Source organism: Tamandua tetradactyla, chromosome 4, assembly GCF_023851605.1.
Source record: "Tamandua tetradactyla isolate mTamTet1 chromosome 4, mTamTet1.pri, whole genome shotgun sequence".
In the NCBI taxonomy this organism is placed as follows: Eukaryota; Metazoa; Chordata; class Mammalia; order Pilosa; family Myrmecophagidae; genus Tamandua; species Tamandua tetradactyla.
Window position 1 is genome coordinate 113,858,943 of NC_135330.1, and position 144,179 is coordinate 114,003,121.

Consider the following 144,179-nt stretch of genomic DNA (forward strand, 5'->3'; position numbering starts at 1 on the left):
AAAGGTATTAACAGTTTGGATGGTTGGTTGAAATATGGATCAAAAGGTGGCCGACATTACCTGAGGTTGAAATGCCAGAACTGCCCTGGTATAATGTAGATGAGGGGATCCAGAGGCTTAGAGAGATTGGAATGTTAGAGTGGATTTATCATGCAAAGCCTGCTCTTACACCCCAGGAATGTCCAGAAGATGCACCTTTTACCGAAACAGTAAGAAATAAATTTGTGAGACTAGCACTATCATCCCTGTAGAGCTCTGTAGTTGCACTTCTCTGTAGGTCAGATATTACTGTAGGAACTGCTGTCACTGAGCTGGAATCCTTAAACACAATGGGGATGACAGGATCCCGAGTTGGCAGAAGCCAGGTGGCAGCACTTAATCACCAAAGACAGGGTAGACGCGGGTATTATAATAGACAACAAACTCAAAGGAGGCATCAAAATTATATGACACGCAGAGATTTGTGGCATTGGCTAGTAAATCATGGGGTGCCTAGAAAGACAATAGAAGGGCAGTCTACTAAATTCTTGTTGGAGCTGTATAAACAAAAGAGTTCTAGGTCAAGTGAACGAAAGTCTAACCTAAATTACAAAAACACAGAGTCACGGGTCCTTAATAAATTTCCAAACTTGAGGCAGTCTACAGACCCAGAGTCTGTTAAATGAAGGGGAGGCCTGCTCCCTTTAGGGGAGAACCCTGTTACTGCCACAAATTTATACTGTTAATCTTCCTCCAAGCCTTCCCCAAGGAGACCTACAGCTTTTTACCAGGGTAACTGCATTGGAGAAAGGAAATGATCAGATATTTCGGGGATTATTAGACACTGGTTCAGAAGTGACATTAATTCCAGGGGACCCAAAATGTCACTCTGGTCCACTAGTCAGAGTGGGGGCTTATGAAGGCCAGGTGATCAATGGAATTTTAGCTCAGGTCCATCTCACAGTGGGTCCAGTGGGCCCCCGGACCCATTCTGTAGTTATTTCCCTAGTTCCAAAATGTATAATGGTATAGACATACTAAGCAACTGGCAGAATCCCCACACTGGCTCTCTAACTCGTGCAATGAGGGCTATTATGGTGGGAAAAGCCAAGTGGAAGCCACTTGAACTGCTCCTACCTAGCAAGATAGTAAATCAGAAGCAATACCGGATTCCTGGAGGGATTGCAAAGATTACTGCCACTCTTAAGGACTTGAAGGATGCAGTGGTGGTGATTCCCACCACATCCCCAATCAACTCTCCTATTTGGCCTGTGCAGAAAACAGATGGGTCTTGGGGGATGACAGTGGCTTATCGTAAGCTCAACCAGGTGGTAACGCCAATTGTAGCTGCTGTTCCGGATGTGGTATCATTACTTGAACAAATCAATACATCCCCTGGTACCTGGTATGCAGCTACTGATCTGGCAAATGCTTTTTTCTCAATAGCTATTAGTAAGGACCACCAGAAACAGTTTGCTTTCAGCTGGCAAGGTCAGCAATATACTTTCACTGTTCTACCTCAGGGGTATATCAACTCTCCAGCCCTATGTCATAACCTTGTCCGCAGGGACCCTGATCATTTCTCCCTCCCACAAGACATCACACTGGTCCATTCTATTGATGATATCACGTTGATTGGACCTAGTGAGCAAGAAGTAGCAACTACTCTATACTTCCTGGTAAGGCATTTGCATGTCAGAGGATGGGAGATAAATCCAACAAAAATATGGGGGTCTTCCACCTCAGTAAAATTTCTAGGTGTCCAGTGGTGTGGGGCATGTCAAGATATCCCTTCTAAGGTGAAGGATAAGTTGCTGCATCTGGCCCCTCCTATGACCAAAAAAGAGGTACAGTGCCTAGTTGGTCTCTTTCGATTTTGACAACAACATATTTCTCATTTAGGTGTGCTACTCCAACCCATTTATTGAGTGACCAGAAAAGCTGCTAATTTTGAGTGGGGACCTGAACAAGAGGAGGCTCTGCAACAGGTCCAGGCTGCTGTATAAGCTGCTCTGCCACTTGGGCTGTATAATCCAGCAGATCCAATGGTGCTGGAAGTGTCAGTGGCAAATAGAGATGGTGTCTGGAGCCTTTGGCAGGCCCCTATAGGAGAATCACAATGCAGACCCTTAGGATTTTGGAGCAAAGTCTTACCATCTGCTGCAGATAACTACTCTCCTTTTGAGAAACAGCTTTTGGCCTGCAACTGGCCTTAGTAGAGACTGAATGCTTAACCATGGGCCACCAAGTTATCATGAGACCTGAGTTGCCTATCATGAGCTGGGTGTTGTCTGACCCACCAAGCCATAAAGTTGGGTGTGCACAGCAGTATTCTATTATAAAATGGAAATGGTATATGAGATAGGGCCAGAGCAGGTCCTGAAGGCACAAGTAAGTTACATGAAGAAGTGGCCCAAATGCCCATGGTCTCCACTCCTGCCACATTACCTTCTCTTTCCCAGACCAGAGCTATGGCTTCTTGGGGAGTTCCTTACCAGAATGCAACATACCAGAAACGGAATGGCTTTTAGAAAGGGGAATTTAATAAGTTGCTAGTTTACAGTTCTAAGACCGAGAAAATGTCCATAGAAGTCTATATAAATGTCCAATCAAAGGCATCCAGTGAAAGCTACCTTGGCTCAAGAAGGCCAATGAAGTTCAGGGTCTCTCTCTTGGCTGGAAGGGCACATGGCAAGCAAGGCATCATCTGCTAGCTTTCTCTCCTGGCTTCCTGTTTCATGAAGCTCCTAAGTAGGCATTTTCCCTCTTCATTTCCAAAGGTCGCTGGCTCATGGGCTCTCTGATTCTCATGACTATGTCATTCTTCTCTGCTCTCTCTGAATCTCTTATTCTCCAAAATATTTCCTCTTTAATAGGACATCAGAAACTAATCAAGACCCACCCAAATGGGTGGAGACATGTCACCTAATCCAGCTTAACAACCACTCTTGATTAAATCACATCTCCAGGGAGATGATCTGATTACAGTTTGAAACATACAGTATTGAACAGGGATTATTCTGCCTTTATGAAATGGGATTTTAATTAAAACATGGCTTTTCTAGGGGACATACATCCTTTCAAACCAGCACACAGTTACGTACAGGTTTTCAGAGCTAGGGCCTAAGATGGGAATTCAGACACATTTGGGAAATTCTGGAAGGCCAGTAGGATGGGCGATTAGTGGATGGATCCATCCAGGCAGCTCCTATGTGATTATATGACTTGGCTAAAAAAATATCCTCTTCTCGGAGGCTTCTTTCACTTTCCAGAACTGAGTTAGCTGCCCTTTAGGTGGGCTTCTACAGGATCAGCAGCAGGGACCAATCCCGAGCTCCTGATTCCAGGGAGGCCCAGTCCTGTTACCTCACTCCTTAGTTACATAAAACCACTCACCACTAGAGAGCCCAGAATGTACATGTTTACACATCCCAGTTTTGTTGCTTCCAGCTTCTGACTTCAGTGGCTTCTTTTCTGTTTCTGTGGTTTTCTCTCTCAGCTTCTTTCTCTTCATTCACTGGGTTTTAAAGGGCTCTAGTGAAAAGATTAAGACCCACCTTGGGCCCCCACCCAACAGGAATATCCTAATCAAAAAAGTCCCACCCACAATAAGGTTACATACACAGGAATGGATTAACATAAAGAACATCATTTTCTAGGATCCATAGTTCCCCAAGTCCCACATGATACTTGTCACCTGGAAGTGCTGATGGTAAAAGACTGAAAACTCCATTTGGAGTTTTGAAGACAACCACCTGAGAGGCTGAGAGGCACTATCTACTCTGAACCAGCAACCAATATAGAACAATTGTTTCTCATAAACCATAAGTCCAAGAGGTGAATGTGATGCCTCTATTTCATCTAATGACCCATTCACAAATTTTTAAATTTTCTCATCTTTTAACTTCGCAGTTTGTCGGTTTAGAGATTTTGATATTCATGGAAGAACTGCTTCCACAGGGAACAAAACAATGGTTTCAGTAAATCGATGTCTAAGACTTGACCATTTCAGACTTGTCATGCCTCTCAATAAATGGATTTTTAAAATGGGGGTTAGTGTCAGCAAGGTGACTGATTAAGGGAAAACAGGTGCTGGTCATACTGGATGTGTGTGAAATTTGGGTACTGGATGGAATCCAGCAGCTTTCTTGAGGGAAGAGGAATTCCTTAGAATTGATACATCCATTGATAATAGTTCATCAAAGACTACAGCATCCCTGTACCTTATCATTCACAAGACCACCAAGAACTCAGCTTTTGAGAATGAGTGTTTGGATCACTTCACCAGGTCAAGAAGTCTAACCAGCTAAAGTCCTGACTGAAGTTGAAGGGAGCATGGAACATGAGCTAGTGTCTGCTGAACAGATGCAGATGTAAATGTAGCCTGTTAACTGTTTTTCATTTTTATTGTGTCATGTATATATTTAATTAACATCCCTTTTCTTTCCTCTCCCTTTCCACTCATGTGGTCTGGAGGGTGTCCTGGTGGTGAATTATACTGAAATGTAATTCTGTGGATGCTCAAATAAATAGGATGGCGGCAGAACTGAAGGCTACCATCTCTGGATGTGTATTCGTCATCCAGAGATACCTTACTTGGAATTGGATGCAGTACCCAATGAGATTTCAGACTGTCTGCCTTTGAGGAGTGGTTGAGTGGGTTTTCAGCAGTAGGGTAGATAGTTGCCTATTTTAGTAGTGGTTTTTTTTTGTTGTTGTTGGAGTTCTAGTTGGCTAACTGCCAGAATGCAATACACCAGAAACAGAAAGGTTTTTAAAAGGGACAATTTATTAAGTTGCAAGTTTACAGTTCTAAGGCTGAGAAAATGACCCAATTAAAGCAAGTCTATAAAAATGTCAAATTAAGGCACCAATAAGAGGTTACCTTCACTCAAGGAAGGCTGATGAAGTTCAGGGTTTCTCTTTTAACTGAAAAGGCACATGGTGAACATGGTGATGTCTGCTAGCTTTCTCTCCAGGCTTCTTGTTTTATGAAGCTCCCCCAGGGGCGATTTCCTTCTTCAGCTCCCAAGGTCTCTGGCTGTGTGGGCTCTCGTAGTTCTTGTGGTTCTGAGACTTTCTCCAAAAGTTTCCTTTTTTAAAAGATTCCAGAAAAGTAACCCAGATCCACTGGGAATGGGCAGAGTCACATATCCATCTAATCAAAGATTAATACCCACAATTGGGCGAACCACATCTCCCTGGAGGTAATCTAATCAAGCATTCAAACTATAGTACTGAATAGGGATTAGAAGAAATGGCTCCTCAAGATGGATCAGGATTAAAACATGGCTCTTCTAGGGCACATAATCCTCTCAAACCAGCAAATGGTTTGCTTTCCCTACCTAGGATCTCAACTTTTTTTTTCTGTGTCTGGGCATTTATGTGTGTGTGTCTTGGAGGAAGCCTCCTGTTACAAGCCAAAAGGAGGTGCATATTTATCCTTTCTTCATGCCCCAGGCAGTAGAGTGCAAATGTATGATTTGATTTTGGCAAAGTGCATGCTCTTGCCCAAGGCTCTGGATCCAAAGCTGGCAACACAAAGCAGCAGAAACAGTTTAAAATCTTTATAGTAGCATCCAGTGCCCAGTGGTAGTGGTAATGGAGCCAGGATGGTGTCCACCGTCCAATGGCCTTACTGTTAGCCAGTACTGTCTTAGTACTCTGGTCATGCTTCAGCTGCTTCCCTTGTCCCCATTTCTCTGAATTCTTTTTTTTTTTTTTTTTACTGATTTTGTGCTACTCAATATCCTTCTAATAAATTATTTTTCGGCTTCAGTTATCCAACATCAGTTTCTGTTGTCTGCAATCAAGAATACTGACTGGTTCAACTGTCAATCCTATAAATACCACAGGAAAGAAGTGAAGGCATTTGATCTTGGTCTGGGACACAAGTTGGAAGCTTTGATTTTTTTGCTCTCTTTCCTTGACCTGGTATTTCCAGGTTCTTGTCATTCAATGCTTAACATGGTATTGTAGGGTATCTCTTCTAGTCACTTCCCTAGTCAAGGAGAAAGGAAAGGCCCTGCGCCTTTTGTCTTCCTAATAGTTCAGTTTGTAAACCTGACATTATCTAATAGAAAATTAGTATCTTAAAAAAAGGGGTTATTTTTTTCCACAGACAAAATATATATATCCTTTTTGAAAGAATCTGACAGAAAGGAAAAAATTAGCTCATAATCACACAATCCAGAAAAAAACTGTTACTCAACTCCCTGATATATGGAATGATGAAATGGACATGCCAGCCCCTCTTGTGCCATGATGCTCTTAAGAGCACCTCCAAATTGCCTATCTTGTATTTCTATTTAAATTAAATAGTTAATATTTGTAGTTATTTTGGAATACTGAAAACCTGATGGGAGTTGGGGAGTTGGGGTAAACGGTTATCCCCCCTTCCCCATGTCCTATAATGATTATGGCTAGCTAGAATAAAGTTTTATAGAATACTCTGTACCAATATTGCCTGATTCAAATGATATTAGTATTAAAACACAACAAAAATAAAAGATCACAACTTCCCAGATACAGATGAAACTTTATTTACACATAAAAAAAAATCACATCTCAGGAATTCTTCTTTTCTAAAAAGTTTCTTAATTGGAAAGTCCAACATGAAAAGATTGGAAGGGGCAGTGTCACATAGACTTTTAATTTTGTACACACCACAATCACAGCTAAAACAATTTCTTAAGCTGCAAAAAAACATACCTCTCCTACAGCAAGAAACACATGATCTTTCCAAAGTCAAAGCAAAGTAAGTATTCTAAAATAGAAGAATTGGCTGTTGATTTTACATGGGTAGTATCTCTTACCACTTCCCTCCATGTTAATTCTTCCATTTAGGAATAACTCAGCAGATAATTTTTCCCCCCTAAAAACAGCTATCAATACCAAGGAAAAAGTGAAAAGGGAAGTAAAAAAGAACAACTTGTAATTATTTTAAAACTATTTCTGAATAATATAAATATTACTCACTCCAAATAAAAAACTTTAAAAAGTGCCATATTATGGGAGCAAATAATTTATAAGTGATAATTCACTGTGAAGCAAAATGGAATCAACATACCAATGCCTCGTGTAAGTCTCAGTACTATGTAAATCTCAGTCTCATTTCTAAAAAAAAAAAAATTAATTCAAAGAACCATCAAATGTTACTTTATGGTTAAATGACTGCTATATCTAAACAAGATTAAAAACTCTCAAAAAGACCTTGGCATTTTTTTGGGGGGGCAAGTTTTAATTTAGCATGCTCTGTTCAATACAAAAAGAATTTAATTTCTCTATTAAGAGGCTTATGGGCATAGCCACCACTTCTCACCATTTGTCAAAAAAACAAAAAAAAATTCCCACCTACCAAAGCTATTATTTACTTACCTAGAAAGTGGGTTACAACTTGAAGCATCTCAATCTGTATGACAATTTAGAGAACTGGATAAGGTCACACATTTTCAAGTACAATGAGCTTAAATGGCACCTTCAACAGTAAAGAACATTAAAGGATCTGCTCTACTTCAGGAAGTTAGTGCTGCTACTTTGTTCTTCATTTTTAAATTTCAAAAGAGTTCAGTCTTACAAAGATGGGCCACGAAATGCAGGGAATTTAAAAAGCTCTTATTAGAAAGGTCAACAGTCCAGTTTTCTGACAGATGGAATGGAAACTTAAGTCAGTTGAGTGAATAGCAGCTTTGCAAGAGGACAGGGAGGAAAGGAGTATCACCTTTACAGTCTTTGTTCTTTTATTTGTCAGTGTTGTTGCATTAGGATTAATCTCTTTATGGGAGCAAAATAAATAAATAAATAAATAAAAAATAATTAAAACCTGGGACTGGCTTCACCTTTTGTCAAAAGTGTGCTCAGGGTGGCACAAAAGAGCACTGGAACCAAGGTGCCAGCAAGGTAGTAATTCCTTGAAAGTAACAGGCAGAAAGGAGAGGTTTTTCTCCCTTTTGCTAAGGTCATGGACACTCCAAGGGTGAGGGAAGAAACAGTTAATTACATAATACAGAATATTACCTTTCCCTCTTATGATGAGGAAAGCAAAGCTAAAATATGCAAAGAGGATACTTTTACTTTAAAAAATAATAAAGTTCAGAAAAATGTTAGGAATTTACATACAAATGAGCAATTAGAGGATATTTCTTCCTTTCATTGGGAAAAAATTAAAACAATTAAATGAAAGCAATGGCTGTTCCTGTACAAAGTTCTATTTTCAGAAAATATTACACTTTAGATATGACATGTTTATCAGAAGGTAGGCTCTGTTCAATTTTGCTTAGATAAGAAGCCTTTTCATTATGCTTAGGAGAATAATTAATCTTTTAAATAGCAATACTCTTTTGTATTTTACACTGATGTTACGTTAACTATCACTGTTCCACTACTGCTAGAAAAGAATTTGTACCATGATTTGAATTAACAGTTTATTTAATTTTCATAAAGTTGAAATAAACTAGGAATCAGAATCTTTTCCCATTGAAACCTCTTGCTTCATCAAAGCTAGAAAACAGAACTAGTTGGTCAATTGGGATTCATCTTTACAGAATTTGCATTTAGGCTCAACTATTTAGGATTTTCTGTTTAACTTCTTACAAGGCAGTACTTAAAGCCTTATAAACTCCCAGTACTCTCATTGGGGTGGTTATAATTACAGATTTTCCATTCACATTTTTATATTCAAGGGATTATTAGTTGGACTTTTAAAAAAGGCGATTCATGATTGATAGAAAAGATCTGTCACAGATAAATTAGCTAAAAATCGTTAAATTAAAAGGGTAAAATAAGACCTCCCAAAACAAAGTTCAAAGACTCTGAAGCTTTGGCTGGGATCAGGGAGACCAGTTCTAGAGACCATACCACTAGTAAGCAACAGCACAGGAAACAGAGAGGGAGTGAGTCTTACAGACTCCACACTGTGATGGAGAATGGCACACAGATTGCCTTCCCTAGAAATACCTATCGAAGTAGGAAAACTTAAAATATTTTCCCTTAGCACATGAGGTAACACAGAGCTCCTTCATTCTGACTTAAAAACATACAAATCCAAAACACCAAACAACAAAAAAAGCCCTGAGTATTGAAACAAATTAACCGATAATAAAACAGAAACAGATAACAGGTGGGCCACGTTGGCTCACCAGGCCATGCTGAAGACCCGGGTTGGTTTCTGGGTGCCTGCCCATGCAAAACGAAACAAAACGAAATGAAACAAAACAAAACAAATACCCTCTCTATTTGCAAGTAAATGTATATTTACCAGCTGAAGTTTTAAGGGAGAAAGCAAGCAATGTCAAATTCATGGATTTACACTAACTGCTGACACACTCATTCCAGGACAGGTTGGCTGTGCTTGGTAGGAAGGCCCAGGATGTGGCCTGACAGATCTTAGAAGGTAACTGTTAAGACCCCACAAAGATCAGGGGGAAAACAGACAGACAGACAAACCAACAAAACTAAAAATCGTTATCTGAAGAAAAGCCCAGGCTTCCTCAGAGCAAAAGACATATAAAATATTCCATTTTACATTAGAAACACTGGTTTTTATATTTCCACATGATCTTAAAGGACACACATAACAAGATAAAGTTGTAGAGTTTATAAAAACTAAATTTATCTCTAATCTTAAGAAGCCCAAAGCAAAGGAATAAAGGTAAGACAAACAGAGAGAGAAGAGTATTCTTCAACTTTTCTTCATTGCACAGGGAAATCCCCCTGAAGTAAGAACAAGAAAATTCAGTAAGTTGGAAAGTATTTCTGACTTAAACTGTATTTTTCCTTAAAACTACAACTGAATATTAATGTAGGTGTCATACAATAAAAATCATAATGATTTTAAGAAGCGGCCTCACCTCTTCCTGTTAGTCCTTAATCACCCTCACTAGCACTCTTCATACTGTAGAGGAGTGATGAAATGGTCTGAACCTTAACATACACAGACTTTTCAAAGCAAAGAACATTCTCTAAGTGTGATATTATTTAACTTGAGAAGTTAAAATAATACCATTATACCTTCTTTCTCAGTTTTTCAGCAAAGCACGTATATTTTTCTGAGCCTCAAACCACACTCTTTTTTACCATTTCTTGTAAGCACAGCTTTTATTTTAGCATTCTTAATAGCAATGCCCTGTTATGTGATTATGAGGACAAGGCTACTGTTCCAGCAAACCACATTTTTTTATTCCACAAGGCTCAATTTCCAAAACTCAGTTTATTTATAAAGATATATAGGTTTATAATCTACTTTATTATAAAAGGAACTGATTTTAGCATACAATTATTTATATATAATGATAGAGTACTTAGAAAAAAATCAAATTGATCAGTATAAAAATATACTTCACTGAAACATACTTACTTATAAAAACATACTGCCTTTGCCATGTGAAAATTTGGTATTTAGTTCTCTAGATTTCTTTATTAGAGCTTTTTTCTGAGCATCATCAAATCGATTAACCTTGAGGTCTTTATCACGGTCAAATGGTATTCTCTCTTGGGGCTTATTTTTATCTTCAGCAGCCTTATTCTTTAGTTTTTTATGATGTATGTCCATAAGAGACTCTGCTCTTTTTGAGTCCTGGGGAGAACAGGCAAGCAGAAATATAAATCTTAGTTTCTACAGATCATTAAGAGAATATGACCATGAAACAAAATAATTTGGTAGTAGAGCGCATATTGAGGAGGGTTATTTATAAATCCCAATAGGTTTTTCCAAATCCAAGACAGAATCTGTGAAGAAAATATGTATTACAGACAAATTCAATTCAACCAGAATGAAGATATCTACTAACTAGATGCCAGGAAACAAAAATAAAAAAAAGAACAAGATACAGAGGAAACATTTAAATCACCAGAATAACAAGTCAAAATCAGAATCAAGATGAGTGTAGAAAGAAAAGCTATTACATTCTCCCTTGGGAGCCTGGTGAAAGCTTCATGGATGGTCTGTTCCTTGAAGGCTGAACTGGATTTTAATGGGCAAATGAGATGTAAGAATGAAACAAAATCAGGGCAAAACCAAAAAATAAGGGCATGGAAGGTGCAAAATTCAAAGCCTGTGCAGAAAACATTGCTTACATTTCATAAACTAAGGAACTTTTTGTTCCTTTCAGCTTTCTGTTATTTCTCTTTTCCCCTGACTTCTGTCCTTTTCTTCCTTCTTAGCTAGGGTAAATGTTCAACTTTTCAGATGTATTTAACAGATGAAGCCTGAGCAAAGCAACTGGTTTAATAAATTAGGGTTTCATTATAGACCTTTCAGTACCACCTAAGGAAAAAAACAGAATGGTGCTAGAGTGAAGAGGCAGTGAGGGGATGGAAAAGTAGATGCAAGTGGTTCGGACTAGCAGTCTTCAAGCTGGGTCCATGTATTTTCCAGTGCTACAGAGTATGGAGTCTATAAAGGCATGGATAGTGTTTCTTAAAGTTGATTTCGTCTAAGAAGGCATCTCACAATGCTGCCTCCTCTTTCATGAAAGCCCTTTTCCCGCTTAACAAAGGAGTGGTGTATTAATGCCCCACTGGGAATCTCTACAGAATACAGTCAAAGGGAGTAAAAGCCTCCAAGCATCAAATAAAGGGATAATGTGGAATACTGAAATGAGTGAAGCTTCCTTTAATCAAGCAATACTAAACCCAGGAGGGCTTTGTGTCTTTTCTGCACCTTAAACATATTTCTCTTAGAAGTATAGTGCCTCTTTAGAAATGGGTATTTTGGCTCATTTTGGAATGTTCTGAATTCAGTTTTACTGAGGAGGGAAGGGACAAAAGGACAACTCTTGCTTAACAACCAAGTCTCTTCCACTCCCTGACTATCAAGGAATATACTAGAATGCAAAGACGTGAAGAGAGTTCAGTGAAAGCAAAATAATAAGGAACTAGTAAGAAATGCTGAAGGGGCAGCATCTTATTTTATCCAGAGGACAACTCATGGTCCCTACCTACCTACTTTAGAATTAAGAAGTGTCATAGGAATGATCATTAACACATTTATTTGAATGGGAAAATGAAGTCAGACTTTCTGCCATAAAGGAAATCTGACTTGGCCGATTTAATAAGAACTGATTTTATCAACTAAGTTATGTGGCAGATATTTTTGCAAAAATTGAATTCAATTTGGAGTTCTAAGGTTTTACTAGAATTTACAAAGATATGATATTCAGGAAATATGTATTTAAGCTAGCACTATTTTCATTCTCCCAATGCCTATTCAATATATTGGGGTTGTGCAAAGTATCTCTTGGTCATTTCATAAATCTGGGTGAAATCTCGTGGAAACAAGTTGAATTGCAAGTCAAACACTTTACAACTCTTTATTTTCAACAAAGTTGAAGGAGGTAAAAAAAAAAAAAAAACCAAATATAGCTAAGGAAAAAAAAGGCTTCAATATATATAGCATGGATAATTAAGAGCTTAAGTTTCAAATTCAGACAAGTCTGGGTTGCAATGATGGTCCTGGTAATGTTGGGAAGTAATTTAAGTCTCATTTTTCCAGCTGAAAAATGGTGATGATAAAAACAGGAGTTAAATGTCAATGAGTACAAAGTACTTAAAATTGTGTTGAGTACATAAGAATTCACTTAATAAATGCTAAGTGTCAGATTTATTGAATATTTATTATATTATAGGCTCACAATATCTCTGTAAGTGAAATGTTATTCCCCGTATACAAATTTGGAAAGAATGAGAAAATAAATTAATGTTACCAATGTAGGGAGAAAAAAAGCTTCAAAGAGGTACTAATGAGTTAACAGTTGAGAGATCATTAGCAATAATTTGTGTTAATAGAGCACTCTGAGGCTTAAGAAAATAACTCAGAAGTTGTTTAAAGAACTGAATGACGCTGCAATAACAAAATATGTTTTATTTCCATCTACTTGGCTTAAGGAAACAAGGTTTCTTAATTCTTAGAACTATAAAAGCAAACAAAAAGAACACAATTGATGCTGAAATCTATCTCATTCTAGCACTAAGTAAATTTATCCAAAGATCGGGAATTAACTGGAAATATCCAAAGATCAGGAACTAATTGGGGAAAAAATTCTTTCATTAAAAGATTAAATTTACATCTTAACCTTTTCCTTTTAATATTTATTTATCAAGATGTATAGTATATTTATAGTTTTGATCAATTGAAATTGCAACTAAATCTAGAAGGAAAAAAGGTGTTAACATTTAATGACAGACCAGGAAATTAAAATTTATGAGTATATTTTTACTGCAGTGAAATATGATTTATCAACATAGTCATAAAAGGCTTTCAAGTGTACAAATGAATCCCATTAGGAACAAATTCTGTAGAAGAGAAATGAACATATAAATTCAAGGGAAAAAAAGGGTGAAATAAAATTTACAACGGAAGAAGAGTTTGCTCACATATATATTTTTAATGTGTAATAGTAGGTCTTGAATTTCTGTTCCATTTAATAGGGTAATGTAATGCTATATATTTATTTCACTTTTGGCAATTTCATCTTATGATGAAGGTTTTTCATCTCATGATGTAAAATTTAAGATATGTAAGAAGATATATAATTTTTCAAATTTCCTTTAGGGAATACTAAGCAAAAACACCTGAAGGTTCCTGTTCTCTAAAGCTGATTGTATGAAAAGAAATCATAGATTTCGTGAATCAAAATTGTCAACTGTGGGTCTCAGACACCTGACCTTTTAAAATCCACCCAGGTTCTGTTGCAGGTGATCCACTGAATGTGGAACCCACCACAATAATCCTTTCTAGTAATTTGGTAATAAGAGAGAATAAAGAGAGAAGGACAACATGAAGATCAAGTAGAATAGGGTAAATTTCAACTTAGGACAGGGAATTAAAATGCAATGTAATTATAACTACACAGAAATGCATAAACGTAAAAAAGCTACATTAAAAAACTTCATCTTTTAGCAGCATTTTCCCTACAATTTTCCGCCACTTTCCCATTACAAAGATAACTCATTAATGAGATAATAATAATGAAGGTTGACAGGCTAACAAGAGTTGGAAGGGAGGGCCTGAAGATATACAAGCAAGCTGGAGAAAGTAGAGGACACAGTGTTAAACAGATGGAGAACTAAGAATGGCGCTCAGAGCTCTACATAATATAAAGCTGCAACTGAAGAAAATGATTAATATAAATCCTTAAACAGTCAAACTGTACACAATACAAATGAAAAAGAAAAGCAAATGAAAATGGAGAAAAAGGAGGCAGGGTTCAACTTACTGATCCCCTACATTAATAAATTAAATATCAATAAAGAGATATTAAATGACATTAAACCACTGGAATATTATGATCAACTCAAATAATTCAAGTATTCAAATTTATTATGATAAAAATCATTAAATGGAATGCTAATTCATGTACAGATCAGTTTGCTAAATGACAAGTTTGCTGATACACCAAATTTAATCACTTACAAAAATGTGTCCACTTTTAAAACAATGTTTTAGAGCAATTCATTTTGAACAGGATGATTAACAGCTTTTAAAAATTCATTCTTGCACACCAATGTTTATAGCAGCATTATTTACAATTGCAAAGAGATGGAAACAGCCAAAATCTCCATCAACAGAAGAGTGGCTAAACAAACTGTGGTATATACATACGATGGAATATTATGCAGCTTTAAGACAAGATAAACTTATGAACCATGTAATAACATGGATGGACCTAGAGAATATTATGCTGAGTGAATCCAGCCAAAAACTAAAGGACAAATACTGTATGGTCCCACTGATGTGAACGGACATTCGAGAATAAACTTGAAATATGTCATTGGTAACAGAGTTCAGCAGGAGTTAGAAACAGGGTAAGACAATGGGTAATTGAAGCTGAAGGGATACAGACTGTGCAACAGGACTAGATACAAAAACTCAAAAATGGACAGCACAATAATACCTAATTGTAAAGTAATCATGTTAAAACACTGAATGAAGCTGCATCTGAGCTATAGGTTTTTGTTTTGTTTTGTTTTGTTTTGTTTTGATTTTACTATTATTACTTTTATTTTTTTCTCTATATTAACATTCTATATCTTTTTTGGTTATGTTGCTAGTTCTTCTAAACCAATGCAAATGTACTAAGAAATGATGATCATGCATCTATGTGATGATGTTAAGAATTAATGATTGCATGTGTAGAATGGTATGATCTCTAAATGTTGGGTTAATTTCTTTTTTTCCGTTAATTAAAAAAAAAAAAAAGAGAGAAGGGATAATTGGAGCTGAAGGGATACAGACTGTACAACGGGACTGGATATAAAAACTCAGAAATGGACAGCACAATACTACCCAATTGTAATGCAATTATGTTAAAACACTGAATGAAGCTGCATGTGAGGTATAGGTTTTTTGTTTTTGTTTTTTTTGGTTTTTTTTCTTTCTATTATTGTTTTAATTCTTATTCTGTTGTCTTTTTATTTCTTTTTCTAAATCGATGCAAATGTACTAAGAAATGATGAATATGCAACTATGTGATGTTATTAAGAATTACTGATTGTACATGTAGATTGGAATGATTTCTAATTGTTTTGTTAATTCTTTTTTTAATTAATTAAAAAAAAAATTCATTCTAAGTCTCTGGCTGACTGGTTTTTATTTTGTCTTCATGGTAGTATTTTAAAGAGTGTTTGAGTTATCAAAACCTAAATATCATAGAGGGATTGGGTCTTAAGACTATGTTAATTTTTTTTATAAACCTGTAAATTTGTAAATTAAATCTCATAATAAGCAACAAAAATTTCAGCTTTAGAGTCAAAAAATTTTGATGCATTTTAAAGTAAACTGTAGAAACCACTACATTTCCCTACCAATACTTCAGAGCATATATTTCGTTAACTAGAGTTCAATATTTCTTCACAAATTTTTTCTTTTCAGGTAAATTTTCATATAATGAAATGTGCAAATCTTAAGTATACATTCACCAACTTTGGTAATCCAAATGCCTATCAAGATCTGGAATGGTTCCATCTCCCCAGAAGGTTCCTTATACTCTTCTTCCAATCAATCACTGCAAACAACTCCAACAACCATTTGTTTCGATTTTTTCCACCATAGATTCATTTTGTCTGTTCTGTCTAGAGCTTTATATAAATGGAATCACATATGCGCTTGCTTGTGTAACAGTTCTTTCACTTAGTAGGACTCTGCAATTCATCCGTTTTGCTGCATTTATTATTAATTTGTTCTTTTGTATTGCTGAGCAGTATTCTACTGTATACCACCATTTGATTTTTCATTCTCCTATTGGTGGACACCTGAGCTGTTTACAGTATTTAGCCATCATGATTAACGCGCCTGTGAATACTCATTGTGTACGTCCTTTTGGGGCTATCATGAATAAAGCTGCTATACGCTGTCACGTTCAAGTTTTTGCATGGATAGCAGTTTTCCTTTCTCTTTGGTAAATGCCTAGGAGTGGAACTGAAGGTTTGGAAAAAGAGCTAGCTTATCAATTTGTAGCTATTTTTCTTCTGAAATATAGGTCTTTACAGCCATAAATCTGTCTTTAAGTACTTCTTTATATATAGCCCACAATTTTTTTTTTTTTTTCCTGTTTTGGGGCACATGGTCTGGGAATTGAATCCAGGTCTGCCACATGGAAGGCAAACATTCTACCACTGAATGACCTGTGCACCCCCCTACCCCGCACATTTTGATATGCTGCATTTTTATTATCATTCAGGTTAGGTATTTTCTAACTTTCATTACAATTTCTTCTTTAATGCAAAGCTTAAATTTGGAATTTTTCTAACTTCCAGTTGGGCTTTTAAGTCATTTCTGATTCTGGATTTTAACTTAAATTCCAGAGGTCAGAGAATATGGTCTGAAATGATAGTGATTCTATGAATTTTGTTGAAACTTGATTTTTGAGCTGGTTAGTTTTCAGAAATGTTCATGTAGGTCGAGTTTTAAGTCAGTTTCCAAAATGTTTCATGTACGCATCACTGCTCCTGCTACTGATATGCCCAGAAAATCAAGTAAACTCTATTCCTATTCATGGAACTTTTCACTAACTAATACACTATGAACAGAAGACTCTATTCCTGAACACATGAACACTTTTCAGGAGCAAGAGGGTTCAGGGGGATTTTTATTTATTAAATATTCTTCAGTTTTATAAACAGTAAGAGAAAACAGAAGAGAATAATGATATGCTGAATAAATACTGACCTGCTTAGTACATAAATTTATGTACTAATATTTCAAAACCATTTTTCTCCCATATTTAAATCTTTCATGAAATATTCCAAAAATGTTTATAATTTAAGAACTTATGAACTTAGCATCTGCATGAGTTAGTCAGAGCTCTTGCTTCTTGTTTTCTGACCATGTATCACTTATCTCTAGAAATCAAATTTCTAAAAATAGAAAACATTACCTGAAATGCATTAAAAAAAATCCTACACAAAAGATTATAACATAGGTATACACAAATATACATAAATATAAGAGTTAAGTAATTTTCAGGACAGATGTATAGAAAAAGACTAAGGGTAAAAAGGCAAACATATGACAGAAAGAAAAAAAAGAAAAAATGAGAGGAATTAAAAGAAACATTACGAAGTTATACATTTTATTCTCTTACTTACATTGTATGAGGACACCTGCTCAGCCAATCTCTTATCCCTTTCTGACAATATATACTCTTCATCTTTCTTATGTAATGATTTCTTTGGTTCTTGTGTTTCCTGAAGAATGAACACAGGTAACATATCATTGAATAACATAACTAAGAGGAAGTAACAAATAAACATTATTTTCATTTAGATTGAGTAACAAGATTAAACTAAGTCAGGCTCTCTGAATCCCTTCCCATTAGAAATATTAATATACCTGATAAGAGATAAGTTAATATTCTTCTAAATGACTTTCTTGAAAGCAAGAAAAAAGCCCAAAAACCTAACATCTATTTATTGTCCTCAGAGATTAATTTGACAAACACTGAAGAAATGCAGAAAAAAAAATGCTTAAAAATAAATCCCATGCTCTGCTTTCAAAATTAATAAAGTCCATCGCACAGTATTATCATTCCTGAGGGAGACAAACAAATTTTAGTTAGAGACAAAAGAAATAAAAGTATGAAGATTGGAAAAGAAATAAAACTACACTTGTTGACAAATGACATGATGTTTGTACAGAAAATCCCAAAGAAACTATAAAAAAGCTCCTGGAACTAATAAGCTATGAATTGAAGAACTCAAGATCAACTTATAAAACTGCTTTCCTACGTGCCAGTTTGAATAACTGGAATTTGAAATTTAAAACACAATCCCATTTACAATTGCATACACATTGAAATGAAGTACCTAGGTATATATCCACGAAATTTTTTTTTTTTTGGTATGGGCAGGCTCTGAGAACCAAGAAATTTTAATTAAAGAAAATACTGCAATGATACTCTAGAGAATTTAGTCCCAATCAGAAACTGGGATGGCCCACATAAAAATGGATGAAAACCCCTGTCTCAAAGCCTATTTTTCACGCTGCTGTTTTTGGTTTAGAAAACCAAAGACCCTCATACAATTTTACTCTTAATAATGGACTAAAACAACATGTATTTATAATAAATGGCATTACAAATATAGGAATATCTCACTTCATATTTTTCCATAAAAACATCCCCAGAAAATAGATGCCTTTATTTGTTATATTTACTAAGGAAAATGATGTTATGGTAAAATGGAGATAAATACCAGAATATTTAATATTAAGATACAGTACATCTAGTCAAGACTGGGAGGTGAGGATATAATAGATCCTATTCAATTAATTTATGTAGAACACTAAATTAATTCTATAAATTAATTATAAATTAATTCTATAAAGAAATAGAAGAACACTTCTATTTCTTTCTAGAGAGCAATCTTAGTTCTTGCTGGGTAATCAAATATAAAAAAGTAAGATGAAGTGAATGGAGAACCTATTAAAGTTATTTGGCTAAGACCGGTTACAAAAATTAGTCATGATTTCGCTATAATTCAAAGACACAGGAAATCAAGTACCTCTGTGACATCATACAGACTGTGACATAAATATAATTCTGATACTTACAGTATCATATAAAATGTGAAGGTTATTAATAATTCCTTTATAAGTCCACTGTAAATCCTGAACAAAACCTTTTTTAGCACTGAAAAGAAGAAAGACCAGGTCTAAAGAATCAGTCATATGGCTTAAAACCAGTTAAGTTCAAATCGTACTGTCTAGTTTCCATTTGTTCCATTTTTTCTGTGATATTTTCCTCTAAAGAAGACTCCTTATATAATATCTGGCCAACTGCAGACTAGACATCTATCCACATACAATCAGGATCAAGAAAAAGGCACAAATAAAAATAGGCCAAATAAAGTCCATGTAAGCAAGGGAATTATTATTTTTTTGGCTAAATCATAAAACCTCCAGTAGATTGTTTTAAAGTTTTTTGTTTTTGTTTTAACATGGGCAAGCACTGAGAATCGAACCCGAGTCTCCAGTATGGCAGGTGAGAACTTTGCCTGCTGAGCCTCTGTGGCCCATCCTATACTGCTTTTAAAAAACACCAGTTAAGGAAGAGTAGGCAGGTATTCCAGCTCTAGCCTTTCAAGGTGTAAGGTTCACTTCTACACCACATCTTCTTTGCCTCTTCTGCCCCCATGTGTGCTGGTTCACCTCTAAGAAAAATCTCAGATTTCTTTCAATCCTCAGAACAAAAGAGAACTTATGTTGCCACATACGTAGAGCGCTAAAACGTGGAGCTTTCAATATATCATGCACATTTTAAGATTACACATTGTTTATTTCACAATCAATTCTCCATCTGAATCAAGCAGGTGACGGAGCAGGTTTTCAATTTAGGGCTACAGAAATAGAAATCCTGATAATTCTAGGTACTGATGGACAGGATGAACAGTGCCAGGGCAATGAATTAAGGTATGAACTGTTTAGATCGGCACCAATGAAACTGTTACTTTTAGGTGAAAATTCATCAACCATTTAAGACTTGACAGGGACATTTTAAGGGGATAAAGACCTCTGGATGGAGTAAACTTAAGGGAACAGTGCTGGGGCACTGGTTCAATTCCTAGATTAGAATGGAATATTTCATAATAAATTGGAAGATTCAAGAAGAAAAAACCTAAAAATAATAAAAGAGGATGTTCCCCCTAGCCTACTGACATCTGGTTGATTTGCAGATTACTGAGTTTCCTGTGTTAAGGAAGGTGCTTCTGGCATATCTTGCGAGTAACATGAAACCTGGGACACCTGAGATACAGCAGTTGGAGAGTGTCTCTATGTATCTTTTAACTTGCTAGATTAATCCGCAGCTTTGGTTCTTTCAAGATATATTGAAAGACACACTTTCATGGAGATAGTCTGCTATTGTATAAAAACAAGGGAATTTTGAGTTAGAAAGGTCTAGAATGGAATTTTTGTTCATCACTTACCAGCTCTGTGACCCCAGAAAAGTTGACCTCATAGAGATTAGTTTTTCCATCTATAAAATAGGCCCAATAAACCTATATCTCAGGGTTTTCCAGAGATTTAAATGAGACAATTTATTGGCAAATAGTAAGCAATTAATGTCACTTCTTTCCTCATAACTTTCCTTCAGGGAAAAATCTGGATTTTCCCTTTGGAATCATAATTAAAAAAAATAATACTCATTATTCTTTTCAAAACAGAGCCACCATGGAGAGAAGTAAATGAATAAACAAGCCAAATCTCTCACCATAGCTTTCCTTTCTTTGTCAGCTGGAGTATCTGTCCAAATTGATCGATCTCCAGACTTGTCATCAGCTCTTCTCTTGAAAGCTCTTGGCCCAAGACCAAAGTCTTTCATTTCTGGAGGAAGCTCAGTCATCCATGACTCCCTTGTAATTGGTTTAGATGAATCCTTTCAGAGAAATAAAAAGTTGGGGGAAAAAAGCAGTAACATGGAAAATAAATACCTAATCCTGTATAAGTGGCTGTTCTCAATTGAGGTTTTAAAGTTATTTAACAGACAATCATAGAAAGGGCTGATGTTCTTATACCCTCATCAATGAATCATACCTCTTAAACTTTTGCCAATCTGATTGAATAATAAAAAAAAAAGCTATCCTATTTTTGTTTTAAGTTGAATTTTCCATTTTACTAATGAGGTTGAATATCTTTTCAAATGTTGATTATCCACATGCATTTTCTTCCCTATATGGTGTTTTTCATATATGTTCTGCACATTTGTCTGCTGGATTGATTTTTTTCTTACCAATATGTAGTAGCTCTGTATTAATGGGTATTAGCCCTTTCTCACATATTATTAATATTTTCATCTAATGATTCTTTTGCCCTTATGTAATCTTTCACCATACAGAAATTTTTTTCTTATTCTGCATGGGCAGGTACTGGGAATCGAACCCGGGTCTCCAGCATGGCAGGCGAGAACTCTGTCACTGTGCTACTGTGGCCCACCCACTACACAGAAATTTTTAAGTAGGCAAATTTGTCAGTCATTTCCTTTAGTTTCTGGGTTATCTAGATCCTAAATTTTCTTTTACTATATGTATATTTTTAATTTTTATTTTGAAAATTTGGATTTTTAATCCATTTAGCCTCATTTCTGATAGTAAAGTGTATTTAAAACTTACATCATCTCCTTTAGTCAGTTTCTCTTTCATTCTCTGGGCCCTTTTTTCAAACTCTGCTGTTACACTATAGTTAACAGGTCCTGTTGCAGGCATTGGTCCAACAATGTCCTCATCATCTTCACTGCTGTCTGTTTCCTTTTAAAACAAGACATTAACTTTAAACAGAGTTTTTTCTTTTTCTTTTTGCATGGGCAGGCACAGGGAATCGAACCCAGGTCTCCAGCATGGTAGCTGAGAACTCTGCCTGTTGAGCCACTGTGGCTTGCCCTAAACAGAGTTTAGAAAAGGATCATAAATTATCTGAAATTTAAGTTAAACTGCTTATCCATAGACAATCAAGCAAAAAAGCAAACACTGTACTGCTGTTTATCCGATGAACAATGAGAACCGTTTCCTGTCTTCCTTAAGTATACCAACAAAGGCAAAATCAATTTTAAAAACTACTTGAACAGATATACATGGGATGTGGGCTGTCACACCATTTTCCTATGCTCCCAGAGACATTATATTATTTTGGCTCTTTTCTTGACGTATATATGTGCTCTCAGAATTCTTCTTAACAAGAGTATTCCAAGTAACTATTACTAATTAGTCAGAGTTGACATAGATGATAACTACTTTTCATTCCTTGTACAAATAAAGCTCTTTGGAATAAGAGGCACATAAGTAAGGCATTCCTGGGAGCTGAATCAGCCCTCATGACTCATTACAGTCCACTGAAAAGGAAATCTCATGCAAGAGCTAATAAAATAGTGGCCTGGATGGGTTAATTTGGTTCCAGAAGTAGCCTACTCACTCCATTAGTATTTTTGTGAATGCCTTAATTTGGGGGCATATGGGGTAAATGAGAGACTTACAGATGTCCCACTTCGAGAAAAGAAAACATGAAAACGTGTATGAGAACAGAAATAGAAGTGTTTTTTGAAAAACGATTAAAGGGAAATCATGAAGCAAATAGTTCAGAACCAAACGTACCTTAAGCAGGTATATGCAATGGTGTAATGCCTGTTCCACCCTCAACCTCTATCTTTTGCTAAGAGAAGGCAGAGAATAGAGAACATGTGATTTCTTGGGAATTATATTAATAATCCATTTGCTAATTTAAAGTAGGTTAAAACAAAGTTCCAACTATAAATGAAATTGAATGATGCTACATCTTTAAAATATTTTTCTCAACTTTTTATTAAGGAAAATTTAAAGTCTATGGAAATGTGCCAAAACTAGTACCATGAACACCCATATACCCTTACCCAAATCATCGACTGTTAATACTTGACCACACTATCTTTCTGCTTTCTTCTGTGTGCGTATATACACTTTTTTTTTCCTGAACCATTTGAAAGTAGGTTGCAGATGGCATGACAAGGCCCTGAACTGAAGCAAGCTTCCTTGCCACTCTCCTAGGACAACGGGTTCAGTTCGATCTCTTCTGCATGATCAAGCCTTGAGTTATGACTCCTTTCCCTTATCCCAATCCTTAAAGCTTATAGCTGGGTTCTCAAAAAGCAGTATGGTCCTCCCTGCTGGATAAATTTATATCTGATGCTCTGGCCGTGAATTCTCTCAATGTCATTTGCATCTGAGCTTTTCCCTTTCTTTGGAGCTCAACAGTGCACGAAATTTGTTGCTATTTTATTTCCCCCAGCATCCTGTGTGTGTGTGTGTGGGACAGCAGAGAGAGCCTGGCCTGGTCATGTCAGCTCAATCCTCCTCATAGTTGGGAGGTCTTCCTTTAGTCATGTATTTTTGTATTTAACAGCCTTGTCAGAAAAGATTGCTAATACTCAGCCTAAATTCTTCATGGTTACTTTCATTGCATCAGTGGACGTAATAAGGACAATAATAATAATGAAAGCTGTTACAAGTTGAACCTTCTTATTCTCATCTAATCCTTACAACAGATGCTGTGAGGTAACTGTAACAATCTACCTGTTACTATTAAGGAAACTTAGCTGTCAGGTTGAGGCAATGGATTCAAAGCTTGTGTGGCTCCTGCCTTCCTCTCTCTCCTTTAACCCTAACTTCCTTCCTCTCCATACTCTCCTTTGCATTCTGATGAGCTATTTGCATTCTCTAGAACAATCTTCCCTGCCCTCTTTGGTAAGCTATCTCCAACTCATCCACCTTCAGTGTAGCCATTAAGTTTTTAAGGAAAAAGACTTTCTCACGTCTTCAGATTAGTTTCGATTTCCCTGTCATGGTTCCATTATACCTTATCTCCCTCACTTACCACATTAGAATTATTTAACATCTGTATTCTCCTCTATGTTGCAGGTGTGATGAGGGTAGGAACTGTATCTGACTATTCACTCATTCAACAAATATTTCTGACTGACCACTATGCACCAGCAAAGGGACTAACAAAATCTATGTCCTCAAGGACAAACACTATAGTGAGAAGAGGTCCACAATAAACAAAAGAAGCAGTAAAATAAATAGCATGTTAGGTAGTGATAAATGCTATGAAGAAAATTAAAGGAGTGAAGGAGACAGGGGTAGAGGAAAGAGGGGTTAGCAATTTCAAATTAGGAGGATGGAGATAATTTCATTGAGAAGGCGACATTCCTGCAATAGAATAACAAAGATCTGAGAGGCAAGTCACGCAGATATCTGGAAGAGCATCTCGGACAGAATAAACAGCAGGTATAAACAGTGATAGGAGCTTGCCTAGTGGTGGCCAATGAGACCAGATCAGAGTAAGAAAGAAAATCCGAATAGGGCCTCCTGGGCCACTGTAAAGACTTTGAGGAGAGAAGGAGCAAGGTGATGGTTCTGAATACAACTGGGTCTTCCATTACATTTGAGTTCAACAACTCTAGCTTTTACTGTATGAGGTTTTGAGTTTTTATATCTTTTTATTTAAACTAAAATTTTCCAAACCTCAGAGTTGAAATATGATGATGAAACTTGTGGTCCTGGGTCATCTCTGCCTTTGTCGTTTTTCTGTGTAGATTTAATAAAACCAGGTGGTAATGCAGGACCTATTAGAGGCCTGAAAAGAAAATTCACTTTTATCATTCTCACTGACTTTAAAAGCAGTTTTCTAAATAAAAGTTCACAAATATAATAAAATCCAGGTAATAACAAATGTTGAGAATGGGAATTTTAACAAATCATTTTACTATTACCTTATATTTTTTACTAGTATTACCTAGTATTTCTTCCCTAAGTATCTTAAAAAAAATCTAATCTTACATTTGAACTTTCTACTTGTTAGCTGATGATTAGATACTAAACCAGTAATTCTTGATTGTTGTGGCACTGGGATTTACCCATTTCATAAAAGAACTATGTTAAACTAGAATTTTTTTAAAAGACTTTATTATGAACTAATGTCTTTTTCTATTTTGTGCCTTGTTTTTCAGTTTCAGAATTCATTACCTACTGAAAAATACCTTAGGGAACATTACAAGTATAATCAGAACTAGCTGAGTATAAACTGAGCTCTGATATATAGGGCATATGCAATTCAACAGCTGTGTCAGCAATCCAAGGTACATGTGCTAAGGCAGTAAGCAAATCTGTGTCACCCTCACTAATTAATCCAATAACGGTGTGGAAGTATGGAATAATACAACTAGCTCATTTGAGACCTGCAAAGAAGGAAAAAGTGCTGTGTTAACCACATTTCAATCAGGGCTCTTTTCTGTTTCCTTAAAACAACCTTGATTGTCATAAGTTACCCCATTTTCTAGGAGGGAAAAATAATGCCCATGGCCAACACAAGCACTAAGTGGCAAAGCTGGAGTTTGAACCTCGGGTTAGACTTGATGCTAAAGTTCATTTTCTTTCAAGCTGCCATGCTGCCACATTCTGAAGAAATTGCCATCAGTTTGAAATGGAGAATAGTCTGAATTCTAGGTCTTAAAAAGAGAAAGTCTTATTTTGTGTAGGGAAAAAAAAAAGATAATGTCTATTGTTTTTCATACTTTAAAGTTTCTTCATTCTTTCTTTCATACCAAAGTTTTTTTTCCACAGCTGTCACTGTGTCAGAATTATAGACCAAGATGACAATGACATCCTAAGCTGAATGTTCCAGTTTTTGTTGTGTTCAATTGCAATCTCACAGACAAGCTTCCTGACAGGGGAAAAACAGTGCTAAGAATCAGAACGTCTGGGTTCTGATCCAGGTCATTTAATAATCTTTTGTGTCTGGGTTCATTAACTACTTCGAGCCAGAATAATTTTCCTTATATAAAACAGGGAAGTTTGTGTTAAAGATTAAATTGGATAATATTCATAAGTAACAAAGTGCTCTAAGGAAGTACAGAATGATTTTTTTCTGAGTACAATTTTTAGTAGATATACAAATGTAATTACCAGCTTATTTCTTCAGCTTTAGGGACGTGTGGGGATGAAGTTACTGATACATCTTAAAATACAGTAAAGGAAAACAACCATGGCATACTATAGTCACATAAAAGGTTCCTGAACCCAATAAGTTATCAACTTTGTATTTCACACATTCATTTATTACTGCCTAAAATACACTTCTCAAGAAAGAAACTGACAAAAAACTAAGCAATGCATTTTCTTAAAAAGAATGTTATATCTCAGGATCAGCTAACTTTCTATAAAAGGCCAGACAGTAAATTTTAGACTTTGAGGGCCACCTATGGAATATATGTCTTTGCTTTTTATTTTCTTTCATTTTTTTGTATGCTGTAGTATGGCAGGGTCACATTTCATTCTTTTTCCATGTGTGTAGCCCATTATTGCAGCACCATTGTGCTGAATTTTGTTTGTTTGTTTTTGTTGGCTTCTTTGTTTGTTTAGGAAGTGCATGCATGGGCCAGGAATCAAACCTGGGTCTCCCGCATGGCAGGCAAGAATTCTACCACTAAACTACCCTTGCACCCTTTGTTTTTATAAATGTAAAAAACATTCTAAGCTTGGGGGCCATACAAAAACAGACAGCCCAAGGGCCAAAGATATATGGAAACATGAGCTGACAAATGTGGTTATAAATTTTGACTATAAAATGAACAAAGCCTTTTTTATTTGTTCTTGTACACTGGTATATAGTGTTATGACTGATATATACGGTGCACATTTTCACGTCCAACATTTAAACATTTTACACTTCAGAGAAGAGAAAAAGCTTTATTTATTATATGCTTACTTTGTACCAGCTACCATATTAAGATATACTCATACACATATAACACATATAAATATAAAATATCAATCCTCAGAATTCTATTAAGGCAGGTGTTGTTAGTCTTTTTTTTTTTTTCACCTTTTTTTAATTGTACAATATAACACATATACAAAGTAAAGAAAGAAAAAAGCAATAGTTTTCAAAGCACTCTTCAACAAGTAGTTACAGGATAGATCCCAGGGTTTGTCATGGGCTACCATACTATCATCTCAGATTTTTTCTTATTGCTGCTCCAGAACTTAAGAGGCTAGAAGGAATAAATACTTTTCTATCATCACAATTGACTTTTTTTTCTTTTTTGTGAAAAATAAAATATATACAAAAAAAGCAACAAATTTCAAAGCACAGTGCTACAATTAGTTGCAGAACATTTCAGAGTTTGGTATGGGTTACAATTCCACAATTTTAGATTTTTACTTCTACCTGCTCTAAGATACTAGAGACTAGAAGAACTATCAATTTAATGATTCAGCAATCATATTTGTTTGTTAAACCCTCCCTTCTCTGTATAACTCTACCCTCACCTTTGATCTTTCTATCCCACTTTTTAGGGGTATTTGGGCTATGGCCATTCTAACTTTTTCATGTTGGAAGGAGCTGTCAATAATATGGGGTAGAGAGATGGAACTAGTTGATGCTCTGAAGAGGCTGGGCTCTCCCGGCTTCAGGACTTATCTGGTCAGGGACTCATCTGGAGGTTGTAGGTTTCTGGAAAGTTCAGATGTTCTTTAGGATTGGCTGGAATGGTTTTGGTTGGGGTTTGGCAAATTATGATAGGTAGCAATGTCTAACTGAAGCTTGCATAAGAGTGACCTCCAGAGTATCCTCTTGACTCTATTTGAACTTTCTCAGTCACAGGTACTTTACTAGTTACACTTTTCCCCCTTCAGTCAGGATGGCTTTGTTGATCCCATGGTGCCAGGGCTGGACTCATCCCTGGGAGTCATCTCTCATACCACCAGGAAGGCTTTCACCTCTGTTACCCTATTTTACAGTTGATAAATCTGAGGTTCTGAGAAGTTGATCAAATCATCTAATTTGGCACACAAGGATTTGTTTCTTCTATCAATAAATAATTAAGAAAGTATTTGAATTAGAAGTCAGAATATCAGGATTTCAGCCCCAGCTTTACCCTGTACAATGGGTACAACTTTAAGCAAATCACTGGACTTGTTTCCTTACCTGTTTAAAAAGGGAGGGGGGGAGGGCCATGGTGGCTCAGCAGGCAGAGTTCCTACCTGCCATGATGGAGACCTGGGTTCGATTCCCGGTGCTTGCTCATGCAAAAAAAAAAAAAAAAAAAAAAAAAAAAGGCAGGGGGATGGGGACATTATGTGGTACAAAATAAGCCAGAAACAAAAGAACAAATATTGTGCAGCTCTTTTAGAAAATACAAGAAGATTGGGGCCTAGATTGTAAGCTCTTATAGCAGTCACATTTAGTCTGGAGCTGTAAATGCTATTTTTAGATTTTGAGGTACTATGCTATATATGTATACCTGGTATCTCCCTAGAACTTTCGGTACCTGTGTGACACCTAAGACTCAGAGTTGGAGTTCTACAGCTTTGAAAGTCAGCATTGCTACATACAACAACTGTTAAAGAAACCAAAAAAGAGATTAGGCTTCAATTAGAGATAAGAATGAAGTCAACTGGGTTGGGACTAAGATAAATCAAGATACATGGGTAAAGATGATAAAGTAGTTTAGAATGTCACCTACTGTATGAGACCAATGGAATAGAGGTCTAGGTTGTCCAAAACCTGCATTTTCTGCAGCAAATAATCTAACTCAACCTATCTGGATAGATTATTTAAACAACCCAAACACAGGGAACCCAGAATGGGAATGAGGGCTTGTAATTTTGTAGAGTTTAATGTAATATCTGGATGCATTCCAGAGGATGTTGGGTAGATAATTAAAAAGCACTGGAAAACAAAAACCTACAACCTTCAGATGGGTCCCTGGTCTAGATAAGTCCTGACACCTAGCCCAGCCTCTCCAGAACATCAGATATCTCCATCTCCCTACCCCATATCAGTGACAGACCATTCTAATATCAAAAATTTAGACTTGCCATAGCCCAAACAACCCCAATGACAGGTATGGAAAGATCAAAGGTGATAGTGGAATTATACATAGAAGACAGAACTTAACAAATGATTATGAATGCTGAATCATTAAACTGATATCTCTTTCAGTCTCCAGTATTTTAGAGCAGCTAGAGTAAAAACTTACAAGTGTGAAATTGTAACCCATGTCAAAGTCTGAAATATGTTCTACAACTAATTATGGTGCTATGCTTGGAAATTTACAGCTTTTTTGTATATATGTTATTGTTTACAAAGAAAGAAGGAAAAAAAGATTGTATTGATAAAAAAAGTATTTAAGCCCCTAGCCTCCTATATTCTGGAACAGCTAGAAGGAAAAATATGAGAGGATAGTATGGTAGCCCATGACAAACTCTGGGATCTATCCTGTAACCACTTTTTGAAGAGTGCTTTCAAAACAACTGCTTTTTTATTCCTTTGCTCTGTATATATGTTATACTATACAATAAAAAAAGTTAAAAAAAATTATTGGCAAAGTCCCTTGAAAGACTGGAGAAAAAATATGGAACTATTAAACTTTACCACCAGGGAAACCCTTGATATTGTCTAAAACATTAGGGACTCCCAAGTCAAGAGGCCAAGCCCTTGATCTTGTTGAGCCTATTTCTGTAGCAGAGAAGCTAAGTCTACCTATAGATATGCCTAAGAGTTACTTCCAAAGAAGCTCTTTTGTTGTTCAGATGTGGCCTCTCTCTCTCTAAGCCAACTCTGCAAGTAAAAATCATTACTCTCCCCGCTCTGTGGATCATGACATCCAGGGGAGAAAGTCTCCCTGGCAATGTGGAATATGACTCCCAGGTTGAGCCTGGAATGCATTCCTGAACAAAATGGGTAAAAGAAATGTAACAAAATAAGGTATCAGTGGCTAAATGAGTTCAAATAGATTCGAGAGGCTATTCTGGAAGCTACTCTTACGCTAGCTTCAGCCAGATATTGCTAATTACCAGAGTGTGCCAAACCCTAACCAAAACCATTCCTGTTAACCCTACAGAACACCTAGGGCTTCAGCTGAGATTCTATAAAAGTTTCACACACTAAGATTACTTGTGAGAAACCTACAGCCTCCAGATGGGTTCTTAGGCCAGATAAGACCTGAAATTCAGAGGGGCCAGCCTCTCTAAGAATATCAACTAGTTCCATCCCCCATTCTGATTATCAACACCCTTTTCCAACATTAAAAAGTTAGAAGGGGCATAGCCCAAATAGCCCTAAAGATTGGGAGAAGGATAAAAGGAGAGGGAGGAGTTATGACAGAGGAGATAGGACTTAACAAATGACTATGACTACTGAATCATCATATTAATATTTCTTTCAGTTTCCAGTATCTTGGAGCAGCGAGACGGAAAAACCTAAAACAGTGGAACTGTATGTAACCCATACCAAACTCTGAAACCTGTTCTATAACTATTTGTTACAATGTACTTTGAAACAAATTGCTTTTTTGTATATATATTTCACAATAAAAAATGTTAAAAAAAAAATGGCAGGGGGAGAGGGCTAACATTCCACCTGGCCTACTACAAAACACTTTATTAGTACCATGTAAGAGCTGTGGAAGTTTTTTGTCAACTATTAAGTGTTAGAAACATGTACATAACTTTTTATTCTATGAAACGCTACAATTCCCTATGAATGACTTATGTAAAATGTTACATAGGTATATAAATTAAAAACAATTTCATACTATTCTTTAATGAATTAACAGACATTAGCTGAAATATTTAGAAAGGACAGGCCTGAAATATTACATATTATCACCTTGGAGGAGATTCATCCTGCTTTTTAAATCCAGGAGGAAGGGCTGGTCCAAAAAACCCATCATCATCATCATCATCCTGATTTCTCCTCTGTTTTCTGAAAACACAATAATGTAACTTGATCCATGCATATACATCAAGGAAATTTTAATAAAGCGAAATTTTAATTTCTAAAGGAAGCATTAACTGCAACTAGTTGGACAAACACTGAAGCAACTCCTTCACAGCACTTGTATTTCAATTTTTCGTGTTTAATGAAATATTGAAGTCTACTGCCAGATGTTTTTGAGCAAAAAGTTGGCAACTGACTTTTAATCACATTTAAGGAAGGGTTCTAAGTTGCTATTCTGTATCATAGTCTTAAAACTGTATCAAAAAAATCCTCACTATCCAATTATAAACAAAGACTCAGCTTCTTATTTACATGGACTCTTGGTGAATAAGGCTAGATAAACATATACTACATATACAATCTTAAAAAATTCTATGGCTTATGTAGAACATTTAGTCATTTCAATATCTTCCAGAAAAATTTCTAGATAACAGATTTATTGAAATTTTAGACATCTCACAGCTAGTATACTACAAGAATAAATTTCTTTGTGAAAGACATAGTTTATGCTAAAATGCCATATGAAATGGCTTCTTCCTCTACTGTATAACTACAGATATGACATCCCCTGACTAGTTATCTGTTCCAGCCAACTTACACTGGATTAGAAACTTGGTTTATCATTTAATTTAAGTAAGTGACTGACCTTGCAGTTGGACCAGTGTCATCTTCTTCAGACTCTTGATTTCCTTCTTCATACAAAGAACTACTGTCCTCATCACTATCTGATGAATCCGAACTACTGCTTTTATAATTAGGGGGCAAAGCAGGTCCTGCAACTAAAGAAAATTTATTGTGTGTGTCAAAACCAACTACAAATGATTCAATGAACCTATTAGATGACATTTTCACTTTCTGAAATTCACTGGACTGGCTATCTACCATCTGTTACAGATTTTAATATCAATTTTTAATGTTTTATGTACACTGGTTTTGCATTTCCAATTATATTCTTGCTTAGGGAAAGCAGAAATCATATCTTAGCATAACTAGGATATTCACAAGAACACTAATACCTGATTTATAAATATAAATATAGCATATAATTTCCCCAGCAACATGCAATTTTTTTCATTGTTTGGTACACTTGCCAAAATAGCTAAATGATTTTTTTCCTTTATAGATAGCATATGGTAGACAAAATTACACTACCAAGCAAACCAGACCAACAAGTTGACTATTTCATACTCTAATATATCAAACATAAAAATATCCATTCTGGTTTCTAATTAAAAAGAAAATCTTTACTGGCATCACCATACCAATCAGTTAGTGTTCTTTCAAGACAATTTAAGCAGAAATAAAGTCAGAATCACTTTTAAGTTTTACTGCTTACTAGTAGAGATGAACAGAAGAGAAAGAGATTGTACTGGGGTGGGTGGGATGTTGGGGACTTTGTTAAAAGTCCCTTAGGCCCACTCACCAAAGTGACCTGCTCTCTTGTTATACCCCAGCAAATTACAAATTATTATATGACGTCACTCCATGATGTTGTCAAGTCATAGAGACACAACTTCTGTGTTGATCCTGAGTAGTAATACTAAAGGTCTACTGCCAGGAGGGCAATGGTGGCTCAGTGGCAGAATTCTTGCCCGCCATGTGGGAGACGCGGGTCTGATTCCTGGAGCCCGTCCATGCCACAAAAAAGTCTATTGCCACATATAGGCCAAACACCTGATCTTGAGGCTTCCTCTTATGAAGTTTATGTATGCAGCAGAGAAGCTTAGCCTACCAGAGGTAGGCCTAAGAGTTACTTCTGGAGGACCTCATCTCTTGCTCAGATGTGGCCTCAATTCTCTCTAAGCCCAATTCTGCAAGTGAAATCATTGCCCTATTCCCTATGTGGGACATGACATCCAGGGGTGAAATTCTTCCTGGCGGCATGGGAGATGACTCTCAGGGATGAGTATGGCCCTGGCTCCATGGCATCAACAAAGCCATCCTGACCAAAAGGGGGAAAAAAGTGTAACAAATAAGGTATTAGAGGGGTGAGAGAGTTCAAATAGAGCCGAGAGACTACTCTGGAGGTCCCTCTTACATAAGCTTCAAGTTTCAGTTAAATATTGCTACCTATCATAATGTGCCATACCCCAACCAAAACCATTCAAGCTAATCCTAATGACTACCTAGGGCAATGTATAAGATTCCATCTCCCTATCCCATATTACTGATAGTCCTTCCAACATGAGAAAGTTAAAATGGCCATAGCCCAAACACCCTTAAAGAGCAGGACAGAAAGATCAAAGATGATGGTGGACTTATAAAGAGAAGATAGGGTTTAACAAAAGAGTATGATTGCTAAATCATTATACTGATATTTCTTTTAGTCTCCAGTATCTTAGAGCAGGTAGAAGTAAAAACCTAAAATTGCAGAATTGTAACCCATACAAAACTCTGAAATGTTGTTGTTCAAAGTGTCGTGCTTTGAAATTCATTGCTTTTTTGTATGTATTTCATTTTTCACAAAAAAGAAAAAAAAAGTCAATTGTGATGATAAAAAAGTATTTATTCCTTTTAACCGCCAATGTTCTGGAGCAGGTAGAAGGAAAAATGTGAGATAATGGTATGGTAGCCCATGACAAACTCTGGAATCTGTCTTATAACTACTTGTTGAAGAGCACTTTGAAAATTATTACTTTTTTCCTTTCTTTGCTTTGTATGTATGTTACTATTGCCAATGTAGATCAAAATGGAATAAGAAATAAAGACCACCATAATGGTGAACTGATAGGTAATTATAAATAAAGTCTTTTGCCATAATTTCCAAGTCTGGATGCTTTTCAAGAACCACTAAAATATATATTTTTTAAAAGATTCCTAAGCCATTTCCCCAGGGATTCTGATTGAGTTGGTCTGAGTCAGAACTGGAAATATGATTTTTTATTTGTTTATTTATTTTTAAAAAAGACTTTATTTATTTTATTTATTTTACATGGGCAGGCACTGGGAATCGAACTTGGGTCTTCTGGCATGGCAGGCATGCATTCTTGCCTGCTGAGCCACCGTGGCCCACCTGAAATATGATTTCTTAAAGAGCTTCTCAGATATGCCATATGTTCAATGATAACTTAATAAATAAAAGGAAAATAACATGTTTTGGGTTCTTATGCATTATATGTGATTTTAAGAAATTCATATGAACTAACCTATTTAATTTGACATTATTAGAGAGGTATTGTATAATAAAGAACTTGGCTGGCCTTTGCACCTGGTTCTTGGGAGATATCCTCTAAATCTCTGGAATTTCCCATGATAGACCATGCCCTATCAGCCTGACCTCAGGGGAGAGGAGAGGGCTGGAGATTACATTCAATCACATGGGCATGGGTTCAATCAATCATGCCTGAATCATGAATCCCAATAAAACCTCTGGATGCTGAAACTTGGACGAGTCTTTCCTGAGTAGTAACACATGTCAGTGTGCTGGAAGAGTGATGCTTCCAGACTCCATGGGGAGAGAAGCATGGGAGCTTTGTATTTGGTGGCACTCCTAGACTCCCCATGTATACCTTCTTTCGGCTGGTCCTGATTTGTATTTCTTTTGCTGTAAAATAAAACTGTAATCTTAAGTATAGCACTTTTCTGAGTTTTGTAAATTAGGGACTCCCAAATTTATAGCCAGTTAGTCAAAAGCGAGAGTGACCCTGGGAACCCCAGAACTTGCAGCTGGTGTCTGACATGAAAGTGGTCTTTTGAGGACTTGAGTGCTCAACTTGTGGAGTCTGGCCTGATTTTCAGGTAATCAGTCAGAGTTTCACAGCAGCTGGTATCAGAAGTTACCGTGAGAGGTGTTACTGTTATTTCTATTTTACAGACAGGTAACTGAAGCACAGGAAGGCTAAATAATTTGTCTGACTTCACACAACTAAAGAGAGGAGCCAGGATATGAATATAGGAGTCAAGAGCCTATACCCTTAACCACTATACTATCCAACATTCAAGAATTGTCATCCATCCATCCAACAAATACTTTACTGGGTAAATACTTCTAGAGAAACAAACATAAAAAGACATATTAGCGCAGATGGTTAAAGTGCTGTTATGCAAACAGGAAAATAGGGAAAAAGTGAGTGGATATTTAGGAGGGTAATTTTACATGGAGATTTGAGGGCAAGTCTGTTGGAGGTGAAGGCTGTTGGTGGGCATGCACCAAGCTGAAGGGAAAGCATCCAGATGGGAGCAGCTTTTGAAAAGTCCTACAAAAAGGGAATAAGCTAGATGTGCTCGAGGCCAAAAAGTCCAGTGTGGTTAACAAAATGACAGAAGAAGAAGGTGGATGGTACGAAGGGGAACAGAGCATGCTTTCATGTCAGACACTCTGGATTAGAATTTCAGCTTGGCCACTTACTAGCTGGGTTAACTGGTTAAGTTGCTTAACCTTTCTGAGATACTCTTTCTTCTGTTAAAACAAGTTAGCAGTATTTCCAAATTTCAGAGGACTCTTGTGAGGAATGCATTAGTTAATATATGTAATACACTTAGCACAGGATAAAGCACACAGTAAGGAGGTTCTAAGTTGGGAGAGACTTGACCTGAATTTGCGGATAAGAGGGGTTTGGAGGTGGGGGGAGGTGAGTTAGAAAAAAAAAAGGCTTATAAAAAATGTTATATTTGCAACATACTTTGAAGGAAAAGCAAAAAGGACCTGATAATGGTTTGGATCTGAGGGCAAAAAGAGGAAGTGAGATGGCTCAGGGTTTGGGCTCCACTGGCTAGCCAGGTGGGTGGTCATGCCATTCTCTAATATGGGGAAGACTAGAGAAGAGAGGATGGGGGAAAAAGTCAAGAGCTTTGTTTTTCACATTTTAAATTTATGATACCCATTAAAAATTTCAGTGGTCCTGTCAGTGGTACTTTAGGGAGCAAATCCTGCCTGAGATTAATACAGGGAATATAGGGGGTGCACGAGTAGATCAATCATAGAATAGCTGCCTGTCATACAAACCTGGGTTTGATTCCTGGACCATGCATTTCCCCGCCCCACACACAAGAAAAATAAAAAAAATTCCCTATGATACATATATCACATCTCTGCCTCAGGGTATATGTTTAGATGTAGAGATACATAAATGTAGGGAGACACATAAAAAAAAGTAGGGAATATAGTGAATCAGAAACAACATGCATATAAGAACCCAATCAGATAATTTGTTTCCACACTCTTCTCCAACCTTCTTTGCTAAAATAAAACATGACTTTTAGTGGCTATAACAAAAATGAGATCTGGAAGGAAAACCTTTAGGTAGAAACATGGCTGTGTGGCAGTCAAGCAACAAAAATTAGATCCAGAAATGAGAGACCTACTCTTTCTGCATTATTTTTCTCTAACTATAGCGTCGGTCCTAGTCTATAGCTAAAACAATAAAGGAGATAGATACGCGTGGAGGAGTCTGAGAAGCATTTATTTGGTAAACAAAATGTTGGCTATGTGTTAAGGCTAGAAGGCCATAGTGCAGTGGGGGAGACAAATAATTTAAATACACTGCATTAAATATATGATTTAATTAAATAGGGGAAAAAAAACCCTGTGGGGAAAGATGAAGGTGTGACAAAGCATGGGATAGTTCGGAATGACTTCAACTGGATATTTAAATTTGGATCTTAAAGGATGGATAGGAGTTTGTCAGGTGTGTTAAGATATGCCAACAGAGAGAGGTCAGAGGGACCCTAGAATATTAATAACTGTACAGAAATTTGGTCTGGTTTGAGCACTGTGTGCCAGACGCAATGACAGAATGAGAAGTTAAGGAAGCAGGTGTAGAGCCAGAGAACAAAGGATTTTCTGTGAAGGTCTTGTACGTCAGAAAACAATACCGCACAGAAGTTAGGAGTACGGGTTCTACTGTTCTAATTCGGCCTCCACCACATGCACGCTGTGATCTGGGCACCTATCTCGGCCTCGGTTTCCAGTTTATGATATGGGAATAGTAATAGTCTTCACCTCCTATAATTTCTGGGAGGATTAAATGACTGTGAGTCAACCGTTTAGCCCAGCGTCCGGCTCATATTAGCGCTAAATTAGAACACATCAACATCATAATGATAACCCAACGAAAGCTCGCGCAACGCTACGGGTTTTCTGAGGATACCCCACCGCCACCTACTTGCTACTACAGCTTAGGAGGGAAAATTACAGCTGCGGTCGGGCCGCGCCCACTCCCGGGTCCTCCGCCCTCCCGGGGGTCTCCTTACTACTGGGTCGGACCAGCAAGGGGGCACGCCTCCGCCTACCCGGGCTCGGGTCCCGCTCCTCGTCTTCGGCTGTCCCGCGGGCATTGAAGCCAGGAGGCAGCGCCGGCCCGATCATGTCCCTGGCCATCTGAGGTGGTCGACACTACTCACGCACAAATATATTCTATTCGCGCAGCTGCAAATCTATCCGAAAAATGCCCAGCGGAGCGCTGCGAAAGCTTTAAGTTTTTCCGGCGCTGACCAATGACATAGCGGCCTGTGATTGGCTACATTGGGCAATTCGCGCTAACGGAAGTGACGGCTAAAGGTTGTGCCAAAGTCATAGGTTAGGTTCCCGACCTGATGGACGGCGTGGCTGAGCCGGCTGGTGGAGTTTTGACTCCTCCGGGGAGTTTTCCGCCTCCCCAGCTGAACCCCGCGTTGGGGTCGCTGAACAACGCTGCCCCACGGCGGGACAACTGGGTGCTCTGGGCAATGCTGCAGCCGCCGCCGCCCCCGTCTTCGTCCTTGACTTCCACGGTCGGGTTAGAGCCTTCCTCGGATTCGCACCCGCACCTCGCGGCCCACGCTCTCCCCGGGGTGCCGCCCCCCTTCGACACTCAACTTCTTCCCGGAGCTCAGCCCCCCTTCGATGCCCAGTCTCCTCTTGATTCTCAGTCTCGACCCAACGTCCAGCCTTCCTGGAATTTCCAGGCATCGACATCATGGTACTGGAGACAGTCTCCTGAAACGTTTCCTCAGCATCAGAAGTCCCACAACCTTCACGGTAGGCTGTTTTTCCTCACAGTATCACCCCTTTACCTATCACCGGCCCCCTTTCTTTTTCCCTTCCATTTCTGCTTTCCTTCGCTTTCTGCACTTCTGATTCTGCCCTGCACTCTTGGAATCTGGTCGTTAATGTCTCACAGTATGTCCTGCTGGAATATTTTCTCCTTCTGTCCATTCGTTTTAGAAGTTATTTATTGAATTTCAACTAAGTACCGGGAACTGGGAATATAGCAGTGAACAAAACATGCAGAAATCTTTTTCTTTATGGAGCTTAACATCTTAGGGTGGACAGACAATGAACAAAGCATATTGTGTATTTGAACGCAATGAGTGTGATATAGAGAGATAAAAATGATAGTGCAGTTTTAAATACAGTGGTGGGGGGATGGTCTCATAAGAAAGGTGGGATTTGAGCAAAGACTTCAAAGAGGTGAGCGACCAAAATTATGGCTCTATGGGGGGAAGGGATATAGGTAGAGAAAACTACATGTGCAAAGGCCTTGAGGCAAGATATACAGAAAAGAGTGGAGTCCTTGGTGGTTAGAGAGAAGTGGGCCTAGTGTAGAGTAGTAGAAGAGGACAGACTTTGTAGTTTGCCTTGTAGACCATTGATGGAACTTTCATTTGACTTTTACAGTGGGTAGCCGTTGACCCGTTTTGTTCAGGGAAGAGATATGTGCTGATTCAAATTCTAAAACGATCAGTCTGGCTAGAGTAATGTAATTGAAAGGGCAGTCAGTTAGGAGGCTGTTGCAGTTATCCAAGGGAGAGATTTGGGGGACGTGGGCTAGGGTGGAGCTGGATGATGAGAGGTAGATGGATTCTAGATATATTTTGAAGATAAGGCCAGTATGAATGCTGAGGGTTTGGATGTGGAATGTGAAATGAGGAGATGAAGGTAACTTAAGTTTTTTCCCGACAAAGAGCTGAAATTGAGATGGGGAAGACTGAATGGAATGTATTTGAAAGGGAAGAACAAGAGTTGGGTTTGGATATGTACATTCAAGTAGAGTTATTGAATAGCTGCTAGCTATGAGACTGTACTTTCAGGAGAGATGCATGGCTGGAGCTGTTAAGTTGCCATCATTAGCATGTATATAGAAGATATTTAATGCCATCAGCTTGTTCACATAAAACCATTCTCCAGAATTTCTCCAATTGCACGAAATTCAATTTAGGTTAAATTAAATCTAAACACTCAGTGAGTACTGTGTGTCAGTTGGGGAAATATATGTGTGGCTAAGACCGTCCTAAATTGGGTGAGATAGGTTCATATATATGTATAAATTACAATATAAGTATGACTGGTGATAGATGCGTATAAAAGGTGATTCATAATGCAGAAGAAGCAGCTTTTGGAAGAAGTTTCTTAAGGAGGTGTAGGATTGGGGGGAAAAGTGCTTTCTAGGTAATGACAGAGAGATGTCAGTACAAGGGTTCTGGAGGAAGGTTATAGAGGCAAAGCAAGCTGAAAAAATAAACTGGAATCTCATCAGAACACTCCAGAAAGCCATTTGTAGATTTTTGAGAGGGTAGTGTCATGATTGGAGTGTATTTTTGGTGTCATTGTATGGGATCAGTTGGAGAGGAGAGAACTTAGGAACTGAAAGACAATCTGGGAGAATATTACAGTAATCTATATGCAAGATCAGGGTTTCAGAGTTGGATAATGGCAGTAAGAATGGAAAGCAGCAATAGGATGTGAGAGAAGATGTACAAGGTTTCATTATCCTTGTGTTAGAGTGATGTTGGCAGTGCTGTATCAGATTTTACTGTTTAAGTTTCTGATATTCAGAATAACTGAAAGGAATTTCATTAGGTTATTGTCCATTTCTATACCTAAAACATCTATGGACCTGTTATCTCACCAGTATTTTTTCTTTTGAAAATATTTATTTCGTAGACTCGTTTTAATGTTTATGAATTTGTTTGATGTTCAACTACTATTCTTAGAAGGGCTAATTTAGCAGCTAATTTTACTCAAGTATATGCAACGTGCTGTAGCAAATAAAACTTTAAATAATTGTGTATTTGCAAACATTGATCTCTTTTTGTTTTTTAGCTAAACGTTCATATTATCCAAGAAAACATGATGCAAACTTCACTGATTTCAACTTCCCTCCTAATAGAAAACAGAAAAAAAAGGTATTTTGGGGATGTTCTTGAATGTCCCTATGTCACTTTTTCATATCTTGCATTTCTGTCATAACCATCTCCGTGTTTTGTGTCCCTTATTGACACTGTTTCTTTAAAGATGATGTCTGAAAGTAGAAGCTTCAAACAAAGTTTTTTTGAGAAATAAGTGGAAAAATTGTAGAGAAAGGATTAATGGAAAGAATTGAATCCATTTTGATATAGAATCAAAAGTAAAAATAACTGAGAATTATAATTATAGAACAGTATGAATCTTATTAAACCTTGATAAAATAGAAAATAATGTTAGCAGAAGAGGAGGGACTTGAAGGAGAAGTACTTTAGAAGTACAGATTTCTAAAAATAAAATTATATAAAATTGAAAGCATGGGACTAAGAACAAAGGAGGCTTTTTTAGGAATCCATATTTCTGTGTTAAGAAAACAATTCCTTAAGTTTCCTTTTCTTGTATTTATATAAGATTAAACAGTGTTGTAAATTTAAAACAGTTTATATATAATCATCATCTCTGCTTAATATCTGCAATGATTGAGAGTACCAGGTTTTTTGTGTCATTTTTATCTTATTTTTTATCTGTTGTTTACCTAAATTCATTGTAAAGCTTCAGTGTTTTTCATTTATGGCTGTTTGTCATTTTTTAAATGAGGAAAAAGAAAATCAACTCTTTTATACTTTAGAAACCAAGTCTTAAGATTGGTTTTCTTTATTCTGAAATAGCTTGCAAATCTGGTTTTTAAATTTTAAGGTGAATAAATAATGCCATTTGTTTAGAATATGTTGAACACTGTCTACAACCTGAAATGAATAGCCTTCATTTTGGCATGAAAGCTGTGTAATTAACATTAACAAAATGTTCTGCAAGTACAGTGTGTTTGTTCACATAAGTCCGACATTCAACAATTGGAGACCATTTCCTACATAGTCTGTCTTTGTAATAATCTTTTTTCTTTTTTATGTTCAAGCATAAAAATAGCAAATTGGAAAATCAAAAACAACTAACCTTTACCTAAATGATCCATTTCTCCTCTTTCTTTTTTTTTTTTAAAGCATCATGTAATTATTTTTTCTAAGAGTCAAAGTATGGTTTACCCTGAGTATTTATTTTTAGATCATTTTGACATGTACTATACTAAGTCTTCATTAGATTACCAATTTGGAATCTACTTACAAAGTTTGTATTAGCTTTACTCTCATTTAAAGTTTTTCCTGTCTGATCTTTCCCTAATACTTTTGCTAAAAAGAAAAGAAAAAGAAACATTAGAAATACGTTCAGAAAATTTTCCCACATATGAGGATGAAAAGTCAAAATGTTTATTAGTAGAACATAGTTTTATTTTTGTTATTCATAGATTTTTCTTTAAGTTTAATGTCTCTTTTTTTGTTGTTTGCAGAAAAGAAAGGAACCAGTTTTTCTCTATTTTTGTGATACCTGTGATCGTGGCTTTAAAAATCAAGAAAAGTATGATAAACACATGTCTGAACATACAAAGGTATGTTTTCTTTTTCTTGGTTGCTCTCAAATTCATTTAGTAAAATTGCTGTCTATCTATATGTTTAGTAGAATTTCTGACGTTTTCTCCCTTGAAAGCTTATGGTTTTCATAGAAATATTGTTTAATAACTTGACGAATTTGGACAGTGACCCTCGGCTTTGCAGCTTAAAAGTTAGGTATCCTCTCCTTTAGAAAGAAGTGCAGTGGCAGTAAAGAACAAGGGCAGTCTGGCAGCTGTTTGCATGTATGTGCCTCTACTTCTTTGTAAGAGGGCTGGGCCTTCCCTCCAGGTACCTGGGGCATTTCTATGAATTCTTTCCCTTTTAAGACTGCCCTTGACTATTTAACCATATACCAGCGTATAATTTTCCATGGTCTAGCAGCCTGTATGTATGGTCCCAACCTTATTAATCACTTTTATTTTGTTTTTGTTTTCGCATAGGCAGGCACCAGGAATCGAACCCGTGTCTCCGGCATGGCAGGCGAGAATTCTGCCTGCTGAGTCACTATCGCACTGCCCTTTTTTTGTTTGTTTGCTTGCTTGCATGGGCAGGCACTGGGAATCGAACCTGGGTCATTAAGTATTTTTTAAAAAAAATTTGAACCAGAATATTGGACAATTAAAAAGTTAAAAAGCCATTGTTTGGAGAGGTTTTTCAGCTTATAGAAATGCCTTTCAACTTTAGCAGTGAAGTACATTTTGCAACATTGCTGATGTCAAGCTTTCACTCGAAGAAATAAATGCTAAATATTACGTATTATATACTTTGAGAAAGTTATCCCTTTCTAAATGCAGCTCTGTTTTGGAGTCATCTTTGTTTTGGTGTTGACATAAATATGAAGTGATGACACCACATAGATGGGATAAGTTTATAAGTATGGCCAAAATACATCTGTATGTGAAGTAGTAGGGTAAATTTAATGTGAAGAATATTTAAGTCTTTTTTTTTTTTTAACTCTTCTAGTGTCCTGAAGTAGATTGTTCTTTTAGTGCACATGAGAAGATTGTCCAATTCCATTGGAGAAATGTAAGTTTGTGTGTTTGTGGTTTTTTTTTTTTTTTTTGTATGCTGTCTGGTGGGGTCACATTTCATTATTCTTCCATGTGAATATTCTGTTATTACAGCACCATTTGTTGAATTTTTTTGCTTGATTTTGTTTGTTTGTTTTTGGGAAAGTGCATGGACCAGGAATTGAACCTGGGTCTTCCACATAGCAGATACCCTGTACCCTCTACCGTATCTTTTTGCATAGGCAGGCTCCAGGAATCGAACTTGGGTCTCTGGCAACCTACCCTGTCTTTTTGATACATGCTCTTTTTATTTCATTGATCTATTAATTTCTCAACTCTTCATTTTTATAGCCTAATAGAAGGTAACATCTGTGGAGTACTTTTCACTTTTTAAGGCATTTTTACATCACTTATTCAGCTTCATCTTCACAAATAGCTGTGTGTGGAGTAGATAAATATTACTTCCATTTAACAGATTAAAAAAAAACTTGTCTAATGCCTCAAAATTGATCCTTGAGTCTGATTTTCTTGACACCAGTCTGTGCTCATTTTACAGCACTGTGCTGTTGCTGATAATCATGCGTACTCATTATTTCTATAGCTGCCTCCCTCAGTTTTGGTTGTAGGTCACTCATTTGTCAATTGAAAAAATGAGTGATGCTGGCAGGTTACTTTGTAACCAAAATTATTTTATTCCTTTTTTTCTGTTAAGTAGTGCTAATCTAACTACATGAGAAAATTCTTTAAGGGAAAAGTCATAGTAATAATGGATAAAATTATCTTACTTTGCTTTAAAATTGTCTCTGCAACTGAATGCCGTTTTGGGTCCAAGGTCTCCATTATCTTCCATAATACTCATAATACTCACAAGTATACTCTGTGCTTCCTGATGTTCAGCCGGCTTTTTCTCCTAGACGCATGCTCCTGGTATGAAGAAGATCAAGGTGGATACTCCAGAGGAGATTGCAAAATGGAGGGAAGAAAGAAGAAAGTGAGTAAAAATTAAGAACTAGTGAAATAACTTTCTTTAACTGTTGGAAGTCTCAATATTTCAAACTTAAAAAAATTAAAAAACTTTCCAACTTATGGGAAGTTTCAAAAATAACATACACCCCCTACAGAAAACTCCACTATATCCCTATGTCCCAGATACCCAGACCCATCAGTTTTAACATTTTGCCACATTTTGCTGTCATTCTAGGTATCCATCAGTTTATCAGTCCATCTGATTTTCTGTCTTTCTCTCTGTCTGCCTGCCTGTTTATCAATGATTATATGAACACTTGCGCATAGGTTGTATACATCGTGCTCCTTGAACACTTAATACTGCCACATATATTTGCTAAGAACAAGGAAATTCACTGCCATATCCACCTTAAGTGCAATTATCAAGTTTCAGAAATTTAACGTTGATATAAAGCTTACAGTCTCTGTTCCAGTTTTTTCATTTGTCCCAATAATGTCCCTCTGAGCCTTTTGCCTTGTTCGATCCCATCCAGGATCATGTATTGCCTTTAGTTGTTATTGTCTCTTTAGTTGCTCTTTCTTTTTTATTCTTAATTGTGGGAACATATATACAACATAAAATTTCCCATCTCAACCACTTCAAGCATACCATTTAGTGGGATTAATGACATTCACTATGTTGTGGTACCCTCATCACCTTCTATCACTAAAATGTTCCTATCTCTCCAAACAAACCCTACACCCATTTTTGAATTAACTTCCCACACTCATTGGCTCCTGCCACGGGCAGACTGTCCTTAATTTCTGTCTGGGCTTGCAGTTTCTCCAGTATTTTCTTTATAGTTACCATGGAGCTAAATTTAACATCCTAAATCTGTAATAAACTAATTTGTGTTGATAACAAGTTCACTTCAATAGTATTCACAAATTATGTTCCCGTACCTCTTCATTCCCCAACCTTTTTGTAGTTCTTGCCACAAATTACATGAGTCCAAAACCACTCATTTATCATTTTGCCTTTTAGATCATATAGGACATAAAAAATAGAGTTACAAATGAAAAATAGAATATTACTGGCAGTTATATTTACCCCTGTCGTAACCCTTGTTGGAGATCTTTATTACTAGTGGCTTTGATGTTTTGTTTGTGGTCCTTTCATTTAAATGTACAGAACTCCCTTTAGCATCTTGTATAGGGTCAGCTTACTGCTGATGGACTCCCTCATTTGTTAATTTGGAATGTGTTATTTTCTCCCTCATTTTTTTTCTTTCTTCTTCTTCTTTTTTTTTAATTGACAATGCTTCACACACTTACAGTCCAGATATGGTGTATAGTCAGTGGCTTACAGTGTCATCACATAATTGTGTATTCATCACCATTATCATTTTAGAACGTTTGCATCACTCCAGAAAAAGAAATATAAAGGAAAAAGAAAAAACTTATATATCCCTTCCTTTTCCTCTCATTGACCACTAGTATTGCAATCTGCCCAATTATTTTACCTCTTATACCCCTATTGTTTATTTTTATCCATTTTTTTACTCATATGTCCATCACCTCGCAATCTAATAATGCATTATATTTGCATTACCTTCTTATGCTAATAATTTATTGCTATGAACATCACTGAAATAATATGCAAAGCATGTGTAAAATTTATACTACTCTGCAGTTCAACGTATGTTAAACTAAAACTATACGACAAGTAAAATATTGTCAGTAATCAACAGGTAGGGGATGATCTTTTAAAATAGATAATAATACAGAATCAAAAATTGTTGCAAATACTTAGTTGAGAATATGTTTACTTTCCAAAAATGTTTATCATGCACATCAGGTTCAGAGATAAATATTATCTGTAATTTTATTGGAAATGAAAGTTTTCAATTATATAGCCAGGGTTTAGACGTAGAGCAACCGATTTTGCTTCTTTCACATGCCCATATAATGGTTCATTTTCATGCAGCAATATACTAGTCTGTCTGATAAGAGAAGATTCCATTTCAGTAAGACTAAAATCTTTTCAGAGTTTCCTGGAAGCAAGATCTCGAAGCAAATCGCCCTATTTGCCATCGATATCTTGGCACAACTATATTCTTTCCTGTTTTTCAGTTTATCAGTAAATATTTGCTACCATATGCATGTTTGGGTTTTCCATAACATCTCATGGATTCTGGTGGTTAGAAATGTTGTATGTGTTTGCACACGTGTGTGCGTGATTGCAGATAGCAAATGCACATGGGTTTTGTGAGTATTTGAGGGAGAAAAGAAGATTATAAGATATGTATGTATGTATTTTACCTTCTAACTCACACCTTTCATACAAATACTAAAAACTTAATAGGAAACAATGAAGGTGATACATGTAAGAAAAAAAAAGTAGCTGAGTCTTTTTGTATACAGTCGTATGTATCTTCCTTAGAATAAACACTATACTGTAATCTTTTTTAGAAAAAGCAAATGGCAATTTATAATGGTGGCAAAAAAAAAAACAAAACAACCCTGAAATAATTGTTGCTTCAGATGTCATAAAACTCCTTATACTTAGCAGTACTTATTTGAAGTTACCAAAAATGACTGAAAAGCAGAGATATATTTTTTATTTTCTGTACAACAGGCTATAAAACTTCACTTATCACAGCTCAGAAAGCGTGCAGAGATGGATTTTATATAAACATATCATATTAAGCATGCTTGAAAATTTCTCAATGATTGCATCTATTCCTTGTTTTGTTTTGTTTCTAAATTTTGGTGTGAAAAAGTACCTTATAGTTCACATTTTTGAGAATAAAGTCTCTATACTTTTTCCCCTTACAACCAGAAAGGATCTTTTTGTATGTGTTCCTACACAAGTCTTCAAAAAAGCCGGCACTGTATTTCAAATACAAGTTCCAACCACTGCTCCAGTTGCACAGGCATCAAACCCTTAAAAAATTTGCAAAGTGAGTCATTCAAAATGACAGTCTTCTCTGGCAGTCGAACTTACTGACTTCCCAGGAGAGCCCTAGCACTTTGGCTAAATCCAGAATCATAGGTGGCTTCTTTTTTTGTGTATTGTGTTTTGTGTCGTGCCTTGATGTTGTAATACTCCTTTGCTTTATGAATTGAGCAGTTATCACTGTCTTTAGAAATGTTCCAACAGCATGAGGACAGGCAGAGTAAATGAAAACACTTTAGGTATTAGGGAATTCATTGGCCCCTGTTTTGTTTTCATTTTTGTTTTTTCTTCTTTTGAGAAAAAAGAGCATGAGATACTTGTTTTTATTTTTTGAAAACAGACTTTCCTTCCTGATTGCATTTCCTGTTTTCTTTTGTATGTTGCTTGTAAAAAGAAAAGTAAATAAGTTTATATTATGTCTCAGATAAAATGAAGACTATTTCTATGCAAGTGTCCTTTTAAGATTTTGGAATCAGATGTAATACTTTTTATCCTTATTTTTCTTGTTTTTATTGGCAGTTTTCGCACTGCTGGGTTATTTCTCCTTTACAGCAGCCCCATTGGATTTTGCTGCGTTACTGATGTAGTTTCAGCTCTCGTCCATGTGGTATGAGCCTTCATCCCGGTTTGTGTGCTTGCACATGGCATAGAAAAGGATGAGGATGCACGGGGCGGTAGCTGCTCTGTGCCAAGGACCATGCCTGTGGTGCTGCTGGACTCTGTATCACCTCTGCTGAGCCAGGGTATGGCTCTGTCCCACCTGCTCTGGTTGGGTTGGCTAACCCACCTGAGCTCAACTCACAGGGGTCAATGTCCTTGTCATTGCTTGGACACTCAGCTGAGGCCACAAGGATATCATTTCTGGTTTGGCTAATGAGTTCTTTTGTAGGGGACTTTCCTCTTCTGGCTGTGCGAGTAGCCATGGTTGTGGTAGTCTCCATAATTGATGTGAACCTCTCTGACTGCATGGCATTGGCTGTTGACTCGGTTGTCATAGAGGAAGGCACTTTACCATCCAGTCTCACATTTCCCACTATGGTGATGTGGCATCATTTTTGGCTGCTGTATTCAGAACTTTCAAGCCATTGTAATAAAGACCAGAGAGCTGGCTTTGGAAGGGCTGACCCTGCTCTTTCCTGCCAGTTATTATGGTTACTTGGCTGTTGAAGATTGTGAGCTGACATCCTTTGTTGAGTAGCTGTTCATCAATTGCTTGACCAAGTTGATACAGTAGAACTTACTGTCTAGCAATTACTAGGGGTTCGTTATCATTGTTTCCTGCAGGGTAGCGTTCGATCATGGGTGGGTTGTTCACCTGTAACGTGGCATTGCCACCGCTCCTTGTGAGATGGACTACATGGTATTTCCCATCATTAATGATTACATTGGACTTTTCTTTGGCTATGCCATATGTCCCAACATGAAAGTTCACTCCAATTTTTCTTTGGCGCTTAAAATGAAGAAACTAGACAGTTTGAGGAAGATGTTGGAATAGGTAGGGAGACCCTGGCTGCAAAAGCTGAAAAATTGAGTTGCAGAGAACCAGAGGCCATCCAAGCTAGTGCAAACAGCCTAACACTCCCCTTTCCAAATGGAAGACCAGAACCCTCGGGAGTACACAGAGAGGGAGACAGGGATAAGAAGTAGGCAAAGCCACATTCCTTGAATGTGCTACCCTTATGCGTGACTCTCCCCACACCCCATGCACCTGAACCCTGTCTCCTGCTTTCTAAGTGTCCCTCCGGCTCCCCCAATTCCACTTTTCCTGTGCTATTGAATTTGATTTGCAGGTTTTTTTTTTTCATGTCTATAATAAAATTTATGATTGTAATTGCAACCCATATCAAACTTTTAAAATTTAATTTATTTTGTATTATCAAAGCAAAACAACATACAAACATGAACATTCTTAACATACAAACATTCTGTGTATGGTGTACAACCAGTGACTCACAGTGTCATCACATAGTAGTATATTTCATCACCATGATCATTTTTTAGAACATTTGCATCACTCTAGAAAAAGAAATAAAAAGAAAAAACTCACACATACCATACCCCTTACCCCTCTCTCTCATCATCTACTCAATAGATTTTAACCTTTGTTCCCCCTATTTTTATTTTTAATCCACATTTTTTTACTCATCTGTCAATATCGTAGTTAAAAAAAGCATCAGACACAAGGTTTTCAAAATCACATGGTCACATTGCAAAAGCTATATCATTATACATTCATCTTCAAGAAACATGGCTAATGGAACACAGCTCTGCAGTTTCAGGCATTTCCCTCTGTCCTCTCTAATACACTTTGAACTAAAAAGAAGGTATCTATAAAATGCATGAGAATAACCTCCAGGATAACCTCTCCACTCTGTTTGAAATCTCTCAGCCACTGACACTTTGTTTTGTCTCATTTCTCTCTTCTGCCTTTTGTTTGAGAAGGTTTTCTTAGTCCCTTGATGCCGAGTCCCAGCTCTTTCTAGGATTTCTGTCCCATGTTGCCAGGGGGTTTACAATTACACCCCTGGGAGTCCTGTCCCACAAAGAGACGAGGAGAGCAGTGAGTTTGCTTGCCGTATTGGCTGAGAGAGAGATAGGCCACATCTGAGCAACGAAAGAGATTGTCTGGGAGTGACTCTTAGGACTAATTTTAAGTAGGCTTAGCCTGTCCTTGATTTGCGAGTATTTTGTTGAAGATTTTTGCATCTGTATTTATGAGAGAGATTGGTCTGTAATTTCCTTTTCTTGTGGTATCTATCTGGCTTTGCTATCAGGGTGATAATTAGGTTGTGTTCCTTCCTGTTCAGTTTTTTGGAAGACTTTGAGCAGAACTGGTAATGATTTTTTTTGGAATGATTGGTAAAATTCACCTGTGAAACCATCTGGTCTTAGGCTTTTCTCTGTTGGGAGGTTTTTAATGACTGATTTTAATCTCTTTATTTATAATTGGTCTGTTGAAATCTTCTTTGTCTTCTAGAGTCAGTGAAGGTTGTTTGCTTCTAGGAATTTGTCTGTTTTATCTAAGTTCTCTAATTTGTTAGCATACATTTGTTCAGAACAAATGTAGTTTTGAGGGGTCAGTAGTCATGTTCCCCCCTCTGATTTCTAACTTTATTTGCATCTCCTCTTTTTTTCCTTTGTCAGGCCAGCTAAGGGTTTTTCAGTTTTCTTTATCTTCTCAGAGAACCAAGTTTTGGTTTTGTTGATTCTCTTTATTGTTTTCTGGTTCTCAGTTTCATTTATTTCTGCATTAGTCTTTGTTATTTCTTTCCTTGTGCTTTTTTGGGATTATTTTGCTGTTATTTTTCTATTTCCTCTAGGTGTGCAGTTAGGTCTTTCAATTTAACGTTTTCTTTTTAATGTAGGCATTTAAGGCTATAAAGATAAAGTCAATGTAATTGCTATGTTAGAGAAGCTTATAATTTCATAGAGTATTTTAGAGCTGGAAGAGACTCCAAAGGTTTGTTCGGTGTGTTGTTCCTTTACTTTTAGAGAAAGCACATCATTGTCTTTATTCCTTCATCTTTATTTTTTTCAGATGAGCCAAACTCAGAGTTGTCCACTGTGCTTTTTAAAAGCTTTAAAACTTTGTTTACCACTAATAACCCGTAAGTGGTATGCCATGTACCCTTTTAATTCCTAGTCAGTAACTTTTATCCCCTGTCCTGATTTCTGAAAGTGATTCTTTCTTAATTCTTACCCTATCAGGTACACATGCTATATGATTTGGAGTTAGAGAAAAGGAGTGGTAGAGATTTGTTCCTCAAACCTTTATTTTAAAAATATTGACAAAACTTCACAGCAGATTGGCAGTCCACTAGGTGGAGTAGTTTTGCGATTTTATTTTAATAGTTAACTGTGGCTCTGAGGAAATTTTTAAATTCTGTTCCAGATTCATTCAGAATTCCAGCAGAGGGAGTCTGGTCCTAAAAATGCTTCATCTTTTTTAAAGTTCAGAAAGGATTTGAAATAAAAGTATAGTACTGCAGCTGAATTTGAGGCAGTCATAGTTCAGTGAGATCAAAGAGGAACTGTATTTTTATAGAGAATAGGGAAAGTCAGTAAATGAGTAGTGCATTGAGGATAAGTAAAGGGCTAGAAACAACAATATAACTATGATTGATGTAACTATGAATGATAATGCTAAGGTTTGTCCATTCATTGGCTATAGTGCTTAAATGTTTCATGGGGAGCTTAGGAGGTAAGAAATGAATGAGGGAGAAGAGAGAGAGAGAGAGAAAGAAAAAAGAATATATGGTTTCAGGGCCTTTTCCTGTAGGAGTAATGGGGAAAGATGAAAGTATGAGGAGAAAAGTGATTTTAGAAGATGAAAATAACAGAAACCAACTGTGGAAATATCTTTTATCACAGTGTTTTAACTTCAGAAGATCCATTCCATTCTCTCTAAGAGGAGATACTGGCCTAAAGTTTTATCTCTACATAACTGCATTTTTTTCAAGTCTTCTTTTTGTTTATTTCATGTATACCTGAGTAACTTGAACTGTGTATCCTTTGTCAAATGATGTAGTTTACATTTTCTTATTCTTGGAGGATGGGATTAAAAGCACTAATTGCTTTATTTTGGTGGAAGGGGCTCCCTGTTTCTATCTATGTATAGATGTGTAATTGAATCTTGTGTTTCTGGTTTTCACTTTTTTGGGATAATTTTCTTCCTAGTACTCTTGTTTTCCCTAGTTTTTGATCTCTAAGTAAGAACATAAATTCTTGAAGAGGATCTTACTGGTTTTAGCACTAAATAATAGCTTCTTATAGCTTTAGAAGGGATATTGAAAGATCTCTTACCTTTAATCTGCCAGAAAGAGAAAGTGAGCTGTTATAAAAGGCTTCCACTGAAGGAGTTTTCGCAGTATGCTTGCTGCCTCATTTAGGGAATTCTTTCTTATCTCTCACCTAAAACCCTCCTCTTTATAATGGTTGTTAATATTTTTACCAATGTAAAGCACTTTCTTAGCATATACTTCTAGGTAGTAGTCTGTATTACTGTCAGTCTTTATCCTTCAGCATATAGGCCCAATATTTAGAGTGTCTGCAGTATTTAGAACAAATATGTTGACACAACACAAGTAGTACAAATAATTGAATTTGGAGGTTGTAGAGGGTGTTGAATTGAGTGGCTGGGAATTACATGCCTACACACTATGGGGCCAGTGAAAGCCATCAACTTTTCTCCCATTATTTCTCCTGTGATTCTGTCTTCAGATTAAGAACAGCTGGCTACCATTTTCTCTGTAAGGCTGTTTTATTGTCACTTTTCATCCTCTTACAGGCTGCAGAAAATCCCAGTTCCTTTAGCCTTTCTTCAGAAATTTTCTTTTCCATCCTATCAATCATCTTTGAATTTCTCGTGAATCTCTTCCCATTTTTATTTTTCCTCAGCCTCCCTTTTTAATTTAGAAGTTCAAAACTGGACACCATGTCCTGTGGGTATCTGACCACTTTTTCTTTTTTTGACAGTTGCTGGAAGTTTATTCTTTTATTGTTATTATTATTGTATAATGTAACATATATACAAAGGAAAGAAAGAAAAAAGCAATAGTTTCCAAAGCACTATTTAACAAGTTACTGTTACAGGACAGATCCCAGAGTTTGTCATGGGCAATCATGCCATCATCTCAGATTTTTCCTTCTAGCTACTCCAAAACTTAGGGGGCTAGAAGGAATAAATATATTTTTATCATCTCAATTGACTTTTTTTTTCTTTTTTGGGAAAAACATCATATGTACAAAAAAGCAATACATTTCAAAGCACGGTTGTAGAACAGATTTCAGAGTTTGGTATGGGTTACAGTTCCACAATTTTAGATTTTTACTTCTAGCTGCTCTAATATACTGGAGACTAAAAGAAATGTCAATATAGTGATTTAGCAATCATACTCATTTGTTAAACCCTGCCTTCTCTGTATGACTCCACATCACCTTTGATCTTTCTATCCCATGGTTTATGAGTATTTGGACTGTGGCCATTCTAACTTTTTCATGTTGTAAGGGGCTGCCAGTAATATGGGGTAGGAAGATGGAACTAGCTGATGTTCTAGAGAACCTGGGCCCTCTAGGTTTCAGGTCTTATCTTGTCCAGGGACCAGTCTGGAGGTTGTAGGTGTCTGGAAAGTTACCCTAGTACATGGATCCTTTGTATAATCTTATATGTTGCCCTAGGTGTTCGTTAGGATTGGCTGGAATGGTTTTGGTTGGGATTTGGCAAGTTATGATAGGTAGCAATGTTTAACTGAAGCTTGTGTGAGTGACCTCCAGAGTAGCCTCTCAACTCTATTTGAACTCTCAGCCACTGATACCTTATTTTTGATGCTTCTTTTCTCCCTTTTGTTCGGGATGGCATTGTTGATCCCCTGGTGCCAGGGCCAGACTCATCCCTGGGAATTGTCTCCCATGAAGCCAGGGAAAATTTCATCCCTGGATGTCATGTCCCACATAGGGGGGAAGGCAATGATTTCACTTGCAGAGTTGGGCGATTAGAGAGTGAAGCCACATCTGAGCAACGAAAGAGGTCCTCCAGAAGTACCTCTTAGGCATGCCTATAGGTAGGCTAGGCTTCTCTGCTACATACATAAGCTTCACAAGAGTAAGCCTCAAGATCAAGGGCTTGGCCTATTGATTTGGGTATCCCTAGTGTTTGACACAGTATCAGGGGTTTTCCTGGTGGTAAAGTTTAATAGTTCCATATTCTTTCTCCCATCCCTAAAGAGATTTTGCCAGTACTTTTTGATTATATGCTTAATGTGTATTCTAGGATGTATCCAGGCATTACATTAATCTATTCAAGATTAAAGGCCCTCAGTCTTATTCTGGGTTCCCTGTGTTTCAGTTGTTTAAATGAGCTATTCAGACAGTTTGAGTTAGATTACATGCTATAGAAAATTTAGGTTCCGGACAAAAGAAACCTTTCTTCCTTTGGTCTCAAAGAGTAGGTGAGGTTCTAAAATATAAAAAGTGTCTTCCTTACCCCTGTGTTTGAATTACCTCAGTCCTGCCCTGATTGGCTTTATTCTTATCTCTACATACCAGGTTATACATTTATAAAACAGCCTCTCAAAATCCAGAAATAATAATTATCACTGTGGACTAAATGTGTCTGCTTAACAGTTTACAATCTGGGCCCCTGTTTTCTTATAAGCATTTTCTAATGGAGACCATACAATAATTGCTCTTTTGTTTCTGACTTATTTTGCCTCACCACATGTCCCAAAGAATCATTCACCATGTTGCATGCCTCACGACTTCGTTCCTTTTTGTAGCAGCACGATATTCGATCATATGTATACACCATTGTTTTCCAGTTTACTTCTCAGTTAGTGCATCCTCCAGACACCTGCATTCATTAGGCATCATGTATAATGCCCAAAGTCCACAGTCCATCAACCCTCTCAATTTTAGATCTGACCGCTTTTGACCTGAGGTCAGAGGAAGATTTCACACTCATACGAGTGACAGAGACCATTTCATATAACCTTAGGTTGTGCTCGCTTTTCCAGAGTATAGTCATATATTACTGACTGGCTGTCAGATTTTTATCTTCTGTGACCTTGATCTTTTACTTTATTTTTATTTATAGCTTGTATGTTCATCATCTTTTATTTGTAGAGTTTATTTTTCTTAGCTGGATATATTGCTTTGCACTGTCCTCATTGAAATTCATTGCCCTTTGTTTTGAGCAATTCACAACTTACTCACTGTCACTTCCAACCCATGAACCAATAGGCCTCATGTTACTCATTCGTTCAAGTCAGTGATGCAGATATTTTTCTTTTTAAAAAGGGGTGTGTGGGGTACACTGGTGGTTCAGTTGTAGAATGCTCGCCTTCCATGCAGGAGACCTGTGTTCAATTCCCAGACCGTATGATGCGCCCACCTCCCCCTCCAAAAAAAAAGTTTCATACTGCAAAGGTATGAATCTTGTATAAATTTTATATAATTTCAGGGTATGGGGGGAAATGCTATGGTATGTTATGGGCTATATTTAATAGGGAAACATCAACAGTGCCGCATCAATACCAGTGGTCCATAATGGGGGGAGGGACAAGAGTTAGGGGAAGGTTTGGATTTTTTATTTGGTGAGGGTGTGTTTATTAGCTATCTTTCTCTTGGGAACAGTGAGATTATCTAAAATTGAGAGTGTTGATGGACTGTTGACTTTGGACGTTATACTTGAGTCCCAGTAGCTGAAAGTGGTTGAAAGATGCACTGACTGAGAAGTAGATTGGTGAAAGATGCTGTATACCTATGATCAAACATTGTATTGCTGCAAAAAGAAACAAAGGTGAGGTATGCAAAGATGTGAATGAATCTGTAGGATATTTGGTGAGGCCAAATAAGCCAGAACAAAGGAGCAGATATTGTATAATCTCATTTAGAAGATACTTATAAGAAAACTGGGGCCTAGACTGTAAACTCTTATAACAGTCACTTTAGTCCAGAGCGTTAATTGTTATTTCTGGATTTTTGAGGGGCTGTTTTATGTATGTGTAACCTGGTATTTAGAGATAAGAATGAAGCATCCTGAGTAGGTCAGGATTAAGGTACTTTAGAATACAGGGGTAAGGAAGACATTGCATTTTTTAAACCATTTTTATTTGTGAAATACAACATATATATACAAAGAAAAGAAAGATAAAAAAGGCAATAATCTTCAAACCACACTTCAACAAGCAACTACATACAGAACAAACAATTCCCAGAGTTTGTCATGGGCTGCCATGCCCTCAACTCAGATTTTTCCTTCTAGCTACTCCACAACACTGGAATCTTTATCAGAGGCATAATAATGAAATCATACAGTATCTGTCCTTTTGTGTCTAACTTATTTCACTCAGCATTATGTCCTCAAGATTCATCCACATTGTCATATGTTTTGGGACATCATTTTGTCTAAATGCTGCATTGTATTCCATCATATATATATACCACATTTTGTTTATTCATTGGTCTGTTGATGGTCCCCTGGATTGTTTCCATCTCTGGGCAATTATGAATAGTACTGCTATGAACTTTGGTATGCAAATGTCTGTTCATGTCACTGCCCTCAGCTCTTCTGGGTATACACTGAGTATTGGTATTTCCAGGTCAAAGGGCAACTCAATGTTTAGTTTTCTGAAGAACACCAAATTGATTTCCACAGTGCCTGAACCATGTTACATTCCCATCAACAATGAATAAGTATTCCAATTTCTCCAAATCCTCTCCAACATTTATGGTTCCCTGTTTGTTTAATAGCAGCCATTCTTATAGGTGTGAGGTGTTATCTCATTGTCGTCTTTTTTTCACGGTATGTGAATTTTTTTTTATAAATTAAAAAAAAATTAACAACAAAACATTAAGATATCATTCCATTCTACATATACAATCAGTAATTCTTAATATCATAACATAGTTGCATATTCATCATTTCTTAGAATAGTTGCATCGATTTAGAAAAAGAAATAAAAAGACAACAGAAAAAGAAATAAAACAATAACAGAGAAAAAAAAGATTATACATACCATACCCCTTACCTCTCGCTTTCATTTACCACTAGCATTTCAAACTAAATTTATTTTAACATTTGTTCCCCCTATTATTTATTTTTATTCCATATGTTCTCCTCTTCTGTTGATAAAGTAGATAAAAGGAGCATCAGACACAAGGTTTTCACATTCACACGGTCTCATTGTGAAAGCTATATCATTGTTCAATCATCATCAAGAAACATGGCTACTGGAGCATAGCTCTACATTTTCAGGCAGTTCCCTCCAGCCTCTCCACTACATCTTGAACAACAAGGTGATATCTATTTAATGTGTAAGAATAACCTCCAAGATAACCTCTTGACTCTGTTTGGAATCTCTCAGCCATTGACGCTTTGTCTCATTTCACTCTTCCCCCTTTTGGTTGAGAAGGTTTTCTCAGTCCCTTGATGCTGAGTCTCAGCTCATTCTAGGGTTTTTCTCAGTCCCTTGATGCTGAATCTCAGCTCATTCCAGGATCTCTGTCCCATGTTACCAGGAAGGTCCACGCCCCTGGGAGTCATGTCCCATGTAGATGGGGAGGGTGGTGAGTCTGCTTGTTGTGTTGGCTGGAGAGAGAGGCCACATCTGAGCAACAAATGAGGTTCTCTTGAGGGTGATTCTTAGGCCTAAATTTTAAGTAGACTTGACCTATCCTTTGTGGGGTTAAGTTTCATATGAACAAACCCCAAGACTGGGGGCTTAGCCTATAGCTTTGGTTGTCCACACTGCTTGTGAGAATATCAAGAATTCAACTTGGGGAAGTTGAATTTCTCCCCACTCTCACCATTCCCCGAAGGGGGCTTTGCAAATACTTTTCCACTCACTGATCGAATCACTCTGGGATTCATCGGGGCATTACTATGGACAAACCAACAAAATCTCATGTCCTACCTGGGATTCCAAGTACTTACGGTGTTCAATCAAACTATCTACATAAGTTATATTAGGAAATGCACTAGTCAAAATATAAATTTTGTAACCAATAAACATTTTTGCTTTATTCTCACACATAAAGTGCATTTTAAAATATTAAATATCATCTATTTTCAACACCCTGCAATAATGACATTCCTTTGTTCTTCCTCATGCAAAAGCATTTTTAAAATTTGTACATTTAGTCACTATTATTATACACTCTAGGCATTCCTATATCATCTCAATCTTTAACATCTGTCTTTCTTTCTGATTTCATTTATGCCCCCAGCCCTCCTCCCTCTATCATTCTCACATGCAGCTTCATTCAGTGTTTTAACATAATTGTATTACAGTTAGGTAGTATTGTGCTGTCCATTTCAGAGATTTTGTATTCAGTCCTTCAGACTTCAGACTGTGAAGGGATACACAGTCTGTATCCCTTCAGCTCCAGTGACCCAATATCTTACCCTATTTCTATCCCCTGATGGTCTCTGTTACCAACAAAATATTCCAAATTTATTCACTAATGTCAGTTCATATCAGTGAGACCATACAATGTTTGTCCTTTTGTTTTTGGCTAGTCTCACTCAGCATAATGTTCTCAAGGTCCATCCATGTTGTTACATACTTCATAAGTTTATTTTGTCTTAAAGCTGCATAATATTCCATCATATGTATATACCACAGTTTGATTAGCCACTCATCTGTTGATGGACATTTTGGCTGTTTCCATCTCTTTGCAATTGTAAATAGTGCTGCTATAAACATTGGTGTGCAAATGTCTGTTTGTGTCTTTGCCCTTGTATCCTTTGAGTAAATACCTAGCAATGGTATTGCCGGGTCATATGGCAATTCTATATTCAGCTTTTTGAGAAACTGCCAAACTGACTTTCACAGCAGTTGCTCCATTTGACATTCCCACCAACAGTGAATAAGTTTGTCTCTTTCTCCACATCCTCTCCAGCATTTGTCATTTTCTGTTTTGTTGATAATGGTCATTCTGGTGGGTGTGAGATGTTATCTCATTGTGGTTTTAATTTGCATTTCTCTAATGGCCAGGGACGTTGAGCATCTCTTCATGTGCCTTTTGGCCATTTGTATTTCCTCTTCAGAGAAGTATCTGTTCAAGTCTTTTTCCCATTTTGTAATTGGATTGGCTGTCTTTTTGTTGTTGAGTTGAACAATCTCTTTATAAATTCTGGATACTAGACCTTTATCTGATATGTCGTTTCCAAATATTGTCTCCCATTGTGTAGGCAGTCTTTTTACTTTCTTGATGAAGTTCTTTGATGCACAGAAGTGTTTAATTTTGAGGAGTTCCCATTTATTTCTTTTTTTCTTCAGTTCTCTTGCTTTGGGTGTAAGGTCTATAAAACCGCCTCCAATTATAAGATTTATAAGATATTTCCCTACATTTTCCTCTAACTGTTTTATGGTCTTAGACCTAATGTTTAGATCTTTGAACCATTTGGAGTTAACTTTTGTATAGGGTGTGAGATATGGGTCTTCTTTCATTCTTTTGCATATGGATATCCAGTTCTCTAGGCACCATTTACTGAAGAGACTGTTCACTCCCAAGTGAGTTGGCTTGACTGCCTTATCAAAGATCAAATGTCCATAGATGAGAGGGTCTATATCTGAACACTCTGTTCGATTCCATTGGTCGATATATCTATCTTTATGCCAGTACCATGCTGTTTTGACCACTGTAGCTTCATAGTATGCCTTAAAGTCAGGCAGCGTGAGAACTCTAGCTTCATTTTTTTTCCCTCAAGATACTTTTAGTAATTTGGGGCACCCTGCCCTTCAAGATAAATTTGCTTATTGTTTTTTCTATTTCTGAAAAGTAAGTTGTTGGGATTTTGATTGGTATTGCGTTGAATCTGTAAATCAATTTAGGTAGAATTGACATCTTAACTATATTTAGTCTTCCAATCCATGAACACGGTATGCCCTTCCATCTATTTAGGTCTTCTGTGATTTCTTTTAACAATTTCTTGTAATTTTCTTTGTATAGGTCTTTTGTCTCTTTAGTTAAATGTATTCCTAAATATTTTATTGTTTTGGTTGCAATTGTAAATGGAATTTGTTTCTTCCCACAACGGATCTGCACCCACAAGAATGGATTAGAAGGACATGGCTTTTCTGGGTTATGTAACAGTTTCAAACCAATACACCATGTAATTTCCATCAGTGGAGATCTTCACCTCTTCATATTGCTCCAAGCTGCTGTCTTCTGTCCTTTCCTTTCAACCTGAAGATCTCCGTTTAGCATTTCTTTTAGGACAGATCTCTTGGTGATGAATGCTCATAGTTTTTGTTTATCTGTGAGTGTCTTAAATTCCCTTATTTTTGACAGTTTTGTCGGTTGAAGAATTTTTGGCTGGCGGTTTTTCTCTTTCGGTACCTTAGGTATGTCTGCCTTCCTCTGTGGTTTCTGATGAGAAATTGGCACCCTTTTACGTGACGAATTACTTTTCTCTTGCTGTTTTCAGAATTCTCTCTTTACCATTGACATTCATCTTTTTAATTAGTATATGTTTTTGAGTAAGTCTATTAGAATTTATCCTGTTTGGAGTTCATTGAGCTTCTTGGACATGTATGTCTTTCATCAGACTTGGGGAATTGTGGCCGTTATTTCTGCCCTTTTACTTTTTCTCTCCTTTGGGACATCCTTAATGTATGTTTGCGTGTTTCATGTTGTCCCACAGATCTCTTAGGCTCTGCTCAATTTTTTTTCCTTTGTTTTATCTGCTCTCCTGACTGTGTATTTTTTGTCCTATCTTCCAGTTTACTTGATTCTTTCTTCTGCCTGTTCAGACATGCTTTTGAATGCCTCTAATGTATTTTTAATCCCCATTATTGTGTTTTTTATGCCCATAAGTTCTGTTATGTACCTTTTTAAACTTTCTGTTTCTTCTTTTTGTTGACACATTGTCTTCCTTATATCCTTTAGTTCTATATGCATATTTAGTTTGTTTCTATCCATATTTTCCTTTAGCTTCTTGAATTGACCTAGGAGATTTGACTAAACAGTTTCAGCTGTTCCACTGACACTATTTCCTCTGAAGTTTTAATTGGTTCCCTGGACTAAGCCTTCTTTTCCTATTTATTTGTATGGCTTGTGATTTTTTATTGCTACCTAGGCATTTGTTTTGATGTGCTAGCTCTGTAAGCCAGTTTCTTTCTCTTGGTCGGGTTTTAGTGTGGCTTTGCTGTGTATTAAGGTACTCCTTTAACATTTGGTCCACTTTATACTGAACATTTAGAAAAGCCTGTGTTTAATGTTTCAGATTTTCTCAGGTCTTTCTACATCAGCCTTTTGTCCTGGGCATTTGTAATAGCTTTTATGTTTAACCTATTATGTGTGTCTGTCACCCTTCCAGGAGAGAATTTCCTTTTCCCAGAGTCCTGCATTGTTCTTTTGTTTTACTCAAATATTTCTCTCCCTTGGGTATGATTTTCTCAGCTCCTCTCTGCCCTGTAGGCCATATTTTTACTCCAACTTTCAGCCCTGGGTCCATTCTGCCTTAGAGCAGTTCAGTTTTCCCTTTACATGCAGTTTTTCTGCTTCCACAAAGGGGATCCAGACCTATGGAGCCAGATGGAGTCAGTGTTAAAAAATACCCAAGCTTTATCGTGTAGGTGCACCAGAAATTTGGAACTGGGCTGAGAGTGTGCACAATTTGCCAATAGTTCCACTGCAGATTACTGATTTCTGGGGGACCACTTTGTATGCATATATATACCAACCACTAGGGCCTTGCCTTGGGACTATTTGATGTTGGGGCTTCATGCCTGAATGTGTATGGGACTCTTAAGTCATTGCCGTGGGTAGCTCTGTGGTCAGCAATCATGGCAGGAAGTGCCTGGGCCAGAGACTGCTACTGTGTGTCTCTTAAACTGTGTAGAACTGAGCATGGGAGAGACTAGCACTACTCATCTACCTTTTTTTTTTTTTTTTAGCTTTCTCTAAGAGGAAATGCTACTGGGATACCTTACACCATCATCTTCATAATATTACTGGTCCTTCTGGTTTTTATACTCCTAGGATCTGCTCCCCATACGATGTGTCAAGCAACAAAGAACTCTTTGTCAAAGCGATCCATCTTGCACATTGCTGTCAGATTTAATTGTGTCCCTGACGTGTGCCTAGTCCTACCTCTAACTTTCATTGGCTCCCCATTGCCTGCTGAATTAAATATAAACTTTCTAATGTGACAGTCGATACACATTTTCTGTTCAGCTTTCCTATAACTTTATTATGTTTCATACAAGATGAACCACTTGCTTCCCCAAATATATCTCTCACTTCCTGGGACCTTAGTTAGTCTACAATTTGTACCATTTACAACACACTGCACGTTTTCCTTCTAATTTTCTATTTACTGACAGCATATCCACTTTTTAAAAGACCAATTTCTTTCATATTCTCTTCTTTTTTTTCCCTCCATCTACATATGATTTATCCTTCCCACCTCCAATCTGTATACTTTTTGGACACTTGTTATATTTTGCTATGTTATAGCTATTCATGTGCTTTTATCCTTTCAGGTAGATTGTAGATTCTTTGAGAACTGTCTCTTCCTCAGTTTTGTAACTTTGAATATACCTAGCATGTATTTGTATAACTAGTGAATACTCTTACATTTTTTTTCTTGTAATACTTATGGGTACCCCCACCAAGTCGATGGATTTTATCAGTTTGAGCCTGTTATATGTGATTTAATTCTAAGCCTTGATGAAGTCAAGGAGTTGCATCAAATATTTTGTCAGTCTTACAGTTTTTCCCCCATGATAGAACACAGTGAAATTACTCTGACAGAATTTTATTCTTTACAAATACATAAGATCTCAATGAATCATTTTTGGAGTTTATTTTTTCCTGGAGTTTTTTCTGAGATGAAAGAGAAGCTTATGTGCCTTCCTAGTTAGACTTTTAACATACCTTTAAATAAGTGCTTTATATAAAAAATGAAAAATGTATATATAGATAGCATTTTCTAGTCCAAAGCTACTCAAAGGCCTGGTCTGCAAAGAGATAAGGAGCTTTTACTATAAAGTTGAATATAAATACATTGTTTCCATCACCACTCCTTTCTACCGCCCACACCCTCCTTCACCACCACCCCTAAAAGGTAATCTGAGCTAAATAGTGTGATTAGAGATGTATTTGATTTAATTTCTAGTGGAAACTCCAGATTGGTAACAAAGTTTGCAGAATGGTAGGGATCTCCAATTTGAGTAGCTTGTTAAAGTCTACTTTTTCCCCTTAAAAAAATATTGTATGCACAATTATAAGTTTATAATGATTGTTTGTTGTTATTTAAACAGAAGTCGCTAACTGTAGCTTAAGCTTGGTCACTTAACTAAAGTTGAACTCTAAAATCCTTTTTAGGATTAACTTTTGTTATTTTCCAGAAATTACCCAACTATGGCCAATATTGAAAGGAAGAAAAAGCTAAAACTTGAAAAGGAAAAGACAGGAGCAGTGTTGACAACAACACAGTATGGGTAAGTTCCTTGAAATTGCTTGCGTTCTTATAATTCTTACTTTAATTGAGTATACTTAAAAATAAAAGAAAAGGGGATACACCAGAATCTTAAAATTTCTGCACTTCAATTCCAAAATCTTTGCTTTTGTAACTTAACGTTTTAAAAGTTTGATTATATTTTTAGTAAGTAATACTCTATATTCACATGGCTTTCAAACAGATATACAGTGAAAAAGCTCTTTCTTTCTTCATCTCCCAGCTGAACAGTTCTCCTTTTTATCTCGTTTCGTCCTTCCAGAGATGCACTATGTATACCACACATAGATATAATGTTTTCCCCCCTTTTTTATATGCTGTGTGGTGGGGGTCACATTGCATTATTTTTCCATGTGACTATTCTATTATTGCAACACCATTTGTTGCTTTTTTTTTTTTTTGGCAGGGGAAGAGCATGGACTGGGAATCGAACCCCAGGCTTCCACATCGCATGGCAGGCAAAAATTCTACCTCTGAACTACCCTTGCACCATTTCCCCACACCCTTTTGACACAGTGTTCTACACTTTGTTTTTTTAGCAAGACAGTATACTTGGAGATTATTGTTCTAGTTTGCTAGCTGCCGGAATGTAATATACCAGAAACGGAATGGCTTTTAAAAAGGGGAATTTAATAAGTTGCTAGTTTGCAGTTCTAAGGCCGAGAAAATATCCCAATTAACACAAGTCTATAGAAATGTCCAATCAAAGGCATCCATCCAGGGAAAGATACCTTGGTTCAAGAAGGCTGATGAAGTTCAGGGTTTCTCTCTCAAGTGAGAAGGCACGTGGTGAACACAGTCAGGGTTTCTCTCTCATCTGGAAGGACACATGGCAAACACGGCATCATCTGCCAGCTTCTTCTCCTGGCTTCCTGTTTCATGAAGCTCCCCAGGAGATATTTTCCTTCTTCACCTCCAAAGGTCACAGGCTGGTATACTCTCCTTCTCATGGCTGTGTTATTCTGCTTTGCTCTCTCTAAATCTCCTTCATTCTCCAAAATGTTTCCTCTTTTATAGGACTCCAGAAACTTCTCAAGACCCACCCAAATGGGTGGAGACAGAACTCCAGCTAATCCAGTTTATCAATCACTCTTGATTAAATCACATCTCCAGGGAAATGATCTGGTTACAGTTTCAAACATATAGTATTGAATAGGGATTATTCTGCCTATATGAAATGGGATTTAGATTAAAACATGACTTTTCTAGGAAACATACATCCTTTCAAACCAGCACAGTGATCTTATATTAATATACAATAAACTTTCTCATCCTTCAAGGATGTGTCAGATGCCTTCATACTTAAGGATGTGCAATGGTGTTTGTGTGTGTGTTTAACAAATTTCCTATTAATGGACAGTTAATTTGTCACTCATCTTTAATAATAAAAAGTTGCTATTAATGTCCTTATGTACACAACATTTTACACAGGTACATTTGCAGAAATTTCTGAGGATGAATTCTTAGAAGTGAAATTGCTAGGTCAAAAGATATATTTAGTATTGCTAGATACTGCCAAGCAGCCATCATAGAAGTTTTGCTGTTTCATCTTCTCACCAGCAGTGTATGAAACATCCTGTTTCCTCCAATTCCTTCACCTTCATAGTATATTCTCAGAATTTTTTCATTTTTATTTCCTTTTTTATTGAAGTAAAATTAGTCTTAAATCTACAACTCAGTGAATTTTTACATGCACATACATATATATGTGCATACCCATATAGGCAGCATACAGATTAAAACACGGGAACCGACTAAGCTCGTCGCTCAAAAACTCCCACAAGCCCCACCTAGTTGCTACTTCCCCGTAATCATATCCCCTTTTCTGATTTCTATATAGATCTGTTTTGCTTGTTCTTAGAATTTTGAATAAATGCGAACAGTAGTTTATATTCTTTTGGTGTCTGATTTCTATGACTCAAAATTGTTTTCTGGGATTCATTCATATTGTTGTGTGCAGTTGTAGGTTGTTCTTATTGCTGTATAGAACTAAGTTGTGGGAATGTATATCCATTCTGTTGTTGATATTTGGATTGTTTCTCGTTTGGGCTGGAAGTAAAGTCTGAACATTCTTGTACATGTCTTTTTGGGACATAAGTACATTTCCATTGGGCATTTACATATGCTAGATTGTAGGGTATGTATATATTTAGCTACAGTAAATTCAGCCAAACAGTTTTCCAAAGTGATTATACCAGTTTGCACCTCTCCTAACTGCATCTAATTATTCTGACCAGTGGTTGGTATTGTCACACTTTTTAATTTTATCCTTTTTGGTGGGTGTGTACTTCATTTCCCTCATTATTAATAGCATTGAGCATCTTTTCATATGCTTATTGGCTATTCAATTTTTTGAAGTGCCAGTTCAATTCTGACCATTTTTAAATTGGACTGTTTTTCTTGATTTTAGCAGTTACTTGTGTATATTAGATACAAGTCCTTTTAGTATTGGAATATATGTATTCTAGATATATTTTCCCAACTGTGTCTTGCCTTTTTACTCTCTTAATGGATATTTTTTGTCTTTTTGGGTGTTTTCCCCACTCCACAGTAAGTTTTTATTGCTCAGGCATCTGGGGTCAACTGGGAGTCTGTTAGGCTTACCTGCTGATCTTGACAAGCCACCGCCAGAGGGTGGCCAGCTGAAGAATGAAGTAGACTGGGGGTTGGGATGCTTGTGTAGTTACCATTTCTGGTGTTCTTTGTTCTCTTTTTTAGAGTCATCTTTCCACTTAAAGAACTTGCTTCACTGTCAACTTATTTGCATTGTTTTCAATTAAAAAAAAATCTGTTGTCATCATTACCTTTGTTCCTCTAAATATAATAAATATAATATATAAAATGGATTATTTTCTCTGCGTCCTTTTATGATTTTCTCTTTATCACTTGTTTTGAGCAAATTTGGATATGATGTGCCTTGGTTTCGTTTTCTTCATTTTTCTTGTTGAGTCTCTTGTGGGTATATGAGTTTATAGTTTTTAAGAAACTTGAAAATTTTTTGGCCACTGTGTATCTGAATATTTTTTTCTCTGTGTCCCTTCCCCTTTCAGAGACTCCAGTTACATGTGTATTAAGCTCCTTGAATTTGTCCCATAGCTCAATGATTGATCTTTTTAATTAAAAACATTTTTTTTTCTCTCTGCATCTCGTTTTGGATAGTTGCATTTGCTGTGTTTTCAAATTCACTGATGTTTTTGATGAACTGTCTAATCTTTCATTACTTGCTTACAATATTTTTTTAATCTCATTGTGATTTTTATCTTTAGATGTTTGGTTTGAGGGGTTCTTTAAAAAACATCTTTCATGTATAACTTTCTGAACGTCTGGAATACAGTTGCACATTATTTTCTTTCTTATTCTAATAATTGTTAGAATTATTCTAATAATTGTTGTTAGGTACATACAGATTTTGGATTGTGTCTTCCTGTTTCATTGACCCTTTTAACATCAAGAAATATCCCTATTTATAATATTTCTTGCTTTAGCATCTACTTTGTTTTGATATTAACTTTGAAAAATACTCCTAACCTCCATTATTAATGAAAAAAATGTAAGTACTTTGCTTGATATATAGCAAACCAGAAAAACCCCACAAGTATCTTTGTGAAAACTCTGTCCCTACAAAGAATACCTGATGTTATTGTCTACTGAGAATGTGTATGTATAAACCTTTTTTTAATGGTCTTTTTTCCCCCCATACAGAGTTTAGATTATAAGAGGCTCACATGAACACTTCATTTTTTTTCTAAGAAATAGAAACACTTTCAGAAGAGTTAAGTAGGTTGAAAAGACACTTAATTTGTATGTCTATGATCTTTAGGTTTATCTTCCTGTAAAATAGAATACTACCTTTCTAATCCTTTTCAAAAGGTGGTCATAAAGGTCAAACAAGAATAAACAAGAGTTAATGTATGTCGTGAGTTTAAGAAGCGCCTTTGTTTTATGTGTACTAATATTGAAAGAAGGCTGTCAGTTAACTTGCTGTTGATTATACAGTATGGCTCAATTGCAGAGGGATTAAAGTAAGGGATCAGATGTGCCTCTTAGAATTGATAAAGTATAATATATTGTGCTATGTTATACTCTCAGAGTTCTACCTTAGAGGTTCTCTGTATTTGGAAACAATTGAGCTATTTTATTCTTGTCTTTTAGTGTACTAGGCCACAAATGACTGGTTTGACAGCTAGGATTTTTTTTACATTCAGTAGACTTTTTCTGTTTTTTTTTTGTTGAAAAGTAAGTGCCCTTTATATTAAAAATTGTATTTTTCTTATTCTAGCAAGATGAAGGGGATGTCCAGACGTTCACAAATGGCAAAGATCAGAAGTCCTGGCAAACATCACAAATGGAAAAATGATCGTGCTGCTCAAAAAGCAACTATTGGATCAAGCAATCTCATATGTGGTTCAAAACTTGAAGGTCCACCCCACGCAAATGCAGATCCCCTTGGTGTTTTGGCAAACAGTGATTCTGGTAAGCTGAACAGAAAGATGACACATTTATAAGTATATGGAGAACGATGCTGAAGGTGACTTTTCATAGAAAATTTAGTGGTAAATATATAAAAAAGTAGAACGATGCTTTCTGTTTTTGTTTTTTTAATGGGGGTATCTAATTAAAAAACTTCACTTCAGACATCTTTTCTGAGTCTTGGGGTGGGTATTTGGGGACAGAGAGCAAATTGTTTTGATTGTGGTTATGCTATAAGATTCAAGCCCAATTATGTGGACTATACAGCAGTAATTTCAGTGGAAGTCAGTATTTATGCTTTGTGAATGCTGGAGTGAGGTCTCCAAGGACTTGCCAATAGGCTCTGTTTAGCAAATTATTGCAACTATGGATGGCAAGATATCAGGGGAGAGAGGAGGATGTGAGGAATGGAGTTGGTTAACTGATTCATTGACCATATTAGGATGGAAAAGGATCTTGACATGAGAAAATATTGGACTAAGTATAAAATAAAAGTAGGAAGGAAAATAATGAACATCTAAATACTGACTTAACGCTTGAGTATGGTTCTTACTAGGCTTTAAATGCTTTATGTGTATTAATTCTTTTCCTCATTATGACAGTGTTCATAGGAACTGTTGCTGTTCCTATTTGAGAAATGAGGTCCTGACTCGTACTGATAAAGTTGTAGAGCCAGAATTTGAATTTAGGAGTCTGACTCCACAGATTGATAAAACATTTAGCAGAGGCTAAATGTAAAGGCTGAGTGTACATAGGGAAAAAAAAAACTGTATCTAGTCTAGGATACTTGAGGTGTGGGAGAAGATTTAGAAGAGAGAGCTTCTTATCCTTGCAGATGAAGAAGAAATGGCAGATGGCATTTTGGGCGAGCACTGAGTTCTACTGTTGGGAACTGATTTTTTTTTTCTTTCAAACAACTTTAGAGAGAGCCCACTTCTTCAGATTTTCAATGTGTGACCTTGGTGATAAAATACCATTGGTCCCTAAATATAACTTTCATTTCACTAAAATACTCAAAATACAAATTTGAAGAGTACTGTTGTAATCAGTAAGTTATCAATTTGCACATTATGTAATTCTTTAAATGAACCTTTGAAGGACTTTGTGACGTTAAATAGTCTTTGTTGCTTTATTTTTGTTAAGTTAGCTTTGTTAAGTACTGAAGTCTGTTTTTTCTATTTAAAGAATTATTTTCAGCATCTGTATCAGTCTCATGACACATCAAATAAATAATGATTGTATCTTGCTTCGTTTATGCCCCTATCTAGAACCTCAACAGACACTTCAGACATGAGAAGCAATAGTAGATACTTTTCATCCTCAGGGGTAGAAAGCATTCACTCGACTCTAAGAAGCAACTGAATGAGAGAGCTCAAAATAATTTTGTTTTGGCTTATATGTTTATACCTTTATCTGTAGTGAGGGTCCAAAATGGGAACATAAATCATTTTTTTTAACTTTTTAAATTGTATAGTATAGCATATATACAAAGCAAAGAAATAAAAAAGTGGTAGTTTTCAAAGCACTATTCAACAAGTAGTTACAGGATAGATCCCAGAATTTGTAATGGGCTACCATATGATCCTCTCATACTTTTCCTTCTAGCTGCTCCAGAATATATGAGGCTATAAGGGTCAAATATTATTTTATCATCACAATCAACTTTTTTCCCTTCTTTTTTCTGAAAAATAACTTATATACAAAAAAGCTATCAATTTCAAAGCACATTACCACAATTAGTTGTAGAACAGATTTCAGACTTTGACATGGGTTACAATTTTACAATTTTAGGTTTTTACTTCTAAGTGCTCTAAAATACTGGAGACTAAAAGAGATATCAATTTAATGATTCAGCATTCATATTCATTTGTTAAATCCTATCTTTTATGTGTAATTAATTCTACCATCACCTTTGATCTTCCCATCCCTCTCATTAGGAGTCTTTGGGCTATGGTGATTCTAAAATTTTTCATATTGGGGGGGTCTGTCACTAATATGAGGTAGGAAGATGGAACTATCTAATGTTCTGGAGAGGCTGGGCTAGCCCCAGGACTTATCTGAACCAGGGACCCATCTGGAGATTGTAGGTTTCTGGAAAGTTACTCTAGTGCCTGGAACCCTTGTGGAATCTTGTATATTGCCCTAGATGTTCTTTAGGATTGGCTAGAATGGTCCTGGGTGAGGGTTGGCAGATTATGATAGGTAGCAAAGTCTACCTAAAGTATGTGTAAGAGCAACCTCCAGAGTAGCCTCTCAACTCTATTTGAACTCTCTCTGCCACTAAAACTTTATTAATTATACTTCTTTTCCCCCGTTTGGTCAGGATGGAATTGTTGATCACATGGTGCCAGGTCTGGATTCATCCCTGGAAAGCATCTCCCACATCGCCAGGGAGACTTTCACCCCTGGATGTCATGTCAGGGGAGCGCAATGATTTCAGTTGCAGAGTTGGGCTTAGAGAGAGTGAGGCCACATCTGAGCAACAAACGAAGTCCTCCAGGAGTAATTCTTAGGCATGCCCTGGGTAGTCTAAGCTTCTCTGCTATCTATATAAGCTTCACAGAAGTAAGCCTCCTGATCAAGGGCAGGGCTTATTGATTTGAATGTCCCTAAAGTTTGACACAGTTTCAGGAGATTCTGATGGTAAGGTTTAGTAGTTCCATATTTTTCTCCCATCCCTCAGGGTACTTTGCCAATACTTTTTGATTATCTGCTTAATATATTCTAGAATGTATCCAAGCATTATAATAATCTATACAGGATTAAAGGACATCTTTCTTTTTTTTTTTAAATGTATTAATTAAAAAAATTTAACAAACCAAATAAAACATTAACATACATAATCAGTAATTCAGTGTCATCACTTAGTTGCATATTCATCATTTCCTAGAACATTTGCATCAATTGAGAAAAAGAAAAAGACAATAGAAAAAGAAATAACACGAAAACAGAAAACAAAAAAAAATTATACCTACCATACCCCTTACCTCTCGCTTTCATTGATCACTAGCATTTCAAACTAAATTTATTTTAGTATTTGTTCCCCCTATTATTTATTTTTATTCCATATGTTCTACTCATCTGTTGACAAGGTAGATAAAAGAAGCATCAGACACAAGGTTTTTACAGTCACACAGTCACATTGTGAAAGCTATATCATTGTTCAGTCATCATCAAGAAACATGGCTACTGGAACACAGCTCTACATTCTCAGACAGTTCCCTCCAGCCTCTCTATTACATCTTGAATAGCAAGGTCATATATACTTAATGAGTAAGAATAACCTCCAGGATAACCTCTCAACTCTGTTTGGAATCTCTCAACCATTGCCACTTTGTCTCATTTCACTTTTCCCCGTTTTGGTCGAGAAGGTATTCTCAATCCCTTGATGCTAAGTCTCAGCTCATTCTAGGGTTTTTCTCAATCCCTTGGTGATGAATCTCAGCTCATTCTAGGATTTCTGTCCCACATTGCCAGGAAGGTCCACACCCCTGGGAGTCATGTCCCACATAGACAGGGGGAGGGTGGTGAGATTGCTTGTTGTATTGTCTGGAGAGAGAGGCCACATCTGAGCAACAAAAGAGGCTCTCTTGGGGGTGACTCTTAGGCCTAAATTTTAAGTAGACTTGACCTATCCTTTGTGGGGTTAAGTTTCATGTGAACAAACCTCAAGCCTGGGGACTCAGCCTATAGCTTTGGTCGTCCACACTGCTTGTGAGAATATCAAGAATTCAACTTGGGGAAGTTGAATTTTTCCCCACTCTCACCATTTCCTGAAGGGGGCTTGCAAATACTTTTCCAGTCACTGATCAAATCACTCTGGGATTCATCGGGGCATCACTCTGGACAAACCAACGAAATCTCATGTGCTACCTGAGATTCCAAGTACTTATGACATTCAGTCAAACTATCTACATGAGTTATATTAGGAAATGCTCTAGTCAAAATATAAATTTTGTAACAAATATTTTTTGCTTTAGTCTCACACATAAGGTGACATTTTAAAGTATTAATTATCATCTATTTTCACACCCTGCAATAATGGCATTCCTTTGTTCTTCCTCAGGCAAAAACATTTCTTAAATTTGTACATTGTACATTTCACTATTATTATGCACTCTAGGCATTCCTAGATTATACCATCTCGATCTTGACCATCTATCTTTCTTTCTGATTTCATTTATGTTCCCAGTCCTCCTCCCTCTGTCATTCTAACATGCAGGTTCATTCAGTGTTTTAACATAATTACATTACTGTTAGGTAGTATTGTGCTGTCCATATCTGAGATTTTATATTCAGTCCTGTTGCACAATCTTTATCCCTTCAGCTCCAATCACCCAATATCTTACCCTATTTCTATCTCCTGATGGTCTCTGTTACCAAAGAAATATTCAAAGTTTATTCACTAACGTCAGTTCATGTCAGTGAGACCATACAGTATTTGTCCTTTTGTTTCTGGCTAATCACACTCAGCATAATGTTCTTAAGGTCCATTGATGTTGTTACATACTTCATAACTTTATTCTGTCTTACAGCTGCATAATAGTCCATCTTATGTAAATGTCACAGTTTGTTTAGTCAACTTTCTGTTGATGGACATTTTGGCTGTTTCCATCACTTGGTAATTGTTAATAATGCTGCTATAAACATGTAAATGTCCATTTGTGTCCTTGGCCTTGTGACCTTTGAGTAGAGACAGCATATACATGGGTCCTGTTTTTTAAACCATTCTGCCAGACTGTGTCTTTTGATTGGAGAGTTTAATCCATTAACATTCAGTGTTATTACTGTATGGGTAGTACTTTCTTCTACTATTTTGCTTTCTGGATTTTATATGTCATATCTAATTTTCCTTCCTTTTACCTTTACTCATAGTCTTCCTTTCTACACTCTTCTCCACACCTCTCTCTTCTGTCTTCGTATCTGTCTCTAGTGTTCCCTTTGGTATTTCTTGCAGAGCTGGTCTCTTGGTCACAAATTCTCTCAGTGATTTTTTGTCTGAAAATGTTTTCATTTCTCCCTCATTTTTGAAGGACAATTTTGCTGGATATAGAATTCTTGGTTGGCAGTTTTTCTCTTTTAATAATTTAAATATATTATCCCACTGTCTTCTCGCCTCCATGGTTTTTGCTGAGAAATCTATACATAGTCTTATTGGGCTTCCCTTGTATGTGATGGATTGCTTTTCTCTTGCTGCTTTCAAGATCCTCTCTTTCTCTTTGACCTTGGACATTCTGATTATTAAATGTCTTGGAGTATGTCTATTTGGATCTGTTCTCTTTGGGGTACTCTGCACTTCTTGGATCTGTAATTTTAAGTCTTTCATAAGAGTTGGGAAATTTTCAGTGATAATTTCCTCCATTAGTTTTTCTCCTCCTTTTCCATTCTCTTCTCCTTCTGGGACACCCACAACACATATATTCATGCGCTTCATATTGTCTTTCAATTCCCTGAGTCCCTGCTCATATTTTTCCATTTTTTTCCCTATAGTTTCTGTTTCTTGTTGGATTTCAGATGTTCTGTCCTCCGGTTCATTAATCCTATGTTCTGCCTCTCGAAATCTACCATTGTAGGTTTCCATTGTTTTTTTCATCTCTTCTACTGTGTCTTTCATTCCCATAAGTTCTGTGATTTGTTTTTTCAGACTTTCAGTTTCTTCTTTTTGTTCCTTCCTTGCCTTTTTTAATCCTCCCTCAATTCATTGATTTGGTTTTTGATGAGGTTTTCCATGTCTGTTTGTATATTCTGAATTAGTTGTTTCAGCTCCTGTATGTCATTTGAATTGTTGATTTGTTCCTTTGACTGGGCCATATCTTCAATTTCCTTAGTATGATTTGTTATTTTTTGCTGGCGTCTTGGCATTTAATTACCTTAATTAGTTTATTCTGGAGATTGCTTTCACTTCTTTTATCTAGGGTTTTCTTGCTGGATGAATTTGTTGTCTATCTGTTCTTTGACATTCTGTTCAGCTTTATCTGAACCTTTAGCTTAAGTTTTGTTTAACAGAGGAGAATTTTTCAGTTCTTGTTTTCTTGTTTCTTGCCCTGCTTGTGTGGTACCTTTCCCCCACACACACTTAGGAGGGTCTGCTTAGATATTATAGACCCCAGCCAGATTTTCCCAGACCAAACTGGCCTCCTATCAGGAGGAAAGAGTCACCTGCGTCGGTTTTCCCTGAGCATGAGACCCAGCAGGTTGAAAGACTTTCCTGTGAAGTCTCTGGACTCTGTTTTTCTTATCCTGCCCAGTATGTGGCGCTTGTCTGACTGCAGGTCCCACCAGCATAAGATGATGCGGTACCTTTAACTTTGGCTGGGGGTTTGTTGGAGACAGAGGAGAGGTTGTAGGCTGGTTTTAATGGCTTCAAATTACCAAGCACTGGTGTCTGAATTCCTTGATGGAGGGATTCCACCTGGGTGGGCCTTCACCCCTCCCCTGGGGAAGGCACAGGCTCCAGATAAGCCCCCAAAAGAGCTCACTTCTGCCTATGCCTGGGGCAGTTGCAGCCTGAAAAGTCCTGCCGCTGTATCCAGAGGCAGTCAAGCCTTTGTAGATACACAGCCACAAAAACCTGTTTCCTTCTTTTTTTTCCCCCTTTTTCTGTCAGTCCTGCCCCCTTGGTGCCGGGGCAAAAATGAGCAACCTCCGCTTTGATCCGGGTTCACCTAAGCTGGGGGCCTATTTTTAGTAGTCAGAATTTGTTAATTAGTTCCACAATTGGCGTTTGATTGTACCCAGTCACTGCTGCTGGTAAAGTCCTTTCCTTTCCCCTCTGGGAAGTGGCCTGTGGGGGAGGGGCGCTGGCTGCCGCAGCTTTGGGAACTCATGGTTTTGGGGGGTGCTCGCAGCCGGTACGCTGTGTGTCTGGTCACTGACGTGGCCCCAGGAGCTGTTCTGTACTGTTTCTGGTTATTTAGCAGTTGTTCTGGAGGACGAACTAAAATGCGCACGTTGTTAAGCCGCCATCTTGACCCAGAAGCCACTTAGGCCTAAATTTTAAGTAGACTTGACCTATCCTTTGTGGGGTTAAGTTTCATATGAACAAACCCCAAGACTGGGGGCTCAGCCTATAGCTTTGGGTGTCCATTCCGCTTGTGAGAATATCAAGAATTCAACTTGGGGAAGTTGAATTTCTCCCCATTCTGACCATTCTCCGAAGGGGGCTTTGCAAATACTTTTCCACTCACTGATTGAATCACTCTGGGATTCATCGGGGCGTCACTCTGGACAAACCAACAAAATCTCATGTCCTACCTGAGATTTAAATGACATCTTTCTTATTCTGTGCTCCCTGTGTTTCAGTTGTTCAAATGAGCTATATAGATAGGTTGAATTACATTATACACTACAGAAAATTTCAGTTCTAGACCAAATAAACCTTTCTTCCATTGGTCTCAAAGAGAATGTGTGGTTGTATAATATAGCCACTATCTTCCTTACCCCTATGTTCTGAATTATTTTAACCCCAACTTGTTCGGCTTCTTTCTTATCTCTAAACAGGTTATATATATAAAACAGCCTCTCCAAAATCCAGAAATAGTAATCACCACTCCAGACTTAATGGGTCTGCTTTAAAAGCTTATAGTCTAGGGCCTTGTTTTCTTATAAGCATTTTCTAAAGGTGACCATACCATTCTTGTTTCTTGTTTCTTGCTTATTTTGTCTCAGCAAATATCCCACATGTTCATTCACATTATTGTACACCTCATGACTTTGTTCCTTTTTGTAGCAGTAGAGCCTTTGTTTATAAATATACAGCATCGTTCACCTATCTACTTCTCCATCAGTGCATCCTTCAGTCACGTATATTCATTGGGCATCATGCAGAGGGCCCAAAGTCTGCAGTCCATTAACATTCTCAATTTTAGGTAATTTCATTGTTCCCAAGAGAAATAAAACCAATAAACACACCTTTGCTAAATAGGAAATCTAAACCTCCTCTTAACACTTGTCCCTCACCCCGTTATTTACCTCTGCTGTTGCTGTGATAGTGCTGATGATTTCCTTTTGAACATAGCTCATAGCATGCAATAGCAGTTTTCCCCCTCTACCCTGGACTTAAATACTCTTTATACAAGAGTCGTATCTTTGAAGTAATTCTTGAGAGAACTAATTCTTATTTCTAGTGTTAATCAGTGGGACACGTAGGTCTATACAACCCCTTTCAATCTCGTTCACCTTCAATATGGTAATATTACTTACAGACCCACTAGAGAACCACCTTCACTCCTATCTGTTCCCTTACATTGGAGTTCAACCTCATTAGCCAATGGCTCACCCATCTCTAAGTATCTCTAAGTCTGTGTATCTCTAAGTCCCCTATATTCTGTATTATTGGCCTTTCATTATACCTTTATCCTGGTCATAAAAGTGGAATCATATGGTATCTATCCTTTTGTGTCTGGCTCAGCATTATGTCCTCAAGGCTCATCCATCTTGTCATGTGCTTCAGGACATCATTTTGTCTTACTATTGCATAACATTCCATGTATATACCATGATTTGTTGATCCATTCATCTGTTGATAGGCCTTTGCATTGTTTCTGTCTTTTGGTGATTGTGAATAATGCTGCTATGAACATTGGTGTGCAAATGTCTGTTTGTGTCTGTTCTAACTAGAACAGCTGCTGGAATGCAATATACCAGAAATAAAATGACCTTAAAAAGGGAAATTTAATAAGTTGTGGTTCTGAGGCCAAGAAAATGTCCCAATTTAAACAAGTTTATAGAAGTGTCCAATCTAAAGTATCCAGAAAAAGATACCTTGGTTCAGGAAGGCCGATGAAATTCAGGGGCACTCTCTCAAGTGAGAAGGGCATATAGCGAACACGGTCAGGCTTTCTCTATCATCTGGAAAGGTATGCAGTGGACATGGTGTCATCTGCTAACTTTTTCTCCTGGTTTCCTTTTTCATAAAGCTCCCCGGGAGGCATTTTCTTTTTCATTTCCAAAGGTTGCTGGTTGGTGGACTCTCTGCTCCTCATGGCTACGTCATTCTGCTCTCTCAGAATCTCTCTGAATCTCCCACTTTCTCCAAAATGTTTCCTCTTTTATAGGATTCCAGTGAACTAATCAAGACCCACCCAAATGGGGGAAACACGTCTCCACCTAAACCAGCTTAACAACCACTGTTGGTTGAGTTACATCTCCAGGGAGATGATCTAAGTACAGTTTCAAACATACTAGATAAGGATTAGAGGAAACGGCTGCCTTTACAAAATGGGATTAGGATTAAAACATGGCTTTTCTAGGGTACATACATCCTTTCAAATCAGCAGTGTCATTACTTTCAGCTCTTCTGGGTATATACCAAGCAGTGCTATTGCTGGGTCATAGGGCAACTTGATATTTGGTTTCCTAAGGAACCACCAAACAGTCTTCCATAGTGTCTACACCATTATACATTCCCACCTGCAGTGCATAAGTGTCCCAGATTCTCCATATCCTCTCCAACATTTGTAGTTTCCTATTTGTTTAATAGCAGCCATTCTTATAGGTGTGAGGTGGTATCTCATTGTAGTCATGATCTGCATTTCTCTTATAGCCAAGAAAATAAATATCTCTTCAAGTACTTTTGAGCCATCTGTATTTACTCTTCATAAAAATGCCTATTCAAATCTTTAGCCCATTTTATAATTGGGTTGTTTGTTCTTTTTGTTGTTGAGTTGTATGATTTCTTTGTATATACAGGAAATCAAGCCTTTGTCTGATATGTGATTTCCAAATATTTTCTCCCATTGAGTTGACTGCCTCTTCACCTTTTTGACAATGTCTTTTGAGGTGCAGGAGCATTTGATTTTGAGGAGTTTCCTTTTACCTATTTTTTCTTTTGTTGCTTGTGCTTTGGGTGTAAAGTTTAGGAAGCTACCTCATATTACTAGGTCTTGAAGATGTTTTCCTACATTTTCTTCTAAGCCTTATGGTGCTACTTCTTGTATTTAGGTGTTTGATCCACTTTGAGTTCATTTTTGTGTAGAATGTAAGATAGGGGTCCTCTTTCATTCTTTTGGCTATTGATATCCAGTTCTTCCATGCCCAATTATTGAAAAGACTATTTTGTCCCGTTCACAGGATTTGGGGGCCTTGTCAAAAATCAGTTGACCATGAACTTGGTGATCTATTTCTGTACTCTCAATTGGATTCCATTGGTCAGTGCTTCTATCTTTGTGCCAGTACTATGCTGTTTGACCACTGTGGCTTTATAATACAGTTTAAAGTATTATCCTCCCACTTTGTTCTTGTTTTTTAGGATGCTTTTAGCTATTGAAGGTCTCTTTCCCTTCCAGATGAATTTGGTAGTTAGGTTTTCCAAATTTTCAAAGTAGGCTGTTGGAATTTTGATTGGTACTGTGTAGAGTCTGTAGATCAATTGGGGGAGAATTGACATCTTAACTATATTTAGCCTTCCTGTCCATGAGTGGGGAATGTCTTTCCACCTATTTAGATCTCCTTTGATTTCTTTTAGCAGTGTAATGTAGTTTTCTGTGTACAAGTCCTTTACCTCCCTAGTTAAGTTCATTCCTAAGTACTTGATTCTTTTAGTTGCTATTTTGAATGGAATTTTTTCCTTAACCGACTCCTCAGCTAGGTCATTGCTTGATATAGGAAATATTACTGATATTTGCACATTAATTTTGTATCCCACACCTTGCTAAATTTGTTTATTAGCTCAAATAACTTTGCTGTAGATTTCTCAGGATCTTCCAAGTGTAGTATCATATCATCTGCAAATGAGAGTTTTTCTTCTTCTTTTCCAATTTGAATGCCTTTTATTTCTTTGTTCTGCCTGATTGCTCTAGCTAGAACTTCTAGCACAATGTTCAATAATATTGGTGACAGTGGGCATCCTTGTCTTTTACCTGATCTTAGTGGAAAGGCTTTCAGTCTCTCTCCATTGAGTATAATGCTGGCTTTCGTTTTTTTCATATGTTCCCTTCATCATATTGAGGTAGTTACCTTTGATTCCTATCTTTTGGGGTGTTTTTATTAGGAAAGGGTGCTGAATTTTGTCGAATGCTTTTTCAACATCAATCGAGATGAACATGTGATTTTTCCCTTTCAATTTGTTGATGTGGTGTATTAAATTAATTGATTTTCTCGTATTGAACCATCCTTGCATTCCTGGTATAAACCCCACTTGGTGATGTTGTATAATTCTTTTAGTGTGCTGTTGGATTCAATTTGCAAATATTTTATTGAGAATTTTTGCATTGATGTTCATTAGGGAGATTGGTCTGTAGTTTTCCTTTCTTATACCATCTTTACCTGGTTTTGGTATTACAATGATATCAGCTTCATAAAATGAGTTAGGTAGAGTTCCTTTTTCCTCAATTCTTTGGAAAAGTTTAAGCAGGATTGGTGTTAGTTCTTTATGGAATGTTTGATAAAATTCCCCTGTGAAACCGTCTGGCCCTGGACTTCTCTTTATAGGAAGATTTTTGATGACTGATTGCATCTCTTTACTTGTGATTGGTTTGTTGAGATCTTCTATTTCTTACTGAGTCAGTGTAGCTTGTTTGTGTATCTCCAGGATTTTGTCCATTTCCTTTAAGTTGTCTAGTTCATTGGTGTATAATTGTTCATATTACCCTCTTATAATTTATTTTATTTCTTCAGGGACTGTGGTAATGCAGCTCTTCTCGTTTCTGATTTTGTTTATTTGCATCCTCTCTCTTCTTTTTTTTGTCAGTCTTGCAATAATGGCCTGTGTTAGTTAGATTCAGTTGTCAACTTGACCAGGTGAGCATACCTAATCTTGTTGCTGCGGACTTAAGCCAATGGTACGTTAACCTCATCTGTTGCCAATTACATCTGCAGTCGGCTAGGAGGCGTGTCTGCTGCAATGAGTGACATTTGACTTAATTGGCTGGTGCTTAAATGAGAGATCCCAACGTAGCACAGCCTAGCAGCTTGGCATTCCTCATCTCAGCACTTGCAGCTCAGCCCGGGCCCTTGGAAAAGGAGAAAGAAATCACCCCGGGGAAAGTTGTTGGAACCCAGGGGCCTGGAGAGAAGACCAGCAGAGACCATCCTGTGCCTTCCACGTAAGAAAGAACCTCAGTGGAAAGTTAGCTGCCTTTCCTCTGAAGAACCAACAAAATAAATCCCCTTTTATTAAAAGCCAATCCGTTTCTGGTGTGTTGCATTCCGGCAGCTAGCAAACTAGAACATGGCCCATCAATTTTATTGATTTTCTCGAATAACTAACTTTTGGTTTTATTGATTCTTTTTATTGTTCTTTTGTTCTCCCATTCATTTATCTCTGTGTTAATCTTTGTTATTTCTCTTCTGTTTGCTTTGGGGTTAGTGTGCTGCTCTTTCTTAAATTTCTCCAGGTTTGCTGTTAGGTCCTCAATTTTTGCTCTTGCTTGTTTTTTAATATAGGCATTTATGGCAATATATTTCCCTCTCAGCACAGCCTTTGCTGCATCCCATAAGTTCTGATGAGTTGTATTCTCATTTTCATTCATCTTCAGATAGCTACTGATTTCTCTAGCAGTTTCTTCTTTGACCCACTGGTTGTTTAAGAGTGTGTTATTTAATCTCCGTATATTTGGGAATGTTCTCATTCTTTGGTGGTTATTGAGATCTAGCTTCATCCTATTGTGATCAGAGAAAATGCTTTGAATAATTTCAATGTGTTTAAATTTGTAAATGTCTGTTTTGTGCCCCAGCATGTGATCTAACCTGAAGAATGTTCCATGAGCACTAGAGAAGAATGTATATCCTTGTGCTTTGGGGTGCAATGACCCATATATATATCTATTGGGTCTAATTCATTTAACTTCTCTATTTCCTTGTTGATCTTCTGTCTGGTTGTTCTATCTATAGAGGAGAGCGGTGTACTGAAGTCTCCTACTGTTATTGTTGAAACACCTATTGCTCCCTTCAGTTTTGCCAGTGTCTGTCTCATGTACTTGGGATCTCCTTGATTGGAAGCATAAACATTTATGATTGTTGTATCTTCTTGATGAATTGGCCCTTTAATTAGTATATAGAGTCCTCTGTCTCTTATGATATCTTTACGTTTAAAGTCTGTTTTGTCCAATATTAGTATAACTACTACTGCTTTCTTTTGGTTACAACTTGCATGGAAAATCTTTTTCCATCCTTTCACTTTCAATCTATTTGTATCCTTGTGTCTAAGATGAATCTCTTGTAAGCAGCATATAGCTGGATTATGTTTCTTAATCCATTCAGCCAATCTGTATCTTTTGATTGGTAAATTTAATCCGTTAACATTCAAAGTTATTACTGAAAGGGTGTTTCTTGATTCCATCATCTTATCTTTTTACCTTTATTTGTCAAATCTATTTATCTTTTCCCTCTTTCTCTTTGTATTCTTTTTTTTCCCCGTGGGCTACCATACCCTCTCTCTTTTTTATTCTTTAAATTATCCTTAATGGTACTCCTCAATTCTTCGCCCTCCTCCAGACCTACCTCTCTTGTCTTTTTTTTTTTTTTTCAGCTGGCAGAACTCCTTTTAGTATTTCTTATAGCGCTGATCTCTTTTTGACAAAATGTTTGAGGACTTCTTTGTGTAAAATGTAATCTCTCCCTCAGTTTTGAAGAACTGTTTGGCTGGGTACAGAATTCTTGGTTGGAAGTCTTTCTCTTTCAGGATCTTGAATATATCATACCACTGCCTTCCATCTACAGGGTGCTAGTTGAGTATTATGAACTCAGTTTTATTGGTTTCCCTTGTATGTAGTAGATTACTTTTCCCTAGCTGCTTTCAGGATTTTCTGCTTCTCTTCAACATTTGACAGACTGATTAGTATGTGCCTTGGGAAAGGCCTATTTGGATTTATTCTGTTTGGAGTTCTTTGGGTTTCTTTGGCTTGTATATGTATGTCCTTTATGAGGGTTGGGAATTTTTTCCCAATTGGTTTCCCCAAAAAACCAATATTTTTATAATGGTTTTCCCCCATTAGATCCTCAACTACTCTTTCCAGCCCTTTTACTCCTCTCTTCTCCTTCTGGGACACCAGTGATTCTTGTATTTGTGCACTTTTGTTTTGTTTATCATTTCCCTGAGTGCTGAGGTTAGTGCCCGCAGCCTTTATGCCCTGGCAACAGCCTAGAGGAAACAGGGAGGGGGGTGTGCAGGAAAGGTGGGTTGGGTTGCACTTGGGGTAAGGGTGTGGGGCAGATATGAGCACTGGGGGCTGGTGGGATGGGGGCACCTGGAGCGTGGGGAATGGGAGTGGGTGATGGGGTTCAGATGCATGGGGTGTGGGGTATGGGGTGAGTCACCGGTCACAAGGCTGTGCTGGTGAGGGTAGCATGCCCAAGAAACACGGCATGGCTTGCCTCCTAGTCCCGTGCTCCCATCCATGCACTCCCACGGGCTCCACACCTCTGCACCAGGCTCTAGCTTTCTGTCTCTCAGTTCCTTGGCCTCTGCAACCAGGGCTCCCCCATGTGGTGCAGAAGGCTCTTCCAGGTCAGCTGTACTCCTGAATTGCCACTTCAGTTGCCCTCCTGTCCCTTCTCTAACTTTTCTGGGGAGCAGGGCTAAGTATGAAATATTCTAGTCAGCCATATTCCTGGAAGTCTGGGAACATAAGTCTTGAATATGAAAATCTTGCATGCAGCTATAAATTTATAATGGAAATATTTATAATATTGTTTTCCAAAGAAATCAGCCTATCAATGATCAAATTACCATAGCTTAATTTCATAGGAATAGTTCTTTTTAAATCATGTTATCCTTTATGTGGGATTTCCTCTGGTCTTTTACTTTTTTTTTTCTTCTTTTTTTTCACATTGGCAGGCACCAGGAATCGAACCCAGTTCTCTGGCATGGCAGGCAAGAATTCTGCCTGCTAAGCTACCATAGCCTGCCCTGGTTATTTACTTTTACCAAATCAATGTGTAGACCATTGATTGGTTCTAGTAAAAAGCCTTATGTACCATTTTTCCTGTGCCAGCAAACATTCTCAACATCTCCACTCCTTTATCAGTTTGTCCGCTTGTTTGAAGGCATCTTCCTTTACCTTGGACCTGAGCTGGCAGACCTTGAGGTCTAGTTGTGCACACTTTTCAGTTTGTCAGGGGCAGGTCAGCACAATGATAGCTTGGCACAGTGCTCTCACGTGGCAGTTAATACTTTTTAACCAGTAATCTCACTTTAAGTATGAAGATCACCAGTTCCTCCATTTATTGCCTTTTTTTTTTTCTGGGTCAAAACTTAACCTGGACATTAGCACTTACGTTTTATTTTATTTCAATTTTTTATATTTTAGTGCACATTTATTGATATATATTATATGTTCAAATACCACATAATCTTCCAAAGTGTATAATCAGTGGTTCACAATTCCATCTTATAGCTGTGCATTCATCTTCACAGTCAGCTTTTTTTTTCCTTTTGGTGAAAAATAGCATACAAAAAGCAATAAATTCCAAAGCACAGCACAGTTAGTTGTAGAACAGATTTCAGAGCTAGTATGGGTTACAATTCCACAATTTTAAGTTTTTACTACTATCTGCTCCAAGACACTGGAGATTAAAAGAAATATCAATGTACTGTTTCAGCACTCATATTCATTTGTTAAACCCTACCTTCTCTTTATAACTCCACCATCACCTTTGATCTTTCTCCTGCTCTTTAGGGGTATTTGGGTTGTGGCCATTCTAACTTTTTCATGTTGGAAGGGACTGTCAGTAATATGGGATAGGGGAAAGAGCTATTTGATGTTCCAGAGAGACTGGTCCCTCTGCATTTCAGGACTTACCTGATCTAGGAACCCATCTGGAGGTTGTAGGTTTCTGGAAAGTCACCTTTATAGAATCTCATATAAAACCCAAGGTTTTCTTTAGGATTGGTAGGAATGATTTTGGTTGAGGTTTGGCAGTCTATGATAGCTAGCAATGTCTAATTGAAGTTTGTGTAAAAGTAGCCTCCAAAGTATTCTCTCTACTCTATTTGAAGCCTCTCAACCAGTGGTATTTTATTTGTTACACTTCTTTTCCCTCTTTTGGTCAGGATGGAATTCTTGATCCAGCGGTGCCAGGGCTGGATTCATCCCTGGGAGTCATCTCCCACACCGCCAGGGAGACTTTCACCCCTGGATGTCATGTCCCACATAGGGGGAAAGACAATGATGTCACTTGCAGAGTTGGGCTTAGAGAGCGTGAGGCCACATCTGAGTAATAAAAGAGGTCCTCTGGAGGTGACTGTTAGGCATACCTGTAGGTAGTCTAAGCTCCTCCACTACCTATGTAAACTTCACAAGGTTAAGACTCAAGATCTAGGGTGTGGCCTGTTGATTTGAATGTCCCTAAAGTCTGACACAGTATCAGGGATTTTCCCAGTGGTAAAGTTTAATAGTTCCATATTTTTCTCCCATCCCTCAAGGGGCTTTGCCAATACTTTTTTATTATCTGCTTAATGTACTTTGTTGTATCCAGGCATTGAATTAAGCTATACAGAATTACAGGCCCTCATTCCCATTCTGGGCTCCCTGTGGTTGGGTTGTTCAAGAGAAAATTTAGCTTCTGGACAAAATAAACCTTTCTTCCTTTGGTCTCATAGAGTAGGTGAAGTTCTAAAATAGTGTCTTCCTTATGCCTGTATTCTGAGTTACCTTAATCCCTACCAGATTGGCTTCATTCTTATCTCTGAATACCAGGTTATACTTAAAAAGCACAGCATCTCAAAATTTGCAAAGAAGAATTACTGCTCTGGACTAAATGTGACTGTTGTAAGACCTTACAATCTAGGCCCTAGTTTTCTTACAAGTATTTTCTAAATGAGACCATGCAATATTTGCTCTTTTGTTTTTGGTTTATTTTCCCTCATCAAGTGTTCCACGGGTTCATTCACAGCATTGTATGCTTCCTTTCCTTCTGTACAGCACAATATTCAATCATATGTATATACCACTGTTCTACTTCTCAGTCAGTGTATCCTTCAGTCACCTCCATCCATTGGGCATCATGTGTAATGTCCAAAGTCAACAGTCCATCAACACTGTCAATTTTAGACAATTTCATTGTTCCCAAGAGAAAAATGAGTGATAAAATATCCTCACCAAATAGAAAATGCAAACCTCCCCTTAATTCTTATCACTCCCCCCATTATTTACCCCTGGTATTGCTGTGGCACTGTTAGGATGGCCCATAGCATGCAACAGCAGTTTTCACCCTATACCTCTATATTATATGCTCTTTTTAAAAATCCATATTTTTGAAGTAGTTCATGCAAGAACTTATTTATATTTGTAGTGTTAATCGGTGTGACACATGCATCTATCTATACAACGCTTTTCAGTCATGCTTACTTTCAAAATGGCAGTTTTGCTTATAGACCCACTAATGAAGTGCCTTCACTTCTATTTCCTTACATTTAAGTTCAACCTCATCCAGCTAACCATTCACCCATCTGTAGCCTCTGTGTATCTCTGAGTCTCCTGTTCTGTATTATAAGCCTCTGACTTTACCTTTACCATAGTCATAAAAGCAAAATCATGTAGTATCTTTTCTCTTATGTCTGGCTTATTTCATTCAGCATTATGTCCTCAAGGTTCAACCATCTTGTCATGTGCTTCAGGACATAATTTCGTCTTACTGCTGCATATTATTCCATCATATGTATATACTACAGTTTGTTAATTCACTTGTCTGTTGATGGGTGCTTGGATTGTTTACATCTTTTGGTGATTGTGAGTAATGCTGCTATGAACATTGGTGTGCAAATTCCTGTTTGTGTAACTTTTTATAGCTCTTCTGGGTATATACTGAGTAGTGGTATAGCCAGGTCATAGGGCGAAAACTCCATATTTAGTTTTCTGAGGAACTGCCAGACTGTCTTCCATAATGGCTGCACCATTACACATTCCCACCAGCAGTGCGTATGTTCCAATTTCTCCACATCCTCGTCAACATTTATAGTTTCTTGTTTGTTTAATAGCAGCTATTCTAACAGGTGTAAAGTAATATTTCATTATAGTCTTGATCTGCATTTCCCTTATAACTAATGAAAATGAGCATCATTGCATGTGCCTTTTAGCCATCTGTATTTGCTCTTCATAAAAACTGCCTATTTGTACCTTTAACCCATTTCATAATTGGGTTGTTTGTTCTTTTGTTGTTCAGTTGTGTGATTTCTTTATGTACACAGGATATCAAACCTTTGTCCCATATGCGATTTCCAAGTATTTTCTTCCATTGAGTTGCCTCTTCAACTTTTTGAGTCTTTTTAAGGTACAAAATCATTTGATTTTGAGGAGTTCCCATTCATCTATTTTCTCTTTTGTTGTACTTTGGGTGTAAAGTTTAGGAAGCTACCTCCTATTACTAGGCCTTGAAGAAGTTTCACTACATTTTCTTCTAGAAGCTTTATGGTACTGTTTTTTTTTCCTTGCATAGGCAGGCATCGGGAATTGAACCTGGGTCTCCAGCATGGCAGGCGAGAAATCTGCCTGCTGAGCCACTGTGGCCCGCCTGGTACTGGTTTTTATATCTAGGTGTTTGATCCACTTTGTCTTAATTTTTGTATAGATTATAAGGTAAGGGTCCTCTTTCATTCTTCTGGCTATTGATATTCAGTTCTCTCATGCCTATTTATTGAAAAGACTTGTCCCAGTTCAGTGGATTTTGGGGCCTTATAGAAGATCAGTTGACCATAGATTTGGTGTTCTATTTCTGTGCTCTTGATTCAATTCCATTGGTCAATACTTCTGTCTTTGTGCCAGTATCATGTTGTTTTGACCTCTGTGGCTTTATAATAAGCTTTGAAATCAGGAAGTGTTAATCCTCCCACTTTGTTCTTTTTAAGGATACTTTTAGCTATTTGGGGTTTCTTTCCCTTCCAAATGAATTTGGTAACCAGCTTTTCCAAGTCTTCAGAGTAGATTGTTGGAATTTTGATTGGTACCTCATTGAATCTGTATATCAGTGTGGGTAGAATTGACATCGTAATTGCGTTTAACCTTCCTATCCATGAGCAGGGGATGCCTTTCCACCTAGTTAGATCCTTTTTTTATTTCTTTTAGCAATGTTAGGTAGTTTTCTATGTACAGGTCCTTCACATCCCTAGTTAAATTCATTCCTAGATACTTGATTCTTTTAGTTGCTATTTTGAACAGAAGTGTTTCCTTAATTGACTCCTCAGGTCGTTACTTCTGTATAGAAACAACAAAAGCCCAGAAGGATGGGGGACATATCAGAAGGATACAGGAGCCAACTTGAAAGAGTTGATGGCCGGAACTGGAACAATTTGAGCAACAAAATAAGTAATAGTGGATTATAACCCAAAGAATAAAATAAATATCTATGAGTCCAAACTGATATAAATAAATGCTTGAAAAGATAAACATGGAGAAGGGCAAATCTTCCCTACAGAAGAATTCCAACTAATAAATACAGAAGAAATGAGGGAAATAGAAAATCATCATTAGAACATCACTGTAATAATTGTTTAGGGTAAATTCGGTAGTTTATGCTAAAATTAGTGGTGGAACTTTAAAAAGAAAGAGAATTATTTGTGTAACCTCAAATATTTGTTAATTACAGTAGGGGTTTTAACATTTGTCCCGAAATTTTTGATACTCTTCCCCTTGCATGTGGGTTGAACTTTGTGACTCCCTTCAAGGAATAACTTCATAGAGTAGAAAACAGGCAGACTACCAGGTGATTAAGGCTGACATCCTCAGTAGTAAGTCATGTTGATATCAGGGATTCCCTGGTATGATGGGATGTGAGAACAGCACATCTTCTCCATCATTCTTCCCCAAATCCATAACTTCACTCTAATCTTGAAGAAATGTCAGACCAACCCAAATGGAAGGGCATTCAGCAAGTCCCTGACCAGTAATCTTCCGAAGTGTCAAGCTCATGAAAGACAAGGGAAGACTGAGAAACTGTCAGATTGGAGGACAATAAGGAGCCATGATGACTAAAGGCAGTTTGATGTCCTGGATTATCTTAGAACCAAGAAAGGATATTAATGGGAAAACTGGGGAAATTCCAGTCTGTAGGTTAGACAGTACTGAAATTTCATAGTTGTGATAAATGTAGCGTGGTTGTGTAAGATGTTAACTTTAAGGAAAGCTCAGTGAAGGGTATATGGGAACTCTCTGTACTATCTTTGCAACTTCCCTTTAAATATAACATTATTTCAAAGCACAGAGTTTAAAAAAAATAGAGGCGGGTAAAGATCCAGTACATTAGGCCAATTAAAACTCACCCACTGCTTCTTGAATTGGATTATGAGGAACACTGTCCTCCAGGGTTTACTTCATATGTTTTTCTTTGTTTTGTTATTTTCTGATTATAAAAGTAATACAGAAGGTGTGGAGGAAAACTGAAAAGCACAAAATAAAAACAACCAACTTTTTCAACCTATAGAGACAGTCGCTGATCTCATTTTGGTATATCTTCTATCATAATTTTTCCTGTGTACGTGTACATGGTTTTCTAGTAAAAATGAAATCATATTATTTAAAAAGAAGGAAAAGAGTTTTGGATATAGACAGAATTAGATTTCCATCCTGGGTCCACTAGCTCTGTGATTCTGTGCCAGTTAACCTCTTTGAACTTGCCTTTACTCATTTCTGCAACAATTTGCTCTTCAAATATTTGTTGGAAACTTAAAATGCACTGAGTACTGTTCTTTCCTCTTAGGACATAGCTGTGAACAAAGCAAAACCCCTTCTTTCCTTGTATATTACATTTGGTTGGGAGAGAGAGATAGTAAACAAATATATAATTTATTGGGTTGATCTAAGTATTATGAAGAAGAAGATGGGTAAAGGGATAGAGAATGGTGGTCTGAGTAAGAGGGGTGCTGATCAGTGACAACCTCTGACAAAGTGGCTTAAGCAGGAATCTGAATGAAATGACAGAACCAGTACCTAAGAGGACAGGCTTTTCTAGCAGGAAAAGCAGCAAGTACCAACACCCCAAAGCAAGGGAGTACTTCATGTGTTCAAGTAACAGCAAGGTAGAGTGCAGTAAGCGAAGAAGAAAGTTGAGTGATGGGGTTTAGTTAAGAGAGCAAGTGGGGGGCCTTGTCGGTCAAGAAAGGACTTCTGTTCTGAGGTTGAATAGAGTTGATGTGATCTGATTAATGGGTTTAAGAAAAAAAGAAGACATTATTAGTCTAATTACTGACCTTCAAGACATTTTGATAGAATGCCTTCATTATGGCTAGAGGACTTTATATATCTATAGGAGACATTCTAGCCCACTAGTTAAGAATTGGGCTTTGGAGCCAGGTAAACCAAGATTTGAGTTTGGATTCAGCTGTTTCATAGTTATCTCTGAATCATGGTTTTGTCATCTGTAATTAATAGTGAAAGTAATACTTCATAAGGGTTAAATGAGATCATGCTTTTAAAGAGCATAATTTCAACTCATAATATACTTTTTGGTACCCTCTGTTTGGATCCTGGAAGGAAATACTAGAGTTTGGCCTCTGATCATTCTAACAATGGAATGGGTAGTCTGTATACCAATATTGTAGTAGTAGAGATCTGTTTAATCTACTAGTAATTTACATATCTAAAAGTACATCTTTTTCTTTCCCTTTATTAATCCAGAAGAAAATGTAATATAGCTTAAACTTTGACAAGTAATAGTCAGGGGTCGGATTTTGGGTGGTTGAAGGAGAGAGTTTACCTTCATCCATCAGGAGGCAGTAGCTCAGCATTTATATAAAAGTAGGCTTTAGTTTCCTACTGGTATGTTTTGGTTTCCCTTGGACTGACTTGGTGAACAGTAAATTCCTGTCTTGAAACATTTCATATTGGTTGTGGGTTGAGTTGGTTTGTTAAATAGTCAGGTTACTTATTGTCACCATTCTTCAGTTGGGCTTTTTTATTGGTTGTCTAGAATAGCGTTAATTCATTTCTACAGCTGCCAAAAAACAAATGTAATAGTGATGGCCTGGGGCTCCAGCTAGGCTTGCTTGGCTCTGATCAAACACTTTACCTTGGCAGGCTCTATAATACTTATCCTCATGCTTGGCTTACGCACTTGCATTCTTAGAAGTTGTGAGTAATAAGAACTTTGGGTGGATTCATTTCAGCATAACTCTTTGACTAAGCCGACCGTCTATAGAAAATGCTTAAATTATTGTTTACTCAAAAACAGTCTTAAAAAACAAAAAATATGTGAATATTTTAAATATTTTATTCTTAAGTCTGATTTTCCGAGTCAGTGATCCTAATCTGGTGAGGTTAAATAAATTTCTGGCCTTCCTACTACCTGTAAATTAATAGCAAAGGCTGTGTAATTAAGTTAATTTAGAGAAGGCCCAAATTCCAAAACCAGTGAAGCATGGTAAGTAACCGAGTTGTTTATGGTTACCATTTGCCCCTTTGTCTCTTCTTTGGACAAATAGCGTCTCTGACCATGGAGATTTAAACCAGGGGGAAATTTTTTTATGTCTCCTGGAATTAGATGTTTAGGAAAAGTAAGGAAATGATCAGAATTTACTTTTTAAATAGTGAGGTAACAAGCGAGGAATGGCTGTCAGTTTTCTTTTTATGGTGGCAGATGTTTTTAGTTACAGTGTTTTAATCTTGAATGCTTTTCCCTTTTATTTCAGAGTCCGATAAGGAGGAGAAACCACAAAGTACTGTCGTGCCCAAGGAAGTGACGCCAGCTCTTTGCTCACTAATGAACAGCTATGGAAGTCTTTCAGGGTCAGAGAGTGAGCCAGAAGGTAAAACATTGCCTTGGCTGTTAGAGTTATGCTTGTTTTGTTCTATTTTGTTAACTTTCATCTTTGATGCCTACTATGTGCAACATTAGCATCCAGGATGTACATTCTTTATTTGATCTTCAGATTTCCTTTTTCATTTGATTCAGAAGTCAGGTTAACACAGCATAAAGGAAAACTGGAGAAGTAAGGAAAATTGTGCTATTCTGGGAGAAAAAGGCAAAAATAATTTACTGTAAGTAAGAGAATAGGAAGAAAAAGAGAAAATATTCACTAATGGAGTGAAAGAATGAAAGAAAATGCTAACAGATACAGCTAAGAAAGTTGATATCTTCTCTCTGTTTTCGAGAACCTTTTTCTTAATGTGTCTAGCTAGCACCCTTGGTAGGTAGAGAGAGGTCATTTATGACAAAGATGATGGAATTCCTTACAGCAGATAATGCATTGCTCTTTTTTTTTCTTTTCCCAATGGCATCGATGCATCATATATTAACAGATCACTGGAAAATTGTTACAGGTCTTATGCTACTTAACTATCTCAAGTTATTTCTAACACCATGGTCAGAAAATCTCAGCTTCTAATCTTTAAACTTTGTCATCAGTATTGACATTACCTTTTTTTGTTTTTTAACTTTGTTATTGTATTGTATAACGTATATGCAAAGCAAAGAAAGAAAAAACAGTAGTTTTCAAAGCACTCTTCAACAAGTGGTTACAGGACAGATCCCAGAGTTTGGCGTGGGCTACCATACGATCCTCTCAGATTTTTCCTTCTCACTGGTCCAGAATATAGGAGGCTAGAAGGCTTAAATGTTTTTTAATCACCACAATCTACTTTTTTCCTTTCTTTTTTTTTTGTGAAAAATAACATATATACAAAATAGCAATAAATTTCAAGGCATACCACCACAATTAGTTATAGAACATATTTCAGAGTTTAACGTGTGTTACAATTCCACAATTTAAGATTTTTATTTCTAGCTGCTTTAAGATACTAGAGACTAAAAGAGATATCAGTTTAATGATTTAGCAATCATATTTATTTGTTAAATTGTATCTTCTCTGTATAACTCTACCAACACCTTTGATTTTTCTATCCCTCTCTTTAGGGGGTGTTTGGGCTGTGCATTCTAACTGTTTCATGTTCGAAGGGTCTGTCACTAATATGGGGTAGAGAGATGGAACTATCTGATGTTCTGGAGAGGCTGGGCCCTCTAGGTTTCAGGACTTATCTGGTTCAGGGACCCATCTGGAGGTTATAGGTTTCTGGAAAGTTACATGGTACCCTTGTAGAGTCTTATATATTGCCCTAGGTGTTCTTTAGGATTGTCTGTAATGGTCCTGATTGGGGGTTGACAGGCTATAATAGGTAGCAAGGTCTAACTGAAGCTTGCATAAGAGCAGTCTCCAGAATAGCCTCTTGACTCTATTTGAACTCTCTCAGCCACTGATACTTTATTAGGTACGCTTCTTTCCCCCCTTTTGGGCAGAATGGAACTGTTGATCACATGGTGCCAGAACCAGATTCATCCCTTGGGGTCATCTCCCATGTCACCAGGGAGACTTTCACCCCTGGATGTCATGTCCCACATAGGGGGAAGGGCAATGATTTTACTTGAAGAGTTGGGCTTAGAGAGGGTGAGGCCACATCTTAGTAACAAAAGAAATCCTCTAGAAGTAACTCTTAGGTGTACCTATAAGTAGGCTAAGCTTCTCTGTACCTACATAAGCTTCACAAGACTAAGCCACAAGATCAAGGCATGGTCTATTGACTTGAGTGTCCCTAAAGTTTGACACAGTATCAGGGGATTTCCTGATGGTAAAGTTTAATGGTTTCATATTTTTTCTCCATTGCTTAAGGGACTTGGCCAATACTTTTTGAATATCTGCTTAATATACTGTAGGATGTACCCAGGCACTGCATTAGGCTATATACAGGATTAAAGGACCTCTTTCTTATTCTGGGCTCCTTGTAGTACATTGCTCTTTACGGAGTGCATTTATGTAAATAATGTGAATGTCAAAAACATGACAATCCTATACTTGGGGTTGCATTAGCCTGGAAGAAATGGAGTTCTTTCCACAGTCTTTCTGAGAAGTCACCAATGTTCAGGATACATGTTCTGGTTTGCTAGCTGCCGGAATGCAATATACCAGAAATGGAACAGCTTTTAACAAGGGGAATTTAATGAGTTGCTAGTTTACAGTTCTAAGGCTGAGAAAATGTCCCAATTAAAACAAGTCTATAGAAATGACCAATCAAAGGTATCCAGGGAAAGATACCTTGGTTCAAGAAGGCCGATGAAGTTCAGGGTTTCTCTCTCGAGTGAGAAGGCACATGGCGAACACAGTCAGGGTTCCTCTCTCGGCTGGAAGGGCACATGGCAAACACGGCGTCATCTGCTAATTTTCTTTCCTGGCTTCCAGTTTCATGAAGCTCCCTGGGAGGCGTTTTCCTTCTTCATCTCCAAAGGTCGCTGGGTGGTGGACTTCAGCTTCTCGTGGCTATGCGGTTCTGCTCTGCTCTCTCTGAATCTCTCATTCTCCAAAATATTTCCGCTTTTATAAAACTTCAGAAACTAATCAAGACCCAATCAAATGGGTGGAGACATGTCATCCCCTAATACAGTTTAACAACCACTGTTGACTAAATCACATCATCCAGGGAGATAATCTCATTACAGTTTCAAACATACAGTATTGAATAGAGATTATGCTACCTTTATGAAATGGGATTTATATTAAAACATGGCTTTTCTTAGGGGGCATGCTTCCTTTCAAACCAGCACAATACATATCTTATCTTTAGAGATGATGTCACAGATGATAATTTGTGGAGCTTTATTTTGAAATTTGTTGTTATAATAAACCAGCTTAATTTCCTACAGCACCTCTCTTTAGGCAAGCTGAAGGAGCCATGAATAGCCTCTTGATCTGGTGCAGTGTGGCAGTTCTTAATCCAAGGTTAATATTAATAATCCAGTGTATTTAGTCAATAAATCTGTATTTGACTATTATGGAAACCTGACTCTGCATGGTTTTTTTTGTTTAGGCTTAAATAACCGTGAGAGAATTCATGTGGATGTATTTAGGGATAAGATTTGTATTCAAAGTAGGAACTTAATGAGGATAAGAATACAGGGTCTAAAAGATATATATATATATCGGAGGAAGAGAAGATTTGAATGTAATTCGATGATTATGGTAGCACTTTTATTATTGACAAGTCCATAGATAATCAGTGTTTGTATGGTTGGGTGATATTAATAGGGAAGAGTGGGGCTTTCAAATGAAAGATGATGCTTACATTTATCTGTAACATGGGAATGTTTTTATGGGCCTTGGTTTATGATAGTAGCTTGTTAAAAACTGCTTAAATTTTAAAATATAACCTATTTTGGCCTTATCAGAGTTATATACAACCATCTTCACAGTTGGTTGCCTTTATTTTTCATTCTAAGAAAACAGTGTTTATTTCTTACTCTTCGTTCTAATACACTGATGTGAAGATGGAGTTATTCTTTAAACACATTAAATTTCCTGCTTATCAGTTATATTTATAACAGGTGATTGGAAAGAAAACTATTAGCAGATTATTGAATCCCTAAAAAATAAGCTGTACCAATGCTTTCTTCTTTGTGCAGATGAAATCCTTAATACTTTATATGAAGTTTTTTTTAATTTTTTTATTAATTAAAAAAAATTAACAGACAAAACACTATGATATCATTCCATTCTACATATACAATCAGTAATTCTTAATATCATCACATAGTTGCATATTCATCATTTCTAGAACATTTGCATCGATTTAGAAAAAAATTAAAAAGGCAACAGAAAAAGAAATAAAACGATAACAGAAAAAAAAACATTATATATGCCATACCCCTTACCCCTTGCTTCCATTTACCACCAGCACTTCAAACTAAATTTATTTTTAACGTTTGTTCCCCCTATTATTTATTTATTTATTTATTTATTTTAATTAATTAAAAAATTAACACAACATTTAGAAATCATTCCATTCTACATATACAATCAGTAATTCTTAATATCATCACATAGATGTATGATCATCATTTCTTAGTACATTTGCATCGATTTAGGACAAGAATTAGCAAAACAACAGAAAAAGATATAGAATGATAATATAGAGAAAAAAATAAAAATAATAAAAAAAATATGTATATAAAAACAAACAAACAAAAAAAACTATAGCTCAGATGCAGCTTCATTCAGTGTTTTAACAAAATTACATCACAATTAGGTAGTATTGTGCTGTCCATTTTTGAGTTTTTGTATCTAGTCCTGTTGCACAGTCTGTATCCTTTCAGCTCCAATTACCCATTATCTTACCCTGTTTCTAACTCCTGCTGGTCTCTGTTACCAATAACATATTCCAAGTTTATTCTCGAATGTTGGTTCACATCAGTGGGACCATACAGTATTTGTCCTTTAGTTTTTGGCTAGACTCACTCAGCATAATGTTCTCTAGGTCCATCCATGTTATTACGTGCTTCATAAGTTTATTCTGTCTTAAGGCTGCATAATATTCCATCGTATGTATATACCACAGTTTGTTTAGCCACTCGTCTGTTGATGGACATTTTGGCTGTTTCCATCTATTTGCAATTGTAAATAATGCTGCTGTAAACATTGGTGTGCAAATGTCCGTTTGTGTCTTTGCCCTTAAGTCCTTTGAGTAGATACCTAGCAATGGTATTGCTGGGTCGTATGGCAATTCTATATTCAGTTTTTTGAGGAACCACCAAACTGCCTTCCACAGTGGTTGCACCATTTGACATTCCCACCAACAGTGGATAAGTGTGCCTCTTTCACCGCATCCTCTCCAGCACTTGTCATTTTCTGTTTTGTTGATAATGGCCATTCTGGTGGGTGTGAGATGATAATCTCATTGTGGTTTTGATTTGCATTTCTCTAATGGCCAGGGACATTGAGCATCTCTTCATGTGCCTTTTGGCCATTTGTATTTCCTCTTCTGATAGGTGTCTGTTCAAGTCTTTTTCCCATTTTGTAATTGGGTTGGCTGTCTTTTTGTTGTTGAGTTGAACAATCTCTTTATAAATTCTGGATACTAGACCTTTATCTGATATGTCGTTTCCAAATATTGTCTCCCATTGTGTAGGCTGTCTTTCTACTTTCTTGATGAAGTTCTTTGATGCACAAAAGTGTTTAATTTTGAGGAGATCCCATTTATTTATTTCCTTCTTCAGTGCTCTTGCTTTAGGTTTAAGGTCCATAAAACCGCCTCCAATTGTAAGTTTCATAAGATATCTCCCTACATTTTCCTTTAACTGTTTTATGGTCGTAGACCTAATGTTTAGATCTTTGATCCATTTTGAGTTAACTTTTGTATAGGGTGTGAGATACGGGTCCTCTTTCATTCTTTTGCATATGGATATCCAGTTCTCTAGGCACCATTTATTGAAGAGACTGTTCTGTCCCAGGTGAGTTGGCTTGACTGCCTTATCAAAGATCAAATGTCCATAGATGAGAGGGTCTATATCTGAGCACTCTATTCGATTCCATTGGTCAATATATCTATCTTTATGCCAATACCATGCTGTTTTGACCACTGTAGCTTCATAATATGCCTTAAAGTCAGGTAGCGCGAGACGTCCAGCTTCGTTTTTTTTCCTCAAGATGTTTTTAGCAATTTGGGGCGCCCTGCCCTTCCAGATAAATTTGCTTATTGGTTTTTCTGTTTCTGAAAAATAAGTTGTTGGGATTCTGATTGGTATTGCATTGAATCTGTAAATCAATTTAGGTAGGATTGACATCTTAACTATATTTAGTCTTCCAATCCATGAACACGGTATGCCCTTCCATCTATTTAGGTCTTCTGTGATTTCTTTTAACAGTTTTTTATAGTTTTCTTTATATAGGTTTTTTGTCTCTTTAGTTAAATTTATTCCTAGGTATTTTATTCTTTTAGTTGCAATTGTAAATGGGATTCATTTCTTGATTTCCCCCTCAGCTTGTTCATTACTAGTGTATAGAAATGCTACAGATTTTTGAATGTTGATCTTGTAACCTGCTACTTTGCTGTACTCATTTATTAGCTCTAGTAGTTTTGTTGTGGATTTTTCTGGGTTTTCGACATATAGTATCATATCGTCTGCAAACAGTGATAGTTTTACTTCTTCCTTTCCAATTTTGATGCCTTGTATTTCTTTTTCTTGTCTAATTGCTCTGGCTAGAACCTCCAACAAGATGTTGAATAATAGGGGTGGTAATGGACATCCTTGTCTTGTTCCTGATCTTAGGGGGAAAGTTTTCAATTTTTCCCCATTGAGGATGATATTAGCTGTGGTTTTTTCATATATTCCCTCTATCATTTTAAGGAAGTTCCCTTGTATTCCTATCTTTTGAAGTGTTTTCAACAGGAAAGGATGTTGAATCTTGTCAAATGCCTTCTTTGCATCAATTGAGATGATCATGTGATTTTTCTGCTTTCATTTGTTGATATGGTGTATTACATTAATTGATTTTCTTATGTTGAACCATCCTTGCATACCTGGGATGAATCCTACCTGGTCATGATGTATAATTCTTTTAATGTGTTGTTGGATACGATTTGCTAGAATTTTATTGAGGATTTTTGCATCTATATTCATTAGAGAGATTGGTCTGTAGTTTTCTTTTTTTGTAATATCTTTGCCTGGTTTTGGTATGAGAGTGATGTTGGCTTCATAGAATGAATTAGGTAGCTTTCCCTCCACTTCGATTTTTTTGAAGAGTTTGAGGAGAGTTGGTACTAATTCTTTCTGGAATGTTTGGTAGAATTCACATGTGAAGCCATCTGGTCCTGGACTTTTCTTTTTAGGAAGCTTTTGAATGACTGATTCAATTTCTTTACTTGTGATTGGTTTGTTGAGGTCATCTATTTCTTCTTGAGTCAAAGTTGGTTGTTCATGTCTTTCCAGGAACCCGTCCATTTCCTCTAAATTGTTGTATTTATTAGCGTAAAGTTGTTCATAGTATCCTGTTATTACCTCCTTTATTTCTGTGAGGTCCGTGGTTATGTCTCCTCTTCCATTTCTGATCTTATTTATTTGCATCCTCTCTCTTCTTCTTTTTGTCAGTCTTGATAAGGTCCCATCAATCTTATGATTTTCTCATAGAACCAACTTCTGGTCTTATTGATTTTCTCTATTGTTTTCATTTTTTCAATTTCATTTATTTCTGCTCTAATCTTTGTTATTTCTTTCCTTTTGCTTACTTTGGGGTTAGTTTGCTGTTCTTTCTCCAGTTCTTCCAAGTGGACAGTTAATTCCTGAATTTTTGCCTTTTCTTCTTTTCTGATATAGGCCTTTAGGGCAATAAATTTCCCTCTTAGCACTGCCTTTGCTGCGTCCCATAGGTTTTGATATGTTGTGTTTTCGTTTTCATTCGCCTTGAAATATTTACTAATTTCTCTTGCAATTTCTTCCTTGACCCACTCGTTTTTTAAGAGTGTGTTGTTGAGCCTCCATGTATTTGTGAATTTTCTGGCACTCCGCGTATTATTGATTTCCAACTTCGTTCCTTTATGATCCGAGAAAGTGTTGTGTATGATTTCAGTCTTTTTAAATTTGTTAAGACTTGCTTTGTGACCCAGCCTATGGTCTATCTTTGAGAATGATCCATGAGCACTTGAGAAAAAGGTGTATCCTGCTGTTGTGGGATGTAATGTCCTATAAATGTCTGTTAAGTCTAGCTCATTTATAGTAATATTCAGATTCTTTATTTCTTTATTGATCCTCTGAGGTCTAGATGTTCTGTCCATTGAAGAGAGTGGTAAATTGAAGTCTCCAACTATTATGGTATATGTGTCTATTTCCCTTTTCAGTGTTTGCAGTGTATTCCTCACGTATTTTGGGGCATTCTGGTTCGGTGCATAAATATTTATGATTGTTATGTCTTCTTGTTTAATTGTTCCTTTTATTAGTGGATAGTGTCCTTCTTTGTCTCTTTTAACTGTTTTACATTTGAAGTCTAATTTGTGTGATATTAGTATAGCTACTCCTGCTCTTTTCTGGTTGTTATTTGCATGAAATATCTTTTCCCAACCTTTCACTTTCAACCTATGTTTATCTTTGGGTCTAAGATGTGTTTCCTGTAGACAGCATATAGAAGGATCCTGTTTTTTAATCCATTCTGCCAGTCTATGTTTTTTGATTGGGGAATTCAGTCCATTAACATTTAGTGTTATTACTGTTTGGATAATATTTTCCTCTACCATTTTGCCTTTTGTAATATATATGTCATATCTGATTTTCCTTCTTTCTACACTTTTCTCCATACCTCTCTCTTCTGTCTTTTCGTATCTGACTCTAGTGCTCCCTTTAGTATTTCTTGCAGAGCTGGTCTCTTGGTCACAAATTCTCTCAGTGACTTTTTGTCTGAAAATGTTTTAATTTCTCCCTCATTTTTGAAGGACAATTTTGCTTGATATAGAAGTCTTGATTGGCAGTTTTTCTCTTTTAATAATTTAAATATATCATCCCACTGTCTTCTAGCTTCCATGGTTTCTGCTGAGAAATCTACACATAGTCTTATTGGGTTTCCCTTGTATGTGATTGATTGTTTTTCTCTTGCTGCTTTCAAGATCCTCTCTTTCTCTTTGACCTCTGACATTCTAACTAGTAAGTGTCTTGGAGAACGCCTATTTGGGTCTATTCTCTTTGGGGTGCGCTGCACTTCTTGGGTCTGTAATTTTAGATCTTTCATAAGAGTTGGGAAATTTTCAGTGATAATTTCTTCCATTAGTTTTTCTCCTCCTTTTCCCTTCTCTTCTCCTTCTGGAACACCCACAACACGTATATTTGTGCGCTTCATATTATCATTCAGTTCCCTGATCCCCTGCTCAAAATTTTCCATTCTTTTCCCTATAGTTTCTTTTTCTTTTTGGAATTCAGATGTTCCATCCTCCAATTCACTAATTCTAGCTTCTGTCTCTTTAAATCTACCATTGTAGGTATCCATTGTTTTTTCCATCTTTTCTACTTTGTCCTTTAATCCCATAAGTTCTGTGATTTGTTTTTTGAGACTTTCTATTTCTTCTTTTTGTTCAGCCCATGTCTTCTTCATGTCCTCCTTCAATTTATTGATTTGGTTTTTGAAAAGGTTTTCCATTTCTGTTCGTATATTCAGAATTAGTTGTCTCAGCTCCTGTATCTCATTTGAACTATTGGTTTGTTCCTTTGACTGGGCCATATCTTCAATTTTCTTAGCGTGATCTGTTATTTTCTACTGGCGTCTGGGCATTTAATCAGATTTCCCTCGGTGTGGGACCCAGCAGGTTGAAAGATTTTCGTGTGAAATCTCTGGGCTCTGTTTTTCTTATCCTGCCCAGTATGTGGCGCTCGTGGCGCTTGTCTGTCTGCAGGTCCCACCAGTAAAAGATGCTGTGGCTCCTTTAACTTTGGAAAACTCTCGCTGTGGGGGAGGATCGCCATCCGAAGCGGCTTGGGGAAGTTCCGATTCAAATCTCCCGGCCGGCCCGGGAGTCCGCGCGTGGGGGGGCGCGCCGGCCTCCGCGGCTTGGGGGAGTGCTGGTCCAAATCTCCCAGCTGGCCCGGGAAGCCAAGCGTGGCGTGGGGCACCGGCCGCCGCGGCTTGGGGGAGTGCCAGTCCAACGTTCCCAGCTGGACCGGGAAGCCACGTGTGTGGAAGGTACCCTGGTCGCAGGCTTCCACGGCTTGGGGGACCTCCTATCCAATTCTCCCAGCCAGCCCGGGTGGCCGTGCGTTGAGGGGGTGGCGCCGGCTGCCGCAGCTTGAGGGGACCGCCTGTCCAATTCTCCCAGCCGGCCCGGGAAGGAGGGAGGGAGGGACTCTGGCCGCCAGCCGCCCCGGCCCGGGGAAGCGCTTACCCCTCGGGTATCTCACCGCAGCGGATTCTCCCTGCTTGTTCAGCCTTTCCAGAATGGGGTACGCTGTCATTTTGGTCTCTGTTGTGGCTCTGGGAGCTGTTCTGTACCGTTTCTATTTCTTTAGTAGCTGTTCTGGAGGAGGAACTAAGACCCGCACATCTTACTAAGCCGCCATCTTCTCTGGACCCTTAATACTTTATACTCATGTCTTCATTTTGAGGCTGTTACCATTTTTAAATAAGAAGGAAGAAAGGAAGTTTCAAGGGATCTTTCCCTTAGTTTTATAGGATCTTAAACTTAGAAAGGATAAGTTTGCAAAGCTAATATGTGACAGAGCTGATGTGTAAAACCTAGGTTTGGGACTTCTAAAATCTAAAGAAGCCAACCATATTACCTTCCATTATAGTCTTTCTTTATGTGGCATTTGCTGTCTTCCTGTATAGTAATTCATATGTAGACTTATCTAATGGAGAACAGAGAATATTAACTATAGAAAGATACAGTTGATTTTGTATGAATGCACTTTGGCATTAAAATGCCCTGCTATAAAGAGGAAGCCCTTGCTTCATAATTCCAAGTTGTAAGGACTGTTTTATGTGGTTCGAATTAAGATTTAATTAAACCATCCAGGTCACTAGCAAGTTTCTAGCCATTGTCATTAATTCTGGGCTGTAGGATGGGTTGTTGACAGAAGAAATACTGAAGTAAAAGAAGAGGCTGTGTTCGATTTTGAGGCTCTCAATATCATTGAGATGTAAATAGGAAATAAAATTGTAATGAATCGTATTTCCAATTGGGTTCATTTGATACCTGTCCTGGTTTTTGCATGTTAACTTTTTTTGTTTGTTTTTTAACCATATTAGGATTTGAGCTCAATTTTATAACTCAAATTGTTATAATGTGTCCTCAAACTGCTGTTTGGGAGACCTCCAAACTGAAAACTGATTCAAAGCCAGAAACCAGAAAGAGTAATTAAAATTTGAAAGAACTGAGTGGGGAATATTTAAAATTAATTTGAATTGATAAATATTAGATTAAAACATGTTATTAGACTGCAAAACATTGTAAACCTCAAGAAAGAAAAATAAAAATGCTCCTAATTCCTCTTTCCTCGGTAGAAAATTGATAATATAATCTCTGAATCGTTTGGCTTATATGTATGTGGATTGGAGTTGGATGATATGTACTAAAGTAGTGCCTTGGTTTTTCTTTTTTGCCTTTGATTATTATTCCCATAGTTTTGAACTTAGCAAACCACTTTGGGAGTTATTAGCTCCAGCCTTTCATGATCAGTTCTCTTCTTTTTCTTTTTGTCACCATTTTGAAAGCACATCATCACCACTATCATCATAGCAAACTCTTAGATTGTGCTTGCTGTATACCGACACTGTTTTATGTGCTTTGATTATTGCATGATATATGTGCCATTATTTATTTCTTAATATTATTTATTGATTTCAGTTATGTATTACTTATTTTATACATGAGGAAATTTAATCAGAGATATGTCGCTTGCCCCATTCACATAACTGATAAACAGTGAAACTAGAACATGAACCTAACAGTCTGGCACCAGAGCTCATGCTTGTAACACCCTATATTCTTTTCAGATGCAATTTCCACATTTGGTAGGGAACTCAAGTGTTGAAGATTTTGAGGGGTGTGACTGAACTACCTCAGTCTTGTCCAGATAATTGAGCCTCGCCTCCCACGTTCTAAAATAGAACTCTTTGTATCACATCAGCCTATAATTTATGGTAATAAAAAATATAGGATGACCATTCAAGGAGGGAGGGGAGGAGGCAGTAGCTTCTTAACTTAAAACTTATACATTTTCATCTGATCATAGTTTTTGTCATTTAATCTGTTGATATAATGAAATACATTGATTGATTTTTCAGATGTCAAAACAGTTTGTATTCCTGGGATAAAATCTACATGATCATAATGTATTTCTTTTTTAATATATTGCTGAATTTGATATTCTGATATTTTGTTAAGGATCTTTTTATCTGTGGTTTTCTTATTATGGCTTTATCTGGATCTGGAATAAGTTGGGATATGTGTTCTAGTTTGCTAGCTGCCAGAATGCAATATACTAGAAACAGAATGGCTTTTAAAAAGGGGAACTTAATGAATTGCTTGTTTACAGTTCTAAGGCCGAGAAAATGTCCCAATTCAAACAAGTTGTGCTGGTTTGAAAGGAAGTGTGCCCCCTAAGAAAAGCCGTGTTTTAATATAAATCCAATTTCATATCTCTATTCAATGCTGTATGTTTGAAACTGCGATCAGATCATCTCCCTGAATGATGTGATTTAGTCAAGAGTGGTTGTTAAGCTGGATTAAGGGATGACATGTCTCCACCCATTTGGGTGGATCTTGATTGGTTTATTGGAGTCCTATAATAGAGGAAATATTTTGGAGAATTGGAGATTCAGAGAGAGCAGCACCACGAAGCAGAGTCCACCAGCTAGTGACTTTTGGAAATGAAGAAGGAAAATGCCTCCTGGGGATCTTCATGAAACCGGAAGCCAGGAGAAGAAGCTAGCAGATGATGCCGTGTTCGCCATGTGCCCTTCCAGATGAGAGAGGGAAGCCCTAACTGTGCTTGCCATGTGCCATTCCACTTGAGAGAGAAACCCTGAACTTCATCGGCCTTCTTGAACCAAGGTATCTTTCCCTGGATACCTTAGATTGGACATTTCTATAGACTTGTTTTAATTGGGACATTTTCTCAGCCTTAGAACTGTAAACCAGCAGCTCATTAAATTCCCCTTGTTAAAAGCCATTCTGTTTCTGGTATATTGCATTCCGGCAGCTAGCAAACTAGAACAAAGTCTATAGAAATGTCCAGTCAAAGGCATCCAGGGAAAGATTCCTTGGTTCAAGAAGGTCAATGAAATTCAGGGTCTCTCTCTCAAGTGAGAAGGCACATGGTGAGCACAGTCAGGGTTTCTCTCGCATCTGGAAGGGCATATGGCGAACACAACATCATCTGCTAGCTGTCTCTCCAGCTTCCTGTTTCATGAAGCTCCCTGGGAGGTGTTTTCCTTCTTCATCTCCAAAGGCCGCTGGCTGGTGGTCTCTGCTTCTTCTAGCTACATCATTCTGCTCTGCTCTCTATAAGTTGCTTTCATTCTCCAGAATGTTTCCTCTTTGATAGAACTTCAAAAACTAATCAAGACCTACCCAAATGGGTGGAGGCATGTCTCCCCTAATCCAGTTTAACAGCCACTCTTGATCACTCAAAATCACATCAAGATGTGACTACCTAAGTCACATTTCCAGGGATGTGATCTAATTATAGTTTCAAATATACAACACTGAATAGGGATTAGAAGAAATGGCTGCCTTTACATAATGAGATTAGGATTAAAACATGGTTTTTCTAGGGTACATGCATCTTTTCAAACCAGCACAATATGCTTCCTCAATTTTTTTTTTGTAAAACAAAACAAAACAAAAAAGGTTAGTGTAGGATTGCTATCATCATTTATTATTTATAGAATTCAATAGTGAAGCCATCTAGACATGGCATTTTCTCTTTGGAAATGTTTTAAATTATGAAATAAATTTCTGTAGTAGGTTTAGACCATTCAGGTTTTCTACTTCTTCTTGAGTTAGTTTTGGTAGTTTGTGGCTTTCGAAATAATTTGTCTGTTTCAACTATGCTTCTGAATTTATTGGCATAACATTGCTCATAAATTCTGTTGTGAGATTTGTAAGGATTTGTAGTGATGCCCCTTCTATTATTCCTCACATATTATTAATTGGCATTTTTTCTTTATCAGTCTTGCTAAGTTTTATAAATTTTATAAATCTTTTCAAGGAACCAGCTTCTGGCTTTGTTGATTTTTCTGTATTTTTAGTTTCTAATTCATTGATCTTTCACTCTGTTATTTCCTCCTTCCTGGCTCATTGGCTCTCCTTACACTAAAGCTTAGAGAATTCATTTTAGACTTTTCTTCTTTCCTAATATAAACATTTAAAGCTATGAATTTTCCTCCACATATTGCTTTAGCTACTCCTACAAATTTGACACATTTTGTTATTTTTATTTATTCCTTTTTTATTGAATTTTTTTAAAAATACCAAAAAACACCAAACAAACACAAACGTTATTAACTTTTGATCATTCCGTTCTACATATATAATCAGTAATTCACAATATCATCACATAGTTGCTTATTCATTATCATGATCATTTCTTGAAACATTTTCATTTATTCAGAAAAAGAAATAAAAAGAAAACAGAAAAAACTTCATGCATACCATACCACCCCCTCCCTTTCACTGATCACTAGCATTTCAGTCTAAACTTATTTTAATATTTGTTCCCCCATTATTTATTTTTATTCCATATGTTTTACTCGTCTGTTGATAAGGTAGATAAAAGGAGCATCAGACACAAGGTTTTCACAATCACACAGTCACCCTGTGAAAGCTATATCATTATATACTCATCTTCAAGAGACATGGCTACTGGAACACAGCTCTACATTTTCTGTCAGTTCCCTCTAGCCTCTCAATTACATCTTGACTAACAAGGTGGTATCTATTTAATGCGTAAGAATAACCTCCAGGATAACCTCTCTACTCTGTTTGGAATCTCTCAGCCATTGACACTTTATTTTCAATCTTCCCCCTTTTGGTCAAGAAGTTTTTCTCAATCCCTTGATGCTGAGTCTCAGTTCATTCTAGGGTTTTTCTCAATCCCTTGATGCGGAATCTCAGTTCATTCCAGGATTTGTGTCCCACATTGCCAGGAAGGTCCACACCCCTGGGACTCATGTCCCATGTACACAGGGGGAGGGTGATGAGTTTGCTTGTTGTGTTGGCTGGAGACAGAGAGGCTACATCTGAGCAACAAAAGAGGTTCTCTTGGGGGTGACTTTTGGCCTAATTTTAAGTAGGCTTGATCTATCCTTTGTGGGGTTAAATTTCATATTAACAAGTCCCAAGACTGGGGGCTCAGCCTATAGCTTTGGTTGTCAGAATATCAAGAAGACCTAAATAGATGGAAGGTGTTCCTAAGCAGTGTTCATGGATTGGAACCTTTCTCACCATTCCCCAAAGGGGACTTTGCAAATACTTTTTTATTCACTGTTCAAATCACTCTGGGATTTATCGGGGCATCACTCTGGACATACCAACAAAATCTCCTGTCCTACTAAGTAAGGTTCCATGTACTTATGGTGTTCAGTTAAGCTGTCTACATAAGTTATATTAGGAAATACACTAGTCAAAATATAAATTTTGTGCCAAATAATCATTTTTTGTTTTGTCTCACACATAAGTTGAGATTTTAAAATATTACCATCTATTTTCAGCACCCTGCAGTAATGACATTCCTTTATTCTTCCTCATGCAAAAACATCTTTTAAAATTTGTATATTTAGTCACTATCATTACACATTCCTAGATTATACCATCTCAGTCTTTATTGTCTATCTTTCTTTCTAATTTCATTTGTGCCCCCAGCCCTCCTCCCTCTATCATTCTCACATTCAGCTTCATTCAGTGTTTTAACATAATTGTGTTACACTTAGGTAGTATTGTGCTGTCCATTTTTGAGTTTTTACATTCAGTCCTTTTGCAACTAATGTCAGTTCATATCAGTGAGACCGTACGGTATTTGTCCTTTCGTTTCTGGCTAATCTCATTCAGCATAGTGTCCTTAAGGTCCATCCGTGTTGTTACATACTTCATAACTTTATTCTGTCTTAACGCTGCATAAAATTCCATCATGTGTATATACCACAGTTTGTTTAGCCACCCGTCTGTTGATGGACATTTTGGCTATTTCCATCTCTTTGCAATTGTAAATAATGCTGCTATAAACAGTGATGTGCAAGTGTTTGTATCCTTGCCCTCGTGTCCTCTGAGTAGATACCTAGCAATGGTATTGCCGGGTCACATGGCAATTCTATATTTAGCTTTTTGAGGAACTGACAAACTGCCTTCCACAGCGGTTATACCATTTGACATTCCCACCAACAGTAGATAAGTTTGCCTCTTTCTCCACATCCTCTCCAGCACTTGTCATTTTCTGTTTTATTGATAATGTCCATTCTGGTGGGTGTGAGATGATACCTCTTTTTGGTTTTGATTTGCATTTCTCTAACAGAAATGCAAATTTGCTAGCTGCCGGCATGCATCACACCAGAAACAGCTTTGTTTGGCTTTTGATAAAAGGGGATTTATTTTGTTAGTTCTTCAGAGGAAAGGCAGCTAACTTTCCACTGAGGTTCTTTCTTATGTGGGAAGGCACAGGATGGTCTCTGTCGGCCTTCTCTCCAGGCCCCTGGGTTCCAGCAACTTTCCTCGGGGTGACTTCCTTCTGCATCTCCAAAGGCCTGGGCTGAGCTGCGAGTGTTGAGATGAGGAATGCTGAGCTGCTTAGGCTGTGCTACGTTGCGTTCTCTCATTTAAGCACCAGCCAATTAAGTCAAACGTCGTTCATTGCAGCAGGCACGCCTCCTAGCCGACTGCAGATGTAAATCAGCAACAGATGAGGTTCACATACCATTGGCTCATGTCTGCAGCAACAAAACTAGGTCCGCTTACCTGGCCAAGTTGACAGCTGACTCTAACTACCACAGCCAGGGAAGTTGAGCATCTCTTCATGTGCCTTTTGGCCATTTGTATTTCCTGTTCTGAGAAGTGTCTGTTTTAAGTCTTTTGCCCATTTTGTAATTGGGTTGGCTGTCTTTTTGTTGTTAAGTTGAACAATCTCTATAAATTCCGGATACTAGACTTTTATTTGATATATCGTTTCCAAATATTGTTTCTCATTGTGTAGGCTGTGTTTTTACTTTCTTGACAAAGTTCTTTGATGTGCAAAAGTGTTTAATTTTGAGGAGTTTCCATTTATTTATTTATTTCTTCAGTGCTCATGCTTTGGGTGTTAGGTCTATAAAACTGCCTCCAATTATAAGATTTATAAGATATTTCCGTGCGGGGATAGCTTCAGCCGGTTGCGCAGCCGGGCGGTTTCGGCTCCAGACTTCGGGTGGTTCGGGGGGCGAGCTCGCTGGGATATAACCTGTGGTAAGCCGGGCCTGCTCGCCTAGTGTGGCGAGGGGTCTAAAGGACTTGAGCCAGAGGCCAATTAATCAGTACAAAGCGTCTTTATTGTTACATGGGACAAGCTTAGGTACCGAAGCGGCTCAAGTGCTCTAAAGACCCCGAGGCTACAGGGAGCTTAGGTTAAATACAGTTGCACAAGGGGGGGGGGGGAGTAGGGGAGAGGGTAGGGGGTTCGAAGGGCCAATTACACAAACTAAAAGATAGTTGCTAGGCAAGGGCGGCAGAAGATAGCTAGAGTCAAGGACAGAATAACAAGAAGGCTTGTAGTTTTGAGATAAGCTACTGAGACGGGAGGTTTCTGATGAGGGGGGGAAGGGAGAACAGTGAGTTAGGCTACAGACATGAGAGACAGGGAGAGAAGGTAGAAATGATTGACAATTTTTAAGTATGACTAGGCTCCAATCCCTGAGAAATATGCCACATTTCCGTCCAGTTTGTTCTAACAGTTTTATGCTCTTAGATCTAATATTTAGGTCTTTGATCTATTTTGAGTTAATTTTTGTATAGGGTGTGAGATGTGGGTTCTCCTTCATTCTTTTGCATATGAATATCCAGTTCTCTAGGCACCATTTATTGAAGAGACTGTTCTGTCCCAGGTGAGTTGGCTTGACTGCCTTATCAAAGATCAATTGTCCATAGATGAGAGGGTCTATATCTGAACACTCTGTTCTATTCCATTGGCCAGTATATCTATCTTTATGCCAGTACCATGCTGTTTTGACCACTCTGGCTTCATAATACGCCTTAAAGTCAGGTAGCATGAGACCTCTGACTTCATTTTTTTTCTCTCAGGATACTTTTAGCTATTCAGGGCACCCTGCCCTTCCAGATAAATTTGGTTATTAGTTTTTCTATTTCTGAAAAGTAAGTTTTTGGGATTTTAATTGGTATTGCATTGAATCTGTAAATCAATTTAGGTAGAACTGATATCTTAACTATATTTGGTTTTCCAGTCCATGAACATGGTATGCCCTTCCATCTATTTAGGTCTTCTGTGATTTCTTTTAACAATTTCTTGTAGTTTTCTTTGTATAGGTCTTTTGTCTCTTTAGTTAAATTTATTCCTAAATATTTTATTCTTTTGGTTGCAATTGTCCATGGAATTCTTTTCTGGGTTTCTCCCTCAGATTGTTCATTACTAGTGTATAGAAGCACTATAGATTTTTGAGTGTTGATCTTGTAACCTGCCACTTTGCTATACTCATTTATTAGCTCTGGTAGTTTTGCTGTGGATTTTTTGGTGTTTTCAACATATAGTATCATATCATCTGTAAATAGTGAGAGTTTTACTTCTTCCTTTCTAATTTTGATGCCTTATATTGCTTTTTCTTGTCTAATTGCTCTGGCTAGAACTTCCAGCACAGTGTTGAATAACAGTGGTGATAGTGGACATCCTTCTCTCATTCTTGATCTTAGGGGGAAAATTTTCAGTTTTTCCCCATTGAAGATGATGTTAGCTGTGGGTTTTTCATATATTCCCTTTATCATGTTGAGAGAGTTCCCTTCTATTCCTATGCTTTGAAGTGTTTTCAACAGGAAAGGATGTTGAATTTTGTCAAATGCCTTTTCTACATCAACTGAGATGATCATGTGATTTTTCTGCTGTGATTTGTTGATATGGTGTATTACATTAATTGATTTTCTTATGTTGAACCATCCTTGCACACCTGGGATGAATCCTACTTGGTCATGATGTATAATTTTTTTTAATGTGTTGCAGGATTCTTTTTGCTAGAATTTTGTTGAGGATTTTTGCATCTGTATTCATTAGAGAGATCGGTCTGTGGTTTTCTTTTTTTGTAATATCTTTGTCTGGCTTTGGTATGAGGGTGATGTTGGCTTCATAGAATGAGTTAGGTAACTTTCCCTCCTCTTCAGTTTTTTTGAAAAGTTTGAGCAGGATTGGTACTAATTCTTTCTTGAATGTTTGTTAGAATTCATATGTGAAGCCATTTGGTCCTTGACTTTTCTTTTGGGGGACCTTCTTAATGACTGGTTCAATTTCCTTACTTGTGACTGGTTTGTTGAGGTCGTTTGTTTCTTCTCGAGTCAATGTTGGTTGTTCATGCCTTTGTAGAAAGTTGTCCATTTCATCTACATTGTTGTGTTTATTAGCATAAAGTTGTTCATATTATCCTGTCATTCCTTCCTTTATTTCTGTGGGGTCAGTGGTTATGCCTCCTCTTTCATTTCTGATCTTATTTATTTGCATCCTCTCTCTTCTTTTTGTCAGTCTTGCTAAGGGTCCATCAGTCATATTGATTTTCTCGTAGAACCAGCTTCTGTTTTTGTTGATTTTCTCAGTTGTTTTCATGTTCTCAGTTTCATTTATTTCTGCTCTAATCTTCATTATTTCTTGCCTTTTGCTTACTTTGGGATTTGTTTGCTGTTGTTTCTCGCTTCTTCCAAGTGAACAGTTAGTTCCTCGATTTTTGCCCTTCTTTTTTGATACAGACATTTAGCTCAATAAATTTCCTTCTTAGCACTACTTTTGCTGTATCCCATAAGTTTTGATATATTGTGTTTTCATTTTCATTTACCTCGAGATATTTACTGATTTCTTTTGTAATTTCTTCCTTGACCCACTGGTTGTTTTAAAGTGTGTTGTTGAGCCTCCACGTATTTGTGAATTTTCTGGCACTCTGCCTATTATTGATTTCCAACTTCATTCCTTTATGATCTGAGAAAGTGTTTTGTATGATTTCAATATTTTTAAATTTCTTGACCCCTGCTTTGTGACCCAACATATGGTCTGTCCTTGAGAGTGATCCATGAGCACTTGAGAAAAAGGTGTATCCTGCTCTTGTGGGGTGTAATATTCTATAAATGTCTGTTAAGTCTAGCTCATTTATTGTATTATTCAAATTCTCTGTTTCTTTATTGATCCTCTGTCTAGATATTCTGTCCATTGATGAGAGTGTGGAATTGAAGTCTCCAACTATTATGGTAGATGTGTCTGTTTCTCTTTTCAGTGTTTTCGGGGTTTGTCTAATGTATTTTGGAGCGTTCTGGCTCGGTGCATAAATATTTATGATTGTTATGTCTTGTTGAATTGTTCCTTTTATTAATACTTAGTGTCCTCTTTGTCTCTTTTAACTGTTTTACATTTGAAGTCTAATTTGTTGGATATTAGTACAGCTGCTCCTGTTCTTTTCTGATTCTTATTTGCAGGAAATATCTTTTCCCACCTTTCACTTCAACCTATGTTTATCCTTGGGTCTAAGATGCATTTCCTGTAGACAGCATTTAGATGGGTCCTGTTTTTTAATCCATTCTCCCAGTCCGTGTATTTTGATTGGGAAGTTTAATCCACTAACATTTAGCGTTATTACTGTACGAGTAGTACTTTCTTCTACCATTTTGCCTTTTGGATTTTATATGTTGTATCTAATTTTTCTTCTTTTTACCTTTACCTGATAGTCTTCCTTTCTACACTCTTCTCCACACCTCTCTCTCCTGTCTTTGCAGAGCTGGTCTCTTGGTCACAAATTCTCTCAGTAATTTTTTGTCTGAAAATGTTTTAATTTCTCCCTCATCTTTGAAGGACAATTTTGCTGGATATAGAATTCTTGGTTGGCAGTTTTTCTCTTTTAGTAATTTAAATATATCATCCCACTATCTTCTTACCTCCATGGTTTCTGCTGAGAAATCTATACATAGTCTTATTGGGCTTCCCTTGTATGTGATGAATTGCTTTTCTGTTGCTGCTTTCAAGATTCTCTCTTTCTCTTTGACCTCTGACATTCTGATTAGTAAGTGTCTTAGAGTGCGTCTGTTTGGATCTGTTCTGTTTGGGGTACACTGCACTTCTTGGATCTGTAATTTTAAGTCTTTCATAAGAGTTGGGAAATTTTCAGTGATCATTTCCTACATTAGTTTTTCTCCTTCTTTTCCCTTCTCTTCGCCTTCTGGGACACCTACAACATGTATATTCATGTGCTTTATGTTGTCATTCAGTTCCCTGAGTCCTTGCTCATATTTTTCAGTTTTTTCCCTATATGTTCTTTTGCTTGTTGGATTTCAGATGTTCCGTCCTCCAGTCCACTAATCCTATCTTCTGCCTCTCAAAATCTAACATTGTAGGTTTCCATTGTTTTTTTCATCTCTTCTACTGTGCCTTTCATTCCCATAAATTCTGTGATTTGTTTTTTCAGACTTTTGGTTTCTTTTTTTTGTTCATTTCTTGCCTTCTTTATATCCTCCCTCAATTCATTGATTTGATTTTTCATGAGGTTTTCCATGTCTTTTTGTACATTCTGAATTAATTGTTTCAATTCCTGTATCTCATTTGAATTGTTGGTTTGTTCCTTTGACTGGGCCATATCTTCAATTTTCCTAGTGTGATTTGTTTTTTTGCTGGCGTCTAGGCATTTAATTACATTAGTTATTTTATTCTGGGGATTGTTTTCACTTCTTGTATCTAGGGTTTTCTTACTGGATAAATTTATTGTCTGTCTGTTCTTTGACATTCAGTTCAGCATTTTGTGGACCACTAGCTTAGGTTTTGTTTAACAGAGTAGAATTTTTCAGTTCTTGTTTTCTTGTTTCTTGCCCTGCCTGTGTGGTGATTTTTCCCCCCACCCTTAGGAGGGTCTACTTAAGTATTATAGGCCCCAGTCGGATCTTTCCAGACCAAACTGGCCTGTCAGGAGGAAAGAGTCACCTGCATCAGTTTTCCCTGAGGGTGAGACCCAGCAGGTTGAAAGACTTTCCTGTGACATCTCTGGGCTCTGTTTTTCTTATCCTGCCCAGTATGTGGTGCTTGTCTGCCTGCGGGACCCATCAGCATAAGATGATGCGGTACCTTTAACTTTGGCAGACTTTCCCTTCTGGGGGCGTGGTGGGGACACAGGAGAGGTTATAGGCTGGTTTTAATGGCTTCAACTTACCAAGCCCTGGTGTCTGAATTCCTTGAGGGAGGGATTCCACCTGAGTTGGGCTTTACCCCTCCCCTGGGGAAGGCACAGGCTCCAGACAAGCCCTCAGACAAACTGTACCTGGGACAGTTGCTCCTGAGAAGCCCTGCCACTGTATCCAAAGGCAGTCAAGCCTTTGTAGAAACACAGCCACAAAAACTTCTGTTTCTTTTTCTTCTTTTTCTGTCAGCCCTGCCCCCTTGGTGCTGGGGCAAAAATCAGTGACCTCCACTTTGACCAGATTCAGCTGGGCTGGGGGTGTATTTTTAGTAGTCAGAATTTGTGAATTAATTCCACACTTGAAGTTTAGTTGTGCTCAGTCACTGCCGCTGGTAAAGTCTGTTTCCTTTCCCGTCTGGGAGGCAGTCTGTGGGGGAGGGGTGCTGGCTGCCACAGCTTGGGGAACTCACAGTTCTGGCGGGGCTCACATCCAGTCCCACTGGTCCAGACTGGGGTATGCTGTGTTTCCGATCACTGACGTGGCCCCAATTGCTGTTCTGTACTTTCCTGGTTATTTAGTAGCTGTTCTGGAGAACGAACTAAATCACGCACCCTGCTAAGCTGCCATCTTGGTACCTCCAACCTTATTTTTATTTATTTCTAAATATTTTCTAATTTCTCATGTGAGTTTTTTTCTATGACCCATGGACTAGTTAGAAATGTATTATTTAGTTTCCAAAAATTTGGAGATTTTCTGGTTTTTTTTGTCATTGATAGTGATTTTAATTTAATTCTATTGCAGTCAGAAAACATACCCTGTATGCTTTCAGTGTTTTCTGTTTATTGAAACTTATTTTATGGCCCAATACATGAGGAATAATTACATTAAGTTGAAAAGAAAGTATACTGGTTTCAGAGTTCTTTACCAGTTTGAGTTGATTGTTAGCGTTATTCAGGTCTTCTCAATTCCCACTATCCCTGCTCATTTTCCATCTAATTATTTCCAATTACTAGAGCAGAGTGTTCAAGTCTTCAGCTGTAAGAGTGGGTTTGTCTGTTTCTCCTTTCACTTCTGTCAGTTTTTGCTGCATGTATTGAATCTGTTATTGAATGTTTTTGTTTGATCTTCTTGATGAATTGACCCCTTTATTATTTGGAGGTGTCCCTCTGTATCCCTAATACCATTCCTTGTTTAGAAGTCTACTTCATCTGATATTGATGTAGCCATTCAAGTTTTCCTTTTACTATTAGTTTTAACCTCTGACTTTATACAAGGAAACCTTGATTTGCACTGTTCCTTGATAACTGATATTTAATTTCAATTCAAATTGTACAAGGTAAGGACTGTCTGCATTTAAAGTCAGTTTCTTGTACACATCATATAATTTAGTCTTGCTTTTTTTCATCCAGTCTGACCATCTGCTTTTTCATTTGGGTGGTTAGTCCATTTACCTTTAATTCTTTTTTATTATGGTTGTTTAATTCTGCTATCTTACTGGGTTTTTTTTTTTCTTCTATTTTTCTTATCTTTTTTTTGTTCCATTTTCCTTCTTTTCCTTCTTCTTTTGGATTTATCATATGTTTTTAGAATAGTGGAAATTGATTTGTTATCTGTACCTCTTCATTCTAATTTTCACAAATTGCTGTAGATAACTTATTAGTTCTACTTTCAGATGATATTATGCCACTTTACATAATGTAAGAACCTTACAACAATATACTTAGATATTACTCCCCCCTTCCTTTGTGCTGGTAACACAGATGTTTACCCCACATACCTTATTTTTGCTTTAATAATCAGTTATCTTTAAGAAAATTATTAAATAAGAAAAAAATATCTCATTATTTATCCACAGATATACTGTTTTTAGTGCTCCTCATTCTTTCTTAGCTCTTTGTGGTGGTTTCCTCAGCTCTTGTCAGTTATAGCTCCCAGGCTATCTGGGAAGCTTTAGAATGCATTATGAATGCCTTACAAAATCATATAGTTTTAAGTTTTTAAGTAGCCAGTTACGGCTGGGGAATTACTATGGCTTTTTTTTTCTTTTTTGGTTATTTATTTATTTTGAAGTTTTACCTGTTTTTGTTTTTGTATTTGTTTTTCGTTGTGCTTAGAAACTCCCATCAAGACTGAAGCAGAAGTTCTGCCAGAAAATCAGATTTTTCACAGCAATACTCCTAAGAGTCCAAGCGGAAGTGTTAAAGCCAATGTTAGAAGATTCTCAGAATCCAAGCCTCAGGGCCCAAAGAAAAGTTTTAAAAGGATAAACTGTCAGCAGAAAAAAGGTTATCACAACTATCAAACATTATTTGAACCAAGAACACACCATCCATATCTATTGGAAATGGTAAATTATTCTTATTTACGTCCTAATCTTTACATTCTCACATTGTAAAGAAGAACCACTGGGTTTTTCCTCTGTGTTTGTTTTAAGGTTACTAGAGACATATCTTTATTGAAGACGCAGTGAAATAAAATGGCAGACTGAAAGAAAATGTTTTTAATAACAGTAAATATCTGTTTAAAAGTATAAACTAATGGAAAGAAGAGACCTAAGGTTTCTTGGCAGTTATCATTTCTTGTCTTTGGGGACTATCTTCATTCTTCCTCTATCTATAACTTTATTATCCTTGATTGATTGATTATTTTGTGTTTGTGTTGTGGGCTTTAGTCTCACATTATGTGCTCAAAAACAAGTATCTTTCTTTAGACTATAAAGTGGAGGCAGTGCATCTTTTAATTCTCAATAGCAGACATGAAACTTTCTGGAGATCCAAGATTTTCAGGAGTGATAAGAATATTCCAAATTTTTTAGTGGAGTGAGCTACAAGACTATTAACATTCTTTGAAGTCTGTTTTTTCCTTATCAGATAAGTGCTTATGCTGTAGATAAAGTGTTCTGTGACATCAGTCTGAGGTGATAACATGTGGACACAGTCATTTCTTACTAAAATGGAGCTGATAGAGTTTTCTATTTGGCCATTTTAAGTGCTATATAAAATAAATTGGATTTTTAAAATATCCATCATACCTTATAAGGGGTGAATTAAATTATCGTTCCACTAAAAGTTCCTGCACTGCATTAATGACATCAGAAAATAAATTTAGTCACTTCGTGTTTTTGACGATCCACATAGAATTCCTTGGTCACGTTCTTGTTCTTAATGCCAGAGATTTTTAGCTTTCCTTCAATTACAGTAAACACAAAAGTAGATGTTACGAGAGTCAAAGAATGTTAAGGATTTTTTTTTTATATATATACTACCAATTTCATTGTTACTGTATTTGATATGTCTACCTAACTTATCAAATTTAGATTGCATATAATTTGGGTTTGGGGGTCCTTTTTGACAGGATATTTAGATTAAAAAATTACATGCTTTTAAACCAAAAAGGTTTAAAAGTTTCAGTCCATAGTTAAACACTGCTAGAGAGAATCCTAAATATGAATATTTTTGCTGTTTGAAAAGCTAAATATACTTCCTGTAAATTAAAAGGAAATGTTTTTGCATTTTTAAAGCAAAATGATTAGTAAACATAATATATATCTCTTATTTTATGTTCTTTATATAGAAAAAGTACACTTAATGTTTTAGATTATGTTTCTTGAATGTATTTTATTTACAAACTAATCTTTTTCTTTTTGCTTTTTAGCTTTTAGCTCCAGATATTCGACATGAAAGAAATGTAATTTTGCAGTGTGTTCGGTATATCATCAAAAAAGACTTTTTTGGACTGCATACTAATGCTGTGAAAACTGAAGAGGTATAGGTGTCTGATTTTTCAGCGCACATTAACTGAAGCATGTGAAATAGTACCATCTTCAAGTTAGTGGAAGAAAGCCTTTAAAAAAATAACTGGATTAGTAATTAAATTGTAAGCCTCATAAGATATGATGTTGGGTTTTTAAGTCATTCCTTTGGACCTATGCAAATAAATACATAACTGATTCTTAAGGCTGTGTCTGTATTGTTGTGACTGTGCATACTACTTAGTAAGAGATTTTACTCTGTATGTATTTGCATATGTTGCTGTCATGTAAGAATGCTGCTATTGGGGCAGTTAAGAATCTGAAGATACCAGTTTAATAGGAAAGAATAAAGATTATGTGTCTCATTCAACTAAACAAAGCTGGAAATTGAGGCGATAAGTGTAGTCATTTTGTTTTTGATGGAGAACTGGGAGAGTTCTTTAACTGTAGCAATGGGAATATTTTTTAAACAACCAGAAAGATCAAATTAATACCAACAGAAGATCTTAAATTTTCCACTTTCTGTGTTTATTTCAGAAGACATGTTTTAATTCACCTACTGGCACCACTTCAATAGCTCAAAAATTGAACATTTGAAATTTTAATGTAGACACGGCCTCTATATGTTTAGATTCAATTGGAGGAGTCTTTCTTTTTTATTTTGTTCAGAATTGAACATTTATCCCCTTTGAAAAGGTATGCAGTAGTACTTGGCAGGGTTCGATTCATGTCTTATAGTAAAAAACCAGTTTTAAGGTTTAATTAAAATCTGCCCTATGAAGGTAGTAATTGAACCCTTTGCATTCTTAAAATTAGTCTGTTATAGTCAAAACATTAATTTTATCTGATATTGTGATAATTCAAGTCCATGCATCTTGCCTACAAGAAGAAAGACAAGAAAAAGTTGATAGCAGCTATCAGGCCCTCTCTCCTCCTCTGCTGAGAAGATCCTATGCAGGATTCCGGAATGCCTGGCATGTGACATCAGTGCCACTGCAGACCTGAGATTGTAATCACATCTAGGTCAGTATTTCCCAGATTTGTAGCCACCATATTCTGTTCCAACTTGAACACCTGTTTTGGAAAACTGTCCACTGCATTAATTAACCCAGTTCATGGGACATTGTTGAGTCCTTTCTTAGGTGCTATCACTGTAGCCATGAATTAAAGGTATAGATGCATAAGGTCATGCCTGACTTCAAGAAACTCAGTTTTCATTTTTATATTATTCAAACGTGTGACTTCTGATCTGATTCATCTCATTAGGATGAGGTCAATAATACTGCAGGCTGAGTTGACGTTCTAAGATATGTCTTTGTTAGTCTGCACTTTTTATCACTGGTTAGCCTACAAATTCCATAGGCTTAAAATATATAAATAGAAATCACAGATTCCTGTGAATTCATAGACCATTTCTCCAGGGATGTTGGCAATCCCTGCTTTAAGATATGTTGTGTAGTTTTATTTTCAGTCTTGTTTTCTAATAAATGTATTTAAGATTATATATGTTCCTCTGATTACTGCTTTGACTATGTCTGATAGTCTAACTGTTGTGATTATTGTTGTTCATTTCTAATGGATAATTTCAGTTTCCAGTTTTGTTTTTATTTTAATTTAACCAGGAACTGTTATAAAGTGTGTTTAATTTCCAAGTGGATATAATGTAGCCTGTAAATGTTCTACTTTATGGAATACATGGTCAATATTTATAAATATTCTAAGTGTTTTGGTAGAGGCACATGCTTTGCCTGCTTGGGGATACAAGGTTTTATTATATTGGATTTAGCTTGTTAATTCTTCATGCCTTCTATACCCTATCTTGTCCATGCCATCAATTGATTTCTGAGATATGAAAATATTATATGATTGTTGATAATATTTATCACTATGAAATACTCTTATTTGTCCTCCTTAATACTTTCTGTATTAACCTACACTTTTCTCCAACCAATATGGTCAAAACAGCTTTTGGGAGAGTTCAGTGTGAGAGTCTGGGGGATTTTAATCCATTCATATTCTTTGAAGTTGGAAGTTTGAACTTATTTCTGGCACCTTATTTTGAATTTCCTGGTTTTTATTTTTTTATTTCAGCATTTTATGGCTTGACTTGTTTTCTCCTTGCTTTTCCTTCTCAAGGTTTGGAAATAATTTAAACTATTGCTATTCATTTAGTGGTTGCCCTTTTTCCTCTATATTTAGGGTTAATCAGTATCTTCTACCTTTCTCCCTATTAAGACAACAACCTAAGCATTCTTTCATTTCCCCACATTACCCTTCTCTCGTGGTATAATTGTGTGGGATTTTAGTTTCAGATTAATCTGTTTTATCTGTGTGAGGTGTATGTGTGTGTGTTTGTTTTGTTTTTATATTGTGTGTAAATAGTTAAACAACTGTGGGTTTTACTGTTTCCTTCTCACTGCTTTTTCTTGCATCCCAGGATTAGGTTTTTGGGTTTGTTTGTTTTTTTACTGCAGCATATCATCAAGTAATTAAGTATTAAATCCTTCATTTAAAATTTTTTAAATTGAATTTATAGTTTTAGGTTCAAAATACTTTCCTTTCAAAACTTTGAAGCAAAAACAGATTTGTTTTCTAGCATTTAGTATTGCTAATTAAAAGTCAGACACATCAATCTAACTCTCCTTTTTTTTCTTGCAAGTAAACTGCTTTTTCCCTCTTGAAGAACTTTTAAGATTTTTTTTATGCTTGGCATCCTAGCATTTCCTCAGTATGGGTCAAGGTATGTGGGATATTTGTCATTCTTCCTGCTTAATTAAGGTCCTTTCACTAAGAAAAATTGTAACCTTCTTGGATTAACAGCAATTTTAAAAGTATTTCTTTGATGATTTTCTCTCCATTTATCTATTTTATTTTTATGCAGCTCTTACTAGATGAATGTGAGCCCTCCTGATGCAGATCCTCTTTCACTGTCTCTGGTCTTTTTGTTCTGTTCTGAACGATTTCTTCAAATCTTATCTTCCAAAGCACTAATTTAGTCTCAGGCATTTCCACACCATTATTATTCAGCTTTCCTGGTTCATTTTAAATTTAGTAATTATCATTTTAAATATTCAAGATTGCTTTCTTAAGTTCCAGTGCTTTTTTTTTTCCAATTGCGTTTTTCATAGATGTAGTCTCCTTAAATTTCTGAGGATACCAATTAGAGTTTTTAAATTATTTTCTTTTCCTTGAATGCTTTCTTTCTGCCGTTGATTGCCAATTGTTGCCAGTTGAACAAAACAATTGTATAAGTTTTGTTCAACTTGTAATTACCTTTACTGCTACCTATTGTCCTTCATTGTCCACTCTTGGGTATCAAAGGAGTAATATATTGGTAGTTAGTGTGGATTTTCCTTTTTTTGAACACAATTTTATTGAGATATATTCCATGTGAAGTGTACAATCAGTGGCTCACAGTATCATCCTATAGTTGTGCATTCATTATCACAATCAATTTTTGAATATTTTCATTACTCCCAAAGCAATACATATAAGAATAAAAATAAAAAAGAACACCCAAAACTTCCCATACCCCTTATTCCACACATACCCCATTATTTATTAAAATTTTTTTTGGCCTTCTTTTCTTACTCATCTATCCATATGCTAGATAAAGGGAATGTCACCTCAAGGTTTTTGCAATCACACAGTCACACTATAAAAGCTATATAGTTAGACAAACTGTATAGATTTTAAAATGTGATTGTATGATTTTTAAAACCTGTGTCTGTTGCTCCTTTTATCCAGGGAATGGGCAGATGAGTAAAAAAATAAAGAAAAATAAATAGATAAATGACAAGGGGGATAAGGGGAAAAATTGGGTAGATTGAAATATTAGTGGTCATTGAGAGGGAGGGGTAAGGGGAATGGGATGGATGAGTTTTTTCTTTTTCCTTTTTCTGGAGTGATGCAAGTGTTCTAAAAATGATCATGGTAATGAATACACAACTATGTGTTGATATTGTGAACCATTGATGTGTATTGTGACTGGACTGTATGTGTGTGAAGATTTTTCAATAAAAACATTTCATAAAAAACCTATATAGTTATACAATCATATTTAAGAATCAAGACTATTGGAATATAGTTCAGCAGTTTCAGTTATTTCCTTCTAGCTATTCTAATATACTAAAAACTAAAAAGGAATATGTATATCATGCATAAGAATACCTCTCGATTCTATTTGAAATTTCTAAGCTATTGAATCTTTACTTTGTTTCATTTCTCTTCCCCCTTTTGGTCAAGAAGGCTTTCCCAGTCCCATGATGCCAGGTCCTGGCTCATCCCCAGGAGTCATGTTGCACATTGCCAAGGAGATTTACACCCCTGGGAGACATGTCCCTTATCGGGGGGGAAAGCAGTTAGTTCACCTGCTGAGTTGACTTAGAGAGAGAGGCCACATCTGGGCAAAGAAGAGTTCTCAGGGGTGATTCTTAGGCATCATTTTAAGTTGGCTTAGCTTCTCCTTTACAGTAATAAGTTTCATAAGGGTAAGCTCCAGGATCAAGGGCTCAGCCTGTTAAATTGGTAGTCCCACATGCTTATGAGAATATCAGGAATTCCCTAGGTGGGGAAGTTTAGTTTACTATTTCAAATTTTTCCCCAGTCCCTCGAGAATTTCTGCCCAGATTACTCTGGGATATATCAGGGCATCACACTAACCTGTACAAATCAACAAGATTTCACTCCATATTCCAGATTCCGTGTAATTATGATGTTCAAATAAACTGACCGTACACATTAAATTAGATAGTGTGCTACAGAAAGTATAAATTTTGTGCTAAATAAACATCTCTTCCTTTGGTCTCATGCAGAAGTTGGAGTTTTAAGACACAGCCAATATCATCCTTTACCTTTTAGTCAGATTAACCTTAGTCCTAACCCTATCTGCTTCATTCTTATCTCTAATTGAAGTCTGACCTCTTTTTTCAGGTTTTTAAACAATTGCTGTAAGGAGTAATGCTGATGTTCGTAGCTGCAGAACTCTAGCTCTGAGTCTCAAGTGTCACACAGATCCCCAAAGTTCCAGGGACTAACCAGGTTATACACAAAAAAACTCAGCATCTCAGAACTTAGAAATAACTATTACAATTCAGGAATAGATGTGTCTGCTGTAAGAGATGTGTTACAATATTCCTGTTAAGGAGTATTTCTATCAGGGCTTCCCCTGGTAGCCTGTGCTCTTGAATTCAGTTCTCCGAGTTTGCACATTATGGTTAGTCCATATTAGGGAGGCCTTACAATATTCGTCTTTCATTTCTGGCTTGTTTCACTCAACATCCTGTCCTCCAGGTCCACTCACCTAGTTGCATGCCTCAACTTCCTTCCTTCTTGCCGCCAATCAATATTCCATTGTGTGTATGCACCACAGTTCACCCTTCCATTCATCAGTTGATGTATCCTTAGGCCACCTCCATCCATAGAAAATTGTGAATACTGCCACCAGAAACACCCATGTACATGTGTTCATTCGGGTCCCTGCTTTCAGTTCTTCTTTATTATATAAACCTAATAATCAGGTTGTTTCCTGTGTTTTTGAAGCTTTTTTTCTTCAAAAGACATATTTACCTTGAGTGAGGGGGCTTGTTGACTGACAGACTTCATTTTAGAGTACACAGATGGGGAGCAGGTAGAAGATCTTGTTACTTGTCCCCTCTGCACTCCCATATCTGCCAAAACATGAAGGGCTTTATTCTGAAAGTAGAGCTTTCCTCTCCCAGGCAGAACTATTCCCACCTCCATCAATCACTCAGTTTTGAACAAGAGGGCAAGAGTAGGGCTTGACTAGCCCAGCCCTAGGCCTCCAGCTTTCTGCCATTTGTTGATTCTGAGCTTGCAGTACCCCTGGAATTGCTTTTGCTTTCCTGGCAGTTATCTCCAGGGCCACTTTGAGCTGAGGTTTTCCTCTCCTGTTTCTTGTCAGTATATGTAATCACAGTGGTTCTCAAACTGTAGTGTGTATCAGAATCATCTAGAGGCCTTGTTACAACCCAGATTGCAGAGCCTCATCCCCTGAGTTAATGATTTAAGAGGGCTGGGGTAAAGCTTGAGAATTTGCATTTCTAATAAGTTTTCAGGGGATGCTGATGCCACTGATTTGGGGGAACCACACTTTGGAAACCACTTTGAAGAACTTCCGAGGAGTTTCTCAAAAACCACTGGTATTTCAGTGTCATCCTTGTATTCCTTCACAGTGTGATTCTTTAGTTCTTTTTTAAATATATCATTTCAAGGGATTTGGAGTTCAGAGAGGTTTTCCATTATTTTAGCACAGATTCAGCTGAACCTCTGTATTTGTTGTATCCCTTGTTTTTGAGCAAGCATCTCGGTTTAATTTTTTTTTCCTCTTCATGGTTTTTTAAAATGGTGCTTGATTATGGAAATTTCCTAACCTATGCAAAAGTATAGAGAGTAATATAATGACATCTTTTTTCCATCTCTCTTCCCAACCACCAGGCAGCTTCAACCATTTATCAAATCTGGCCAATCTTATTTTCATCTCTGCCTCCACCCATTCCTTCCAGCTCCACTCCAGATTACTTTGGTGCAAATGCCCATCGACATTATTTTATCCCTATTTATTTCAGTATCTATCTTTAAAAGAGAAGGACTCTTTAAAAACACACACACCATATCTTTAAAAATTAACAGTTCCTTAATATCACCAGTCACCCAGTGTTCAAATTAAGATTCTAGGAAAAAATAGCTGAGATCATTCGGTATCTTCCACTTTGCATCTAGTTTCGTATATCAAAAGTATCATACCGGAAAGCTAAATTTTGGACATATTTAAATCATCTTATTTACTGGTCTTAGCACCTTCCTTTTTACCATAAAAAAAAAAATAGACATTTAAACTGAATTGGAGTATGGGAAGCTGAGCAACCTACTTTTTTTTTTTGATGATGATTTAAGAAAATTTTTATTTTATTTTTTTAAATACCAAAAAACATGTAACAAACGCAAACAATCCTATTTTGATCATTCCATTCTATATATATAATCAGTAATTCACAATATCATCACATAGTTGCATATTCATCATCATGATCATTTCTTGGAACATTTGCATCTATTCAGAAAAAGAAATAAAAAGAAAACAGAAAAAAAAATTTATACATACCATACCCCTTACCACTCCCTTTCATTGATCACTAGCATTTCAAACAGTTTATTTTAACATTTGTTCCCCCTATTATTTATTTTTATTCCATATGTTCTACTCTTCTGTTGACAAGGTAGATAAAAGGAGTATCAGACACAAGGTTTTCACAATCACACAGTCACATTGTGAAAGCTATATCATTATTCAGTCATCATCAAGAAACATGGCTGCTGGAACACAGCTCTACATTTTCAGGCAGTTCCCCCCAGCCTCTCCATTACGTCTTGAATAACAAGGTCATATCTACTTAATGCATAAGAATAACCTCCAGGATAACCTCTTGACTCTGTTTGGAATCTCTCAGCCATTGACACTTTGTCTCATTTCACTCTAACCCCTTTTGGTCGAGAAGGTTTTCTCAATCCCTTGATGTTGAGTCCCAGCTCATTCTAGGATTTCTGTCCCACGTTGCCAGGAAGGTCCACACTCCTGGGAGTCATGTCCCACAGAGAGGGGGGGGGGCAGTGAGTTTGCTTGTTGTGTTGGCTGGGAGAGAGAGGCCACATGTGAGCAACAAAAGAGGCTCTCTTGGGGGTGACTCTTAGACCTAATTTTAAGTAGGCTTGACCTATCCTTTGTGGGTTTAAGTTTCATATGAACAAACCCCAAGACTGGGGTGAGCGACTTACTTTTGTTTACATGTGGACATTGTGATGCCAGGCAATACAGAGTTCACAGCTGCAGGTGGTGGGAGAATAAGAGAGGAAAAAGCACCCTCATGAACAGGTCAATTATTTCCTTTGTCCAATAACTGCCTAATAAACAAACTGGAATGGCCTAGGGCTCACTCTAGGAGAGGAGATACCACACTTTTAAAAGGGACCTCAGAGGTCAGGCTTGCTCCAGGACAGAATCCTGTGAGTACAGATTGAGACTTCTTGTGGAAAGTGGGATAGAAAAGGAATGATGATTTTTCCTCAAAACTGGAAGAGCAGAAAATGCGTAAATGTGAATAAATGGAATAATAAAGAAAATAGATACTCAAAATGTACAGAGGGCCTCTGGGAAAGAGACCCAAAGTCAAAATTCTGTTCTATAGAGGTTACCATAGATTGTACCCTGGAGGGCGATGCGTCCTAGGAAACACCAACGGTGGCTAGTACTTAGGACACTTTATGAGCCTTGTCATAAAGAGAGCAACAAATAAATATCTTCTATATCCAGTTGACTTAAATCAATTTTTGTATACACCCAGGAAAAACAATAATGTCTTCACTTCATTTCTTTGTGTGAAAGATTGCACATTCCAGTTTCTGGCAGTTATCATCTCTGGTTGTTAGAAGAAATGCCACCAATCCTGTATTGCTGGGTCATGTATTTGCAGTTTATATGTTTTTTTATTTTTATTTTTAACTGAACTACAGGCCTTATTTGGATTTCACCAGTTTTCCACTAACTTTTTCTCTTCCATGATTTGATCCAGGATACCACACTGTTACTGAACAAAGGCTGTGGATTCTTTTGCCCAGTGCACTCAATAACTAATTCCTGAGACACCAGGGTTTCAAAAAGAGAAAGAATTTATTACCAGGCATGTAGTAATACCTAGTGGCTCAAAATCTGTCTTCCTGAACTACAGTAATTCTGATGGTTCTATTAGAGAAAAGGATGAGCAAGGTTTAGCATAATGAGCACAGTGACCCCAGAGGCCACTGCCGTTAGAGGTGATCTAATTATTGAGCTTGAGCAGATCAATTACATGCTTAGTCACAGAATGTCTGTAAGAAAGTGACGGAATGAGGTATAGGTGACTTGTAGGTTAAAGTCTAAGCTACTGCGCATGTCAGGCAGGCCCACTTCAGTTAGATCCAGTCTCGGTTATCAAGATAACTTTGGATTTGGGTGGCTTAGTTCTGGGCTGACCCAAGACCTTTCATTAATAAACATTAGAGGCTTTCTGTAGTGATTATAAGACTCTAAAGCTGAAAAACTGGGTAACTGTGTACAAATGAAGATTAGTCACAAGGTTTTTACAATCACAGGGCAGAAGATAAGAGCTATACAATCATTCTCAGAGATCAAGGCAGCTGCATTACAATTAGATTTCGGTCATTTGCTTCTGTCTACTCTAATATTCCAGAAACCAAAAAGGAGTATCTATGTAATGATTCAGTAATCAAAATCAACTCTTAAATCCTGATTTCTCGGTTACCTAATTGCATTTTACTGGTTATGTGTCTTAGTTACCTTTGTTTTTAAGTCATTGTGGGTTTTTTTGATGACAACAGTAATATTCTCATTGTAAAAATTCTAACAATACAGTAGTATATAGAATTAAAAGTGAGGTTTATTCTAACCTCTTCATCATTATTTCCCCCAGGGATACCACTGTTAATAGTTTGGTGTGTATTTCCAGACTTTAAAAATACATATATTTACTAGTAAACAGGCACGTTTTGTTTTAAAATAGAAAAACCTCACAGATCTGTTTTGCAACTTTTTTTTACTTAGGATATCATGAATATGCATGTTTAAAGACTATGTGTATATATATATATACACACACATGTATGTATGTATGCATGCCTATATACATATATATATATATATGTATATGTATGTATATATAATATATATATGCTTTCACTTTTTAATCATTCCCCTATGGGGAAATTTGTTTCTACTTTTTTCCATTGTTAACAGTGCTACTGTAAACAATGTATATATATATAGTGCATGTATGTGTGTGTGCACTTATCTAAATATTTTTGTAAGGAGAGACTGTTATAGAACTGCTGGATTAAAGATCAAATGGCCTTTAAAAGGCTATATCAAATTATATGCTCATTAGAAATATGTTTTGAAAGTATCAAAACTTGAAATAAGGAAAATAGATTACTGCACATTTTTAAGGGAAAACTGACACTTTTTGTTGGACTGCAATTTATTATCGATTAGGGTCCACACGCTATATAAAGTTAGATGTTAACTTGTAGCTTAGTAAGCCACAAATGATTTTTATGTGGTAAAGTGATTTTTCTTTGCTAGAAGAGAAATTAAAGTTTTTTAGCCTTGTAGGACATTAAACATGTTTATATTTGACTTTTCAATTGGATTCCAGCATTCTTTTCCGGTATTTTAGTTTTCTTGGCTGCTCAAGCAAATACCAACCTTTCACTTTCAACTTATGTTTATCTTTGGGTCTAAGATGTGTTTCCTGTAGACAGCATATAGAAGGATCCTGTTTTTTAATCCATTCTGCCAGTCTATGTCTTTTGATTGGGGAATTCAGTCCATTAACATTTAGTTATTACTGTTTGGGTAATATTTTCCTCTACCATTTTGCCTTTTGTATTATATATATCATATCTGACTTTCCTTCTTTCTACACTCTTCTCCATACCTCTCTCTTCTGTCTTTTCGTTTCTGACTCTAGTGCTCCCTTTAGTATTTCTTGCAGAGCTGGTCTCTTGGTCACAAATTCTCTCAGTGACTTTTTGTCTGAGAATGTTTTAATTTCTCCCTCATTTTTGAAGGACAGTTTTGCTGGATATAGGAGTCTTGGTTGGCAGTTTTTCTCTTTTAGTAATTTAAATATATCATCCCACTGTCTTCTAGCTTCCATGGTTTCTGCTGAGAAATCTACACATAGTCTTATTGGGTTTCCCTTGTATGTGATGGATTGTTTTTCTCTTGCTGCTTTCAAGATCCTCTCTTTCTCTTTGACCTCTGACATTCTAACTAGTGTCTTGGAGAACGCCTATTTGGGTCTAATCTCTTTGGGGTGCGCTGCACTTCTTGGATCTGTAATTTTAGGTCTTTCATAAGAGTTGGGAAATTTTTAGTGATAATTTCTTCCATTAGTTTTTCTCCTCCTTTTCCCTTCTCTTCTCCTTCTGGGACACCCACAACACGTATATTTGTGCGGTTCATATTGTCCTTGAGTTCCCTGATACCCTGTTCAAATTTTTCCATTCTTTTCCCGATAGTTTCTGTTTGTTTTTGGAATTCAGATGTTCCATCCTCCAAATCACTAATTCTATCTTCTGTCTCTTTGAATCTATCATTGTAGGTATCCATTGTTTTTTCCATCTTTTCTACTTTATCCTTCACTTCCATAAGTTCTGTGATTTGTTTTTTCAGTTTTTCTATTTCTTCTTTATGTTCAGCCCATGTCTTCTTCATGTCCTCCCTCAATTTATCGATTTCGTTTTTGAAGAGGTTTTCCATTTCTGTTCAGCATTAGTTGTCTCAGCTCCTGTATCTCATTTGAACTATTGGTTTGTTCCTTTGACTGGGCCATATTTTCAATTTTTTGAGCGTGATCCGTTATCTTCTGTTGGCGTCTGTGCATTTAGACAGATTTCCCTGGGTGTTGGATCCAAAAGTTTGGAAGATTTTTCTGTGAAATCTCTGGGTTCTGTTTTTCTTATCCTGCCCAGTAGGTGGCGCTCGTGGCACACGTTTGTCTGCGGGTCCCACCAGTAAAAGGTGCTGTGGGTCCTTTAACTTTGGAAAACTCTCGCCGTCCGGGAGGTTCGCTAGCCGAAGCGGCTTGGAAGAGTGCCAGCTGGCCCGGGGTCCGAACGCGGGGAGGGTCGCTGGCTGCCGCAGCCCGGGAAAGCGCCCATCTGAATTTCCTAGTTGGCCCGGGGCGCCAAGTGTGGCGGGAGGGTGCCAGCCGCAGCGGCCCGCCCAGGAGAGTGCACGTTCCCGGGGAGTCACGGGTTTGGAAGGGCCCCCACCCCCGTCACCTTTCTCCGCAGCCTGGGGATTTCCGATCCAATTCTCTCAGTTGGTCCGGGGGGCTGCGCGTGGTGTGGGCACCAGCCGCCGCGGTTTGAGGGGACCGCCTGTCCAATTCTCCCAGCCGGCCCGGGAAGGGGGAAGCGAGTGACTCCGGCCGCTTGCCACCCCGCCCGGTGAAGCCCGCGCCCCTCGGCGATCTCACCAGAGCGGGTTCTCTCAGCCAGCCAGCCGTTCCAGGATAGGGTACGCTGTCTTTTTTATCTCTGTCGTGGCTTTGGGAGCTGTTCTGTATCGTTTCTACTCCCCTAGTAGCTGTCCTGGAGGAGAAACTAAGATCCGCGCATCTTACTAAGCTGCCATCTTCTCCGGAAGTCCCATTTTAGATTTTTTTAAAAAATACAGTTTTCTGTGTCCTCCTACCCTGAGATTTTGATGTTTGTAGAGATTGGAGTGTGGCCCAGGAATATCTTCATAAATTCCCCAGATGATTAGGATGACTAAACAGGTTTGGGAACCACTGACACAGACCACTGAGTGTACACTTATTGCTTGTAAAAATACAGATTGCTGGGCTGCGCCTCCAAATTTTTGATTCAGTAGATCCGGGGGGAAGCCTGAGAATTTTCATTTCTGGTAAGTTCCCAGGAGATACTGCTACTGCTGGCCAGGAGCCACACTTTGAGAAACGGTGATAGAGGTCATCCCCAAAATGCCCAGGCACACTCAGCAAAAAGAAGAAACAGCAAACTGAATTCCATAGCAAGGTCTTACGTTTCTGTGGCTCAAGCCTTCGTGTTCCTTTTTCCTGTCCTACCTTGTGATTCGGAGATGAGGGGTGGGTAGGGAGAGTGAGCATTGTTAATTATTGGATCTCTGTTTCTCTGGAAGGTTAGGACTGGGAAGATGATGGTGTTTCCTGACTAGGACAGCTTGGGAGTGTACTGACAATAGCCCAGGCTTTGGAGTTATGTAGATCTGGGCTAAAATTCCCATTTCTGGACCTTGGCTTTATTGGGACCTTGGGCAGGTCACCTTAACCTTTCTGAGCTCCTGCCTCTGGAGGTCCAGCCATGACCCTTCCCTTGTCATGCTTCCTTCTTTCACGAGGCTTTTGCACTCCTCTATGCCTAAAAAGTTCTTTTCTTTTTCCCATTCTTTTGTTAATGCTTGCTTACACTTGGATTTCTGCTCAATCAACACTTGCTCAGGAAGTCTTTCCTGACCTCCCTAACTAGGTCAGATCCTCCTATTACACACTCTCAACACCATGAACCTGCCTTTCTTAACAGTTACCATGGTTGCAGTTTTATATTTACTTGTATGATCATTTGATTTGTCTCTCCACTAGACTGTAAGGTCTGTGACTCACAGCATAAAACAGCTTGTATGCCTGTGTTCCCTATTGTGTTTCCAGCCCCAAATACTGTGCCTAGCACACAACAGTTGAATGAACAACAATGGGGTCAACATTATAAATCATACCTGCTAGAACAGGGCAGACGTTCCAAAATTATCTATATTCTTCCCTGTTTTAATCAAGGTTCTCTATAGAAACAGAACCAGCAGGAGAGAGCTGTAAATCCGAGATTTATAAAGGTGTCTCATGCAACCATGGGAATGGAACAGTTCAAAATCAGTAGGGCAGGCAGAAGATGGTGGCTCTGATGAGGGTTCTGAACTCATTCCACAGGAGAAGCTCATTAGCTGAAGAGACAGCAAGAGTCTCTCTCCTTGCTCAAATGCCTTCAACTGATTGGATTATCTCATGGTGGGAGGCAACCTTAGTTGGTCACAGGTGTAATCAACCACAGATGCGGTCAACTGACTGATGATTTAATCATCCAGCCACAAAATATCATTGCAACAATGGTCAGGCCACTGCTTGCCTGAGCAGAGAACTGGGCATAATCATTTGGCCAGGTTGACACCAGAACATAATCATCGCAATCCACCCTTTGTCAATTTGGCAGCTATGCACATCACATTGAAACACACTAAATTTCCAAATAGAACACAATAACAGACATATGCTTCACTTAACAATACTCAACTGTCCAGTGTACAAACAAAAACGCACTACATCTCTCCAAAATAGGGTACAAGTCCTTAGGTAACATATCTCTTAAACTTCACATCCTATGACTTAAAAACTATAACATGAACAGTATAACATGTCATAGGATAGGAGGGAAACAAGATTTGCTTATGTACAAATGCAAACATACTCATAACAAAACAGGGAGGAAATATTCACAGAATATTCACAGCCCTCATTTATTAACTGATTATATAGTCATAGTTTTTATTTATCACTACCTTCTTTTACTACCCATTCCATGTTCCCTTTACCCTCAGCCAGCACTTCAACTGGTCGTGGTTCTTTGCCAGATGGGATGACTCAGACCTTCATTCCTGAAGTTTCTGAGCTATTGGTAGTCCTGCCTGGATTGAGTTGTTGCAGTTTTCCATTGACTTGAATTACAAGGCATGGTAGCACTAAGTGATGCCCCAGGGGATCTCCTGTATTCCAGGAAAACTCTTTTTTATCCCCATTGTATCATCACAGTCCTATTTCCCCTTAATAAGATCAATCACCCCAGACAAAACATTAACCTCCTTCCGTGTCTTTTAATTCAGTGTCATGAGAAGCCCAAAGTGGTCAGGTGGTGGTCTTAATTTCCAGTTCAATGGAATCGTTGTTGTGTACCCTGGGAGGAGCACTCCTCATTTGGGAACTAAGACCTGTAGACCAGCAGAGCTAAAGGTTTCAGGGACAGGAAGCAAAAATTTTCCTAGTGGATCGCTAGGAGTGATAGTGAGTGGTGCCACTCCCATTTCCACCCCTTGATTCCTGGACCCGTGAATCCTGGCTATGGAAGAAACAGCACCATTGAATGGGTACTGACTTAGATCATACATAGCCTCCTGGAGAATATTGCCCTAGTCCTGCAAGTTTTTGCCACCTAGTTGGCACCGTAATTGGGTCTTCAAAGGCCATTCCACCATTCTGGCAATCCAGCTGCCTTTGGATGATGGGGAACATGGTAAGACTAGAGAATTCCATGAGCATTTATTTGCTGTGAAATGGGTTCCTTGATCAGAAGCAGTGTTGTGTAGAATACCATGACGGTGGTTAATGCATTCTGTAAATCCACGTATGGTCATTTTTGCAGAAGCATTGCATGCAGGGAGTGCAAACTCATATCAAGAGTATGTGCCTATTTCAGTTAGAACAAATTGCTGCCCCTCTTCTGATGGAAGTGGTCCAATGTAATCAACCTGCCACCAAGCAGCAGTCTAATTCACCTTGGAGAATGTTGTCATATCAGGGACTGAGTGTGGGCCTCTGCTTGTGCTGGTTTGAAAGGAAGTATGACCCCTAGAAAATCCATGTTTTAATCAAAATCCCATTTCATAAAGGTGGAATAATCCCTGTTCAATACTGTATGTTTGAAACTGTGATTAGATTGTCTCCCTTGATGATGTGATTTAGTCAAGAGTGGTTGTTAAACCGGATTAGGTGACGACATGTCTCCACCCATTTGGTTGGATCTTGATTGGTTTACTGGAGTCCTATAAAAGAGGAAACATTTTGAAGGAAGATTCAGAGACAGCAGAGAAGAATGACATAGCCATGAGAGCTGAGAGCACACAAGCTGGTGACCTTTGGAGATGAGAAGGAAAACGCCTCCCAGGGAGCTTCATGAAACCGGAAGCCAGGAGAGGAAGCTAGCAGATGATGCTGTGTTCGCCATGTGTCCTTCCAGATGAGAGGGAAACCCTGACTGTGTTCGCCATGTGCCTTCTCACTTGAGAGAGAAACTTTGAACTTCATCAGCCTTCTTGAACCAAGGTATCTTTCCCTGGATGCCTTAGATTGGACATTTCTATAGACTTGTTTAAATTGGGACATTTTCTCTGCCTTAGAACTGTAAACTAGTAACTTATTACATTCCCCCCTTTAAAAGTCATTCTGTTTCTTGTATATTGCATTCTGACAGCTAGCTAACTAGAACACTGCTGATGGCAGATTGGGCCCTCAGCAGTGGCCATACCAGGTTGGCCTTGGTGAGTGGAAGTCCATGTTCCTGAGCCCATGCATAACCTCCATCCCTACCACCATGCCCACTTTGTTCATGAGTACTTTGGGCATGGTAGGAGTGGCTGAGGAAAGAGGACGACTTGTATCCACAGTATGGGTCATCTTATCCACTTGATTATTAAAATATTCCTCTGTTATACAACTGTGTGATTGTGAAAACCTTGTGTCTGGTGCTCCTTTTATCTATGGTATGGACAGATGAGTTAAAAATATGGATAAAAAATAAGTAAGGGGGAACATATGTTAAAATAAATTGAGTAGATTGAAATACTAGTGATCAATGAAAGGGAGTGGTAAGGGGTATAGAAAAAAAATAGGGGAAACAAAGGTTAAAATATATTGGGTAGATGGAAATACTAGTGGTCAATGAGAGGGACGGGAAAGGGGTATGGTATGTATGACTTTTTTCTTTTTTCTTTTATTTCTTTTTTTGGAGTGATGCAAATATTCTAAGAAATGATCATGGTGAAGAATATACAATTGTGTGATGATATTGTGAGCCACTGATTGTACACCAAGTATGGAATGTTTGTATGTTAAGAATGTTTGTATTTGTGTGTTGTTTTTTTTGTCAATAAAAATATTAAAAAAAACAAAACACAAAAACAAACCTTCCTGTGCTGAAGTCACCCTCTGGTGAGCATTGAAATGGAACACAAATATCTTCAATTCTTTGCCCACTAATGTCTATCCACATATCTCTTCCCTAGAACTCTGTCACCAATTTTCCAAGACCATGCTCCTTCCAAGACCCTGACCATCCAGCCAAACCATTAGCAAAAGCCCATGAGTGAGTATACAAATGCCCCTCTGGCCAGTTCTCCTTCCAAGCAAAATGAACAACCAGATGCATGGCTCGAAGTTCCGCCCAAGGGAGGATTTCCCCTCACCTCTGTCCTTTAAGGACATCCCAGAATGGGTTGTAGTGCTGCAGCTGTCCACTCCGAGTGGTCCCTGCATATCATACAAATCATCTATAAACCAGGCCCCAGTTTTCTCTTCCTCAGTCAACTGACTGTACTCCCCAAAAGGCCATTTCTCTGGTCTGGAAAAGAGAAGGTAATGTGGCAGGAGTGGGGACCATGGGCATTCGAGCCACTTCCTCATGTAACTTGTGCCTCCAGGACCTGCTCAAGCCCTATCTCTAATATGCCATTTCCATTTTATGATGGAGTGCTGGTGTGCATGCACAACTTTATGGCTTGGTGGATCAGACAACACTCACTTCATGATAAGCAACTCAAGTCTCAAACTTGGTGGGGCCCATGGTTTAAGCATTCAGTCTCCACTAATGCCCAGTGGCAGGCTAAAAGCTGTTTCTCAAAAAGGGAGTAGTTATCTGCAGCAGATGGTAAGGCTTTACTCCAAAATCCTAAGGGTCTGTGCTTTGATTCTCCTTACAGAGGCCTGCCAGAGGCTCCAGACAGCATCTTTATTTGCCACTGACACTTCCAGCACCACTGGATCTGCTGGATCATACAGCCCAAATGGCAGAACAACTAGCACAGGAGCCTGGTCCTGTTACAAAGCCTCCTCTTGTTCTGGTCCCACCCCCCAAAGCTGGCAGCTTTTCTGGCCACTCAGTAAATGGGCTGGAGTAGCACACTGAAATGAGGAATATGTTGTCTCCAAAATCCAGAGGTCAATTAGGTGTTGTCCATCTTTTTTGGTCATAGGAATGGCCAGATGCAACAGCTTATCTTTCGTCTTAGAAGGGATATCTTGACATGTCCCACACCTCTGGACATCTAGAAATTTCACTGAGGTAGAAGGCCCCTGTATTTTTGTTGGAATTATCTCCCATCCCCTGATGCAAAAATGCCTTACTAGTAAGTCTAGAGTAGTTGCTACTTCTTGACCACTAGGTTCAATCAACATGATATATTCAGTATAATGGACCAGTGTGATGTCTTATGGGAGGGTGAAACAATCAAGGTCCCTACAATAAGATTGTGACATAGGGCTGGAGAGTTGATATACCTCTGAGGCAGGACAGTGACGGTATACTGCTGACCTTGCCAGCTGAATGCAAACTGTTTCTGGTGGTCCTTACTGACAGCTATTGAGAAAAAAGCATTTGCCAGATCAGTAGTGCATACCAGGTACCAGGGAATGCATTGATTTGCTCAAGCAATGACACCATATCTGCAACAGCAGCTGCAATTGGAGTCACCACATGGTTAAGTTTACGATAATCCACTGTCATCCTCCAAGTCCCATCTGTTTTCTGCATAGGCCAAATAGGAGAGTTGAACGGGGATGTGGTGGGAATCACCACCCCTGCATCCTTCAAGTCTTCAAGTGGCACTAATCTCTGCCATCCCTCCAGGAATACAGTGCTGCTTCTGATTCACTACTTTGTTAGGTAGAGGCAGTTCCAGTGGCTTCGACTTGTCCTTTCCTACCATAATAGCCCTCACTCCATGAGTCAGAGAACCAATGTGGGAATTCTGCCAGTTGCTGAGTATGCTGATTCCAATTATGCATTCTGGAACTGGAAAATAACTATAGAATGGGTCTGGGGACCCACTGGGCTGACTGTGAGACAGGCCTGAGCTAAAAATCCATTGATCACCTGACCTCTATAAGCCCCTACTCTGGTGGATTAGAGTGACATTTTGGGTCCCCTGGAATTAGTGTCACTTCTCAGCCAGTGTCTAATAATTCTTCAAATATCTGATCATTTCCTTTTTCCCAGTGCACAGTCACCATGATAAAAGACCAGTTTCTTTGAGGAAGGCAGGGAGGAAGGTTAACTGTAAATTTTGGGCAATGTAAAAGGATCCTTCCCTGAGGATACCTGGCCCTCCCATCATTTGAGGGGCTCTTGGTCTGTAAACTGTCCAGTCTTGGAATTGATTAAGATGCTATGACTCTCTGTTTTGTAATTCAAGTTAGACTTCTGTTCACTTGACCTAGAATTCTGCTCAAACAGCTCGAAGAAGAATTTAGTAGTTTGCCCATCTATTTTACTTCTAAGTACCCCATGATCTACTTGCCAATGCCGCAAGTGTCTGTGAGTCAGGTTGTTTTGACTGCTGCTTTGAGTCTGCTGTCCATTATGGTGGTCATGCCCACTTTGTCTTTGGTGATTAACTGTCACCACATGGCTTCTAACAACTTGGGATCCCATCATCCCCATTGTGTTTAAGGATTCCAGCTCAGTGACAGCAGTTCCCATGATATTATCTGACCTACAGAGAAGGGTGGCTACAGAGCTCTTCAGAGATAATGGAGATAGTCTCATGAATTTATTTCTCAAGGTTCTAATGAAAGATGTATCCTCTGAACATTCCTGGGGTGTGTGAGCAGGTTGTCCGTGATAAATACACTCTAACATTCCAATCTCTCTAAGCCTCTGGATCCCCTCATCTATATTATACCAGGGCAATTCTGGCATTTCAACCTCATGTCGGCTACCTTTTGATCCATATTTCAGTCAACCATCCAAACAGTTAACGTCCTTTCTAATCTCTTGAGCTACAACATTGAATGCAGAATCTCTGCTTAGTGGGCCCATATCAATAAATTCAGCTTGATCTAACTTTATATTCCTTCCGTCATTATCCCACATGCTTAATATCCATTCCCACACATATTCCCCTGATTTCTGTCTATACAGATTGGAAAACTCATGCCCTTCTTTTGGAGTATAGCGTACCTCCTCATGGTCACACTTTGTGCCTCACCTTTTTTGGGCCAGTTGGGAATTTAGTCTATTTATAGGTCTTGAAGAAAAGAGGGCTAGTGGGAGTGAGTCATGAAAAGAAATAGAAATGTCTTTCAAGCCAATTACCTCAAGGCATTCTGTTGCAGTTTCATCTGGTGAAACAGGATTAGTCACTCCAGACAGAGGAGTGAGGGCTGTTTTCCCAGGGAAGGTGATATAAGGTTAGCAGGTAGTGAAGGGTTAATCCTCATTAGGTGGAGGTTGGATGGCAGACTCCTCTGGAGAGACTCGAGGCTGAGAAGCTGTTTCCTCAAGGCAGGTTGGAGGTCAGGAAGTGCTTTCCTCAAGGCACTCTATTACAGGTGTATCTAGGAGAGGCTCAACAGATTCCAGGGATCCCATCTCCTCATCACCATCATTATCAGGCCAAATATCACAATCCCACATTTTAGGATTCCATTCTTTTCCAATTAAAGCCCTCACTTTAACAGCAGACACCCTGCAAGGTTGAGATTTTAGTTTACATTGTAAATCTGCTACTCACACAATAAGGCTCTGTGATTTTCAGAGATCTGAAGTCTGCAACTTCAGGAATAAGATTTTCTTTCAGGGCACACATAGAAAGTTTTACCTCACTCATATGGCACTTAAGGTGCAAATTTCAAGTCTTCAGCTCATCTCTTTTCCTCATTACTGTATCCAGCATATCTAACAACAACCAGCCAACATCATTATACCTCTTAATTCCACAAAATTCCATAAAGGTGTCAAAAATATTCTCACCCAGAGCCTGGCCTTATATAAGTATACAATTAGCAGGATCTAGTGGTGATATTTTGAGTATTTCTTTTGCCAACTACCCCATGGACCATCTGTGCCACCTTGATTATTGGAAACAGAGTCATTAGTGCCTCTGAGTTTAGTCAAAGTAGAAAACCAATTGTGGAAACCCAATTTTATGATTCTGTTTCTCAAGAACCACACCTGGCACCAAGTTGTGTTAGTCAAGATACTCTAGAGAACAGAACCAACAGAGAGATCTGTAAATCTGAGATTTATAAAGATGTCTCACACAACCATAGGAGTGGAAGAGTCCAAAATCTGTAGGGCAGGATGTGAAGCTGGCTGCTCCAATGAAGGGTCTGGTTGAACTCCACAGAAGAGGCTCAATGGCTGAAGAAGCAGTGAAAGAGTTTTTCTTCTTGCTTAAATGCCCTCAACTGATTGTATTATCAAGTTGCAATTCTGAAACCATGAAAATGTCTAAATTAAGGCATCAGTGATAGGATACCTTCACTCAAGAAAGGCTGATCATATCTGGGATTTCTCTGTCACAGGGGAAGACACATGGTGATGTCTGCTGGCCCTTCTCTTCTGGGGTGGTTTCAGAATGACTCTCTCAGCTCGTGTGGGTCCTTTCTTAGCATCTCCCAGGGTGTTCTGTCTCCAAGCATCTGCTTGCTTTCTCCAAAATGTCTCCCTCTTAAATTACTCCCGTAAGTGGATTAAGATTCACCTTCAATGGTAGGGTCATATCTCTATGGAAACACCTTCATCAAAAGGTTGTACCCACAATTGTTCTGCCTTCACTAGATTGGATTAGAAAACATGGCTTTTCTAGGGTACATAACAGTTGCAAAACAGCACACCTGAGGTGGAAATATATGCAATTGAATTATCCTACTAACTATCCTTAATCTAATTCTATGTTTATGGGTAATCTTCAGAAGACTATTGGGAGACAATTCTCCTAGGGTCTCTTTCATTCAGTTTATTTTGGACTATCTTTTCAAGGATGTTTGTATATCAAAGAGCTTTAGAAAAGAGAGAATGTGTCTCTCTCCAGAGAACAGGGCAGGCACACTTACTGCCCATTTTAAGAGATTTAAATTCCTTAAGGTCAGGTTTCCTCTCCTGTAACTCAATTCACTGCATGTGCAGGTTTCACCAAGCTCTCTTCCCAGTGTCATGTGGGAATTGGAGCTTGAGGAACCAGTGCACCTTCCGACACTCAGGCTACTGTTGTTGCCATGAGTTATAAAGTCCTTTGTCTCTGATCCAGGAGTTCTGTGTCTTCTAGCTTCCCCCTATATGTGGCAGGATGAAACCTCAGGCCCTTCATCATTTTCAACAGTGACCTTATGAGATCTCTCTACAGGAAAAGCAGTGCCTAGTGGTCATGTTGACTCAGATGTCTCTGTCCTCATGAGAGTGGCATGAGGGACATCACCTTTGCTGTCTGTTTGATTGATTTCCATGCCTACCTGATTGTAGGATCAATTCTGGAGCATGAATTAATTGAGATTAATAAAATCCCCAAGGAAGAAAGCAACTGTCACCTAGGTTCTTAAAGAATTGTTGTCCTGAAACCAGATGGAGAGCATTCACCTATTGCACTCATATCAATCAAAGACCAGTCACAGCAGTTCTACTTACAGGTAGTTGGATACAAAGACTTGTTATCCAGGCATTGGGGAAGAGAAAAGGCAAAGAGAAGGCACTGAGCTTTCACAGAGGCAGGAAGTACAGGAAACAGTAATTTCCCCTAGGGCTGGGGGAGGGGGGAAGGGACAAAGTTAAAAGGTTGTAATTTTTGAAACTTAGAAGCTTGAAATAGAGCCCCACAAGAGCTGGATCTCACAGCTCTGGGCAGAGGGAGGCATTGGTTGGCTGATTCTGGTTTTTCAGGATCTTAAAAGGGAGACCATGGGTTGGCATTCAGACCTCTGACAAAAGCTGCTGTCACTGAGAGGGGAGGGAAGGTGGCAATGAGGCTGGTTCTGGAAGTGTTGAGAAAACTGAAACCAGCTGCTGCTGCTTAGATGAAGTAGATGTCACTGCAGGAAGCCAAAGTATCCCTTTAGTGTCCCCTATTGACTGAGTCAAATGGAACCAGCTGGCAAAGGGAGCCAGCTTAAGAATTACACAGCAGAAGTTAGAAACTTGGGACACAGAAACAAGGGCTTAAAAACCGGCAAGGGACATAAGTGAGCCTTAGGTTTAACTGGTGGTCAGAAGGTAGGAGGAGGGCAGTTGCCTAAGGAGTGCCAGCATTAACTTGAACTTAATGTTTCTCTTTAGGCAGGAAAAGGAGTAGCCATGGACTGTTTAGTTAGACATTCTGTATTATTACTTGGGGGCATGGCAGATGGCCTGGACTATTTTGTGGGGATTGCTGAATAGAGGGGAGGAAGGACATTTCGTATGAGCCAAGAAGATAGGACTGTTGGCAACTTTATTACATTACGTATAGTTTATTGGGCTTGTCATAAGAGCTTGTGCAAATTGCTGTGTCTGACCCACACCCTGATAATGACTGAGATGCCTTTTATATTAGAACACCACAATGTTTGATTATGTCCTACCCATAATGTGTGACCCATCCTTTCAATCTATTTGTATCCTTGGGTCTAAGATGTGTCTTTTGTAAACTGCATATAAATGGATCATATTTCAAAATCCATTCTGCCAATCTGTATCTTTTAATTGGTGAGTTTAGTCCATTAATTTTCAAAGTTATTACTGTAAAAGCAATTCTTGAATCTACCATTTTATCCTTTAGTTTTATTTGTAAGATCTATGTGTTTCCCCCCTCTGTCCCCTTATCCTTTGGATCACCCTTGCTGATACTCTTCAATTCTGTGCCCACCTCTAGACCTCCCTCTCCTGCCTTTTTTTTTTCAACGAAGAAAACTCCCTTTAGTATTTCTTGTAGGGAAGGTCTCTTGGTGACTAGTTCTCTAAGCCTTTTTAAAGATTTTAATCTCACCCTCAGCCTTAAAGGACAACTTGTCTAGATAAAGAATTCTTGGCTGGAAGCCTTTCTCTTTCAGGATCTTAAATATATCATACCACTGCCTTCTTGCCTCCATAGTGCTTGTTGAGGAGTCCAAATTCTGTCTTTTGTGGTTTCTCTTGTAGGTAGTAGATTTTTATTTTGACTGTATTCTTTTTGTTCCATAGAGCTTGGGTGAAGTCGGCCCACCCTACTCTGCCATCTTCCCTGAAATCCTGACCATTCTTTTTGAACTCAGTATTTGGACACACAAAAACTGGACAAATATCTCAACAGATAGCACTAGTCCATATAGCGTTGCTGTTTTTAAATAGCAGTGACTGATTTTGGCTATAGAAGTATTTGAATGTTTTATAATGACCCATTTTTAAAAAATCTATTTATTTTAATTGAATGGATTTTATACTGCTAATACTGGGATACTGGACAAAAGCACATGCCATGCCAGGCTTTTCTGTGCAGAGTTATAAGATCTGAAGTGTTCTGGGTATCAATTTGGATCTAGGTTAGCAGCATTATTACAATGGGGTGCTCTGCTATCAACCTTTATTATGCTCACTCAGTTTATTTAGTTCTGACTGTGCACGTGGGAAGCCTACTTCATTCTTGTTTTGCCACGAGTTCAATGCACATTAGTTCAATAGCGCTCATAAGTGAGGGATTAATTAAATCAGTACCTGGATTAAAAAAATACATCATAACTTTATAGCCTCTTCAGAGTTGGGAAACTTTTTCCAAACATAGAAGATGTACACATTTCTGAAATGTTTTGTCTGTGTTTCTAAATTTAAAAAATTAAAAGGGAGGAAGAAAAGAGAAAAGCAAAAAGGACTTGAGGAGAAAAAGACACCCCCTCACCCCAGGGTTAGACAGTTTCACTGCTTAGCTCTTCTGCCTGGTGGGCTGGCAGTGATCTCAGCTATCAGAAGGTGTTACTCAGACCATCAATCATTCAGAACCACTTACTAGTCATCACTGTGGATATGGGGCCATACCAGGCCCTGAACTGTCTTGGGAAATGGATAGTCCCTGTTATTTATGATAATAGCATATAATAAGTACACGTGCCTATAAATAAATAAATGACATGTAAGCTTTGAACCAGAGAAAAGGGGAACTGGAAAATTATTTTTAGGGTCAAGTCAACAGAGACTGGCATGGAGGGGGTTTCAAAACTGGTTTTGAAGGTAATAGAGAGATTTTGCTTAAACAGGCTAAGTAGGAGAGATGTTATAGGCAAAAAAAAAAAAAAAAGAATAAAGAAATAATTCAACATTGCTGGGTCTCAGATGAGTCTGACAAGTGGAAGGAAAGGGCAAGGAGAAACTGGGGTATGTATTGGCCAGAAGAAGTGCTTCTTCTTCTTCTTTTTTTAATGTTTAAATATCATCATTTACTTATTTAAAAAATATTTTATTGAGATATCTTCATGTACCATATAGTCCATCCAAAGTATGCAATCAATGGCTCACAATATCATCACATAGTTGGGTATTCATCACCATACTCATTTTTAGAACATTTGCATCACCCCAGAAAAGAAATAAAGAGAGAAAGGAAAAAAAACATACATCCCATACCCCTTCCTCTCATTGACCACTAGTATTGCAATCTACCCAATTTTTTTTATCCTTATCCCCCCATTCTGTTATTTACTTAATTTGTCATATTTTTTACACAAATGTCCATGGCCTGAATAAAGGAAGAATCAGCCACAAGGTTTTCACAATCACATGTTCATACCGCAAAAGCTATATTGTTACACAATCGTGTTCAAAAATCAAGGCCACTGGAATACAACTCAGCAGTTTCAGGTACTTCCCTCCAGGCACTCCAGTATACCATAAACTAAAAAGGGATATCTATGTAATGCATAAGAATAACTCCAGGATAATCTCTCAAAATCTCTCAGCCACTGAAACATTATTTTGCCTCATTTCTCTCTTCCCCCTTTTGGTGAAGAAGGCTTTCTCAATCCCATGATGCTGGGTTCTGGCTCATCCCTGGTAGTCACATCCCATGTTGCCAGGGAGATTTACACCCATGCGAGTCATGCCCCACATAGCGGGGATGGTAGTGAGTTCACCTGTCGAGTCGGCTTAGAGAGAGAGGCAACATTTGAGTAACAAAGGAGGTTCTCTGGGGTGACTTTTTAGGCATAGTTATAAGTAGGCCTAGCTTCTCCTTTGCAGGAATGAATTTCAGAGCAGCGAGCACCAAGATTTAGGGCTCAGCCTATTAAATTGGTTGTTCTGATGCTTGCAAGAATATCAGGAATTCCCCAGGTAGGGGAGTTTAATATTTCTTCCTTTCTCCCCAGTCCCTCAAGGGGGCTTTGCAAATACTTTTTTATTCTCTGCCCAAATTACTCTGGGATGTATCAAGGCATCATACTAACCTGTACTACAAGCTCTCACGCCCTATTCAATTTTACATCTAATTATGGTGTTCGAATTAACCATACAAGTTAAATTAGATAATGCACTAGCCAAAATATAAGTTTTGTACCTAATAAACATTTCTTTTGGTCTCACACAGAAGTAGACGTTTTAAAATATAGACAATATTATCCTTTACCCCATATTCTGGTTTACCTTACTCCTATTCAGATCAGCTTCATTCATATCTCTAGTTGAAGTCTGATGATTTTTTCAACTTTTTAAATAGTTTCTATATGGGGTACTGCTGACTTTCATGGCTTCAGGGCTCTAACTCTGAGTCTCAGGTGTCACACAAATACCTGAAGTTCCAGGGAATGATCAGGTATAGACAAATAGCTCAGCATCTCAGAATTTAGAAATAAAAGTTACAACTCCAGAATAACTGTGACTGCTGTAAGAGCTTACAATATGGGAGCCTTGCAATAGGCCTTAACTTGATAAACTATGCTCTCGATTTTAATTCTCCAAGTTTGTATGATTATAGTTGGTCCAGTTCTAGTTTGTAAGCTGCTGAAATGCAATATACCAGAAATGGAACAGCTTTTTAAAAAGGGAATTTAATAAGTTGCAAGTTTGCAGTTCTAAGGCCATGAAAATGCCCACATTAAGCAAGGCTATGAGTGTCCAAATTAAGGAATCCAAGGAAAGATAACTTGGTTCAAGAAGGCCAGTGATGTTCAGTGTTTCTCTCTCAGCTGGGAGGGCCCATGAGGATGTCTGCTGGATTACTCTCCAGGAATCTTCCACGGCTTCCTTGGGGCTCTGTCCATTCATTGGCTGTATTGGTTCGTGTGGCTCTAAAGTTTTTTCCAAAATGGTTCCTTCTTAGAGGGCTCCAGTAAGCGACCCCACCTTGAATGAGTAGAGACAATCTGCATGCACACTGGTGTTTTTGGTGGCAGTTTTGGGAGATTTGTGATGGATGGAGGTTGCATGGAAACCATCTAATCAAAAGTTACCACCCTCAATTGGGTGGGTCACATCTTCTTGGAAACAATCAAAAAGCTCCCACCCAACAATATTGAATGAGGATTAAAGAACTTGGCTTTTTTGGGGTCCACAACAGATTCCAACTGGTACAGTCCATATGAGTAAGGCATGATAATGTTTGTCTATTTGTTTCTGACATTTCATTCAACATACTGTCCTCAAGGTTCATTCACCTAGTTGCGTGCCTCATAACTTCATTCGTTATGGCAGCCACTCAATAGTCCATTGTATGTATACACCACAGTTGCCCTTCCATTCTCCAGTTACTGGACCTTTAGGCCACCTCCATCCATTGCAAATCTCCCAACACTGCCACTAAAAACACCAGTGTGCAGATGATGTCCATTCACGTCCCCACTCTCAGTTCCTCCAAGTATACACCTAGCATTAGGGTTGCAGGATCATATGGTAACCTCACCCCTAGCCTCCTGTGGAGCCACCACTGCTTTCCAGAGGGGCTGCACCTCTTAGTTTCCCTACCAATAGTGCATAGTTACATCTCTCTCTCGCGCGCTCTCTTTTCACATTTTCTCCAGCACTTGTTTCTCTATGTTCATTTTTGAAGTTTTATTCACACATAATATAATCCAACTTAACTAAAAAAATCAATAGTTCACAGTATGCTTTCACCACCACAATCTATATGAGGACATTTTCTTTTCCTCTGCAAAGAATCCTGTACTCTGCTCCATATCTCCCGCTTATTGATATTTGCTTTTGGCCTAATCCTTTTGTTATTCAATGGAAGCATATTCCAATGTTACTGTTAACTATAGACCCTAGTTTTGCACTGACTATATATTTTCCTGCATACCGTCCCATTTTCAACACATTGCAATGCTGGCATTCATTCGTTCTCCCTCAGCAAAAACATTCTATTTGTACATTTAAATCACCACCATTGCTCACTCTAGGCTTCGCGAAGTTATACCATCTCAGTCTTTATCCTCTGTCTTTCCTTCAGGTGTCATATGTGCCCCCAGCCTTCCTCTCTCAACCATACTCCCATTCAGCTTCATGCAGTGTCCCTATTTTATTGTGCTATCATCAGATAAAATATGATAAAATAATTGTGCTGTCCATTTCTGAATCACTACCATCAGTCCTGTTGCACATTCTGGACTCCGTCAGCACCAAATGTCCCATCTCTGCCCTAGAAGAGGACCACTGAAGCTGTGGGAGACTGCGAACTCTCTTGGGAATAATTGCTGCTTCTGATTCATGTGCTGTGTAGCTTCCCCCTTGCATTTGTGTTTCTACTATAATAAGCATAGTTTGTTCTTTGCTCCGTGTCTTGCCCAGAGAAATAGTGGACTAATAAGATAGATCAACAGCAATGCAAACGGGTGTAGGCTTTCTCTGGGCCCCTAGGAAATCTCTCGGTGGCTCCTTTGTAGGTAAAGAACAGACAATGGGAGGGAGAACTTGTCAGACTCTGATGGAGTCTGAATAACTTCTGAATTCTAAAATATTACTGGGGGGATATTAAACTCCTCTTGGGTCAGTAATCAGTAGCTGACTTAACTCAGCTGACTTATTCTTGCTCATATAACTCAGTTCCCTTCATAAAAGTTTTATTACCTGAGAGTTTCTTCAAAGACGGATAATATTATTATCCATCAGTGTCCAGTGATAGGCACCTCTGTATTAGTTGCTTGGAAGTTAACCAAATGTTTTACTTTCCTAAAATCATATTTGCTTAAAGGTTGGGGGCAATACTAATTAGCCTGTTCACTGATTTTCCAGTCTCATTCATATATACCTAATGATATTGTAAAAGAAATCATAATACACTGATCGTAGAAGGAATCCAAATCTGTCCTCGAAAATTTTATTTTTTACAGCTTTTGTGCATTGCTAAAAGTCATAGTCTCAGCCTCCAGCTGTTTGGTCATGGCTGCCTTCCCTGCGTAAGCTGTAAATGAGCTGATGGCACAGGTTCTATGAATAGTGAATGGTCAGTAATTCACTATTACAGAATGACTATCTGACTGATGAGAAATGCGAATTCTTCCATCAAGCATTCGGTGCTCTGTGGCAATGGAACCAGCAAGGACTTGTATGGGCAAATCAAGTGTGAAGGGTGGGTTGGTGCTGAATCCAGCTCCATGGTGTCCCAGCTCCTTGGATTGCATGCAAAGCCTCCTTATCTGCTGTAGCCTCTTCAGCATGTTCTTCCTATAGGAATCCCCCATTCCAGGCACTGTGGACTGTGCACTGCCTCCCACCACCCCTGTCATATTTCTCTGCTTCTAGACTTTTGTTCATGTTTTACCCTCACCTACTACACCCTCTACGCCATCTAAATTTATCCAAAGGGTTCTCATTTTTAAAGTCCTGCTCAAACCCAACTTCCTTTTTGATACTCCTATGCTTACCCTTGCAAGAAGTGCTCTTCATCTC

At 37.7% G+C, this 144,179-nt stretch overlaps 2 protein-coding genes and 1 pseudogene across 2 annotated transcripts; 1 reads left to right on the plus strand and 2 right to left on the minus strand.

Annotated features, from left to right (window-relative positions):
- Window positions 1-6,497: 6,497 nt before the first annotated feature.
- Window positions 6,498-37,163, minus strand: GPALPP1 (GPALPP motifs containing 1). The gene is made up of 9 exons (XM_077158288.1): window positions 36,950-37,163; window positions 31,365-31,497; window positions 30,608-30,703; window positions 24,460-24,571; window positions 21,580-21,714; window positions 20,682-20,846; window positions 17,563-17,661; window positions 10,334-10,552; window positions 6,498-9,690 (listed from the first exon to the last, which is right to left on the minus strand). Exons 1-8 carry the CDS (start codon window positions 37,035-37,037, stop codon window positions 10,334-10,336), a joined length of 1,047 nt encoding a protein of 348 aa, XP_077014403.1. The 5' UTR covers window positions 37,038-37,163; the 3' UTR covers window positions 6,498-9,690.
- NUFIP1 (nuclear FMR1 interacting protein 1) lies at window positions 36,572-115,128 on the plus strand. The gene is made up of 10 exons (XM_077158287.1): window positions 36,572-37,676; window positions 39,741-39,823; window positions 41,224-41,322; window positions 42,290-42,352; window positions 43,251-43,327; window positions 62,098-62,190; window positions 66,487-66,680; window positions 89,236-89,352; window positions 113,287-113,519; window positions 114,827-115,128. Exons 1-10 carry the CDS (start codon window positions 37,253-37,255, stop codon window positions 114,941-114,943), a joined length of 1,500 nt encoding a protein of 499 aa, XP_077014402.1. The 5' UTR covers window positions 36,572-37,252; the 3' UTR covers window positions 114,944-115,128.
- On the minus strand, window positions 46,713-53,480 carry LOC143679491 (neurexin-1-beta-like; annotated as a pseudogene).
- Window positions 115,129-144,179: the final 29,051 nt, after the last annotated feature.

What these genes read in the sequence shown, in the direction of transcription:
- GPALPP1 (XM_077158288.1), bottom strand. Translation starts at nt 37,037, where the DNA reads ATGGCCAGGGACATGATCGGGCCGGCGCTGCCTCCTGGCTTCAATGCC. An exon ending in CATCATATTTCAACTCTGAG is followed by an intron (nt 21,715 to 24,459) that starts GTTTGGAAAATT and finishes TTGTTTTAAAAG; the next exon opens with GAAACAGACAGCAGTGAAGA. An exon ending in ACAAAGAAAGGAAAGCTATG is followed by an intron (nt 17,662 to 20,681) that starts GTGAGAGATTTG and finishes TTCATTCTTCAG; the next exon opens with GAAACACAAGAACCAAAGAA.
- NUFIP1 (XM_077158287.1), top strand. Translation starts at nt 37,253, where the DNA reads ATGGACGGCGTGGCTGAGCCGGCTGGTGGAGTTTTGACTCCTCCGGGG. An exon ending in ATAGAAAACAGAAAAAAAAG is followed by an intron (nt 39,824 to 41,223) that starts GTATTTTGGGGA and finishes TGTTGTTTGCAG; the next exon opens with AAAAGAAAGGAACCAGTTTT. An exon ending in TTGACAACAACACAGTATGG is followed by an intron (nt 62,191 to 66,486) that starts GTAAGTTCCTTG and finishes TTCTTATTCTAG; the next exon opens with CAAGATGAAGGGGATGTCCA.